The sequence below is a fragment of the Acomys minous genome (genome assembly GCF_964271855.1).
Source record: "Acomys minous genome assembly, chromosome: 3".
Taxonomy (NCBI): domain Eukaryota; kingdom Metazoa; phylum Chordata; class Mammalia; order Rodentia; family Muridae; genus Acomys; species Acomys minous.
This window is the reverse complement of record NC_140485.1, coordinates 38210358-38339387: the sequence shown is the minus strand read 5'-3', so window position 1 is coordinate 38339387 and position 129030 is coordinate 38210358. Positions and strand designations below refer to the sequence as shown.

The following is a 129030-nucleotide window of genomic DNA, read 5'->3' as shown; positions in this document are numbered from 1 at the left end:
ATTTTGCCTAATCATCAGACATCTTCACAGCACCTTCTTGACATGTGAAACTGAAAATAATGTTTTAAAAACCAATCATAGGTGGAGGGAATACAAGGAGAAACAGCTAAAATTAAAAGCCATTTGAGGAATAGTATGGAAACTGAATACAGTAGAAGCTTCTTAAAATACATAAATAAATTAAAGCAATCTAAATTAAATCACCAAATTAACAAGGGACTCAGAGACTCATCTGGATGCCTCCTGTCACCAATGAAGCTTCCAGTACCGGAATTGGGTACATTTAACTAAGTTGTTGGCCCAAGGGATCCCATGGGAACAACCAAACAACTCAAGCTGCTGCCAAGGATATAGGTGGCTCTCCACAAACTGAGAGCAAGGTCCTTTTGCTGAAGACAACATTCATGCAACTAACTGGTACTTACCTACACGCTTCACCACTAAGAGCTAGTGTTCTTGCTAACAGAGGAGAAACCTAAACACTAGCCCAGTGACAAACTCTTCTATTTACAAAGGTGCCCTGTCTGAAAGGTATGATAGTGCAATAGTAGCACAAATCTTCTGGAAATATCCAATCGATATATGCTTCGACTGAAGACCCACTCCACAAGATGACACCCATACCCAATACTTGGGTGACTAAAGAACTTGAGACTAGATAGCCCAGGGACCTAAGATAAAACCAAATACTACTTACTGTTCTACTAAAGGAACAGACCCCTGGGACATCCTGCCATACATCAATGTCTTGCTCAGCTATCATCAGCGACACTTCCTTCTGCAGCAGATGGGAACAAATACAGAGAGCCAAAGCCAGTTAATATGCACGGACTTGAGAGACCTTGAAACACTGAGCCTTAAACTCAAGCTCCCCTCTCGCAGATCAGGAAACTCTGTGGAGAAGGAGGTAGAAAGAGTGTAAGAGCCAGAGGGAATAAAAGGCACCAAGGAAATAAGCCCTTCCACACACAATAAGAACAACACACAGATAAAATCACAGAGACTGAGGCAGGATGCATGGGTCTTGTACAAGTCTGTACCAGATGGGGTTCAGAAACTGAAGAGAGATGTGAACACATGCCCCAACCCCAACCCAGGAGCTATCTCTAATTGATAAACTTGCAAATTAAAATTTAGTATTCTCTAATGGAGTCTCACTGGGGAAACAAACTACTCCAAGGGTAAGCTGCAGGAGACGGCCGACAGAAAACAAACTCAATAGTATCTTTGGAGGTTCCTTCCCTCATAATTTTGGCAGGGCTTTCTCTCGTTACTGTTCTTTCTTTTAATATACATATTAATAGATTTAATATGCATATGTATTAATATATATTTAAAAGAATTTAAATATTTTCTTTTACCTTGCAGGTCCTTTGTCTATATATTATGGTTTTTGGTTTTTGGTTTCTATGGGATTCCTGAGTGTGCAAACAAGTGGGTCTCTGCATTTATATCTGTTTCTTTGGCTTTTCTTGAACTCTTTTTTTTTTTTCTGTTTGTTTTGTCCTATTTCAGTGTGCTTATTTTTGTTTTATCTTATCTTATCTTATTATTATCTCTTAGAAGCCTGTTTGTTTTCTAATGAGAGACAGGAAGGGCGTGGATCCAGATGGGAGAGGAAAGGAAGCTGGGGAGAACTAGGAGTAGAGGGAAGAGAAAACTGTAATTGGAACGTAGTACATGAAAAAGAAAATCCATTTTCAACAAAAGAAAAAAACAAATTACAAACTTGGATTATATGGGCTAAGGATATAAAATCTTGTCCTCTGTTTGTTTTGTTGTTTGTTTATTTTAGAAATGCTATATCACTTTGAAATCCAGGGAGGCATGGGACTTTAGAGCAGGCTGGCCTCAAATTCAGAGACTCACCCGCCTTTGCCTCTGCTAGGATTAATGGTGTGTGCCACCAATCCTGGCAAAACTTTTAACTGACTGGAAAACCAAAAGATCTGTATGCCTCTCATCTAAAACTTAATTTGTCTTGCCAGCTAAAACCATAGCCAGTGATCTCAAAGGTCTAGAAACAGACCCTAGCACCATCACCACCACCAGTGGAGAAGATTTTATACATCCATTTGCGTGGAGTAAGAGAGTTTCTAGGTCACACTTCAGCATGCTCTAACATCCTCTGATTTCTTTCACTTGTTCCATCTTTCTCCTCATTTCACATTTTGAGAGGAGGGTTCATTATTCACATTCCTGCTACTACAATGAGATACCTGACACAGGATATTTATAAAGACCCAAGATATGTTTTTCAAATGCTTTCTAACATTTTAAGTTCAAGCTGGGTACCCCCATAGACTCTACTGAAAAATGACAGATACTAGTGGTTAGAATGAGTGAGCACATCTTGAATGATGAAGCAAAAGAACAAAACTAGAAATAGAGGTCTATAATCTCCTTTGATGGGTATCCTCAATAACCTAAGGACCTGTGGGGCCTCACTATCTAAAAGTTCCACCATCTAACAGTATAAATCCAGTCTATAAGTTATGGGTCTTTGGGTACACTCAACACTCACTCAAATTCTTTGTTTGTTTGCTTTTGTTTTTCCAGACAAAGGTTCTCTGTATTAGCCTTGGCTGTCCTGGACTTACTTTGTAGACCAGGCCAGCCTCAAACTCACAGCGATTCACCTACATCTGCCTCCCGAGTGCTGAGATTAAAAACTTGCACCACCACACCCAGCTCCACTCACTCAAATTCTAGCAAGGAAAAGGATCCTCTTCCTGTTTCCCACAAAAATGGATTGTTGAATAAATGAGCACCCTAACTTCTTCATGTTACAATGTGGGTTTTTTTAGGCATTAAATGCAGTATTAAGATTCCCTCAATTGACAGTGAGAAAAATTCAACTAAATATGACCTCTATGTGAATGTGTGTTTATATGTAAAGAATTTATTGGTTTGAATAATTCAGAGCATAACAAATATTTTGACTATGGAATCCCCTTCCATCCTGAAGAATGTATTGAGATTTCTTGATGTGTATTATCGTTATCACATTAGAAATTAATTCTAAGAATTACTTTAAAGTAATGAAAATTAACTATATACTTTAAGCGGAAAAAAAAATCAGAAGATAGCCACTGTTCCATATCATTATGTCTTCAATGTCTGTCTTATCAGGAAATAGTTGCATTCTCACATCTGCACCTAAATTCAGTTCACTGGACTGACACATAATTTATCTCTTCAAACTCCACTTCATCCTCTTAAGAAAAATGACACTAAAAGTAAGATCTAATTATTGTGAACGTTTTAACCTTAGTTGGGGTTACCTAGGAGGATACAAGGATCCCTGTGATTGCTTAGATCACATGTATAGTTTCACACAGATAAGAAAAGTTCAGGGGTAGATCTGGACTATCTATGTTGGGGCTCAGAGGGCTTAGCATGCAATTCTTCCCTTGCTTTGCTCTCAGGTGGGGTCTCCTTTGTTAGAGCAAGTATGACCACCAGCAGCTCCAGGTTTACAGCTGAATAAATCAATAGTCCTACAGCAAATAATCATGAGTTGTCCTTTTTTTTTTTTTTCCAGAGTGCTATCCAAAGCCCTGCATCTGACTGGTACTGATGGGACTTCGGTCATTGCCCATCTTGTTATCCCAGTGTCACAATGACTAAGGGAAAGGAAATATTGAGTGACCAGATATTGACAAACTTGCTCACCATGAAGCTGAGGGGACAAGATTAGTACCTTCACAAGGCCATGCACAGAGATGGCTGCCAGTAAGAGGACAGAATTGTCACCACAAAAAGGGACATGGAGACAGCAGGTGTTAATTGCACTGCTATATATCTCTATGGTATCCTGCAGCTGTAATGAGAAGAAATTTGTTCCTCCTTCTTTCCTTCCCTTGCTCATTTAGTCTGTATTGGGCTCCATCTCTGTGTAAATCCCGGTGCTGTGCATCAACAGTAATAATCAAAAGTGATGGCGCGGCTAGTGCTGGGGGAGTTCTTGTTGTGGGGCATGTGTTCTCTGGAAAGATCTGCAAGTACTAAGTCATTGCATCTTCACAGCAACCTGTGAAGCACCACTTTCATCTTTTGGTCACAGAAGGGACAGTGACAATTAGGTGGACACTTTCTATTGAAGAAAGGAAATAGTTCAGCACCAGGGCAAGTTAGTGACTCACAACAGAAGGGGAGACAGGTCATAGAATGACAAGACAAAGAGGCTGTGGGTAGCCAGAGGCAAAGCGTGGCTGAAGCCCCACAGTTGTATGCTACTGTGTGGAAAACATTCTGGAAATGGAGACATCTCATCTTTTTCATCTAGATCTATACCGGAAACCATGTTACATATTTTACAAATACCATCTCAGTTAATTTTTCTCTGTGGTATATTATTAGCCCTTGGAGGAGAAAATAATTGCTAAATAACAGAGCTAGGGAGGAAGTGCGCCAAGGTGAATTGGATGTTTCTAAGAAGTAGGGCATCTGAGGAGAGAGAAATGGTACCCAGGATGGGAGGAGAGATTGTAAAGAGGTAGAAAAACATTGCTCCCTTCATCAGCTGCTGGAGAAAGATGGAAGAACTATTAAAAAAAAAAAAAAAGCAGCAGTAGCTGCAGAAACAAAGGCTTTATGAAAGCTCATGAGCTTATGCTTTTAAAATCCTGAAAATAAATTCTCCTTCATGAAAATGTTTTTTAATGTCAATATGAACAATAAAATTACATTAAATATTAATTCCACTGAAAATCCCTGGATCTCTTTAGAGTGAACATACAGGTTCACAAACTTTCTCTCAATTACCTTGAGAAATGGCCTTAACAGAGATCTTACCCTTCCAAGGGAGGCCTGCCTCTCTCTCTCTCTCCCCACATTGTTCACCTTAATAAAGATGCTGGCGAGAACAGAACCCTGATTAACAATAAGTAATAACTCCCTAGAAATTAAACTCACAAGTAATGTTTAAAAGTAGCCCAACAATTTTAATTAAATTTACTTTTTAAATATCCCATCTTCCTATTGTCATCTATACCGATCAGTAAAACTCATGTTTAATTCTAATCACCTTATACATTTAAATGAAGGAAATGAAAGGCAGAGATATGTTTCTGCTGTGTGGGCTTGGCTAAGATGGTGTACATAACTAAGGGGGGAATAAAGTGGGTGAAATAAGTGACCACTGTGAAAGGAGTGGCCGGAGAGAAGCCTAACATGGCTGGCTGACTAAACACTGAGCAGCGATATTAGAGCTTTATCCTAAAAGCAACAACACACACAAAAAAAGCAGTTTTCAATTCAGGATGTGAGTTGTGATCACATGGATGGAGGTCCCTATAAAGGGTCATGGTGAACGGGACCCAGCGGGAAGAGCAGGGGGGTGGGGGTGGGGGTCACAGACAAAGTACAGAACAGGTTGGGATGAAAGGAGGAGCAGGAATTGACAAAGGAGAGGAGAGTGAGTGTCCTTCACACACAGGAAAAACGTGAGTGCCACACCTGAAGGGCTGGCACATGACTGTGGAGGAGACAGAGGAGGCCAAGACAGGAGAGTAAGACATGCATAGTTGGGTATCCTGCTACCTGGCAACAGTTTAGAGCTCACTGGGAGCAGGAAAGGGATTCTCAGAAAGGTGCTGACACCATCACATTTCTACTCGAAGGTCATTATAGGCTGCAATCAGGACAAACAGTTCATCCTCCCTTCTGGATTTGATCCACAGCTGTTAGTTTCCATGAAACATTCTATAGCTATAAAGTATATAGCTATATAAGATGTATATTAATATATACATTTATGCAGATAGAGATAAATCTTTTTGTCCAGTAATTTGTTTCCTTCTGTGAAAAAAAAAAAAAAACCAAATAGAATATAGGATTAAAAATAGCAGGAGCATCTCAATGTTTGCAAAGAAAGTAACAAGATTCTACATTAAGGAATGAGTGTGACCACTGCATGTTAAAACAAAGCACAGCTGAAGTAGTCTAAAGTTAAAAGCACCCTTCCCAAACAAGTTTTTGTCTAGATGCAAGTCAGTCTACAAAGAAAATCAAGCATCCTTGTATCCCCAGTAGACTCTGAGAAGAAAATGGCATTGTTATAAAATCCTTAATAAATAACAACAATATTTATACTAATTATCATTGCATTTATTGTTACTATAGCAGCAGCAGTAGTTGTCGTATTGTGTCTCATAGAGTTCTGGGGTCTGAATGTAGAGCCTTGTGCATTAGGCACATGCTGGACCATTAGATCATCAGGTCTATTTTTTAGTTTTTAATTTAAGACAGAGTTTTGCTAGATTGCATAGGCTGGCCTTGAACTTGGAGATTCTCCTACTTCAACCTCCTCAATCACTTAAAATAAACCCTGGGATACAAGACCTCGCTTTTCGCAAGCATCTGAAAATTTGCACGCCGTAATAGTCCTAGGGCCAGAACCTGGGTGGAGGAGAGCCACCTCTGTATCAGATAATATTAGCTGTATGCTGGAGTACAGGCGGCCTGCTTTGTGCAAAGTCCGTGACTTCCCTGCTCACTTCTGATTACAGTTCAGTTTCCCATGCAGACCTTCACACAGAGAAATCATGAGAACCCATGTGTAGGCTCTTGCCATTCACATATTCCATAGCAGAAAATAATTACATTTCTATTTGTGAATTGATAAGCTGACCTTGGCCATTTAGATAACAGTCTCAACTTACCTTCTTAGTATTAATCTGTCTTTGACAAAAACAAACAAACAAAAAACCTCTTCTTTCTTGGTTTTAGAGACTGTAAACCTAGCCAGGTCCTAGGTCATCTATCTGACTTCTTGTGGCACTGTTACCACTGAGGCTACAGCAGGTGTTCTTAATTTTGTTTTTAATTCATCTAACACAAGTGGTTTAAGTTTCCCCTAATCGCCTGAAATTAGTAAAGAACTGAATTCTAAATTCAGGCACACATAGCAATGGCTTAGAAGTGAACATGTTCTTGATGAGTCCCCTGCTTATTCTTAAATTGAAAGCCTCACTTACCTTACAAATACTGCTTTCATCATCAAGGGAAAGTGTTCCCTACAGTGTATTAAGCTGCTCTGGGGTGAGAGGGAAGATATTAGAATTGAAACCGTGGAAATTAATGTGAAAGATGCATCATAAACTTCACAGATACAGCATCAGGTACTAAAAGAAGTCTTTATTAAAATATTAAATGAGGATTCAATTGAATAAGTGGGACTGAACCTGAGCTTGGGCAGGTACTGTTCTGGCTTCCCCTACCCTTTTTCAAATGTAAATGTAGGGTATCTTTTGTCATCAACAAAAGTTGCAAGGAATAATGAACAGTGGAAGAAACGGCATAAAAGCAAATGGAAGAAAGCACAGAGGTGGATAATTTAGCTACAACATCCTTGAAGACGGGCCAAATATCTTTATCTACTAAAGGAGCTACAGAAGGGAATGTGAAATCTCTTATCACAGAAAGGAAGGCTTCTTGTTTTCCTGTGGCGATGGCATTGGGCCAGAGTAGCCATCCAGGGGAAGGTGAAGAATAGCATTTACTAGAAAGAGGCCCAGGTGAAAGCAGAGACAGTTATGAATGAAATGAAGGGAAACAATTGCTTGCTGTTCTGCACAAGCCTCCTAAGGCAGGACAGTGCTGGATACAGGCTGGGCGCCTGAAGGTCCCTGAGGATTCCACAGGAGACACCCCCAGTAAATAAAAGAAAGACTGACGCCTATGAGCTGACTCAGACAGCAAAACGAGCCCCAGCCTCTTACCATTCCAGTAATATGTGCACTGCTCACATACAGGCTAGGTCTAAACCAGAGGAAATGCTCACCTCACAATACAAGTTTGTGCACCCCCGTTCTTAACCTAGTGACAGAATCAGACAAAGGAAGTGAGAACTCAGCAGCATTTTCCCAAAATCTTTCTATGCTGGCAATAGTCGACTGCTGGTTAAGCAACCTGATTTAAAAGTTAGAAATCTTGGGATTTGAATGCCAATTCTCCTAAGTACTAGTGCTGTATGCATTTCTTAACTTTTGGGGACTTCCTTCGCTCATCTTCCAAATCATAAAACAGCACCTGTGTTGTGAGCAAATGACCAGCAGTAGGTTTGGTGTGGTGTAGGAAGTGTGGCAGTTTAGGGGGAGAGTTCATCTCCAATCCACAGTCTTCCTCGTTCCACTTCTATTGCATGCTCAGAAACTCAGGTGTTTAGCACTTACATTCCAAGAACTGTGATGTAAACTAAGTCAGAAAAGATTTATAAGACAAAAAAAAAAACAAAAAACAAAGAACAAAAAAACAAAAAACAAAAAACCCCTCAAGTTTTACTATTTTTTTTTCCATATCCCAAGTTAGGATTCCAAGACTGAAAAAGAAAATTTTGGTAGAGATGCTCTTAGATTTAAAACAGGGGGAAGTGGACAAGGCAGACGGCTAAGTGGTAAAGGTGATGGATTGCTAATCTGTTGTACTCTGCACCTGCACACCTTTAATCCTAGTATGAAGAAAGCAGAGGCAGACAGATCTTTGTGAGTTTCAAGCCAGCCTGGTCTACAAAGCAAATTCCAGAACAGCCTGGGCTGTTACACAGAGAAACCCTTCTCAGCAAAACAAAACAAGAGGGAAAAAAAGGGGAGATTGCTGGAGTTGACCAACATTATCAGCATCAGTTCAAAGCATCCACCAATAGAGAACTGTGCACGCCACTGTTCATTCCTTTGAGACCTGTATACCACCTGACCTCAGTGGCTGAATAAATTTTCATTTTTTATCACCTTGTAAGGATGATCCAATCACAAAAGCCATCAGGTTACCCAGCCATTACCCAATAGCCATCTTAAAGTGATCTCTATTGGTTTTCTAACACTTTGGCTAGATCCATTTGTGCAGTTCTCTTTTAGTGACCAGAAGACACCCATTGGCTCAGGCCACTTGGATAAGCCATGTTAGTTCAAACAAAACCTGTCCACCTTTATCAAGATTGTTCCTTGGTAAAAATCAGGTAGACACTACCAGTGAGCAACAAGAATTTGGCACACCTATAGCTTTTATGTTACACTGCCTATTGTTATTGTAACCTGTATCCATGAATGACACAGGCAAATTATAGCCATCCACTTTCACTGAGTTCATCCTAAGCAAAGCAAAGGCTGGGGTGATAGATCAATAAAGTGTTTGCCAAACAAGCATGAGGATCTGAGTTGGAATCCCTAATACTGATGCAAAAGCGTGAGTGTGGCAGAATCCCATTACTAGAGATTAAAAAACAGGTGAATCCTCTAGAAGTGGCTGGTAAACCAGCCTAGCCGAGTTGCTGAGGTCCAAGTTCACAAAGAGACCGTATCACAAAACTTAAAATGGAGCAAGTTGAAGAAAGACACTCAGTATCAATCCCTTTACCACACTTACCAATGCACATGCATCTGCTTATATGTTCACAGACTCACAGGAACATGTACATATGGATACACAAACACAAAGAAGTAAAATGTACATCTCATACTCTATTAATGCAGTGCACACACAGCAGCTTAAAAAGCATTGTTAGTCCTCCTGAATCCTGGAAGCACACAGCTGGAAATGAAAAATCTATGTCCAGAGCAGCAGGTAAGCAGTAATGGCCTTAGGCCAATCCTGAAATGTCAGCAAGCCTTCGAGGAATCCTAAAGGTTGCTGATGCTTCTCCACTTGGCAAGGCTCCTACCAATGGATCTTATAGCTCAAAGCAGTGGGAGAATTACCTGTAGAGTAAGAAAAAGAATCTATTATTCCTACATAAGGCAACTTTGATTCATTTTACTTGTTTTTGTTTTTCTGTTTTTTCTTTTATTGAAAATGGATTTTTATACAATATATTCTGGTTACAATTTCCCCTCCCACAACTAGTCTGAAATTCTCCCCACCTCCCCTCCCAATTAATTCCACATCCTTTCTGTCCCTCATCAGAAAAAGCACAAATATATAAAGAAGAATAACAAAATAAATAAAACAAAAACAAACAAACAACAAACATAAGACAAGTCAAAGAAAAAGCACAAGAAACACATATAGACATAGAGATTCACACATTTGTACACACTGGAATTCCCTAAAACATGAGCTGGAAGTCATAAAATATACACAGAGGACCTCTAGGGTGAAAAAAACTAGTCCCTGAGAAAACCATTTGTGTTGGCCATCTACTGCTGAATATGGAGCCTGCCTTTAAGAGTGGTTTGCATCCCCAGTGAGATGCCCCTGGACATAACTAACTTTTCATTTGTGAATGGTTATCAATTAGAGATAGCTTCTAAGTTGGGATGGGAGCTTGTGTCTACTTCTCCTGTCAGAACTAGATACTCATCTGCTTAGACCTGTACAGGCTCTGTGCATACTGTCACAGTCCCTGTGTCACTTCCTATGTATCAGTCGCCTGTGTTTAGGAAGCTTTGTTTCCTTGGTGTTCTCCATCCATCCCCACTGGCTCTTACACTCTTCCTACTTTTCTTTCCTGACTCAATTGACATTGACTAGAGAGTTGGTCAGTTTCCATGTGTGTAGGCTTTTGGTTATTTCTACTGTTGGTGAGGTCCAGCTTTAGTCCATGGTGAGCTGATAGGATACAAGGCACAGCATAGTGAAGTTCTGTGCTTGTGGATACTTATAAACCCACTACTAGAAACAGATTAAGATAGGAGCTGGGTGACTAATCAAGAGCCTGATAAAATAACACAGGTACAGCATGTCATGTGGATAGCCTGGATTAACAGAGTATGAGTGGCGGGAAGTTGTCTGGCTCATACTTAGTTCACAGAGAGCTAATGAGATCCGTGGATATATTTCTAAATGGATATAAGAGAAAGAGAGGCATCAAGGATAGGTGAAACATCATCTTGAAGGGAAAAGTAGAACTGCCATTTACTGATGTGGGTAGACTAGGGAAGAGGCAAGGTTTAGAACTAGGAATGAGAATCTCCACTTGTTTTGAGTCATGATAGATTTGAGTTGTTTTTGTACACGTCCGAATCTGTCAACTAGACAGTAAGATACATGTATCTAATATTGAGGAGAGAAGCCTGATACAGAAGTATATACTCTTGTCAGCATAAATTACATTGAAACTCATAGTAGTTGATGGAAAATGATTGTAAGTACAGAAAAACATGAAGGACTGAACCTGGGAGCTGAACATTATAATTTAGAATTCTACACTTAAAGAAACAATCAGCAAACTGAGGTTGAAAAAGAATAATTAGAAAGAAAAAAAGGAAAAAAGTAATTAGTCAGAAAAGAAAACTAAATACTATAATTTCATTGAATTATTTTACTTAATTGAATTAATCCATTAATTAATTTTTTTGGAAAACAAACAAGTAAATAATCAAATGAATGGTACTGTGGGTTCTAGTGAAAAAATCTTGGCCATCTTTGTGGTCTTACTAACATACAGTCTTAAATGTATACACTGAGAAATCTTTTCTCAAAAAACAACAGAAAAAAAGAGAAAGAGAGATAGAGAGAGAGAGAAGAGAGAGAGAGAAGAAAGAAAGAAAGAAAGAAAGAAAGAAAGAAAAAGAGAGAAAGAAAAAATAAAATGCCATGACACACGAACCACAAGATCACTGGACAGTTCCTGGCACTCAAGAAATAACCTAACAGCTACTGGTTTTTTATTATTATTTGGTACACAATGGACATCACCAATTTACCCCCAACATGTTTTAAGCCCAGGAGCCCCTAAGAAAAAAGAATGAGTTAGAAAACAAGGTTATTTGAAACCTTTCAATGGGGCTCAAAATTGTCTCAGTGGTATGCATGTTTATTTTACCCTTTAACAAATGTCATACATGAAGCCTCTTTGCAGCTGCAGTACTTCTCTTTGCATTGTGTGTGTAAATATACATCACCTTTTAAAATCTTCCATGGGTTCTAGGGAAAGCCCCTGTTAAATTGATATGCCCCACTTAAAAAAAATACTCTTCTATGCTTTGTTAACATATTAAGGATCAGATGTTCTTAAGAAAGCTAATTTAACAGGGATCAGATATCTGATTTCATTAGGGAAGGGAAGGGAAATGAAAAAAAAAGTTTCGTGTTCAATGAAGAGGAAAAAAGATTTGTACAGAATTGTGGTTTCGTACTCTTTTCTCAACCTTGGGGGTCTTTAACTTTGCTTTTCTACTGTGCATTGGTTTTCTTTTAAGAACTATTTCTTCTTACTTGTTCTCCTTCATCTCCTACCCCAAAGAAGCAATTAATATTGAGCCCCATCTTGTTTTTGAGGAGTGTGGTACACAAAATAAAATTCAATAAGCAGTAGATCTCCTCAAACAGATCAATCAGAGAATAGTGACTTGTTTTCAAAGTCACTTTGCTTCTGCTTTTCAAAAGGGGGACCCTAATAGGATCTCTTTAAGTCGTGTTTTTGTCTGCAATAATAATACATAGTGAGAAGTTTGTTTCACATATGACAAATATTGATTATTATGATCTTCATGATGCCAAAAATACACCTTTGCCTTCTAGCCTAAGGATAGTCATCAGTACAACTGATTAGGAAGAATTTTCCAGAGCATTGAGCATTAAAAGGGGTTGAGACTGAACACAAGTTTATATTGAGAGTGCATCACTGACAATGAGGAACATCTGATATAGGAGCAAGGCAGGGAAGCACCTACACATGTGCTTTGCTAATGCCCTAGGAGTAAATATATCCAGGGAAAGGGAGCGTGCATTGCTGGAAGAGAGCAGGGTTTATGGCAAGTATAAAGAGTATGTATTCCTTGAATCCAGTTAAAGAGAAATATGACAGATTTTAAGGATATTTGCTGGCTTCTTTGTACCAGTGTAGTAGTTTTCTTATTCAACTAACATAGTTAGAACCTGTGTTGCTCTAAACTCTGCCTAAATTCACAGTTATCATGGCTAATTATCTTGCTAAAGTTGCTTTACTAGGCTTGTCAGAGTAATACACAAAACGTTAATTAACAGAGTTAGCTTGAAGGTTGTATGAATACCATGTGATTAGCTCTGTCTTTAATCTCTTATTAAAGGGTATTGACAATTCTATAGAGCAGTTCAAAATGACTGAAAAGATATACAACCCAAAGATGGCCTAGCCATCAGCAAAACAAAGTGGCCACAAAACAAAATTCTGACTATGACAACAATGGCAAGCATAAGGTCAGATGGAAGCTCTGGCCATTTTAAAATAAGCTCCTATCCTGGGGACATGTTAAGGGATGTGTAAAGCCCTGAAACTAGGTCACTGATTCACGGGCAATCTCATCGGTAGCACATTGTATGCTTTGTGTAGCAACCTTAGTAGTATATCTGCCACATCTAAACATCCTGATGTGGTTCTAGGTGTCATGGAGGGCTCTAGGGAATCTAGGGAATCTAGGAATCCTCTACAATTAGAAAACTGAGTATAATTTTCAGAGAGAATATTTCAAATAGCATCAAAAATAATGTAGAGAGCTGGAGAGATGGCTCAGCCATTAAAGGCTAGGCTCACAACCAAAAGTATAAAAAATAAAAATAACGTAGAAAACCTGCTACAGACCTTTACTTTGTATTTCTTTAATCATTATTCTTTCTTCCATGTTCCATACTCATTCAACTTAACTTGAGATATGACTTATGAAATGGCTAGTTTGTCCTCAAGGTACTTATTGCTGAGGATTAAGGGGAAAAGGCCACATCCAACATAACAATCTCCTCATCCCCCATCCTTAATCAGAGCAAGTGCTCAGAAAACATTTGGTGGTGCAAGGAATGGGTGAACCAAGGATGTGTAACAGAAGAGACATTGTGCTGCTAATCAGGGTTATCTTAGGCTTCATGTTTGAATGTGATTTGTTGTCACTGTGTTCACAGCATCACTTTAGTAAGAGATGCCAAAGGAGCTCATTCCACATCCATAGTTAAGTACAACAGTAGAGAGCAATCAGCACAGATGACAAAGTGGAGAAAAAATTATCACTATGAGTCTAAGATGTTATAACCAAAGAAGAATGATTAGATGCAACCTTGTTATTGCACCTTCCGATAAAATATAACCTGATTAAACATGTTAATTTGCCGTCTTAATGTTAAACAAATGCTTGCACAAGATGAAGATGCCTTGCAAGAACTGAATATGAATGCCCAGTTACTGAACTCTGCAACAATGATAGAAAATAAGCAAATGTCCTCACAATTGTACCAAACTTCTGGAACCACCTTGTTTCATTCCTTTATTGGATTCCCAGGGTTATGATGTCAGGTTTGAGATGTCTGAGTCAACACCTAACCCACTGTAATCTGTATCTTATTTAATTGAGTAGACAACATGAGTGACCCCTGAAAATTTTTGGACCCAAAAATTACTCAAAGGGGAGTTAGAATTCTCATCTCATTTCACTCTCCTCCCAGGAACACAGGAATGGATGACTGTAATGAAATCTTCATGTTATTCAAAGTGACTGCTTTCAGCATTGAAGACCAAATACTGACCTAAAAGACTTCCACTAGAGCGTGTCGGACCAATCTTCCTTCTGTGGAAATTACCTAAAATCTAACAGCATCTTAACTGGTCAAAATTATTATCAAACCTCAGCAAACTTACAAAGCCCTACCAGACAAGGAACAAAATGGTTTACAAATGAGGTTACATGTCTGTTTAAGAGCCAAGGACAGTGTTTGAAAATAATTTGGGAGAGGGAGCAAAGCCTACCTTATCAAATTGACGAATACTGGGGAACCTGAGGCAGTTGAAATGCAATTATCCCTGCTGGAGTTTTGTCAATCCAGCTCCTGACACTTCTAAGCATTGCTGTGGGGCTTTTTAATGAACAGGGGACCTTGGGATTGGATTTCACCTCAGTTCAAGGTATAAAACCTGCACCCTGAGAATACAAAGTGCAAGATGTTGACTAGTTCACAGCTGTCGGGTTCAGAATCCTAGAAATCAATAGCTCTAGCTTCTGTTTCACAGAAGGAAACTGAGGTCTGGAAAATATCACACATTAAAAACAAACAAAAACAAAGAGAAAACAAATGAACAGTTGAATTAGAATTACGCTGTTTCCTGTTCTTTTTGTATTCCTAAATCCACACATTCTTGAATTTTTTATTCCTAAATCCACATATTCCTCAATTTTACTTAATTAGCTAACTATTGTTACTGCCCTTGCTATATTTAACCCTTTGCTCAAATTCTACAAATTTACAATGATGAATGATGCTTGACACACACTCTCTCTCTCTCTCTCTCTCTCTCTCTCTCTCTCTCTCTCTCTCTCTCTCTCTCTCTCTCAGGATCAAATACAAGGCCTCACACTTGCTAGGCAAACACTCTACCATTAAGCTAAATTCCAACCCGTAGTTTGTTTTTTTGTTTTGTTTTTTTTTTTTCTTTCTAAAAGCTGTAGCTCTGTATGGCGAAACTAATATGAGCCCAAGAGAATCTATCAGAAGGATAAATTTATTGGTCAGCTTTCCATTGGTATAGCAAAAAGCCAAGAGAATCATATTATAAAGAAAAGCCTTATTTTGGCTCTCAGTTTAAAGATCTCAACCTATAATTGGTTGACCTCATTCCTTTGGGCCTGTGGTTATATGCCATGCCAAGAATGTGGGACAAAGCAAAACCACTTCTTATGGGGGACTGAGAGAGGAAGAGGCAAAGATGGAGACCCACAGGATCTTCAATGATCTAGCTCCAGTGCTGTGATGACCTCCTACTGCATGTTTCCTTTTATGTTTCCACAGCACATAGTTCTAAGTTGAGGACCAAAACTTTACCACATGGGTCTTTGGGAGATGCCAGACCCAAACTACATTATGCATGATTTACTACAGTGAAAACTAGATTCAGGACGCATACAAAAAAAAAAATACATCATCAGGAATGAGATCCTGCCGGAAATCCCACGTGAATCCTGTCAATCCATTCTTTCCTTCCCCCCCCCCCTTCATCCCCATAATTTGCCCCCTTGGCAGTATAATTCCTAACACTTACCTTGGCACATGGCTGTGCTGCATCTCATCCATGTGTCTCAGCCAGTGTATTCTCTAGATTTGTTAATAAGAATGAGTATAAGCAAAAGCAGGGTGTTTAACTTCTAGATGCTTCCAAAGCCTTCCATATCTCTCTAGTGGGACCCTCCTGGTTGGGTCCTTGCTCTATTTGTTTTTGTTTTGTTAGACTTAAAAATAAATTCTCAAAATCTTCCAAATCCATCCTTTTGAGTCTGCCTAAATACTGGCTTGAAAACAGGAATGGATGCAAGTTTTGTGAGGTCTGAAGTATATATAATTTGGGAAGCACTCATTACAAAAGGAATAAAATGTTACAAATAAAACCTTAGATCTGACAGAAACATTTATTTAGAGGAAGAGATCTTCACAAACTGTTACGGTCCTAAAAGGAAGAGCCTTTTTTTTTTCCAGGCATGTGTCTATTTGCCAGAAATGTTTATCTGAGAATTCTTTCTGAATTGCAATTTGGTTTCATTTCACCCCTTCCCAACATTCTGCAGTGCCTGGAAACTCCTATCTATAAGGGCCTGTGCAAGGGACCATTCACTTCTCTCTACATCTGCCTTTACTTTGGGAGAAGCCTATTGGAAAGTCACACAGTACATAGACCACCCAAACTAGGGCTAGAACCAGGGGCATGCGGGCAGAGAGTGTGCCAGTGCTGAGCCTGGCACTAACTACGTGACTTTAGACAAATATCTTGTTTTCCTTTCCCATCCCTCTTAAATGAGGGTAATAATACTACACCCACAGGAATGTCAACTACCATAACTCCCAACACTATTTCTAACATGACAAAGTGCTCAAGAAAAGCAGATGACTTCTTTCCACCCATCCTCACTCAGGTTTTGTTTGATTAAGTGATGGCATTCAGAGCAAAGACTCATCATCCCTGCTCAGCCACAAAGCTACATCTTCAGTTCACACTGTTTGTTTGATTGTTTTTTTTGGGGGTGGGGGGTCTGGAGATATTAGCAGCCAGAATTAATTCTAAAATTCATAAAATCTTATGCTTTGCCACTTTGCTGTGTCGCTTCCCATTTCTAATGTTTTTGGATACAATAAGTTTGCCACGTGTAACTGTAAATTAAAAAGACATTGAATCCTTAAGTCAAAATGCCACAACTCAGAAGGACCCACTGGTGAAATCTTGACTCTTTGAAATCTAACAAGAGCTACTAGTTTGGTAGGGGCACCCTACCCAGCCTTGCTGCCAGCCACAGACAGCTTAACCCGATTTTGTCGCCACAATCAGTTGCAGTTACATTACAAGCACAGGAATAATGAATACCATTTATTGAATGCTCATTATCTGCCTTGTAAAATGGTATCTAATTAACACATTAAATCCTCACAAAACTCCACCTAACAGTTATGATTATTACTATTTTTCTGATGAAGAAATGGAGACTCAGAGATATCAAGTGACTTATCTTAAGCAAAATCAGCAGCCTGTCTATTGCTTACCAGAAGGCAGACTCGTGCCATGCCCAGTCCCTTAATATCAGCAGCATACTTGTCCCGCTAGGTACAAGATGAGGAAGTGAAAATGGTGAAAATGAACCTATATAGGACTGACAGAACTAGAAGCACCCAATAAATCAGTTTAAAAATATTTATTGTGTTGTTAAACAGATTCCAAAGGTTAATGGTTGACATCAAGAGCCATCTTATATCTGAAACATCCATTGGTTTAGAGTTCAAGCAAGTCTCTTAAGGCTGCATCAACAGGAATCACTTAGCTAACTGATGGTTGCTCTGGTCTGGAGGAATCAAGACAGCTTTACTCACAAGCATAGTACCCCAGGGCAAAGTGGAGATGCGACCTAGGTAGCCAGTCCTTCGGTGTTTGCATAAAGTCTTGTGGCTTCCCCATGTGGCACCTCCAAGGCACTAGTTGTAATCAACTTATTCATCCAAATACTAAGGTACAGAACGAACTTTTACAGGAAGAGGAAGGCAGATATTTTGGCCATTTGGAATCTGAAAAACTTTGCTCATTTACCAAAATAAAGACCATTCTCAGGGTAGTTTCAAAAGCAGGAAGTTTTTTCTATGAGAGGCAGCCATACTGGACTATGGCCTGACACAACATTCTCATCTTAGAAAGCCTTTTTACAACCCAGGTCCAAACATGGCTACATTCTGAGACACTACAGATTAGTACTTTGATATATGAAATTGGTGAGAAGAGGGAGAGGAACACTTTAGCCTACAATACATTTCAGATGTAGTGCTATTAGCTAAGTGGAAAACAGGCCCAAAGATTTCTTTTTAATGCTATTTTCCCAACGTTAGACAGCTGAACTTGTAGCAGTGAGAATAAGAACTCTTTCACATTCAGCCTACTAAAAAACACTGGACGATCTTCCTAAAATTTATATCTTGTCTTGTGGGAGCAAAAAACAGAGGCAGGCTCAGTGTAGGGTCTAGAGATTTCCTCCTTTTCTTTAGAAATATCAGACTTTTTGTAACCACCTTTATCTCAGGACACTGAGGTCATAGGCTTTTCAGCACACCCGGATCTCTGAGCTGTTCACTCTTCCCATTTCTTGGCTGACATTTCTCGAGGATGGGTCACTATTTAGATTCTGAATCACAGTAATATTGGAGAATATGATGTCCTTGTTTATGCTTTAACATAGATCTGTCAAGACTTTGGGAACATCTCCACAGTAATTTGCAAACCTAGACCCATTCTGGGAGTCTGAGTCACCGCATTAGTGCCCCCTAATTTGCAGTGTATACCCCAACTTTGATTTGCAGCTCTTAGACTTCAAGAATAACCTGCTAACACTATAAATGTAACATTAATATAACTCCTGATTCTTTTGTGGTTCTTTTGCTGTATGTAGTTTATTTTGTATGTGTGTAATAATATAAATGTATATGTAAAAAATTAAAAAAATATTTTTAAAAAACAGCAAAAGGTAAACAAAATATAATAATAATAATATCTTTTAAAATAAATAAACAAAAGTATTTTAAAATGAAGAATAACTTGCACCTTGGAAAGGAATTGACTTAGATTCAGTCTAGGCTTCTTCTATGATATATCTGCTACCTTCTAGAATGGAGAGAGGAGAAGAAGTTGTTTAAGCCTCAAGGAAAATGTAGGAAAATTAATGCTCAATGGTCTTTTTCCAGTCTCTCCTTGTATTCTACCCTATGTTTCGGTGAAATTAGAAGATATGTCTTCCCAGAGTTAAAAGGAGCAATGCAATTCTAAGCGCCTTATAAGATTATGTTACGCTTCTGTTATATATCACTCTGGTACTGGAGGGAAAGGAGGAGGCAGTATAGTTCAGTGAGTGGCTTGTTGAGACATAAAATGAATTTCAACCAAACAAACAACTATGTGTTAAGAGAAAGATGTGGCAGAGGAGATGTATGGAGCATGATGTTCAATATTATGAATTATAGAAGTTGAAAATCTGGAGTTTTAACTCTTACTCTATCAGTTGCAAGCCATGTGATTCATGGTTTGTTAGTAAGAGAAGAGAGTTAAGCAGAAGCACACAGACATGGTACTAAACAAAGCCTGGCACAAATCAATACCCAGTACATGGATGCTCCCGTTTTCATGCTTCCTGACAGTAAGAAGTAAGTGGCTGAGGCTTCTGATCTCTCCTACCCCTCACCGGCCTTACAAATATGGGTTTTCTCCAATCTTCTTCACGTTGTAAATGATTTCTTCAAAAATCTAGTTGTCCATGTCAGAAAATTCCTCTCCTCACCTGCCAGTCAGAAGAAGTGGAAGGCAAGATGTTGAAGTGGGGATTCATAGTCCTATGCTATCTGGTGAGAGAGAGGTAGTTTGTACAACAGAAGTCGAGTGCATGTCAGGTGTTTCTAAGGAGACACTGCAGGGAGAACTGTCTCTTTCTCCCATGCTTCTTTTGTGGGACTGTTATTTGGCTTATAATTCCATGTTACAGTCTATCATTGGGCTTGGGAATTCAAAACAGGGATTTCAAACAGCTAGTCACATTCACATCCAATGCTAAGAGTAGAAAAATATAAATGCTTGCTTTCTTACCTGTTTTTGTTTAATTCAGTTTTCCCAATCATACAGTTTTGCGGAATGGAGACACCCACTGTGAGCTTCACACATAAACTAACTTAAGGCAACACTGCACAGATATGCCCATCTGACTTACTGATGTAGACAATTCTCAATTGAGGTTCTCATAGGTGCTTTGCCTGCATGTATGGCTGTGCAATGTTACATCTTAGAGTCAGCAGAAGCCAGACGAAGGCATTGAATCTCTTGGAACTGAAGTTACAGATGGTTGTGAGCTATGGGCGCTGAAAATCAAACCCAGGTTCTTTGAAAAAACGGCAAGTGCTCTTCCAGGCTGAGCCATCTTTCCACACTCCAACCCCCTTCTGCCTCCCTTTGATTTACATTGAAGACATATTTCTTTGTCTCGATCTAAGTCTCTGTCATGATCCTCCTGGAAACTATAGGGGACTCCAAACTCCAACCCAGACTCCAAACCTACAATCCTCCAAGCCAGTGTTCTTAAGGTGGCTAGTCATATCTACATGTGATCGCAGCTTTGGCTAAACCTTGACTCCAGCATCTTCAGGCGCCACTGTCCTTCTCCTGAGATAATGCTGATTTAGAATCCATAGCTCATAAAAAAAAATCTAATTAACAAGTAGTGTTTTATTTAAGTTTCTAGTTTTGGATTAGTCAATTAACTTAGCACCCTGCGAGCTTCATGTTGACCTCCTATTTCTCCTGGGATATTCTGTTCCTCTTCCTTTGGTCAGGCTGATCCTAACTTAGGGAGCAGGGTGCATAAGAGTAAGTATGCATGGTCTTGGGTTGCCTGGGTCAGGGAGGCAGTTACGGACAATAGAATGTACAGGAGCATCAGTTATTTGATCCTGGGGAGACACTTGGGAATCTGCCTCTTTCTCCCACCGGCTTCCTGAATTACTGGTCATCTACAGCAACCTGTCGCCATCCAAAGCAGTGGTCTCATGGAAGCTCTTTCTGGGAGTTATCCTATTAAAATATATAAAGTTGAAATTAATTCTGAGAGAAGACTAGAGTCACTTGACAACTCCTGACTTGGCCCACATTTTCCAGAGAGCTCACTAGGAAATTTTCAATTTCTGTCTGCATGTATATCCAATACCACACAGAAAAGCACTGATGGGTGGTAAGTTAATAAACTCTGTATTTCCTGGATATAAAATGATGGGGTCAGCCAGAATTACCTTCAAGTCCTAACGTCTTTGAACTTAACAAATAGAATGGCAATGCTGGGATTGTATATGTAAAGTCACAAACAATACTTTTTTATCAAGTGAAAGAGAGACTATTTTCCAGGATTCATGAGGAAGAAAAGTCACTTAGAGGAAACACACTGTACACTGAAGCTATTCACATGTCTTTGCTGAACCAGAGAGAAATAAGCGTCATTCTGGGATGAGGAGGAAATGTGAAGTGTTACAGAAACAGAGCCTTGAGCCTGGGAACACTGATAACGGGCACCATATGCTCAAGTTAGGGATTCCATAGGGTTAACAAATAGCCATTTGAAAATGTCCTCAGCGAACAGGAGATACTTCCTCATTCTCTATCTTTCTCTTATTCCCTGATCTGTGCACAGTGGAGTCTTGCCAACAATAACACTACTTGCTGAGGCCATTTAGAAGGGCAATGGCCATTCCCTGGCCTTCATTCCTTGCCAGAATCCTTACACCCTTGTTTCCATAAGGCACTCTTTTTTTTTTTTAAAGTAGAACAAGCTTTATTATTTGAGTTGCATGAAATGTGTAAAATTGGCAAATCTATAAGCAGAGAAAGTAGACTGACCATTACCCAGGGCTAGAGTGGGTTGAAGAACTAGTGATTAGTAGAAAACTTCTACATATTTCTGGGGGGAAGGTAAGCAAAATGTTCTAAGTCAACAGAAGTGATGGGCATGTGCTTTCTTTCTTTTTTTTTTTTTGTAATTTTACTGATTTTTTTTTATTAATTTATTCTTGTTACATCTCAATGGTTATCCTCTCCCTTGTATCCTCCCGTTCTTCCCTCCCTCCCATTTTCCCCTTACTCCCCTCCCCTATGATTGTTCCTGAGGGGGATTACCTCCCCCTGTATATGTTCATAGTCTCACCCAATTTCTCCCATTGTTTTCAGGATGGTAGCACCTCAGTGCAGCACCATCTCTCTTCTCCTTTCAAAGGAAAACAGACCTAGTTTTTTTAACCTTTCAGCAGATTCCCCAAATCCCTCTGTCACTCTAGTTGCCTTCTGCTGTGCCTTCTCTAGTTCCAAAATATCCTATTTATAGAAAGAAACCCAGAATGAGCTCAGGACTCATCATATGACCCTAACCAATTCTCTTCCCATGACTAGAATAGTTTTCTCTGACTTCTCTTCCATTCTGCAGTTTATTCAGTGTGTCTCAAATGGAGCGTGTCATTCTTTTATTTCAGCCCAGGTTAAATCTCAAATATGCAAAGTCTAAGCTAGTGCTATTTATTATAAGACACTGATGTTCACTACAATCAGAAAAATACTAGAATTAATAAGTTCAGGAAATGGATAGAGCCTATGGTTTATATAGCATCAAGGTTTAAAAATCGTGGGGGTTTTTTCCACTTCCATTTAAAAAAAAACTGTATGACATTCTAGTTTCTCAAGAGATTTCATAGCTGTCAATCACACCACAATATGAGTGAAACCACTGCCTGGAAGAACATGCTGTAGCATTCAGCTCTGCAGAACAATGCACCCCTGTCACCTGGAAATTTGTAGAAAATGCCAAATCTTGGTTCCTATCCCAGACTCAGAATCTGCTTTCTAACAAGCCGCCAAGGAGATTCATGTGGATATTAAATTATGAGAAGCACAGTTCAGCAGCTGTGAAATATTCCCTCCAGATACTGCAGGCAGAGAGGAGCTCAAGTGTCTCTCTTGCTAGGCCCATCACATTACACTCACTCTATTTTCCTCACTGATTCTCATTTGCTTTTCCATGATCTTAACTCTAGTGATCCATCACTTTGTACTTCCTCTTCTTCATCTCTGCCTGTAGGATGGTTTAGAAGGAGCCACTCAGATCTAGCTCCGTATTCTATACAGTCTTGTTTCCGCTTCCCTGTGAGGCTTCTGGTTTTCTGAAACTCAGTTAAGTCCTACGCAAATCTTCCACCTCAGGCTTAGTTGTCACACTAAGGCGTGCGCCAAAGCTGTTGCAGACTAAACCATGAGTTTTCGAACGCTTTCTGTCCCTTCCTTCTTTGTGATGCTCTGATTGTTTTCTTTCCAGCTAAACTAGGCTTGGTAGATGGAAGATTTCGTGAGTTCTTTTTAAATATGATCTCAACACCAAGTTCTTGGCACTCATTACCCGTTCTTGTTTTCAGAAAGCTTTCCAAATTGTGCATCGTGATTCTCTGCCTCTCCTTCCATTGCCTGTGGAGAACCATTAGGGATCAGGAAATGACTAAGAGAGCCAATCTTTCTTCCTACCTGGACAGAATCACTTCTTAGGTCATAAACAGAAAATATTTGTTACCTGTTTTCTTAGGCTTCATGCCAGCAACTCTACTACTGTCTGAAGCCTCCCGGTGTCCACTGTCCTGCATTGATTATAACTAGCAATCTCACAGTGATGAGTAAGAAAAGAGAACACTGAGGGGAGGAAATGGACACTATTAACATCTTGCAGTAATTAACCAAGTGCTCAAAAATGAGATTCAAGGATGCTTTAAGAAGTTATTAATATATGGTTCATTACCCCTTTTCCCTCTGCCTGGCACAGAATAAGTACAAAAGGAAAGAATAAAGGTAGTAGTAAGAGAGGAAGAAGAAAATAAGACTTCAAACACAGGAGGAGATGAAGAACTCATCAATAACAACAACAGACTGATTTGGTGAAAACACTTAGGAGGATAGAACATGAGTGCTGTCTCATCCACCTCAACACGCTAGAGGAGGTCCTAGCTCATCACTCTGAATGTTATAGTGTAAGTCTCCACTTTAAAAAAAAAAAAAGAGTATGTCATTGCTAAGATATCCAAGCATCTCTTAATTTGGTAAGAAAAAACATATTTCTTTCTCATTCTGATTTCTGTTACCATTTCCCACTACTTTGATGACACTTCAAACATCTATTCAGTTGTGTTCTTGTACTGACTACTTTTGAGGGGCTCTTGTTCAGTTTTGTGCCTATCCTCATGACATGACAGACAGAAAACAAGTCTGTTTGCTTGTTTGTTTTTACTGCGACACTAATAGAAGACCATGTGAACATAAGCATAGCAAAAATCCTCCCTGCTACGTTATGTTTCTATATTTTGCTTGCATTTTTGGCTGCATTTTTGGATTACAATAGTTAAGGTGTGTTTGTTTAGCATTCACTCTGAAATGATCCTATCCTTGCTAAAAATGAGTGTGGTCAGATGAACTTGCAGCAGTGTGGGGGGAAAAAATGGCATGACCAAGAGAGCAAGTGCTCCCAACATTAAAACTGTAGCAGGTACACTGGCTGGCATCTATTTTAATAAATAAAATGACCATGATCATTGCTTGTGATTAGGCACTGGCTTTCTACAAATGAAAAATAAAAAAGGGAATTACATAATTGAGTTTGAGCAGATAAAAGCTGGAGAGCTGATAATGAACCAAGAGAGGGAATTCTCCTTTAGGTCAAGGAGAAATCAAGAAAGGAAACTACACATGTGAATCATTACACAAAAACCTACCCCAGATTTATGTGGGTCAAATACTATCTTTTCGTTCTTCTCCACAACTCACCACAGTAAATCTCATCATATAGCAATTCTCATCACTCATCTTGGCCCATAAGTTGTTTTGCTTTTTAATAAGAGCCCTCCCCCCGCCCCAAGCAAAGAGGGTAGAAAACAGTTCTTTGGAAATATTTTCAGTACAATCCTGTGATGTCTAAACAATTCGAATCTAATTGTTCATTCATATTTTGCATCTAGAAATACCTAAGCCATCAACTTAGTGTACCCCTACAACATAGCATTAATTTTTCAGAATAAATATCTGTTAGAGAAGGCTATTCCCTACAGAGGCCAGAAACAGTTGACCAAGTCAGACAGATGACAACAAGGAATAACTATGTTCACACACAGATCACCTTCCCATGTCATTTTCAGATTTCAGGCGAAGTCTGAATTCATCAACCGGCAAGAGAACCTGCTAACAGCCTTAGGAATTGCACTCTCAGTAACTGGCTTTGCTCACATAGCCTGTACCCCAAGACCTCTGAGGATAGTTTATGTCAGCTGTCCTAGTCTTAGGGCAGCATCTGCTGGCTAATTCATGGATGGACAAAAAAAAAAATGACAATTTGTGAATACTATGAACAGTTCTTTTAGTTGAAGGGAACTGTTGCCTTGGTGACTGTAATGGGAGAAAGGTATTCTCTTAATGATGATGCAGCCAAGTCTCCAGGAGCCTGGCAACTCTGTGAGGTCAAGAAAGCTTTTATATAGGTATATGTTGAATGGAACCTAGGATGAGCTGGGATGACTTCGGGAACATCTCTCTAGAGGGGCATATTATACACAACACTGGACTTACTGCTAGTACTAATAATAATCCAGTACCGATGGAGATTCCAAGAACAAAAACTCATAGAAGGAATTAGGAAGTAAAGCTTAGTTTCCTTAAAGGAAGCGTTCTTAGGATGGGAGGGGGAGGGGACATGAACCTTGAAGCAGCCACTGCATGCTAATATTCTTCGAACTCATCCTGTGTGTAACTCTGGTTTTATACACCAGGGAGTATGAATTCCCTTCGAACAAAGCACACCTGATTGGAATAAAGAAACTGGAAATTGAAATGGACTGTGTGGTCTAAAACTTGAGAGCTAATCACCATCTTCTGCAACATCTCTCTGCCTCATCCCTGCAGTCAATAGCGCCACAGCCAGGGCCTGTGGTGCCATTGGTGGGCTCCATTGGTGGGAACTCTGGAGGAAGAGTAAAATCATGGTGTCGGTGCCAAAACGGCAAAACCTGAAAAGCGTCTGGGGACTTCCCAGGGCACTCGGGCTGCTCAGAGCTGCGGGCATCTCCATAACAACTGGTTTACATTCATCCTCGGTTTCTCTGCTCCGCTGCGCAGGCTAAGTCAAGGGTAGCAAAGGAAGGCTCTGGTGAAGAGATACCCGGAGCTAGCGCCTCCCTACGTTGGGGGATGTGGTTAACTCTGGAGCCACAGCTAATTTCTAGAGATTTCCGGAGTTCTGCCTAGGACGTCAGCCTAGTGCCCTTCCCCCACTGCGCCCCTCCCCCCACTGCGTCCGCCTTTGACTTTATTTTATACGCACAAACACACACGCATACATACGGGGAAATTTTTTGTGTGTGTATGACTCCTTCTTGAAGTTCATCTCTTTCCTCCCAACTTACTTTCTGCCAACACGTGACCTCTCCACTTCCCAGCCTGCGCAGTCACTGGTGGGAAGTGTAGTGGCCAGCGCGAAGCTTCCTGGGAGAGCCCCCTTCCCGGCACTCGCGTCCAAAGCCCACCGTTTGGAGCGTGCGGCACTGGTTCCCATCCTCGGTTACTGGGAAGCAGCCGTGATAGGGCAGTGACTCCGGGTAGGAAGCACGGAGTCGACGCGGAGCCCGGAGACTGGCTCTGATCCTCCCCTCCTGGTCTACACCCCTCGGCTCGGAGCTCCAGGGCTCTCAGGGCCGACCTAGCTGCGCACAGAGACTGTTAACTCCTCGCCTTTGAGAAGCCATAAGCCATTAAAGCAGACGCTGTCATAACTTCATTCAACTCAAGCCGCTTGAGAGCTCGGCTTATACAGGTTCCTGTGGGCAACTAGTGGCTCGCCTGGGTGCCTCTCGCCTAGTCATCAGTCCCTAAGAGAAAAAGGGAAAGTTGCAGGGCTGATGCGCTCTTCGATTCACGCAGTTGTTCCCTACGACAAGTCACTCCTGCCCCATCACCCAGCCCCTCCTTCCCTCCATTTGATCATCACTCACGACCACGTCCGCTGGAGACCCTTAGTCATGGTTGGGGGAGGGGAAGGGGCACGAACTTTTCTAAGAAGTTTCCTTTTTACGAAGGGAGTCACAGTGAGTTGGTCACGTAACTGGCTCAGAGCGGCTGCCCTTGCCCCCTCCCGCCACCCCCTCCCCGCTGCGCTTTTCTGGTATTCTTATTAAAGCGGTAGCCGGCGGGTGCAGAAAAGCAACAAGTTCCCAGCGGTCTTCCCGCCCTAGCCTGACAAGGCGAAGGTTTTCTTACCTGGCGACAGGGAAATCTCCTGAGCCGAGCTCATCTTTGCCAGAGCCCCAGGTGTGACCTGAGCAGTGGGCAAAGGAGCGGTGTGCAAATTGGATTATTTTTACGGGGGTACTCTGAAACTCCCTCACTTTCTGTGGGAACTTTTTGTGCCAGGACGCAGTGACAGGCGTTGAGAAGGCTGCTTCAGGAAACACCCGCTATATAGCAGGGCAGTTGGACAGTCATTGGTAACCTCGCTCATTCATTAGAATCACGTAAGAAGAACTCAAAGGGAAACGTGTCTCTCTGAATGAGGGCGTTTGCGTAAATCTATAGGGTTTTCAACATCGATGCCAGTTGCTTTGTCTCCTGTAGTCGCCAAGGTGGATGAGAGTTGAAGCTTGCGGATATTGCAAAGGGTTATTAGATTCATAAGTCACACCAAGTGGTGGGCGATCCACTGAGCAAAGCCGAACTTCTCACATGATGACTTCAAACAAGACACATTACCTTCCAGCATCTGTTGGGGAGACGAGATTTTAAGACACTGAGTATCCAGGACAGCAAAGCCACAATGGTGAGTAGCAATAAACCCTGCATTATAATTGAAAAATTTTGACATGTTGCCTAACAACAGGCATATACCAGGGCTCTTGCTAGCACTTCACACGCCAAAGAACAGCAGCTATTCAGGCCAGGGGAATCGGGTTTACCCACTGCAACTTTAATTGGAATCATTTGAGATTTAACACAGCAGTGTGGAACTGCGTGGAACAAACTTGGAACTGGAGGGGGTTGTTATACTGGCTGTTCAAAGCTGATGCTTGTCTGCCAGCCGTCTTGTGTTCCATTCTGTGCTTTACTGTACGGTGTGTGAGCATATCGTATGATTTATATGTGGCCATATAATTGACATCCGCAAGGGGATTAATTTTCACCTAAAAACAATAATGTTGTTAAAGGTTAGGGCTGGGGAGCGGAGGGGGTAAGAGTGAGGCAGAGACTAAGAGTTTAGGTGAGGATAGGGGTGGAGTTGGGGAAAAAGAGGAATAAGTCGGGACTGCCTATCATCGATAATGAATTGGGTAATGCGCTCATACATGAAAAGGGTCTCATCAACATGTGACCAACTATTAACAGGATGGCTTTGGCAAAGCCATCCGCACGTGACAAAACGTAAGGAAGTGGAAGAAACCCTCTAGAGCAATATCAAGTACCACTTAATTAGAGATTTTTTTTTAGCCTTTTCCTCCTGCTGCGCCGGGTGTGTGATCCGGTCGAGCAGAGTCCATTCAGCACCTTGGACAGAGCCAGCGGATTTGTCCGAGGTGGTAGTACTTCATGCAGGTATTCTTCTCGCCGTCAAGCCAACCCCGTGTCGCCCTTAAAAGCGTCTTTTCTGAGGTTCGGCTCACACTGAGATCGGGGCTGGAGAGAGAGTCAGATTTTGGAGCGGAGCGTTTGGAGAGCGAGCCCCAGTTTGGTCCCCTCATTGAGCTCGCTGAAGTTGGCTTCCTAGCGGTGTAGGCTGGAATAGACTCTTGGCAAGCTCCGGGTTGGTATACTGGGTTAACTTTGGGAAATGCAAGTGTTTATCTCCAGGATCTAGCCACCGGGGTGGTGTAAGCCGCAAAGAAGGTAAGCACTGGGGCGGGGACCCTGCATCCCCAATTCTTGAGCTATTTTGATACTCGATCTTCCGGAAAGGACGCGTAGTGGAGAGGAGGAAGTGGAGGGAGAGCACGAGAAAGGGTTGTTTCTTGGTAATTGCCCAGTTTAAATTGCTCTAGGTGAGAACCTGGGGCAAATCGAGGTGGGGGAAGCTCAACCTTCCTGCGGATATAATGAGTTTAGTTAACTTGGGATTGCAAATACCTGATTCAAATGTAAGATTTCTCTCAATCCCCCCTTTCCCTCCCTCTTTTCCGTTCTTTTTGCTTGTGTGTGGTGTGTGTGCGTGTACAGTAGAGTCATTACTAATTATGAAGCTTTTACACAGCACTCGATTTCCTAAATTTTGACTTTATACCATTTAGAATCATACGATGGAGGGAGTGTGCAGTGGAGAAAGAGGAGGTGGAGGCTGGGAAGAGGGAAGGAGGTTAGCTAAATATCCACAAAAATGAATCAAGGTAATTTCAGCTCCTCTAGTGAGGAGGATTCATTCTCTCAGTATCCCTGCCTCCCTCTCTTTCCCCCTCCCTCCCTCCTTCCCGCCCCCCTTCTTCTACCCCGCCCCCTCCTCCTGCCTCCATCCCTCCCTCATTTTCTCTCTACCTCTCCTTCGCCCTCGCGATCCTCGCTGGATAGTTCTTTATGTTTTGGGTGATTTTTAAAAATTTTTACCCCTTTCTATCTTCCCTCCCCGAGAGTTTCGGGCGCTGGCTTAAGAGGGCTCCCGCTTTCTCAAGGGACGGGGAGCAGCTGAGACTGCGCTCCACTCCCTGCCGGGCCGGATGCCTTACTGAGCCCAGGTCCGAGTCAGTCGGGGTAACTCAGAGAAAAGGAGGGGGGGGGGGGCTCGGCTCAGGAATCGAAGGTCCTTTCTGGATCGAAGAGCCCGGGAGCGGCCCGGGAAGGGGCCTGGGTTGGTGGTGGAGGTGGAGAAGAACACTCGTAGCTCCGTGCGGTGGCTGGACAGAGCCACCAATCAGCGGGGAGCGCAGACCGCCCAGGCGGGCGAGGTTGTGTCCACTGGCGCGGGTGGAGGGCCTCGAGCTCCCCGCCGACCTGCCGCCACCACCTGGGTGGGCTGGTAGCTTAGCAGGGAGTGGAGATGGAGGGGTTGGGGGTAAACTAGACACCGGGAGCCGCCCAGTCTTCTCCTCCAACTCCCCAGCCCCCGCCTGAGCCCCCAGGGGACCCAGAGCGCCCGGAGCGTGCTGCTGCGCTGTCCTCCAGCTTCTCTTCCGGGAGTTCAGGGACTTGCGCTCCCATGGGCGGGCAGGGGGCGGGGGCTGGGAGGGGGGCACCTCTCCACTCTCCTACTACCCCCATTCCCACAGCTTCCACCGCCCTTTGTTCAGGCCAGGAGCTTTGGCCTGCTGCATCTTTCGGTGTAAGGCTTGGTGCCTCGGGACCCCTCCCCGATAGGGCTGGAGAGGCGGGTGAGGGGCGTGATGGGGGAATTTTTTTTTTCCTGAAACTCAAGACTCAGGATTATTTTGATGAACGAAAGAATCCCAACTCTGCGCAGGTGGAAATGATGGATTCATAGGCGATGCGAGGATATTGTGGAAATTGGGGGGTGGAGGGGGGGTAGAAAAACAGGCAGTTGGATCAGATGACTGCCCATAGGCTGTTCGCCACACAAAGGGAGCGTAGGGCAGGGTTTACGGATCAAGCCTGCAGCGAATGGGGCACAGACAGTTCCGGGATCCAGGCGTTTTCTCAGTCAGTTCTACGTGAAGGGAGCGGAGGGGAGGGGCCCAGAGGGAAGCGTGGCGGGAGGGGCCGGGCTTGGGGGCGGGGGGATTTCGGATCAGTCTGATGCAATTCCAAGCGTGCTGCAAAGGAACTCCAAGGCGCCCGCATCACCACCGCCACCCACCCTTCCCAGATGGTGCTGTTTTAAATACGGATCTGCAGGGCTGAACGCAGAACTGGGAGATTTATTGCAAAATCCCGAGAAGGGGGGCCAGGGCCAGGGAACCAAGGGACAGAATTTAAAGGTGCAACGCCTGCTTTTCCCCAACCCAGCGGCAACCGGTTGGAGGTTTTGGGGTTTTTGTTTTTTGTTGTTGGGGGTTTTTTTGTTTTGTTTTTTTGTTTTGGTTTGGTTTGGTTTGGTTTTTGGGTGTTGGAGGAATTTTTTTTTCCTTCTTCGTTCTTTCTGTCTGCCTGTCTTTGGATCTAATTCACCAAGGAAGAGGTGTAAATATTGTGACATTTTGAGAAGTCTTAATGGATAGGGGGGAAAATAATCATCTGTCATTCTAAATTGTAGTTTCCCTCCTGCACCATGCCTTGCTTGTGACTACTTGGGGCTGCCTAATACAGTTGCTAGGGCTTTAGACAAACCCTTCGTTAAGGGAATATTATATTTTTAGTCCACTTGCATATTTTTCTGAAGTTGAACGGAGGAAATTGTATGTATCATGTCGGTGGGCGACAAGGAGGGAAAATACTTACCAGTCTAATTATTTTAACCTCGATTTTTTTTTTTAACAACTTAAATAAGCCTCAAAAGTGTCACGTCATCCTCTTACACGCAAGCATCCTTGACTTGTAAGGGGGAAGTGGCTTCGACTGTCATTTTAAGAATGGTGCCCCTGGTATTTACTATTTTTATGTATTAATATAGATATCTTTAACATAAAAGCAAAGCAATTTTGATTGCCCCTTTTGAAGTTATAAGATTAAAGATGATAAGTGGAGAGGGAGGGAGAAGGAGAGAGGGAGAAAGAGATTTTAACCTTATAATTTTAATAGAAATCTAGCCTACTTTTGTAGCTCCTGGTCTTACATATTAATGTTTCTATAGGTGAGATTTTTACCTTGGTCGAGCTCCCTCAGTGGAATATATAAGTACTAAATCAGATAAAAATATATGCATCTTGCTAATATCTTTTCCAGTATCCTTGACATCAACAACACAGCAAATTTTGGAGGACAGAGAACAATGTCTGAAAAGGCTTTGCAAACTGCCACTCCAGAAATGGGTGATATCACTATAGTGTTCTCTTTTCATGCAGCATCTGCACTTGATTGAACCAAAGTCCTTGCTAATTAAAAAGACGGTCTCATCTATATGGCCAAAGCAGCAAACAAAGCTTTTTAAAAAGCAAGTGATTAACTGGCCTGCTAAATATCGTCAGTTATCTATCAGTGTAAATTGGAAACAAGCTTTGGAAAGACGTGGGGCCAACCTGTATAAGCTGCTGCTGCTTTCATTCCCACTTTTCCTTATGGTGTCTTTAAATTCTTAATCAGAAAAACTGGCAAATTTAGGTCTTTCCTTTTCCCGGCCTGTCCTCTAGGGGAAACTTTACTAAGAAACAATGTATCAACACCAGTAGTAGGAGAAAGAAGACAAGAGGCCAGGTGACTACAAAACAGATAAGCAGCCACAAAAGTCAGTAAGTTGAATTGAGGCAGTTCAAACTAAAACGGGTTTTGTTTTGTTTTGTTTTGTCAATTTCTGTAATCTTGTGGTCCATGTTCCAAATTGCTCATTCATTTGGTCATATTGCTTACAATCTATCAGTTAAAATGTCTTACTAAAGAGTTGGTTTTTCTTTCTAAATACATTCTTCTACGTCATTTTTGCTTTTAATTAGAGCACTCTAATCCAACCATGCAAGTGATTCCAACAAACATGAACTGATATAATCTGATATAAAAACTCTGCTGAAAACCATATTTGTTCTGAACAGCACTGACTTGCCAAAAAAATATCTATTTTTGTAGCTTTCTTTTCACTCTATGGATAATTTAATGAGTTGCCTATTTTAATTTTACAACTGCTACCTCAGAAGTGTCTCAAATTATCCTTCTTTTGCTGGTGTCTTCTCTGCTGATCTGTCAGTGTGGGGTGTGTGTGCGTGCACGTGTGTGTGTGTGTGTGTGTGTGTGTGTGTGTGTTGTTTCTAGTGGGAGTTTTAACAAGCAGCGAATCTCTTAAAATTACATTCCAAAATCCCATAAAGAACACTGTGTAGTAGTTAATAATAAAATAAACATTAGCATTGAGTGAATGCCTACCACCAAGCACGGTGGAAGAGGAGAGGTTGCCCTAAGTGGAGAAGATTAAAATTTTAAACAATAAAATGTTCTTTCCCCTTCTGACTTCAGAGTGAATATAATTTCAAGACTATAAAGTATTACCTCTTTTATTTGGGAATGTAAGCTGTCACAAGTGTCTCTTGAGGAAAAAAAACACAAGTTCTATAAACAGTAATGCCCCACCCCCCAACTCAACACAATGGACCAAAATATTGAATTATTATCTTACCTCCATTCCCACTTGGTAAGTTTTTTTGGGTTGTTTCTTGTTTTGCTATTTGCCAGATCTTGATTTCTTTTCCTCTCTCTCTTTTTCTCCCTCCCTTTTCTCTCTCAAACACTGTAAAAGAATCCTGTAAGGAGTTCCTTTTATTAAAGTGCAGTTTATTTGTATTTCCTAGTAAGAGCATTTCGTGGAGTATTTTGACAACTCATTACAGGTTTCTTCGTTTAATTTCTAAATGAGCTATGTTGAGTAGGAATCACCATGGCCTCTTAAGAAGAAATGTCAGTACCAAGCTGTGGAGACATTCCTCAGTAGACAGTCTGGTGACTCACAATTTGTTCCCTCAGATTTCATGGATTGTATTTGCTCAGTGTCCATCATGCCCCCCTTGGACCTAACTATGGCCTTTGAGGGAATTTTAGGTATCATTTCCTCCAATTTTGATTGATTTCATGTTTTCAAAAAGTCTTTACAAATATTCCCAAAATTTGGCCAAGCTAATGGAAAATTTTAACCAGCACATGACCTTGCCTTCCTAAATTCTTCTTTCCCTCTCTCAAAGTTGAAGGCTCAAAGGAAATCTTCCTGTAGCTGACACACTAGCTAAGTCACAGTCACTAATTCCCCTGAAAAACAAACACAGAAGATAGGCCAAAGCCAAGAAGTACATTACTTTTACTCATGAGTCATAGAATCTAACTGCCAGACTTTTGTCAGAGGTCACTTAGTCCAGCCCATATCTGATGCATGAGTTCATGCTGGCTTGCTCTCTTTCAGCCCTCTGGAATTTCATGCTGGTCTTGGATTCCTGGATACTTGTTTACCTTGGTAGATAATGTTTGTATATCCTAAGTGGGTCATGATGACATTTGCTCCCAAAGTATGCCTTCTGTAGAAAAATAAGTCATAATTTTAGTCCATATACATAAAATATAAACCAATTTTGAGTCCCAAACTATGTCAGAATTTGGAGATTCAGCCACAAGCAAGATTGAATGATTTCTATCTTGCTGAAAATTGTAGCCTGGTGACAAGGTCTGGTCTCTTAAAGTGTATAGACATCTGGATTTTTATTTTCTTCAAGAAAACACAGTGACTCAGATTCAAAGCCATAGTTCAAGCATTACCCTCAACTCATTATCAATAGCTAAAAGGTCAATCAACTTGGTTTCTGTTTCCATACACATAGAACAGAAGAGATGTTCACAGAATAAATTCTAAAGTACCTGTCAGTGTTATATTTGACTGGTGTAGAAGATACAACCTAGATTGGGTATATGGCCACTCAGGAGGATAAGGGAGAAGGATCACATGTTCAAGACCTGCCTAGCCTGCAGACTGAATTCAAAGTCAGTTCATGTAACCTAGTGAGACTGTCTCAAAACAGACAGTAAAAGAGAGCAGGGATAATTGAAAAGTAGAACATTTGTCTGGTATGCATAAGAGCCTGTGTCAATCCACAGTATTATAGGAGAATTATATGCACTGTAACTATTTCTCATTTCTTCACAAGAAGTAAAGTTTAACTTATATTAACCTTTGATGATTTTTAATTTCAGAGACTACTAATTTTTTTTTACTTTATAGATACATTTTTAAAAACTTAAATGCAACATATTTGAGACCAACATAGGGAGAAATCTGGATCTTGAATTTACCAGTTTTCTCAAAAATGACAATAATGGTATTTTAAATTGAACAGTGACCTTAAATTTCTTCAGATTTTTTTTTCTTTTCAGATTTATTTTTAAAGGAGTGATATGGTAGAATTCCCACTATCATATTCGATGACATTTTCTTTATGACATCAACGTTCTATTTTTTATGTCATCTCTTTTTAAAAGTAAAGATATTGCATGCCGAAAGTGTCTTGTTCTTATAAATAATGCATTATATGTACAAGACGATAGATAATTAGATGGACCAGCCAGGAGAAACATGAAAGAGAGCTGGTAACTCAAGGCCTACAGAAGGTGTGTGGGCATTTGGACATCCAGGAAATGCTATAGATCTGTCCTTAGCTAACTCAGCCTGGTGGAGATAATTAAGAAAAAATGTGGGTGTAGAGAGACTGCAAGCCATTCCCTGGGATTGGCTAGAGTGCTGCAGTAGTTCAAAAACAATTGGCACAGCCACCCACACTGGACATGATTGCCCTTTGATGAGACAGCTATTGACTTTTACAAAGATGCCATATTTAAAATAACTTCTGATGCAGTAGGGATGACAGACATCACTCTTGAATTCTATTTTAGACAAATGGCAAAATATATTTCAAAGTATTAACTTAAAAAAAAAAAGACCTTCAGGTAAGTTTCTACAAGCTAGCCATTTAGCGATTTTTAATCCCAAACTTAACCATTCAACTTGAAGATGGGAGAAAAATGTAGCTTATGAGATATTTTAAATAGATAGGGCCATTTCTCTGGATTACTATGATTATTATGGGAAATAGAAATGACTTCTCCAGTGATTTTAAGCTCTCAATGAATGCATACACTTTTCAAACAACAACATCACAAGAAATTGCTGGGATCTTAGTGCCAGAATCTGTGTTCAGTCTTGTGATACCTAGAAATACCATCCGAATCTGTATCAGTACCAGGGGAAATCCAAGCTGAGATCTCTTCAGGTTCATGGAAACACATGGGATATGTACAACCTTTAAGTATTAAGACCTCTGTAAGATGAAATATCCAAACGATGCGTCGCATGAGTGTTGGCTCAAACATGCAGCCAATAGAGTGGGGGCATTGTCTGCATAGATGACGGACAAGAGAGAGGAATGTGTAGCAAACTGAGGAGAGAAGTAATGAGGGAAGCCAAGAAGAACTGGGGTTGTGCAGGCGCTCTCCGTGGGTATTCCTCTAGGCCGTCTCTGCCGCGGGATTGGTCTCTACCTTCCACACTCATTATTATCCTAATCTTTAGTAGGCAACAATGATTTCCTTCATCCTTTCACCTTCATCCTCTTCTGAGAACTTCCTCTCCAACAACTTCCATAATCAATATTTGAGAATTAAGCTCTTATTCTTTATTAAGCTCTTTTTTTTTTTTATGACATATTGAACTAACATGGGATTTGTAGCCACTTTTGTGGCATTGACTCTTGGCAGTCTGATAATCCCTTTGTAGACTCATCTCAGAATACTACTACTAAATAAGTATAATAAAAAGTTTATGGTTACAAAGGAAACCAATAGCATTATATATACTTAGAATAATATAAAAAGGAATGTTGCATTGCTATAAGAACGTATGTACTTTTATACATTGAATAAGATCTAGCAGCAAAATGATTACTATAATTTTGATACTTGGGCCTTGTTGTATTTTGAAATAGCTAACAACTGGCATGCAATACAGAAATGCCTAACTTCTATGTGTAATAAAGTCTTCAGCTACTCCTGGATACCAGTCCCTACACAACTGACAACAGAACACGAGGGAGGCGCTTTTTAACATAGCAGTGATTCAGAAAGGTGGATTTAGCCAATGTCAAAATTAGCTGTTTGGGTTTCCTTTCTGGCAAAGGAAATTGGCATTGGAAGAAAATATTTAAGTTCACTTTTGCCATTAGACAAGCTCCACGCTGGATTAAAAAAAAAAAAAAAAACCCAAGTGATAAGATGGCCATGGTGTGGTAGGTGTGTGTCCACCTTATTGCACGATTTTAGTCATCAGCAGCATAGTATGCCTCAGTGGTAAAGTGCTTGCTAAGCATGAATGACATCGTGGGTTTGATCCCCAACATTACCACTCCTGAAAAACATATCTTGAAAGTTTAAGCTCTGGCTGTTAACTTAGGGAAATCCTGCTAGTGCCACCTCAACAAACTCAACAGTCTGAAAACTCTTCTATTCTCATTGCTACACCATAGGAACCTTTACACAGATTGTGAGGTGCAGGAACATCTGTTTTGCATTTACCCAGCACTAACATCTTTGCTTTGTATTTGACATATATTATTTAACCCTCAAAGGAACTCTTGGAGACAGATTATATTCCAGTTATATAAACAAGGAAACTAGAGCTCAGGGAGTTTAAGTAATTTGCCCAAACAAACACAGTAAATCTTAAGTGGAGAAGCTGAACTTCAAACCTAAAGTTTTCTGACTTACAAGTTCATTTTAAAACCCTACCGTCCAAGCCTGGCCAGTTAGTACAGGCCTGTAATCCCACTTTTTCTGGATGCTGAGGTGGGACAGACACAAGTTCAAAGCCAGCCTGGGTAACTTGGGAAGATTCAATCTTAAAATACTATACATACATACATACATACATACATACATACATACATACATACATACAATTGAGAACATGACTCAGTGCTGGAATACTTGCCTAGTGTATGTGAGACCCTAGGTTCAATTCCCAATACAAAGGAAGGAAGAAAGAAACAAAGGAGGGGAAGGAGAGGAGGTGGGTGGGAGGGAAACACTCCATTTCTGTGTAATTAGTGCCACACTAGCTTCCATTTCATGTACAGGTGTTTTGCACATGTATTTCCAAACACACCTCTTTACAATAAGTGATAGTGTCAAAATTAGTGGCCACGAACACTGCCTTGGTAGCGTTTACTATTTGCTGATCAATGGAAGACTTTCAAGTGACAGATTGCTACCTCTCACTTTAGAGCCTTGTTTTCACAGTCATAAAATGTAGCAGGACAATACTTAAGCAGCTTGTTAGAAACACATGAAAAGACAGTAAAAACCAGAATTTGTCTCATTTAGCACAGTGAACATTCCTTATTACCACACCTCACTGAATCCTTTTCACAACAGTTTTTCTCAGCAAGGGTATTCAATATTCATAGCTTATCAGGGTATTCAATATTCATAGCTTATAGTAAAGAAACTGCCTAAGCCTTTAGCCAGATAATTATGTAAATTGGCTCAGCCAATGTGTGGAAGCTGGGCTGGAACCTGTATCTTTCTAATGCTGAGGCTTTCTTTTCATTGTTAACCTATCCAACAAATATTTTTACAACTTTAGCTGTTAGATTTGTTGCCATGCCCCAAACACCATCAATACAGAATTTTCCAGAAATCAGTATCGAGCCACTGCTAGCAGTCTGAAGCTTTGTACCTGCACATTTTTGCACTCACTTTGGTTTATGACCCAATGCAGGATGTCTCACTCCTTTCTTAACTTGTTTAGAACAGTCCCAAATGAGTTGACTTCTAAGAGTTATTGAGTAAGAAACGTTATAAATTGTTTAGATTGGGATTTAGTGTGTTTAGAAGGCATTTCATAAGTTTGCCTTTTCTAACTGTTACTGGCTGTGGTACTGCAGATGCTCTGATGAGGAACACCCTCTCCAAAGACACACAGTCGATGACAAACCTCCAAAGCTAACATGTTGTTTACAGATATGGAGAAGAAGAAAATGGACAAGCACAGCCTGAAACGTAATTGCCGGCTTATAGTTCCTGCTGGAGACTAAGATGTTTATTGGCTCTCCTTGTGCAATTCAATGTTCTTCCTCTAAGGGCTCCACTCCAAACTTGAGACCTCTCTGGAAATACATCTTATTTGGGAGAATGCCAGGAATGATATCTGGGTCCTTTAGCACCACCTCAGATGTGAAAACACCAGCTCTAGAAGGGTAGCTGCATGGGAAGACAGCACAGGAAAGGGCGCCATACAACTAACTACATGGGCATCTTTTTGATAAATTTCATCCATCCTTCTCTCAGAAGGCAACTTATAGAGATGATGTGATTTCAAATGATTGCTCGAGGGCAGGTTGATAAATCTCAGCACGAGTCAGTGGTCTTCTCAGAGAAGCTAAAATCACATGAGGAAATAAAGCTGCTAAAGTCTATGAAAAGACTTTATTTCACTTTGGGCAAGGAAGGATGCTGAACTCATTATACATTTGAGATGGACTGTAAATTCATGATAGAAGTAGACTTGATGGATGAAACATCCAAGAGAGCTTGATTCTAGGCATCAGACTGTTTGGTGTGATTCTTATGTGATTGAACTTATTTTATTAACTTTTATTCTAATTAGGTTTTATGTGTTTAAAAAATGGAAAGAAAAAAAGCCAATGGCTTTCAGGAAGTAACGCTTCAAAAGTACTATAGTATTTCACAAATCTTATTATTTTAAGAGATTATACAAAAGTAGTAAGGCTTGAGAACTTGAAAGTAGTATTTCAACTTAATAGTTAAAACTTGAAATATTAAGTAGAATACTGAACAACATTTAGTCTTAGACAATATCGTTTGTGGCTGTATTGGGGATGAGGGACTGAATATCCTGCTCAGGATCTGTTTCTTTTGGAGAAAAAAAAAAAACGCAGCATGTTTATGCTAAGGATTAAGATTCAGTTTTGACACAAAGCCTTGTTCTTGTATAAAACAGCCATGCCTATCTCCAACTTGCAAAGAATGATTTGTCAATCTGATTGACTCTTATCCTTTAGTTTTTCCCAACAGCTGTGTTCAGATAACTCATGAGTCCCATGGTTCCTGCGTCCTGGATAATTTCACACACATGTTGAATTCAGGGCTCCACATTTTCCAAAGAATATGGAGTGCTTGGAGGGTATCCAAGGTAGAGCAAGGGAAGTGATGAACAGACTGGAATCTGGAGTTTACAAAGAAGGTTGTGAGACTGATAGGCTATGAGAACAGTCTAAGTGGTGATTTAGCGACACTAGAAAGTTAATAAGCAGCTGTTCTTCATCTTCAGTAAGGCTGGGTGGACTGAAATAAGATTCTCATTGTAACAACAAGGCTTCCAAACAAAAAGGGGCTTCCAAGAGCTAGCAATGCTGGATTCTATAAGTTCTGAGGAAGAGGCTTAATCTATTTCCTTCATCTACATGATGGGCCTGTAAAGAGGAAGACAATTTCACCCCATACCAGCCCTTCCAGGAGTTGAGAGATAGCTCAGTCTGTAATGTAACAAGGCCTGCCTTTACCTCTGTGCCTCACTTAAAATGCCAGCTGTAGTGGACTGTAGAGGTTCAGACAGGTGGATCCCTGGTCTTTCCTGGCCAGGCAACCTAGCCTACCTAGTGACCTCCAGGCCAATGAGAGATCCTTTCTCCAAAAATACCAAGGTGCATGGCACTTTAGGAAGGCAAGGTTCCTGAGGAACAACACCCACTGTTGACATCTGAGCTGCATATGCATATACATATATCTTTAAACCGACATGAACACACAGAAAAATGGTGTGCTCATACACCACACACACACACACACACACACACACCACCACCACCACCACCACTTCCAGGCCTAGGGGCTGGAGTGATGTTTCTGCGGTTAAGAGCACATACTTCTCTTGCAGAGGACCCAGGTTTGGTGCCTAGCCCCCACATGAAGTAGTTCTCAACTACCTAAAACTCCAGTTCCAAGCACCCGCACACATGGGTGCACATAAACTCACGAAGGTACACATACACACACATAAAAAAAAAAAAAGAAAATAGAATCTTTTTAGAGAAGAGTTTACCTAATCATATGTGGAAAAATTATTTACCTCAAATAAGTGTCACTTGTCCCGTTTCTTCTCCACCACTCTCCTCACTCTTATTTGATTGCCTTATGAAAACACAGCTAAGCATGAATAACAGTAATTGGGGCAGTAGTTAACTGTGGTGTGCCCTCCCTAACTCTTATGTACCCCTGAAGCCTCAGAGGGAAGTTTCTTCTCATCACTACTACATGGGGCATGCAGGTGCCCATCAGTGTATACAGTGTCACAAGCCTAAGGCAAGACAAAACAGCTTAAGTTCTCACCTTTGGCAAATAACAAATGGCCTTTGCCTACACTATAAATCATGGCCAAGACTGTAATCCCCTAAACCATGGAGACATGCTTTATTTATCTGTTTGTGTCATAAGACATAGAATAATGGCTTGCACTAAGTCAATTCCACTAAGTCATAAGCAATTGAATGGATTTAATTGTGAAGCGAAGGGAACCTCAAATTGATGCAGTGATGACTGTTGGTTGCTTCCAGATGCTGCTATATGCTAAACAGAGCCAAAATTTAACCCTGCTCCATGCATGTGCTGCAGAGGCCTCTGCCCTTCACCTGCGACATGTTCCTATGCAAGACCAGGTCAAGGGAGCTGTGCGACCTGCCCAGATCTTTCATCACAAAGTTCACTTAACACATATCAAATGCACAGGGGGAAAAAAAATAGTCCAGATTCTTGGTGCACGTTCTTAATATGACTTTGGGAAGCATCACAATTATTGTATTTTAAGAGTTTTCTTTCTTCACTTGTCCATGAAAAATCTGAAGTTTGATAGGAGAAAATCTCACTCCAATCATCACACATTAAAAAATATATTTAAATCTCAAAATTAAAGATAATCTGAGTCAATATCCTGAACCCCAGTAATTTAAGTTTATTCATGCTCTCCATGGCTCTGCTCCTAGCACAACCAACATGCACTATGGTCTGTAACTCCAGATCATATTTCCCAAATCCACAGTACCACATCCTTGGTGTCTACTCTCATAACCGTATTATAATGAGTAAACCAGTGTCTCGTCTATTGTTAATCTTTCCATGTCCTCAAGGAAGATCTGATGATGTAGAGGAGGGTTTAAAAGTAGACAGTTCTGGAATATGTGGAGGGTTAGCCTCAGCAATTTCATAATGTTTTTATGGTGTTTTCCTTGAACTAGGCAAGTATTTCCAGATGGAATCATCTTTTTTTTTTTATTACCCTTCCCCCCTTTCAACACTCAATACCTAGGCCTTTGTAATTTTTTCTGCTGTGTTCCCTTGCTTTTATCTGTCAATACTGGGCCTGCCTGTAGCAGGTGTTGGCTAATTTGGCCATGTCTAAGAATGCCATAGAATTATGTTTATGCTTTATAAGAATCTGAAAGAGAAGTGCTATTCAATGAATAAGGAAACTGTTTTTCCCTTAAGGTGTTTTTCTCAGAAGAGCCTTATTCAGTGATTTCAAAGACTGTGAATGACACAGTTCAAGGCCAAACTAGACCTTAGAAATCATGCTGCATGGATTTGAAAGCTTCTCTGTAACTCTGCTCATCAAGGAAGTTTTCTGTTTACTTACTATTTTCCCTATGTTAATTACTTTCTCTAATTTTCAGTAGTGTTTGGGGTCAATTCATTTGATACTAGACCTTTTTTTCTTTTTCCAAAGAAGAGTGAAGGCAGGAGTAACCAAGAAACTTCAATAAACACAATTAAACATAAAATGCTTAAAGAGATCGTAGAATTGACCTCATCCAATTAAAATTATTAATAGAAAAACATGTCAGTATCAAATCTGATCCTACAGCCTCTGTTCTCTCTTGAGTAATGAGGATTAGTTTGTACTTCCTGACAAGAATAGATGGGAAGTCACAATTCTGCCTCACTTTTGTCCTCTTGAAACGTTAAGTTAGGACAGTATTAGGCAATAAACCAAAGGAATTAGGACTTAGACTCACACAAAATTAACTTTTAAGCTCCACAGTAATGGCATATCTTTTCTTCATAGTTTTTTCCTCCTTTTAATGGTAAAGAAAAAATGGTGTCAAAAACTTAGAAGGAATGCTTGCTCCCAATAACCATCTTTTTTTTTTATGTCAGAAACCAATCTTTCTGTGCTTCATTTTATCAAGCATTGCCTTTGAGCATAATATGAAAATAATGTTAGTGCTTTAGCATGCACCTGTATCACAGGGTACTCAAGAATACAAAGTGAGCTTGAGCTAATAGTAAGACCTGTCCAAAAATAAAGAAAAGAAAGTCTTTCTGTAAGAAGCTTGATCTTAAGCCCTTAAAACTAGTTGAATATGTTACTAAAATATTTTTTTAAAGGTTGCATGACTTCCTGCAAAGTGCTAGCACTTTATTCATCTTAGTTTTGTTGTTCTTCTGTGTAAGGGGAAATTTCTATGGCAAATAGATAAGTGTCCTAAGTCTGGACTCTTAACTGTTCAGATGTTGCTATAATCACAAGTCAGAGAGTTGGAAAATACTCAAAAGTGAGAAGAAATCTACTTTCTCAGGGTTATCTGAATTGGCACCTTGATCTTCTATCCTCGAATGCTTCTGCCTTTCTGACTCCTTTGGCTTTTCCTCAGTAAAAATGCACCACCCACTGGAAAGGAAAGACACAAACATTTATTTCTATAATGTCAAAGGAGAGTAGGAATAACAAGATCAGCCATGTACTCAGAGCCTTAGGATGACAACATGGTTTTCTTCAGCAGAAATGCTAGCAGGGCAACGTGAGTGTGGTGGAAGAAAGATTTGACATAACATCTACCTGAACAGCAATGGCAATGCTAGCAAAGACATTTGCTTACAAGGCAGTTTTCAGGAAAGAAGTAAATTACAAGCAAGTTTGAAAACCTGGGCTCAGAATTCATTCCTAATAAATGTGAAGTTGGAAAGTAGGCATCAGCTTGAAGTTGATTTAAAGTTATTTTCTTTTTAAAATTGAGGGTAGGATTCCTCCAGTCCTTTTTTAATGATACACAGGTAGTTTTAAAGATTATAATATAGTGACCTAAGTTAGAACCGTAGAAGAAATCATAGTTGCATTCAGCCTATATTCCTAGGAAGAAGTAGAGGGTATTTTGGGTGGCCCAAGGCCAGCTTCGCATCCTCTATTGCTCTCTATTTCTCCTGCACGTTTCATATACATTAGGTATTTCGCAATAAGCAGCACCATCTGTGCAGCAGGATCCTTTGTATTGATCACATGTGCCATCAAATTGACAGAGGTGCAAAGCTAGTTGTGAGTGACACTCTAAAAATGTGCATATGTTTAAATAACTTGGCTATTCAGACAAACAGTTTGCAAACGGACTCTAAAGGATCTTGAGTTCTGATAACTTCCTTTTACTGAAGGACAGAGAGTAGAAGCAGGGGGCATTTCTAACTGGAGCTTTTGAGACCTTTGAAGGTGTATCTCTGGTATGCGCACTTGAGTAATCACTATGAAGTATTGAATCTCTGGTTTTTCCGCTTATAAAATAGAATCAATGATTTCTGTCTGCAGTTTTTGGAGACTTTCAAATACTGAATTTTAATAAGTTCACTTTGTTAACCATCAACCCTTAGGCAAATGAATCTCAGTATACAATACTATCATCTATTCTGCTCAGTAGCTCGCTCTTGATAACCACAAGACATCTGGGAAAGGGAACTGTTCAGATCGCTTTTCCTCTGGCAGATTTAATATTTAAACATTTAAAGACGTATTCGTACATCGATGCCTTAGCAATGATTAAGTCATTTGGACCCCACAAACATGCACAGTCACACACAAGGGCCCACAAAAGTTGGGGTGCCAGAGTCTGTGATACTGATTTTTGCCTCTTCTATGAGTCACAGATGACAGTCTTCCATGGTATGACATGAGACTGTCTGTAAAGGAATTGCTTATTAAAATGCTAATGCCTGGGCCCTGCCTCAGCCATACTGAAGGCCCAGCTCTGAAGAAGGAGCTTCCCTTTTGACTTTCAGCCAAGTGACATGTTCACAAGAAGTGGTGACTCCATGATCAGTACTGCCCTCTTGTTCTCCCCCCCCCCGGAAAATTAGGGTCTCCCCTAGCATTTACTTACTGGCTGGATTAAAGGGGGGCCCTTTAACAAAGCAGGAGTGCAGGTAGATGCTTGGCAGAGCTAAAAGAAAATAGTCCTCCAACCCCTAGCCGTGTAATTCTCTTAACTACAGGCAAAAACAGAAGCCCAAAGGGCACCAATCCAGAGAACAGGGGCTTGGTGAGCTACTCACCTCATCCCACCCACCCCTCGCCCTAAACTCTGGATAAAGATTTTTTTTTAATGTGTTGTTGCTGCCCAGATAATGAAAGGCTTGGCTTGTGTGTGCATGAATTCGCTGGGACTGGAAGTGAAAACATCTACAAAGCATGCAGTGCTCTGGAACGGAATTCTTCTAATAAAAGATGTATCATTTTAAATGCGCGGAATTCTGATTCTGGTAATTCGTGCACTAGAGTGTCTATTTCGAGGCAGAGGAGGTATCATATGACAACTCACGTCAAGGCAGCGTGGAGCCCTCTCGTGGACTCCCACCCACTTTCCCATTCACCAAGGAGAGGACTGCTCGCGCTACCGCTCCCCCCACCCACCCCCGGCGAGCTAGCATGAAATCTCCCAGCCTCTGCCTAGATCAAATGGAGCTTCTCGCTGAAGGCGTGCGAGTATTACCTCCGCCATGCAATCTCCACTATCAATAATTTAACTTCTTTGCTGCAGAACAGGAGTCCATACCGGCCACCAAAGACTCGTCCCCCTCCCCCTTTTAACCGAAGAGAAGGAGAAATATATAGTAAGAGTCTAGGACCTTGGGGACCGGTCTTCCCCAGAGCAGCTGCCTTGATGTTTACTTTGACAAGTAGTGACTGAAAAAGGTGGGTTTCTTTTCTTTCTCTTTCCTTTTTTATCTTTTTCTTTTCTTCTTTTTCCCCCTTATTCTTTTCTTTTCTTTCTTTCTTTCTTTCTTTCTCCCTTTTTTTTTTTTTTTCTGTATTTGGTCTGCTGGGAAGCATATGGCTTTAGTGAGGTCTGTTATTGCCTAGGCTTCCCGGGTAGAAACAGTAACTTGGTGTAATGCTATCCGGAGTTATTCATTAATAAAAAATACTGTTATTATCTTGATTGAATTCTATTAGGCAAACTCCGGAGAGGTCAGGGCGCGAACTCTGGTTAAGCCTGTGTGTTTAAGGAAGCTGAGTAAACCATAACCCCGCACACGCACACACTGTGCAGTTTCATTGTGTGCTCGCTTTTTCCTAGCTCTGTGGTGCGGGAAGGTGCGGGAAGGTGTGTCTGGGGCGCGCGGGGGGGGGGGGGGAATGCACGCCCTCTCTCACAGAACTTGGGTGTTGGGCTGGGAAAGATGGGGAGAGTTAAAAAGCAGGGGAGAAAGATCTGGGCGCGTGCGATTCACCCGCGCACCCTCCTGCTCTAGGGCACCCTGCCGGGATCAGGGTTCCTGGGAATTGGGATTCGACCACCCCTCCTAGTCCAGGGCACCCTGCGGAGGCCGCAGAGGGCAAGCGCAGGGCTTTGTGGGTTTAGTGGCGAGCACCCGGGAAACGGAAAGAAGGAGGTGGAGGATGATCAGGGGTTCCCCAAGGACTCCCAAGGGTTGAGCCCCCGCGTGGAAAAGGCGCGGCGTCCCCTTTAAGCAGCCGCCCCGAATGGGTATCGGTGGAGCGGCGGAGCAGGGAGGGGATAGGGGCGGCGCTGTTGGACCAATCGAAGCTCAACCGAAGAGCTAAATAATGTCTGACCCGGGCGCCTGGCGCTGGCTGAGCTCGGGGTGCCCGCCACTGCCGCTGCGCCCGGGCGCACCCGCTAACTGGCTGTCGCACAGTCCCCACCGAGCCCTGGACTTGCGGGCCTGGAGAAGGAGGCCGCCTGGGGCGACGCACCACCTCCGCCTAAGGAGGTTTTTGATGAGACCGGGTTCCTCTCGCTGCCACCGCTGCTGTGGGGTGGACTGGAAAGCTCACGGAGCCGGGGGCAGGGCGCAGGGGCCAAGAGCGTGACAACGATGTGACTCCGCCACAGGGGATCCGAGAGCTTTGTGTGGACCCCGAGGTAGGCGACTGCGGGGCGTGGGGCTAAGCGCGGGAACCAGCAGCGCGCGTGCACCCGGGAAAGTTGACTAGGGGACTGAGAAGTTGTGGGACCGTAGAACTCCGGCTTCACCTTGGTTCTGGGACAGCGGAGGGGCGGGGTTGCTCCTACGGAGCTCTCTCCCTGGAGCCCAGGTCGCGGAGGAACAGCGGGGACCCCAGGAATCCCTTCAGTGAGAGAGAAAAGGCCAAGGACCAGGACCGCTAGTGCCATGGGAGCTAAGCCTGCGTCCCGGGGATCGCTGAAGTCCTTCCGCAGACGAGGAAGGGTGGTGAGAGAGATGTAGGGCGACAGCTGTTGGGGGCTCAGACAGAAGGCACCGCGTTAAGGCTGGGATTGGATCCCTTACCGCTGTCCACACGGATTTGGACCTGGGGTGGGTTGTGGTAGGGGGAGTGGGTCTTTGCGCCCTCTGCCCTCATCTCCTCTCTTGGGTATCACAACAGTCTGTACACTGTCACCTGCTCTCTCGAAAGTAATAGCAAAGCTTACTTAAAGCTCTAAGATAACTGGGAAAACTTGGGACCATTCTTGCCTCTGGAGCCTTAAAGGGTTAGCAGAACTCCCGGACAGTCTGCACCCAACCCTCTGCCCATCCTGCACACCTCCCTTTGGGCATCCTCACGCGGAAGTGAAAGTTTTGACTTTCATCCCGGAGTAGGTTGGGTGTCTATGGAGGGTAAAAAGACTGTTTGGGGTTTTTGGGGATGCTGGAACAGGCAGAAGAATGGATGAGAGCTCTACGTCTGGAAAGAAGTAGCTGAGGATGGGATTTTGTGTGTGTGCTTGATGACAAGGGAGAAGGGGGAATTTCTGCCCGGGAGGTGAGCCACAGGCTGCGGGGTGAACTAGTGTTTTAGTGAAAAGGGTTCGTGAGTTGGGGGTGGAGCCCGGACTAGGAAATCGATTGTGGGGAATGCCGGAGGGGGGTTGCGGTGGGGGGGGGGGCCGGTTAAGCAGGAGGTAGAGAGGGAGGATCCAGAGGAGGGAGAGGAAGGCCAGGAGAGATGAGCTAGGAAGGTAGAGGGTGCCCTCTGCCGGCCACACTGCCAAGAGCAGCTCCTGGGGGAGGTCGGATGGGGGTGGGGAAGAGCTTAGGGGCAGCTGTGTGGATCCTTAGAGATGTGAGGTAAAACTTATTGAATGGTGTTTCTGAACAGCTTCCTGAGATGTGCTGCTCAGGTTGGGAATTTTGACTTCTTGCCCTTTTTTCCTCGAGTTGCCAGGGTGCTTTGGTGAGCCACCTTTGACGATGTGCTGGGATGGATCTTACTTCAGAGTCCTTAGGGTATCTTGCAGTGTCAGTCTCCTCAGCCTCAACAACAAGCAGTGAACATTTCTCTCTCACACACAAGAATGGTTCTCAGCTAGAACCGTATTTCTGCCTGTTTATTTCGTCTTCTAAAAGTTATCTTTCAAAAGAAAGTGGTGTACAATTAAGAATGATGATTGTTATCTAATTCTTTATGGAAGGATCAACTTACTGAAAATGTATCTCTTTTAATTCTTCTCCAAAATTGATTTTTTAAAAATACAATAGTTATAAGGTCAAAAGCCATTTTGATTATATGAGTGATTTGTCTGTTTGTTTGTTTTGCATTATTATTTGTTTATTTACGGATTTGCTTCCACTAAGTGTTAGGGCAGGCCACTCTAAAGTTTGCGACAGGCGACCCTGTTTCTAGGTCGGAGGTATCTGAGGTTAGAACAAGAGCGCTTCAAACTGTCACACATAACAGACTTAAGCTGGTGCAGGGGCGGGGAGGGGGGGTAGGGTGGGGGGCTGGAATAACACCACAGAATTTTAAAAGTAATTGCTGCAGATCCCTGATTTTGCATAATGTTTGGAGTTTTGTTTTGTGTTTTTCAAGTATACCTTTGAAGGTAAGAGAGAGAGAGAGAGAGAGGGAGAGAGGGGGGGGGGAGAGAGAGAGAGACTTGTTGAAATGTAATCTTTACTGGAATTTGAAATATGGTAGTTACCATTATTGGAATTCCAGAATCATAAAGTTGTTTTCTGTTTTCTTCTATACTATTTTGTAAAATGGGATACATATTGGTAAATACTCACAGTAAATACTATGAAACGGAATGCATGTTGTATAGAGAACTATTTAAGTCATTAAAATTTTCCTGCTCATGAATGATTTAGGAAGAAAAGAAATAGTTTCCAGATAAACAAGACTGTTGTCCATGACGTACATGTCTTGAAGCATGAGACCACTGCAGACACACTTAGACATAACATTTTTAAAAACAGAGTAACAGTAATTTTTCACATACTTTCAGAGTCTCTCACAGCCCATTCAGAGCTAAGTTGGTAATTAGAAATCATATTTATTTTTAGGGTGCTACTTAAGGTCATTCATGAGAACGGTAAACCTTTATGTATCCAGAAATTAGAGCATTTAAGAAATCTGTTTTAGGATGTCCTGGAAATGTGTAACTTTTAATTGCAAACAAGAGGAACCTAGAAAGTGATCCTTTGCCTAGAGTGCCACCATCCTTGCCTCAGAATACTTTTATGCTATGTAAATTGGTTGCTTAAATTTCCTGAAGGTCCCAAGAGAGAAAAGGAGCTGGGTTATTTCTAGTTCATTTTGACTTGCTGGGAAGGAGAAATCATGTTAAATGGAAATGTATATTTCTAAATTCTTAGCACAAAGCATTAGATTTTCTTTGAAAGGGGGCACCATCAAAATGTAAGCTGTTCCTTGCTTCCTGTAATGTCTTAAGAGTCCAATATTTTAGTAGTCAAAATGTAAGTGATTGGTAATCTTATTTCTTCCAAATATAAATAGCTCTGGGTTGTAGCTTGGCACACCAAGCAGGCTGAGCACGCCCACCTGATAGTATAGCAACCAGCTTGCTTTTATTCTTTTTTACATTCATCTTTGAAGCCTTCAGTAAAGTCCCTCCCCCACACAACTCTACATCCCTATATGTTGTAAAATGTAGGACAGTTGGCGGATTTGAGTTCCATAGACACTACCTTCTAATCATCAAGAGAACCTAAGATGTATTCCGTGGAAGGAGAGTTCACACACAAGTAGTTCATTAAAGATGTAAGATGTAGGAATTTAGTCCCAGAGTAGAGCAAAGAGGTTGTGGATTTCCTGAATGAAAGCAGAACCCAGAGAAGGGACTGCAGCTGACCCTCTGACTGCCTTGCATGAAAGGCGCTCTGGTTGCAGCCGTTATATTCTACTGATTTCATTCTAATGGTTAAAACATAATTTTCAGCCTGTGTTTGTCTCATTGTGGGGACGGTTTCATTTTGTTTGAGGGGGCTCTTTTAGTCTCGTGAAAGTGAATATATCTCTTTAATAGGGTAATTGCTCACTTGTCTCAACTTGTTTTCAAACAATTGTTATGGAGCACTCCGTTTCCACTAATTGCAAAATTGCTGCTTAATTGAAGGACTCTCAGCCGCCTAGTGCAGCCATTCAGCCACTGGCAGGCTCTGCGATCTCAAGCTGTGAATTGCATTTTAAAGAGGAATCAGGAGAGAATTTTGCAGAATTCCAAGTTGAAAATGCTGGCTGTTGTTCAGTGGAGGCAGAAGCCATTTGAAGGCTAATCACTTTTAAGTTGCATTATGATAAATTTTCGTTATTAGGATGGATAGCATGCACAGATGGGCGTTAGAAGTGAATGAACAGACATACTGGTTACATTCTGCCTCCATTTATTCTGTCTAGTATGGAGCAATGCTAAGCAATAAATGATGTTGACAAATGAAATCCGTCTGTCACTAGCATGGGGGAATTAACCCTTGAAAATATTAGTAAAGCTTTACTGCTTTTATACTTAGGGATGTGCTTCCTTAAAGTTCCTCCAACTTACATGAGACAGACAGACAGAGAGAGAGAGAGAGAGAGAGAGAGAGAGAGAGAGAATTACAAGTAGTATGGCAAATTTCATTTATGTAAGTCCTCAAGTGCAAATAAAAGCTGTGAGGCACACTCTTGCTGAGGCAAGTCTGACCAAATACAGTGGGTGGCTATGAAGTTGCTCACTGCCCTGAGGTTTCATTTTTTAGAAGGTCAAGGATGGTTGCACTGGGTGAGTGAGGGGGCAGGGTGTAGACTAGGAGAGTGACTGAAGCGGGCGATATAAATTCACAGGCTTCAGTGGCAGGCAAAATAAAGTAAAAGTTCATCCCCAAAGTTCCTAGAGAGGAACAAATGTTATGTACTTTTCCCCAAAGCTTCACTTGAAAGAACTTTTCATTGGTTGTCAGGATGGTAACATCCTGAGTTTGAGAGCTTACAGGACCTTGGAGCTTTTAAATGTGCTTTCATCTTGGGTGCTTTGGTCTCACTGGGGTTTTATGACGACCTTCTGTGTTTTTTGAGATTCCTCTGCATTTTCGAAGGAAGGAAAGCAGGCAGAGGAGGATATATTAATTTCAATATAACCAGAAAAAATTTTAAATTTTCATGATTTAAAAAAAAAAATTAGCTGTACTTCAGATTGTTTTTTTTAAAACCTAAAACAGCAGTCTGTGGTTTGTTTGTTTGTTTTTAATTTCAGCTAGTCTATATGAAATTTCATAAATATGTAATAGAAAATCAGAAAAAAAGTTTTCAAATTAATTTACGGAATTCGTCAAACACTGAAATCACAGTGGCTACTAAAGACTTACCCCAGCCTTACCAGTAAGTCAGCTTATTATCACACAAACCACTTTCCAGGCCACTTTCCCCTTCTGCAGCTTGGGGAGCATGTGTGCGAGGAAGGCCAAGGAGAAGGGAGGGAAGGGCAACACTTATCACTGCAGGTGGATTTTAAGGTAAGCAACTCCACAAGTCAACTTATACACTAAGTCTTTTAAGACTCTTAAAATTGGGTGCCAAGGATCAAGGCCCTCCCTCTCTCTGTCATTTATTGTTTTCAAGGGGTTTGCGCTGTAGCTTTAAATCCAAAGGTTTTGATTTTACACTGCTGCCACAGGCAGTTCACTCTACTTTCTGAGGTATAATAACACCAAATAAATGAAGTAGAAAGATCTCAAGGAATGTCTTTTTGTCTCTGATCTAACTTTAACCCTAATGATTTGCGAAGATTTAAGAATAAAATAGGGGATACTGGGTGGGGCGGGAGTTTTAGACAGCACTCTGCCCACTGCACACCACTCCCCTCAAAAGAGGAAAATACAAGAAGTAGAAAGAGATGATAAAGATAATCGTAACCTAGGAATAAATAGCACCAAAAAGTGATGAAAATAGGAACCAGTAATTGTAAGCCTACTTAAACTTCTCTCCAGTGATAAAACTTGGTTTAGTTGGTGTACCTCTGCATGATCCCGCATCAGCATCCAGGTCAGTGTTAACTAGTTAGTCCTGATTAGAGGCACATTGGAGAGAACTGTTAAAGGAACAGACAGATTCATTGGTGGTTGTCTGAGTTTCTGCATTGTTAAATGTAGTTGGTGAAAGGACTTAGTGGTTTTAGGTGGAAATGTTTATTTATGTTGCTGGCAAGGAGGCAGAAACTGGAGGAAATGTTTAATACTCATTTTTCCCCAGTACCTATTGTAAAAGTCATTTAGTCAACTTAGTTCTAAAACTTCTCGTGCATACTTTCCTTTACTCATGAAATTATGTTTAGAAACTTTGACACCTTAAAGCTGATCGGAGTGGAAACTTTTACTGGTGGCATTATTTTTTTTAATGTCTTCCAGTGTTAGGGTGTGAGCAGAGCAGAGAAGCTGGTTCCTGTTTATTTCAGGTACTGAACATCGTATGTGTTAAGTGTGTGCAAGTGTCTGGGAAGAAAGAACGAATGGCATTGCAACCCAAAAAAGTAATTGTCCTCTACATGCTTTGTGTCATCTGTAGGAGAATCAGAAAAACATTCTTATTCAGGAAAAAGAAGAAAGAAAGACAGGCAGAATAAGAGAGGAGCAAGCAAGCAAGCAAGCAAGCGCATGTACATACCTCAGGTCCCAGCCCCCACCCCCCAGGAGAGAGAGGAGGACACATGAACGTAGCAGGGAAGCGCCTTCAGTAGGTCTTGCCACCTGGCATTGAGTCTAATCAGTCTTGGATTTAGAGTTTCTGCCTCAGCGATTACATTTTCTGTGGACTCCTTTGCCTTTGAAACCTGAAACTAGGCCCAAATTGAAACAAGTTTGTCTATGTTTTCACATGTGCACTTGTTTCTTGGATGTGTCTTTTTTTAAAACACAGACTACTTTCTCTTACGTTACATGGAAATCTAAAGGTCGAGAAATCTACAGTCACGATGCTGGCGGGAGATGCTTGGCAGAGTCCCAGGCCACATTCCTAGACCAAAGACTCCAAGGTGTTCTCTCTTATGCAACATTGGGAAAGTACACCCAGCGCGAAATGTTGGCTGATAACGTGTCTGAAGGCACAGACGATATGCTTATCACATCAAAACATAAAGCCAACAGGCACCGTAGACATTCTGCTGCAAGATAAAAGTTGGATCATATATATTTATTTAATGTAAAATACTGTAACTAATGCGTGTGCGTTGTGTGCATGTAAAATATGTTTATGTGTGTGTGTGTGTGCCTGTGTGGATGCATCTGCACATGTTTGCCTATAGAGACCAGAGGAAAACTTTAGTGTCATTCCTTAGGGATGTCATCTGCCTTGCTATCAGAGACAGGGTGTCTCCTTGACCTGGAGGACATCAAGCACACTACAATTGCTGGCCAATGAACTCCAGTTGTCCCATGTGTCCACTACCCTAGTGCTGGGATTACAAGTAGATGCCAATGCACTTCTTGTGTGGGGTCTGAGGACAGAACTTTGACCCCTTGTGATTTTGAGGCAAGTGCTTTATGACTGAGCTATCCATTCAACCTCAACTGCACCACTCCTGGAGATTCCCTGATTACTTTGCTCCAGAAACCTCCCCTAGGAAAGTGAATTGCTTTCAATCTGCAGCCAGTAGGTAGAGAGTTCCATATCAGGGTCATCCTGGAATCTTGTCTCTTGTCTATGTTGTATCATTCTCTCAAAATGTTTCTGTGCCAATTTCTTGTGCAGACAATTGCATCTGCCTCGTGGTTAGAGTATGCAGAAAACTGTAGCCTCAAAAGTAGATTTTGTTTAAAACATGCAAAGCTTCCCACTGTAGAACTTTAGAAATCACTGTTTTTAATGGAAGAAAAGCAATAATTAAATATTTATTCATCATTAAAATGCACCATAATTAGCATTACTATTTATTTCAAAATGTTCTCCCTGCATTTACTGAATATTTTATTTTATTTTATTTTTGTCCTTCCTATTTTCCACTAAAGATTAAACTCAAATTCCTGTGCATGCTAAGTAAATGTTCCCTCTAGGTCACACATCCAACCTATGATTTCCTTATAGTGTGATAATATTGATTACTTAAGACTCTCTGGTTGTTCTTTACATTGAATATCTTATAAAGCATAGGAGCAGATCCTCCTTGTCTCTGGCCAAGCAGTATGAAGAATTGCCTTGGTTCAGTGCCCTGGGCAGGTGCTGGCATCAGGACAGAAGTTCATCTGCTCCTGACTGGTTTGTTGTTGTCACTACAATTCTAACATGGTTCCACCGGTTGTAGTTCAATGTAGGGAGGACTGCGTGCATCGATAACAGTCGTGTCCTAATTTGTAGTTACGTATACAACGAAAAGAATCAGTTTTTTGTCGTTCCATTTTATCTTACAATTAACCTTCCAAAAAGATAGGACAGACATGCATTCCTATATAACAGAAGAAGAAACTGAATCCCAGAGAAGCTAAGTAATATTATTATGCAGCACGCAAGTGTACAGAACCAGAGCATTGGCCATGATGCAATGATTTCTCCAAACTCTGGTTCATGATATTCAAGTGAGACGCCATACAATGCATTATAATAGGCTGCTACTCATTATCACCCTAGCCTAGGACCTACCATGCTCCCTATTCAGAGAAGCACCCTTACCATTCAGGGAAGAAAGTGGTGCAGGGGGGGAGTTATTCATTATACGGAGATTTTAATTCTATTGATTAACTTTGTCATGTGACAATCTGTTTATGATGTGTTTTGATTAGTTTCTTCCCTACATGCTTTCTTATGTCCTTCCCATCCCTATCACAGCCCCCACCTCCTCACTGTAACGCCAGTGGGCACACAGGTGACCCTGGTTAAATTCAGTGGGTCACAAAAGCAAACCACAATTCATGAATCTAGGAAGAAGCATGTACTCTAAGGGATATTTCAGTGCATTTTATCTTAGTTTTTGGTAGACAAGAGAAAAAAAAACAGGAAAATAGATATAGGATTCAGAGCACATATTTCATAAAGCTGTAGGTGAGGGTAAGCGAACTATTGAACGTAGAAGTGAAATGGAACGTAAGGGACGCTGATTCCCAAACCAGGTGACCATCATAAATGCCTTCCCAATTTTTAAAAATATATATGCAAGATCTTAGCATCTGAGACCAACCCTGGGAATGTGCTATGCTTGGTAATTTGCAGTTGTCTCAAGCGTAGAAAAACATTTGAGAGCTAGAAGTCACATACATGGAATAGCCTGTGATTTACAGGGACTTATCATTCACTTCACTGCCCAAACACAGATTAGAACATGGCTACAAGAGATTGGCAACTCTCCAAATAATCAGATATTTAGAGTCTCTGAACGGGTGGCCGAGTAAATATTGTTCTGACTTGGAAGGACTTTTCTATCAGAGACTTCCAAAGAAGAGCGTAAGACCAAAGTCTATATTCCCGAATTCAAGGGTGGAGTCGATCTACCATCTACTAAGCCTGTGATCCCAGGCAGTCACTTACTCTGTGCCTCAACCTCTTGACATGGTAGTGGGGTATTAAATGTGTTAATACATGTAAAGTCTAGACCAGCACTTGCTGTTATTACTGTGCTATATTTTTATCACTTCCCAATTACCAAAAGAAGACATTTTAGTACCTTATCATCACAACAGTAAAATGCTTCACTGGCACACTTCACATCTAAATGTGCTTTACTTTATGGCAAAAGCAACAAGATCAGAAATATATTCTGCTACAATTCTGAGACTAATTTATTTATTACTTTCTTGACATACAATTATACCAGTTCTTCAAAGACACATCAGGAGTTCTGTTTCCACTAAAAATATTCCTGCCCATGATAAACCTCCCCTGTCTGACTTGTTTTCTGCATCTCAGAGCACAATGATTAATTGTATAACCATTAAATCATTGTGTATCATGTCTGTGTCAGATTAGATGTTAGGAGCTTTGGAGGTGATGCCTAGTCTGAAAACATGATTTAGAACATTTTAGGGCAGTCCATTCTCTTCATATCACAGAAATATTTCTGAAATAGAACTCGCATGAGGTAGCCCAATACTAGTAACTTTCCTGGATCTAATGATTAAACTTCATTCCACCCTCATTCTTGCTTGTTGATCTTGAGAAAGTTGTGTAAGTTCTGAGGTCTACAAATATGTTTAGGAAATCATTTGCCCATCCTATGTTGCTCAAGAGGGCGAGCTTCAAGCAAGCACTGTCTGAGGAAGAATATCCCTGCCATACCATCATCCGTATCACTTTAATATTACTGACAGGCCCCACTAAAGTCCATCTTCTAAGTTGTGTTGCGTGTGCAGGTCCCTTGTCTCATTAATGGGAGGTCCACAAGTACGTTGTGTGAGTGAGTCAGCTTAGACACAGCTGGAAGCAAGAACCAGGAACTTCACAAAGGGTCCCTCCCTAATCAAAATAGAATGGAAGGCTCTATTTGCTTTTACTGGGTTCCAAGTAGCTGGTTTCCTGCCCCAGCATCTGGATGTTGGTATGAAGTTAGAGCACTGCCAGTGAACCCCAGGTTACAGCACCAACATGTGGTTATTTCCAGCCTTTTGGAATGTTTCGCTCTAGGAAGGTGAGGAAAACAATGCTTAGATTTCTGTGATTAGCTGAACATTATGGGACAGCTTTGACCATCCGTTTAATGGTAAATCTGCTTTCCAGATGACTGTACATATGGAGAGGAGAAGTGGTTTTTGGAAAAGAGGTGCTTTTTTTTTTTTTAAGAAATGGTTTTTCATTCGGTCTCTAATATGGGGTAAACGGTTCTCTGGGGAACATTTTCAGAAATGTTTGAAGTTTCCATCTGATTTTGGAAGTAAGTTGGAAGCCACCTGTGTGAAGTGGGCACTTGCTCCAACAACTCTGCTGTTCACAGAGTAAGGGCCATCCTACCGAGTCCTTCATTCAGCATAGATCTCGTGTTTATATTCAAGTTTGTGTCCTTAGAGCTTCTTCTACAGCTGCCTTCCCAGTCCCCCTGCTAGACTTTACAGAATTCAAAATACTAAGGGTAACCACATATGGAGTCCTTTAGCCACACATCTTCCTCTTAAAGTCTCTCTGTGTCAGCTTGTTCTTGTTTTCTGTTTGTGTTCCGGAAGCTTACTTACTTAGTCACTGTTTCAGTGTCTTAGATAGTTTGGAAGACAGGTTGTACTCCCCTCCTCTATTTGCCCTGTGGTGACCTCTCAGTTTTCTTCTGTGTGTTGTAACTGTTGCTTTAGAGTTGCCCTTGAAGTTTACAAGTCCCCAGCCCATATACCAGTTCTTTTTTTTTTTTAAATGGTGCACAGAATCCAGAAGAGTTAGTACTCTCAGTATAAAGCAGAGTTATGGTACAGCCTCTTAAATTAACCTACCTATGAGTTTGTTCAGTTTGCTGGTTAAAAAAGAAAGTCAAATGGCTATTTAATGGAGTTAACTTTCTATGAAATGCAAGAAGAAAGACCAGACTTCATGTCTCCACTTCCCAGGTTCCATCCCTGACCTTGAATTAATTTCTTCAGGGAAATGTACCAAAAGATGGAAAAGAAAACTCAGACCACAGCAGTTGAAGATATTGATCTTAACAAATAAAACCCCTAGGCTAAATGTTTTTGTTTTTAACTTTCTGCTTGGTGAGTTAATTAGTTACTTAGTTAATGTTTTGAGGCAGAGCTCTGTGGAGTATAGGCTGAACTTGAACTCACTTTGTACTCAGGTTGGCCTTGAATTTTTATTCTTCCTGCCTCTGCCTTCCAAGCACAGAGCTTACCAGCATGTACCATCCTGGCCTGGAGTTAATTTAAAAATTTGTAGTTAATTTATTTACATAATGTAAATATCAAACTAGTATTAAAAAGCAGTTCATACAGAGAAGTCTGCCTCCACTTGCACCTCCTACCCTACACACACCACCTGTATTTGTTTTAAAACCATTATTGTCTGCTCTCTAGAAATATAAGTACACGTGACTGTGCTTGTCCAACCACTCACTTCTAAAGGAAAGATGGCACACTGTTCTGCACTGTGATTTCAGTCAGTTAGCAAAGTATCTCAGAGACCTTTCCATGGCAGCTTACAGGGGAAAGAGCGTGTTCTTCATGGCTCCCTGAATTTGACTTTAAGGCGTATGGGCTTGTTCTAATATGCCACTTATTATAAGTAATGACCCTATATGTAGAATATATGGGCTACCATGCATGTGTGTATATGCATATATGCACTTGTCTGTACATTTGTCTCAGCAGTGGAATTGCTGTACTGTAGGAAAGCTCACTTACGATTTGGATAGTTATTCCCTAACCCAGGCCGCAACAGTCTGTACTCCCACCAACTGGATGAGAATACCCTATCTCTCCACGGAGTTACCTAAAATGTGCCATGGTGAGATGAGAAATGGAGAGAAACTTCTAAGTGAATACTCAGCCTTTTATTTTGTCCCTGACTTTCAGTGGGACTATGACACAGTGGAGATAATGTCTCACTGTGGGCATGGGCTTATGCCAACTCCAGTGACACACATAGAATAGGCCCATGTTGCCACTTGTAGAACTCCCTGTAATGGAAATGTAGGCATACTGTCACTATTTACCTAACTAGCAAGGTTGGTTCTGAAGAGCTCTAGTGTTTACTGGAACAGAAAAGAAAAATTTTCCACCATGATGCTCTGTGTGCCAGGCTTTCAGTGCTCTCTTTTCCTTACACCAACCTCGTTTCCAGGACAGAATTCAAAATATACACTTCAGGGCACAGAGAAGTCTTGCTTAGAGCATTCACACTCAAGGGATGCTCTTTTGAAGAATAATTCTGTGCTTCCTCCAAGGCTTATAATTAAATAATTAGTATCTTATACAAGAAATTAAAATTCCAGAGCAGTCTAAAAACTGAACTGTGGTTCATTGTCAGTACACTTCGTCCTTGGTGTTGCCAGGCAGCCTCCTGCATTATGCAAATAGGGAATCATATGAAAGCAGCATAACCTATGACTAGGTAACATCTACACATTGTGAATGGCCTGTATTGCAGGGCATCCTCCCGTAACTCTTTCAGTTCTCATTAGATTGACTCTTGGTCTCATTTTTTCTCTAAGGATAGTGTGCCTTATTTAGAGAAACACTATTCCATCAGTTCCACTGCCTAGGAGAATGTGGCAAATGGAGCATGGCAGAGTGGCTATTCAATTCAACTAGGCATTTGTGTATTTATGTGCTTACTCATTTGTGTGCATGTGAAAGAGGTTTTGCTCTAGCTCTGGCTGGCCTGGAACTCAGTAGGCAGTCCAAATTGACTTTGAACTTGTGGCAATTCTTCTGCCTCTGCCTGCTCACTGCTTGGATTCCAGGTGAGCCACCATGCCTGGCCAAACAAGATTTGCTAAAATAGAATTTTGACAGGGCTATGTTAAAGGGGTAAATTCACTTTCTTACCCTCCATGGAGCGGTTGACTTTGGGTAGTTGCAATGATAAGTGTGTCTGGTCTACATAAGAGACCATCCCTGGGTCTATAAGTGGACTTCCAAATGCTAGCTGATGCACAGGGACGGAGACCCACTTGGTTTTGTTAATGACTGCAAAGGCTTTCACAACAGGCATTTCCAGTTTCCTTCTCAGGCTCCTTGAAGCTGCTTCTCCCAAAGTCTCCTCTCTCCCAAGGGCTGATGATAGCCAGGAGCAAGATGTTCTATTTGTGATCTAACTCAACACACACATTTAGGGTACCAACCACCCCACCCCTCACCCCCAGCCCAGCTCCAGAGTGCTGCTTTTCCAGGCTGGACTTTGTGGTTTTTACTACTTCTTGAGAATACATTTGAGATTGTCTTAGCCCTATCTTAGCCACCCCCCAAGCTACAATCTTAAAAAGTCAGACAAAGGTCACAAATAAGGTGGCGTATAGTATTAGACATCCAGACACAGGTTTTACAAAGATGTTATGTTACGGATATATTTTTTAAAGGCACTTAATACTTGGGTCTTTATTGAAATAATATTACTCCCGCAATTAACAGAGAAGCATGTGGTTGGGGTGTTCACTGTCTATAAAGTACATGGTTCTGTTCCAAAGTCCCAGAGTTCCCAGGGAAAAATGTCTCATACATCCAATGAAATACCTTCATGCATAAATTTGACCCTTAGGCCTGTTAAATATGTATGTATGATTGATAAGTTAAGGGAATAAGCCATGTTAGGGACAGGGTAGTGGCAAAGAAACTTTCGTGTTATATTCAAACTCCATGGAATTAGACTTTAAACACACCATGTATCAGAAACTCTCATGTAGGATGTTGCTGAAGTAAAGTACAATATGGAATACAGAGACTACAGAATGTTTTCACTATGCAGACTTTCAAAGACACCATATTCACATCTGAATCTACACAGAAGAGATAAATTCTATCTCCATCATGTTGGGCATAGGCAAATTTGATGGATCTTTCTGTATCTCAGATACCATAGTAGCAAACTGTGGTTCATTTGATTATATGGCTCATAGTTAATGAGAGTTAACCATCCAGTAGTTATTTTTAATTCCAAAATCCTATTAGTAATCCTTAGTACTTATACAGCTGCCCAGAGCATCTTCTCATGTCCATCCTCCATCCATATGACTGCTACCAATGATGCTTTTTCATTTACAGATAATAGGTAGAAAGGTAGTTTCAATCCCACTACTTGGGTAAAATATATTGATGTGATTGTCATGTCACTGACTCAAACTTACATTGATGAAAAGATGGAAAGATGAAGCTCTCACTGCCCTGCTATTCATGTCACTACAGGTCTTACTACTTCCATACCAATGTGTAAGTGGTGTTGGCATTTTCTAACCAGCCATATAGATCATTTGTTTTCTGATACGTTACTATTTTCCTTATGTTCTTTAGTGGTTCAAAGCACAGTATTTTGAATGTGGTTCACATGGATCATTATGCACAGTGCCCAGAAATTTCCTTACAGTAACACTTAGAAGAGTTGAGAGCTGGAGTAAGGCAGTGGGCAGGGAAACATATTTTATTTTTCCTCCCACATTAAGCTGCAAATAATGAGCACTTTCCTGTGCGTTGCAGTAAGCAATTAAAAGAAATTATAGAGTTGGATGCAAGCATAACCCGAAGGACAACTGGATGTGTGGAACCACCAGTTTTCTCCATGTGTGCAGGCTAATCCTTGTTAATACTCAGAACGTTGAGTTTCTACAGAATGGGTTGCATGTCCGTACATGCTTTGGCATCTACCCATACACTTTTGCGTGGTATGACTGTGCATCCCTGGAGGAAGGCTGTGGTGTGTGCTTCTGTGCCTCAGTGGAGTAGAACAAACTAGATGCTGAAAATGGTGTCATAAAGGTGAGCAACAAAGAACTAGTAACCTTCTCTTTCTAATGTAATCTTTCCTCCAGTATACTGTGATGGTAATTTGAAAAGGAAGGTTGTTCTTCTGTTGCCAGGAGCAACTTATCTTCTCAGTATCTTCCTCCACATATATTTTTTAACCTCATTTTTTAAAGTTTGGCATTCTATGTCTTCAGAAGATAGGGTCTAACCCAGAATGGTCCCTTGTTAGGAGAAAACATAGCCATCTTTCTGAAGGGATGATGTTCAAGCCTACACGTTTGGTGCTAAAATGGGTTTAAATGTATACAAATATTCTTTCCACATTGGAAATTGTGCTAATAGCCACAGGAATATATTGGCTATGGACGATTTCTGTAGCATCGTCTCTCAAAAAGCCGACAAGGGCATGTTTTTAATCACAGCTCTGGGCTCCATTAGGTGTGTGGCTGTGTGGCAGTGGTTTCTGGTAAGGTGTTGGCTTTCAGCAGTAAGAATTCTGATAACACATAATGGCAGGAAGATAGGGATATCCAACAGTACTCTATAAACAGAATTTGATTAAAGTAGCTAATTGTTAAAAAAAAAAAAAAAAGAATTTGAAGTAAGACAGACTGCTTTCACTTCCTTTTTTTGTCTCTCTTGTTTTGAATTTCGATGGTTCTGGAATGTTTCCAATTGACATATAACAGCAAACAACACTGCTTAAAAGGGGATTCCCTTCATCCTCTGATCTAAGAGTTATCACACATCCTCCCTTTAGGGACAAAGAATGCAAGTGCATCCATCTTGCATTCTGCTTTTGGTGCACAGCACACTTATTGGAGGGAAGAAGACAGTGCTTGGCTTTCACACTGTCCTCTGCCTGTGTGCTTGCACATAATATGGAAAAGGCAGTCTTTTAGTGTGCTGCTATCTGTGCCTTTCAACCTGTGGTTCAAGGTAGAACTCCATAGTATCTGAGATGCCAGCTGAGAATGTGAGACAGTGCATGTCAGCCCCATAAATCTGCACACAGTTTGCTTCACTGGCAGGGTTCCCAGTGCAGGGCATCTTCATGTGGACTGATGAACCTGGTGAGTTCTTGGTGTTTGGAATCTAGCAATCCTCACAATCTTTTGTCAGGAGTTCAACAGTCGACCGGTCTCCAGTCTGCTCACAAAATTGTTTCGACAACTCCCTCATATTTTTGGTCAATTCCAAAAATTGTAAGCATTTCTTTCATTTTTAACTTTAAAGAAAACATTTAAGGTACTTGTCTTGAAGCAACTGATTTCAAATATAAATTGTGCTACCTACTGGACATTTGTTGTAGTGTCCAGCCTAAGTTGGAGGAAGGACTCTGATCCTTGATACACACACACACACACACACACACACACACACACACACACTCACTTTATATATAAATATATATACTATATATATATACTATTTATAATATGGTTTTGTTGCCAGCACTGTGTTAGTGAGGCCTTAATCATATTTTGAATTTTGTGGTGCATGAAATGTACACATGGTAGGAAAGAGTAGGAGAACTGTTGGCTTCTGGACCAACTCTAAAATAAGAAATCTGCCTGAGTGGGTAAGTTCTCTCCACTTCTGACTCTTCCTTTACCACTTCAGAACACAAAGGACCAGAGACATCTGGCTGAAAGCAATTTGACATCTGGCTGAGTGCTTGGAAATCTACTCTCAGATCTAGTTAGCCGTGTCATCTCCAGTATGATTCTCGTTGAGTGGGTGGTATCAGCCTGTGTGAACTGATTAGGAGAGCTAAATGTGTTTGCATTTGCCTCATACCACTGGGGGGAAATTAGTAATTGAACAGCAGTCCAGATTTATATCAGTGGTACCCTATGAATGCTCATTTAACGATTCACATTTATTAGGTATTCTATAGTCTATGGTATGGACAGAGTAGAAAATCCAGCTGGCAAAAAGAGAGCCAAGGTTTTCCTTCAGGAGGAGAAAGGGAAAGCTTCCATGTTGCATTTCTTATGAGCTTCTTGGTGATGCCTATGCAGCTTGGTCATTGAGCACACTTTGAGAAAACAGGCTCATTTAGTTGGAGTAGATACCTCCATATCTTAAAACTCTAATTTAAGATGCCACAAATTTCTTATTTTGTTGGAACATTTTTCTTAACAAGTTTTTATTATTACTATATTATTGTTCCAATGTGCAATGTGTGTGTGCTTAACTTCCAATTTACAAATGTGAATGTGGGTACATGGGCATCACAGTGTCACAGAACAGCCCTGAGTGATGGGCCTTACCTTCTACCTTGTTTTGAGATGAGATCTCATCACTATTGTATATACCAGGCTAGCTGGCTCAGAAACTTACGGCTGGTGGGAGTGGGTGGTGGGTAGGGGTGATTCTTGTTTCTGCCTGTCATCTCCCTGTAGGAGATGCTAAAATTACCAATGCTCATATAGTGCACATGTCTTTTACATGGGTTTTGAAGAGTCAGACTCAGAGCCTCCTGTTTGTGCAACAATTGTTTTATTAACTCGGTCATTTCCTCAGCCCCTTACTGACATTTTGAATTGCATTAATAAGCAATTAAAAATGTTCATTGAAAATGTTACCTGATGTTTGAGACTTTAGGCTGCATAAAATTAATTTCAACCTTAAATTTTTTCTGTACATTCAAAAGTATATATTTAAGTGCAGTTTAGTTGTAAGTTTAGTTTAGAAGTGTTCATCACTTCCAAAGCTATCATTTTCTTCCATAAAAATCCCACCTATAGGGTTATAGAGATGGCTCAGCCATTGAGAGCACTATATGCTTTTCCAGAGAACCAGGGTTCAATTTCCAGCACCCCAGTGGCTCACAACCTTGGAACTTCCCAGTTCTAAGAGAATTGGATGCCCTGTTTTGACCTCTGTGGGTACCAGACATGCACTGGTTGACAGGCATACATGCAAAACAAACACATATAGATAAAATAAAATGAGGTAATTTTAAAAATTCCACCCATGTAATTGATGACCATCTGTCACTACACATGATGTTTATATGATAAGGTAATAGGTTGTGTAATACAGAGTGAGTTGATAAAACTTAATCATATTAATTGAAATGAATAATGTTTGTCTACCACATATGAGATTCTGGCAAATAATGCATTGTTAAATCTAACTTTGGTGAATGGGAACAAATCTTTTATGGACTTCTGAAGAAACTAAAATCCTACTTTGAAAAGATTTTACTTCTTGATTGTCAGCTGCCAGTTGGGTCTTATCATTAAAAATAGCTGCTCTGCAGGATACTTAGAAATGCATGTTTGATATGTAAGCATGTTAGGAGTGCCTGGTGCTGAGGCTTGTTAGCTAGAGTTATGTGCTGTTTAGGTAAAGGAGAAGGGCAGGGATGAACAGGTCTTTCTAGGGGACTATAGCATCCAGGGACCTCCACTGGTCAAGAGGAACAAGAGGTTGCCTGAGACACTGTTAGTGGCAGCCCTTGGGACCTCTGGAAAGGTGGCCACTGTGCCTCAGGTCAGGATGTCAAGGTAGAGAGTTCTCTACCCAGATCTTTGTATAAGATTATTTTTTATTCCTTTTTCCCAAATCCAACAGATCATTTCAGTTGATACTAAGACTTATGGTTCATACTTTAACCAAACCTTCCCCCAAATAATGTGGTAATGGCGCCAACATAAAAACTACTGACTCGTTCAGTAGCTAGAGAATCTGGTTGACATAATGTACTCTACAACTCACTCTGGGTAAGGAATCCTGGGGGAAGGGTCAGTCTCTGTCCTATGGAACAGATGGTCTCATTTTGCATCAAAAGAAAGGTAAGTCTCCTACTAATAGAAAAAAATCATTGTTTATATTTTGTTTATGTCAGGGGAAGGGAGTAAAATAAAATAACAGAAGACTGGTATTCTATCAAAGATATGTGTAAATTTGTCTGTCAAATTCATGATTCAGAAAAAAATACACATTTTTCTTATGGTACTAACCTATACTTATTGCTACAGACTCATCAAATTTTTCAGTTATTTTAGTATCATTAAATAAGGTGTCACTTATTGCCATGCAAAAACCAGGGGTTAGTATACTCTGATATCAAAGACTATATTTTATAGAAAATTATATTAGGGCTTTCAGAGAGACAGAACCAATGTAGATATAGGTGTTTGAACACAGACATATTACAGAAGTTAGCATTTATGTTTCTGAAGGGAAAGAGGCACCATAAGTGGTTTTCCGCAAGCTGTAGTCCCTGTTGCGCTGTAGCATGGCTTGGTCCATGTCTGAAGGCCCGAGAGCCTGAGGATACACTCATACAAGTCCAAAGAGCTGGTAGGTCTGATGTCTAGCATCAGAATTTGTATTTATATGACCATGAATCTTGGAAATGAAGAGTATAAAACAGTTGTCAGGAGGAAAGTGATTCAATTGCCCTTCCTCTCTTGTTGTTCTATCTGAGCACCAACCAATGATATGGATCATGTCCACCCACAACTGAGGACAGGCTTTCCCACTACATCCACCAATATTCTGACAGTTTCTTCTGGAAACACAATCACACCCCCAAGCAACATTATTCAATCAAATTAATACCTAAATTTAACTCTTACTCAAGTGTATTTGAACATCTTGAGCCCAAATAGTTTAAACATTACATTTTGAAGGTATTTCTAAAAGTTTTGAAACACTTGCATTATTTGATAGTGTTTTCAAAAATCACTTATTAGCTTCAGTAAAGTGGACATACAGCTAAGGAGGTGAATATCTGTAATGAACACTATATTTTCCATTTTAATTATGAATCTCAACTTTAATTATTTTCTTTGAGGAATGTGTGAGTGTCTTCAATGTTGTCTTATTTTTTATTTGGTTATTCTTGATTTGGCAATACATGAGAAAATAACATGGAAATGATGTAGATATGGATGAAACAAACTAGTACCTTTATTGTAAGGCTAAACTTCTTCTGGAATCTAGGTTCTGAATCTAGGTTCTGACCTTGTTCTATCAAGGGAACCACACTGAGTGGATGAGTTGATTAAAAACTCTGGTCCTCTTTCCTTCAGCACAAAATGGGGATAATTATAGTTACCTGCACCTCTTGGGTCCTATGAGTCTTAATTACTTAATATTTGCAAAGCACTTGGAGATCTTTGAATTAAAAGTGCTGAGCCATAGAACCAAAGTTTAGCACAATTATAATTGGAATGAAAGTTTGTAGTTTCTCCCCATCTCCATCTCTCTGTGTCCCTTTCTCTTGCCAATGGGGACATTCCTGATGGTTGCTTCTTAATGCTGCCTACCTCTGTAACCACTTTCCGTTTGGAAACATATTTCAATAAACAGATTGATGCAGATGCATAATTCTACATGTGCAACTATGTAGTATTTATTTTCAGAGCTCACCATTCAGTAGGAGTACAATTATTGAATTCATTTATTTCTTCTAGTCTGACACTCTTTGAAGTCTTCCGGGTACAGCGTTAAACAGCCCTCTTTGCTCAGAAACTCATTCTGGCTCTTCAGTCATCACCCTTAGAACCTTGTGGAGTTGGGTGATTGGTTTTGTTTGTTACCACCTCCAGTCCACAGCTCTTCTCTTCATATGCGGACGCCAATCCTTCTGTCACCTCTAACCCATTCAACATCCAATCATCATCCAATGCTGTCTTAGTCAGAGAGCTCTGACTTCCATGAAATCTTGACAAAGCATTTCTTTTTTTTTTAATTTGGAAATAGAATCTTTCTTCTTGTAAAAATTTTATTTACTCATTCCCTGGATCATCATGATCATTCTCTCTCCCTCCTTCCCTCCCTCCGTCTCTCTCTCTCTCTCTCTCTCTCTCTCTCTCTCTCTCTCTCTCTCTCTCTCTCTCTCATTACACATTGGTCATACTTCCTTCTTAGACCATGTAAATAGAAAATAGATTCTTCTTCTAACTGAACAAAGAGAAGTAAGGTTGATATATGGATGTGGTAAAAATCAGACGCAAGTTAAATATTTTAATGTTATTTTACAGATTTTCATTGATATGGTTTTAATAGGTTTGTGCCCTGTATCATAGAATTAAACATTGATTGATCTTCCATTAACATTGTTGTTATCCTTGCTAGTTATAGAACTGTCTAAAGTGAGCTACCCTGTCATTAAGCTGTGTTTTCTTTAGTTACATGCTTATATAGAAAAGCCAAAGGGATTAGGAGTAGACAGAGCTCTCACCGCCATTTTCCAGATTTGCCTGTATGGTTATTTGATTCTTCTCAATTTTGACCATGAAAATTTAGTTCTAACATGGCTAACTTAAAAGAAGAAGAAATATTTTGGCTTACACGTAAAATGTTTCACTTCATGCTCAGCTGGCCCACTGCTTCTAGGCCTCTACAAGACAGAAAATCACATAGTCCTTACGTCCTACCTCTCCCCATTGACAATTTAATTAATTAATCCATCAGTGGATATACCATTAATGAGATCAGAGGCCTCATGATCTATTCACTAAAAGCTTCACCTCTACACATAGCTGTGTGAGGACCAAGTCTTCAACTCACGAGAGGAAGATCTGAATCATGACAAAGATTTAAAACAGTTCTACTGGTATCTTTATGGTACTAGCTTTAGAAAGTTGGCCTCTGTGGTATGTATGGCTGGAGAAAATGATGCCCAAGTTTTATAAGCTCCATCTTTGTCATTCCCTTTCTTTTCCCTGTGATTAACAGTCTAAAATTGGCATTATGTTCTGGTAGCAAAGGCTTGTGTGAGAAGACAATGATATATTAGTTTTGTGACATTTGACAGAGTACTTCTAAGAAGTGTAACTGTGTTGTGGGATCATATTAACTGTCTGCCCTTTGTGACAATGCAATTTGAGGAAGATCATGAGCGTTCTGTAATCTTTCACACAACACAGGTTACTGTGGTACTGCAGTAAAGGAGCAAGCTGTCACGCACATTCTTCTGGTCGGATGTTTTAGGTCTTCTGAGTCATGATTCTAACTAACCTTTCTTTTCACCCTGTTGTTGTTGACGATGATAATATAGCACACAATATATTGACTTCACTGAGATGGGGCTAAGAAAGTCTTCCTAGAACTCTATAGGTATGGTGGAATTGATTGTTGTTAAGCCTTGGGGGGAAAAACTAGTATCAATAAAGTAAATCTAAGCAGAGATAGACTAATCGGCTATTTAGCAGCACCAAGTGACCCCTTTTATCTTTGGATGATGAGACTTATCTTGAGCTGTATAGGCTTTTGGTGACATCAGAGGTATCTAAGAGTAAATGTTGGGAGGAATAAAGATTTACTAAAGGTTTCAACCAATGGCTGGCATGGGCATAGTGGAGAGAAGCTTCTCATCTATGGCATCCAGAGAGCAAATAGAAAGGGACCAACGACAGAATACCCTTCTCAGGTGTCTCCCATTGACTGCCTTCTGTAACAAGACTATACTTCTTAAAGTCCCCACAACTTCCCAAAATAGCAATACCAGCCAAGCACTGAGCCTTAAACACAGAAATCTGTAGGGAACACTTCATATTCAAAGCACAGCAGGAACCCTCACTAGTTTTTATGATTTCCTCACACAGTGTATTAAATCACGCACTGAAGAATTTAGAAGAATACAAAAAGGCTACTAGGTGGCAGAGATGCCAAATTCTGCTCTCATTACTATTACTTTCAGCACTGACAACTACCCATTCACTGGTCCACAGGAAACAGCTATATGTAGCACAGTCTGTTTTAGTGTTGTTTGCTTTTTAATCACTCAAAGTTTCATTAAAACACAAGAAGTTTTTGGTGGGTGATAAACATCAACCTCAGAGTTTAAAATTTGTGATTATAATTTGCCTAATATATATATTATAGTAAAAGTTACCGATACTTTACATAGAAATTTTAGTGTATTCAAATGATGTCTTCTTATGAAAAATGACATTAGAACCCTTCTTTCTCTTAGCTTGGCTTCATAAATGGGCATTTACAGATTCTTACTTTTAATTTTTCTTTGTGAGCATTATGAGGAAATAAGACATGATCCCTCTCCTTAGAGAACTTTTTTCTTACAGAAGAATGGCCATAACTAGTAAATACTTTTAAATGGCAGATGGGGAGGGCATGAAGTATCAAATACAATACTAGTGTAGAATCAAAAAGAATAAAGAAAACACTATGTGCTGGAGTAATTAGAGTAGGTGGTAGGTATAGCAAATTTTAGTGCTTAAAGAGGGTCATGAAAAAGATGACCAAGACTCAGTTTCCTAGAGATAGAGAGGAGAGAATGCTATTTGCACAGCAAATCAAATAATTTCTAGTGATGACAAAGGACCCCAGAGACCCTGGCCTGATCACATAGAAAAGTTTTGTGTAAGAGAATAATATAGGTGTGCTTTGTCGGGAGTTTGATTGGGAAGAATGGGTGTCCCACGCAACAAGGAGACATTATAGTCAAAAAATGATATAATAAAGACTGAGTAAGTTTGGTGGCAGTGTAGTGGAGAAAGAAGTGTTGGGAGCATAGGTTTGAATGGAGACATTGGCAAAAATGCCTTTATCGACTAGAGTTGGAGTCTAAACGGGAAACATGTCATCAAACTTTACACCAAACTGTATTCTGAATATTTTAGTCAACTCCGGGATCACCCAAAGTATCAGGAATCCACGGTTTAAAAAAAAAAATAAAGTACAGCTTGGCATGGTGATACCTGTCGATATTCCCAACACTTTAGAAGCTGGGGCAGGAGAATTGAGACTGGAGCCAGGTCCATCCTGGGGTACATAGCAGGAAACATGCAATAGACAGGCAAAGTAGGTCATGCCATCATGCTCACCGAAAGGATTGAGTTACTTTTCAAGGCATTTTCTAAAGCCTTGTCAGCAAATAGGTCAAAAGGACTGCTGAAGCACCACTCAGAAGGTGTGAGAGGAGTGGGGCTGGGTGTATTACCACCTAGCTAATTACTGAATCTATTTAGATGCTCAGCACGGAGTAGTATCTATGTGTAGACTCAGAGTGAAAGCCAACTCATATTTACTCAGGAGCCAATTGTTAGCTTGGAATTTGTGTATGGAATTGATGAGATGATGATACACAAAGCATTAATTACTTTTCTTATCAGCACATTCAGAATAAAATCAATAAATGGGACACACGAAAGGCTGAGGAGACTTTTTTAAATATAAAAAAAGGTATCACTAGAAGGCTAATTAGTATAATAGCAATAAAACAAATTTCTAATTCTGTCACTAAGATGCCTCAGTAATTCGAGCCATTTAGTAAATGCTTACTAAATATGCATCTCATTACTTCTAAAATTCACCGTGTGTGTGTGTGTGTGTGTGTGTGTGTGTGTGTGTGTGTGTGTGTGTATTTCAACATTTCAGATTGAATTGTATTCTCCTGTAGATGTCATCTTTCTGTTCTTGGCTAGCCAGTCACAACTACCACTGCCATCACCCATTTCCTTTGTTTGTCTATTTTGTGTATGCACCAAAGTTATATAAGATAAATTATGTCCAAATAAGTCTAAAAGAACTCTGTTAGTAAAAAAAAAAAAATCAGTGTCAGAAAAATTGAAAAAGCAAAGTTTGAAAGCATAGTTTCATTCTCAGTGGAACATAAATTGGTGGGTTTTTAAACATATATGGATGTTTTGTCTGTGTGTGTGTGTGTGTGTGTGTGTGTGTGTGTGTGTGCCATATGTGTACAGTGCCCATAGAGGCCAGAAGAGGGCATTGGGTCTCCTGGAACTGGAGTTACTGTTATGAGCTTCTATGTGGTTTCTAGGAACTGAACGGGGTCCTCTGCAAGAGTACTTTTAATGGCTATCTCTCCTACCTCAAACTTGTGTACTTTTAAGTGAAAGTGTCTTAGATTTGGTGAAATGTGGTATAACAATAGCTGGTAATGGAAAATCTTCACCAATGTGCTATAGATAACTGAAATATATATTTATTTATTTATGAGATAGGGCCTCACTGTACATCCCTGGTTGGCATGAAACCCACTACGTAGAATAGGCTGGCCTCAAACTCACAAAGATCTACTTGTCCCTGTCTCCTTAGTTCTGAGATGAAAAGCATACTCCAATATAAAATAGTTTAAATATGTATTATTCCATTGGCCTAAGTCTGAAGAGCCCCTCAAGCTCTTTAAACGTGGACTTTGTGTATTGGAAGGGAAGATGCCCTCAGTAGTATAAGTACCACATGCCCAGATCAGAAACCTCCATGCATGATCCATTCCTGTAATGGTGCTGGATACAAAATACTCCTAAAACTTTAAATAGTAGCAGGATTAACAGGTGCTGGTTTTTTTTTCAAACCAGTTTGTTTTTCTAACTTAAAATCACTATGTGGTCCAAGTAGTCAGTATCTCTCCCTCTTCTCTCTCTCTCTCTCTCTCTCTCTCTCTCTCTCTCTCTCTCTCTCTCTCTCTCTCTGCAAATTTATAGCTCTCTTATTAGCAATAACAACCTTATTATTCATATTACACTTCTGCTAGTCAGTAGCACAAAACATACAGGCAAGCAAACATAAATAGTTGTTACTCTCCTCTGAGTAATTTAAAAACTGCTACTGACTCATCGTCACCAGGCTAAAGGCTGCAAAGAGAGGCTGTAGAACACAGCGACAACAACTCCTAGGACACAGAGAGGCAAGTGGCTCAAGACCTTTTGGCTGAGGGTGAGGTGCTTACCAAGTGGTGGAGTCCTGCATAGAACAGGACAACCGTCTTTGGGCAGGGGACCTAACCTCCTCAGGGAGGGGTTGTGAGCCTCCTTCAGAGGAATGCTGCACTAGTCTCAAGCCATCCTCTGCACTGTGACTGTGAAATGCTGTCTCTCTCACTTTCATTCCTGTCTGACTGCTTGGGGGAGCTGGCTCTTTGGGCAACATCCTCTTGGTGTGGCTGTTGTGTGGAGGCTGTGCAACGTATATGAAGTCTGCAACTGTTGTGTGCCTTTCTCTCCTGAGGAAAAGAACCTCAAGATAATGTTCATGTCAGTGTAGATTTGGGGAGACCTTGAATGTCCCGCTTTGGTGACAACTCCCATGGCGGGTGCTGCTTACTGCTCTCTCTGCTCCCTATTTGGGGTAACACACAGGATTGCTGCCCTCTTCCCCTTGCTAGGCTGTCTTCCCAAGCTGTTCTGAATGTGTTTGCCATTATGCAAACTGAAGGTGAATATATTTGGAAATTTGCATTGGGGGTGATATAAAGCCTCTTGGTAGTAGAATATGCTATCTCTTTCAAAAGTGGGCAAATAGAAACTTTGATTTTTCGTACTAGGGTCTTGGGCCATTGCTCCATTGTGCCTTTGTGGCTGGAGGTAGGTTGTTCCTGTGTTCAGCAACACATCATGGGCAGAAGCACATTTCCTTTCCTGTGGATTTACCCAGCATAATGAGTAGTGTGTGTGTATGTCTTTACAAGTCCATGTTCTTGAGCTGAAAAGTACAAGTGAAGTTAGCGTGTTAGTGAGCAGGGTGCTACTCATTTCTGCTAAGGGGCACAGTGCTTCCGGTAAGTAATTCTGAAGTCTTCCACCACGTGATGTAACCTTGGTTTGGTCCGTAGGTATGTTTTAACTTTGCTTGTTATTCCATTTTAATTGGTGTTGTAGAGCATGCTTATAGATGCAAAGCTAAATTCTGGCAAACAGGAAGTGCCTTAACTATGTGGTGTTCAGTTAAGAGACTTCATAGGAAACTCTAAATGCACAGAAAGGACTAGCTGCCAGTTCCAAAGTGTGTGAAATACTACTCAGCTTTGTAAAGGCACGGCAAATCAACATTTTACACACACACACACACACACACACACACACACACACACACACCACCACACATACACACACACCACAATACACACACACATACACACATACCACACACACACACCACACATACACACCACACACACACACACCATACACACACCACACATACATACACACCACACACCACACACACATACACACCACACATACACACACACCACACATACACACACACATACATACCACACACACATACCACACACACATACCACACACACATACATACCACACACACACACCACACACACATATACACACACACCACACATACACACACCACACACACCACATACACACACCACACATACACACACACCACACACACACACCACATACACACACACAAAGAGAAAGGGGTGGAATTCTTTCTTTGGTTAGCCAAAGCAAGCCATCAGAGTAAATGCCTTCAGACAGTTGGGAGTCATGACTGCCGTCTATATGTACAAAGCACTGGTGCTGGCTTGAATGCTTTCAGTGCTGACTATTCCCGCTGTTCCTTAAGAGATACATTGTTTTCATATCAGCCTCCCGCACATCATTAAAACAAATTTATGGAAAATGATCCCAGCACTCGGGAGGCAGTAGCAGGTAGATCACAGTAAATTCGAGGCCAGCCTGAACCACAAAGCGAGCCCAGGACAGCTAAGGCTAACACAGAGAGACTCTGTCTCAAAACAACAACAACAACAACAATAAACAAACAAAAAACAACAACAACAAAAAAAGAAAGATAAGAAAACAAATTGTTTGGAAATAAGAAAAATCTTTTCAGACATAGTAGAACCATATAGATGGAATCTCTAGTTCCAAATCTGAAGTTTCTTCATGACACCAATCAAGTCCTGTGTGGCCTCTAGGTTCTTTATCTGCAAAACACAGTGGTCCAGTGTACCATAACGTTGCCTATGGAGGGAAAAGGGCCCCTCCCTGCTCGCTGACTGCTGTTTCATTGTACCGTTCCTGCTTAGATTCCTCAGGGCTATGGAGACCCATCCCACCTTCAAGCCACTACTGTTTCCGTCACACACTCCTCCCAAGGACTGTGTTGCTGACTTGAAAGGAAGATTACTATTCCACTTGCAGTTGTTGCTTAGTAACATTTGTGATTGTGTTTCTGGTGACAGCATGAGCAGAGATCATTAAAAATTAAACTCCCAAAGCTGCTAAAACAGGAAGAAGTGGGAGCCGTGAAACCACCATTGTGTTCACTTGCTTAGAAACCATTTACTCTCAGACTTACGTGTAAATCTTGGGGAAAACATTGCATATCTCTGGTTTATATTAAGCCACATAAAGCACACTGACTGACAGTGATGTGTGTCCCTTGCAGCTGGAGTGGATCACTAAGGAAAACAAAAGCAAAAACAAAGAACCTTGACCCTGCAGAGTGGTCTGGTGTTACAATCAGCGTGGTGTCCCCGAAAAAGCAAGCTCTAACCTGTTCTGTGTCTGTGTCTGCTTCCTTCCCACAGTTCCACCAGGTGAGAAGAGTGATGACCATCCTTTTCCTTACTATGGTTATTTCATACTTCGGTTGCATGAAGGCTGCGCCCATGAAAGAAGCAAACGTCCACGGACAAGGCAACTTGGCCTATCCAGGTGTGCGGACCCATGGGACTCTGGAGAGCGTGAATGGGCCCAGAGCAGGTTCGAGAGGTATGACGACATCGCTAGCTGACACTTTTGAACACGTGATCGAAGAGCTGCTGGATGAGGACCAAAAGGTTCCACCCAACGAAGAAAACCATAAGGATGCGGACTTGTACACTTCCCGGGTGATGCTCAGCAGTCAAGTGCCTTTGGAGCCTCCTCTGCTCTTTCTGCTGGAGGAATACAAAAATTACCTGGATGCCGCAAACATGTCTATGAGGGTTCGGCGCCACTCCGACCCTGCCCGCCGTGGGGAGCTGAGCGTGTGTGACAGTATTAGCGAGTGGGTCACAGCAGCAGATAAAAAGACTGCAGTGGACATGTCGGGTGGGACGGTCACAGTCCTGGAGAAAGTCCCGGTATCAAAAGGCCAACTGAAGCAATATTTCTACGAGACCAAGTGTAACCCCATGGGTTACACAAAGGAAGGCTGCAGGGGCATAGACAAAAGGCACTGGAACTCGCAATGCCGAACTACCCAGTCGTATGTTCGGGCGCTTACTATGGATAGCAAAAAGAGAATTGGCTGGCGGTTCATAAGGATAGACACTTCCTGTGTATGTACACTGACCATTAAAAGGGGAAGATAGTGGATTTATGTTGTATAGATTATATTGAGACAAAATTATCTATTTGTATATATACATAACAGGGTAAATTATTCAGTTAAGAAAAAAATAATTTTATGAACTGCATGTATAAATGAAGTTTATACAGTACAGTGGTTCTACAATCTATTTATTGGACATATCCATGACCAGAAAGGAAACAGTCATTTGCGCACAACTTTAAAAATCTGCATTACATTCCTCGATAATGTTGTGGTTTGTTGCCGTTGCCAAGAATTGAAAACAAAAAGTAAAAAAAAAAAAAATTAATAAATTGCATGCTGCTTTAATTGTGAATTGATAATAAACTGTCCCTCTTTCAGAAAACAGACAAAAACAAAAACAAAAAACAAAAAACAAAAACACAAAACAAAAACAAAAATCTGAACCAAAACATTCCGTTTACATTTTAGATACTAAGTATATTCGTTCTTGTTAGTACTCTGTTTTACTGCTTTCGACTTCTGATAGCGTTGGAATTAGAACAATGTTAAGGTGCTGTCGTCATTGCTTTACTGGCTTAGGGAACGGGGGACGGGAGGGGGATATTTCCGTTTGTTTTGTGTTTTATTTCGTTTGTTTGTTTGTTTTGTTTTTTAGTTCCACCAGGAGTAGGGATGGAGAAAATTTCTTCAATATCCATTCCGGTCGATAAAACGTTATATTTGTATGTTGTAAAGATGTTTGCAAAATCCAAGCAGATGACTGGAAAATGAATAAAAATTAAGGCAACTGAACAAAGTGCTCACACTCCACTGCCCATGATGTCTCCCTCTGATCCCCCAGCTCACCCTTCTGGCAGGGGTCAGGGAAAGCTGCGTTTATTGGAAAGACCCACATTTGTTCGAAGCACACTCTTCCCTTCCCTCCTCCCCCTTGGGTCCCTTCTTTTTGTTTTATCTTAAGAAAGAAAATTAAGCTCCGCGCTTTGAAATATTTTATCACTGCTATGAACAGATGAACAGAGTGTCATTTCATGGCACTCATGGAAAACAGTGATTTTATTTTGTTTTTGGTTTGGGTTTTTGCCCTAAAGAGAAAAAAGAATAAGAAGAAATAACCCAAACTATCCTCTTTTAAAATAAGGCGTAAATATTGGGTAAATTGTAATAGGCCTAACAATGTTTTGCAGATAAGAGTTACTGTATACAGCCAGACACTTAGATTAGAGCAGGAATCCACACTGCCACTGAAATGTGACTAGCCCTGCAGAGGATAAGCAGAGCTGACATACCATTTCCTGGCAGTGCGGGAAGAATTTCTGAGTGGCCATCCTGAGGTCTAGGTGGAGGTCGGGAATGGTACTTGAGACATTCCTAAAGGAAAGCTCAAAAGCACCCTTCAGAGAAGGCTCTGCAATGCTGCGTCGAGTTGCTTAGACCTCCTGCTTTAAGTGCCTACATTACCTAACAATGCTCAAGAGGTTCTCAATTGGAGAATCACACTCAAACTCTCTTATGACCTCCATCCCATTCCTAAATGGCCGTGTATAAAGTTGGATTAACCTGGAGCGGGTTTGGATCCAAACATGGCATCCGTGATGATGAGATTAATGCAATGTGATTTAAAAAAAAAATGTTTGCTATAAAGATACTTAATTTGCTTTGAGCCTAGACTTGGAGAAGCCTAGATTTTATTTTTTGAGATTTTTTTGGTAGAAGGAAAAAAAGAAAAAAAAAAAAAAACAGGAAAAGGCACCAAAACTCAGGCTGAATGATCAGCATCTGTAAAGGCTAGAAGTCCTGTGCAGAGATCCCACTTGTGAAGCTGCTTTTACTATGGAAGTGGTAAGAGCACAGGAGGACGTTTTGCTTCAGGGAAGAGCACAGAAACCTCCTCACCAGGGTCCCTTCTGTACTTTGTCTTTGGAGTTAGGAGAAGTCAAGGTGGCAGAATGAACAAATGGACCCAATGAGGATTAGCGTTCAGCCCATTTCCCTCTTCAGGCTTTTTTCCAAGCGTGAATGTGTTAGTGGTTACTTACCTGGATTCCTGAGCAACCGGAAAAAGAGGCAAACAGTTGCTTCATCTTAGGAGGGGAAAGGATGGACAAACGTGGATGTCCACTGTGACTCAGGGAGTGAAGACACCATCAGCAAACAGTTTCTTTTTGTCCAGTCTTTCCTTTAGTTATAGCCCGTCTTTTGGAGTACCACTGAATACCCTGTCTTTGAAGAAAGGCTTTATATAGTATGGATTGTTTTGTGCCGTTTGACAACATTAATCTTTGTCATTGTTTTTTAACCTATTAAGGAATGCTCGGGATATCTGCTATATGTTAACTTTTTGCAGCTGCATTCTGAGAGACATTAGTCAAACAAACAAAAGGATCCCCATCACAATCTCACAGTATTGCAAGGGCCAGGCCTGTTAAGTGGCTTCACGGAGACACTCAGCAATTGTGTGGTCAGTGGCTCGCTCTCTTACCCACTAAGATACATCATAGTTTCATGTTGGTGGTTTATGTTGACCTGAGATTTATTTGTTAAAAATCTCCCTTTTCATTTCTGTTCGTTCTGGTTCTGGTTCTGTTCTGTTCTGTTTTGTTTTTTAAAGTCTTGCTGTGGTCTCTTTTTGGCAGAAATGTTTCATGCATGGCAGCAGGCCTGTTGCTTTTTTATAGTGATTCCCATTGAAACTGTAAGTAAATGTCTGTGGCCTTGTTCTCTCTATGGTAAAGATATTATTCACCATGTAAAAGAAGAAAAAATATTTATTGTATTTTAGTATATTTATATAATTATGTTATTGAAAAAAATTGGCATTAAAACTTAACCACATCAGAAGCCTATTGTAAAATACAGGTTCTATTTAAGTGTACTAATTAACATATAATATATGTTTTAAATATAGAATTTTTAATGTTTTTAAATATATTTTCAAAGTACATAAAATCTGGGGGTTCTGGGTTTTTTCTCTTCACTGTAAAATATGAAAATGTGTTTTATTATAAATACATGTGTTCCTCGCTTTAAGACCAACTTGACTAGTGGTAGCAAATGAACAGTCCTCCACACAAGAAGCAGATTTCAAAGCTTGGGGAGGCCAATCCTACAGTCTGTAAGCTTCGGAGAAGCTCCAGGATTGGGCCTGTCTTCTGTGGTAGAAGACAGGAGTGTTCTAGGACACTTGAAACTTTTCCCCCTTTGAAATGATATACTTTCATCAAATATGAAATCATGCATCCTAGCAACACCAGGATCCATGAATCAGGACTGGCAGGCTCTATTTGATTATAAAATAACTTTTTTTAAAAAAATCAAAGTAAGTTTGCTTAGGGCTAATGAGAATAAATTGGCTCAAATTTAGAAAGTCAATGACTGAAAACTCAGCCGAAATTCAATATTTGGAGACAGGTCATGTCCCCTCGGTTTGGAAGTGATGCCATTTGCAGCATGTGCTTGTATCCACTGCACTGATTTAATTTTTGCATGTGGAGCATGCAGATTTTATATCATAGTACCCATGATCTAACAGATTGCTACAATCTCTAAAAAGATTTGCCTCCATGACGGCTGCCAAGCCGCTGGGTAATTTAGTTAAAGTGTTTAAAGTTATCACTAAATCTTAGGGAAATAAATGGAAGGATTTTAAATTATAGAAAGGGCCATTAAGGAAGAAAGCATCTGTTCTGACTCCTAAGGCTCCCTATTCAAGCACTGACAGCCCATTCCAGAGAGTGGTGAACTATGTCCGTACAATGTATCATTTCTATTTCGAACATACACACATGGTTTCCTCATGTACTGTCTTATAAATAAGGATCGGAAAGTCATAACAAACACTGACTTGTGTGGTGTGTATGCAAGAGAAAATCAAATGAGATGAACGACTCTAATCTGCCCAGTGCATTTGCAGAACTCTCTAACCTCTGAGAACACTCTTCCCCCTGTCCCCACCCCCGACAGCCAGCCATGACAACCCAGTCATAAAATCACAACTTTGCAAGACTTAAAGGCTTACCCAATTTTCATAGTTGACAAAGACCAAAAAAAATTTTTTTAAAGGATTGAGTAACAAAAGGCAGAAGTTAAATAGGACATCCATATTTGTGACATTAAATGGGTTTGGCAAATAGGATGAAGTTTCCATCAGTGCCAAAGGTCAGATTAAATGCATAGTTTACTTAGCCAACATCCAAGTCCACCTATATCCAGACTGTTGCTATGACCGAAAAAATGAGAGAAAACGTGAGGTGAGAGGAACAACAACAAAATGGAAGCATTGCTAAATTACTCAAGTCGGAGTTTAACAGGAGTAACCAGTTTGCACTGGACTAAACTTGTTTAATCATTAAGAGGCTTGAAAATTAGTTGCATAATGCGATCTGTTGCTTTCATCACATTAGTGAGCCTTTGTGGCCATTCTCTCTGTCTATGAAGTTCTTTTATCATCTGTACCGATTTTTAATAATAACATCACAACTCTTGGTGAAAAATCTAAAATAGGTCTTGTAGTGAACAAGTGAAATTGTCCCCTGCTCACTGAAGTGTTTAGCAGGCTCTAGGAAACAAGTCAGAACACCTCTGAACGGCAACAATAGGCATCGGGCCTTGCCTCGGTTCAGCCAGCTAGCAGCATTTATTTGTTTCTCCTGTTCCAGTATCAAGAATGCTCCATAAGCCAGTCTCAATGAAACGTCGATATTTTAGTAAGCTACTTTTAACATAGCTAACTAAGGTTTAAAAGAAAACCACACACATGCATGCATGCATACATACATACATACATACATACACACATAGGTAGGTAGATGGAGTATTTAGTTTGGAAATAACAAACATGGATCTGGTTAACTTTAACACGCTGACCAGAAAGATTAATACCTGATGGGACCTGGGCCATTCTTTGAGCTGTGTGTTAACCTGTTGCCTTAAAGGTCTGTCATTTGGTTTGGGAGGTTCAAGGGGAGTTGTTGTGCCTCTGGCTCCTTTTAGCTACTTTGAACTTTCTATAGCTGATGAACCAAGGATAGAGATTTGAATGGGTCACAGTCAGTGTAAAGTACCCAGCATGCCTAGACAGTCCAGCTAGTGAACACCCCAGTTGCAGCTCTATCACCAGTCTTTTGAACATCATCTACTTCCTTTTTATTATTATTAAATTTTTTGGCAAGTATTCTTTCTAGGAGAAAAAGTGCAAGTGCCTTACTCTTTAACATATAATTAAATACAGTATATTATTTGAAGAATATGTTTATACATCAAAGAAGACAATACTGTGGCCTTTTACGCATTCTGTCATTCACCAACAAAAATCTATTTATGTGGCATGACATAGAATTTCCATAAGCCTTTACCGCTGTTTCTTTTATAACTTGGTAAGCCACCATGTCAAAAGCTACTAATCTGACATTTGCATTTGGAAAACAACAGTTCTGCATGCTTGGGGTGGCAGTAGCAACAAACTACTAAAAGCTACTAAAAAACTGTAAAAGCTAGTCTTATAATTCATAAATCAAACTGCACACATGCACACACACACTAAAATCAGCCTTTGCATTTTTTCTATATTTAAGTGTGAGATGCTATTTGCTTTTAATCCTGAAATATGAAGAGAGTAGTTTCCTTCAGAAAAAAAAGTGTTTCCTTTTCCTAAAAAGAGTCTCACAGCAACTGCTGCAGTTAACGGCAGGATGTGTCTGAAGCATGTAAATAACCAGAGTGAGTTGAAACAGCTTGAAGTGTCCACATTTCAAAAAGACATAGGGGCACTGCTGCAGCCCTGCACTTTGCTGCTGTGTGTTTTTTTTCAAATCACTCCTTAGCAACAAGGAGCCGCTCTGTATATAATGTACGAGCTAAGGGGAGATAGTTTTGTTTAGCTTACATGCTCACAATTTATATACATAAAAAAAAAACTTTATCAAGTACCATAGTAAACATTCAATCTATTTAGTAGAGATGTATCTATTCAACCAAGGCCCAATATTTAAGAAACGGTTGCTGAATTGGAAGTCAGTGCAGATCAGAAGGGGGAAAGTGGCAACAACATAAAAATAGACACGCTTAAACAACAGAGTCCTTCTCTAAAACCTATTAAACAGTGCTCACCTGGTGGACATATTATTCTCCTACTGCAATAGTACAGTGAGTCCCAGACTCATCTCCAACCACCAGCAACAGGAGCATCTCTAGAGGCTCTTTAGGAATGTACACTCTTGGGCCCTATTTTAGAATCTCAGACTGGGGAGGCTTTGGGGCTACCCGCAAGCCTAGTTAATGAGCACTCCAAGTGAGCCCTGAGTATCACAAGAAAGGGATTCCAGCACCTAGTCTACTATGTGTTTACTGGGTAACAGGGTGTTAGCATAGCCCAAGGGTTTGGAACTGTGGCCTCTGAGCCTGCCAGGACACTATCTTTCTCCAAGACTCCAGGCTCTCCCATCTTCAAATCATCTAGATTTCCATGTCTTGGAGTTCAAGAGCAGTGGATGCTTAAAAGTGGGACCAATCTCAGGGCTGCACTGATGGTTTAAAAGCCAGCATGGAAACGCATGCCAGAAAAGCTCACTCCAGTTTATAGTCAACATTTTGTTTTCTTTCTTTTCAAAGTCACAGGAGTAGTGGGGTCAGAACCCAGAGCACACAATCATTTATAACACATTTGCAATGGCCTGAAGTAAGAGACAACACATAGCAAAACCTTAAGGGAAAGCTTAGTCTGTCTGAGGATTGAGCTATGCACATGCCAACAGGCCTGACTCTCTGAAATACTGTTCATAAGCTAAATATCACCCTGGCTTAATTATCCATCCACAGGATGAGGAGTCCTAGTTTGACACTTCAGAACGACCAAGTGACTTCCCCCATCTTTGTAGCTTCCTTTTTCCTTGTAGGAATTGGCTTTTGGAAATTCGGGCCTATCCCTTTGCCCATGCCATCACTATGTGTGCATATATGTCTCTCTGTGTGTGCATATTCTCGCATGTTCTAGATTGCAAGCTGCATTTGAAGATTTTTCTGTTCATTAGATGGAGGGGAGGCCGTCAAAAATTATTTCCAACTGGGAATATGGAAGACTGAATTATGGCAGACTTGGCTTCAAAGCCAAGGAGTCTGGTTAATTCAGCCATAACTAGGTTGGCCAGGCCATTTTTGGGTCTCTGAGCCTTTGTTGAGCCTTTGCCACTCACAGGAGAAGGCCAAGCTGGACCGTATTAGAGTAAGATTTTAGTTCAAAGGCATTCTATCTACTCTATTACTTGCAGTAACGAGACTACAAAAGGGATTTCTGAGACATAAGATGGAGATCATCTTGAGATGTCCTACCTCCCACCTCCCTACATTCCTGGTGTCCTTATTACTTGGCAGATGCCACAAGACTGTGGCACCTTGTGGCAGAACAAGGGTTGTGGTTGGTAAGGCCCTGGAGAGTTTTCACTTTAAATGCAGCTTATAAAGTTGTTGGGTTTTTTTTTTTTCTTAACCAAATATGTAACAAGGTAAAAAAAAAAAATCTTCGGCAAAGCTGACCAACCACAAGGTGTGAACTTTTTTGTCTGATTTTAAACTTAGTTTCGAAGCCAGGCAATGCTGCTCACCTGTGTTTTATTTCTTTCCTCCCTGCATGCCCTATTACTTGGTGCCTGGCAAAGAGAGGTCCAGCGTGTGACTAAATTAAGGTGAGGAGACACCAAGTTGAGCTGCTGGATCTGCATGCCCTTGTCACTGTGTCTGGAAGTCTTTCTAACCAAATGGGCTTCGATGTTGTTTCTACTGGGCATTACATGGATGTGCATGCCTCAGCTTGCCTTGCTGCTACCTCTGAACACTAAGTTGATTCTCTACTAGCTTGAAAGTGTTTCATAATTAGTTGTGGGCATGCCATTTTTATGGTCAGTATAGGGAACCCGCTGATGGGCTTGCCACAGCCTAGAAGCCTCATCCTAGCCTCCAAGCTTTGGATTCTTCCTGGCCCAGAGTCCTTCAGGCCTGCATATGTCAGAAATCTGTTTCCTTTATAGCTCTACCTTTTCCAATTTTTATTTCATACCTGGCTTTTCCTCTCGGTCCCATCTACTCACTTGTCAGAAGGCACATGCTATGGCTGTTAAGGTTACAGATTTTTGGAGCCTGGTCCATGTGTCTGAATTCCAGCACTGCTACTACAACTCTGTGACTGAGGGAGAGTCATTCACCTTCTCTGTGTCTGTTTCCTCGCCTATAAATAAAACAGGTAAAAACAAAATTACATATCGTAGGATTTTGTGCAAATCAAATGAGGCAATACACAACATTTTGAAAAAGTGAGGGTTCACAGAATATACCCAGAAAATGTTCCACCACACAACAAGGACATATGCTCAACCGTGTTGATAGAAGCCTTATTCATAATAGCCAGAACCTGGAAACAGCCTGAATGTCCCTCAGTCAAAGAATGGATAAAGAAAACTGTGGTACATTTACTCTATGGAATATTATTCAGCTATTAAAAACAAGGAAATCCCATAATTTGTGGACAAATGGATGGGACTAGAAATGATCATACTGAGTGAGCTAACCCAGAAACAGAAAGACTCACATGGTATAGACTCACTTATAATTGGACACTACCCCAAAAGGCACATCCCACGAAAGTCTTCACTTACCAGGAGATTGGGATAGATGTGAGGACATCCTACTGAGACTCTAGGTAAGAGAAATATAGGAGATGGGGAAATAGAAGGACCCAGAGGGTCCTAGAAACCTACAAGAAGAACATCGTGATGGGTGGATCAGGCCCCAGGGGGTCTGCTCAAACTATTGCACTAACCAAGGACAATACAAATAGTAAGCACCGAACCCCTACTCTGATCTACTGAATGGACAGGACATTCTCCACAGTTATGTAGAGAGTGGGGATTGACTCTGACATGAACTCTGGTGTTCCATATTTGACCACCTCCCTTTGGTGGGGAGGCCTGATGGCACTCAAAGAAAGAATAAGCAGGCTACCAAGATGAGACTTGATAGCCTATGACCATATAGTGAGGGAAGAGGTCCCCCTCGGTCTTAGACCCAGGGGAAGGGAATAGGGTGAAAGTGGGAGGGAGGGAGGGAGGGAGGGAGGGAGGAATGGGAGGATACAAGTGATGGGATAACAATTGAGTTGTAATCTTAATAAATTAAAAATTAAAATTAAAAAAAAAGTAATGGTTCACAGAAAACTTCAAAAAGCACCACAGACTCTTAGGGGACATTCTGGAAAGTGTGTCTTGTCCAGCATAGACCTCAGGGATCTTTCTCTGGTGTTCTCTGGCTCCTCAGAAGATTCCAATTGTGCCTATGCAGAGTTTAAGGCTGCTTGGTCTTTTCTAGAAAATAAACCCTTGTTTATTCAATACTTCTTGTCAGTTAAGCAGTGGCCACTGAACATACATAGACAAATGGAACAGAAAACTACAAATTTTATTTGGGATTCGTATTTCAAATGGTAGACATTGTCCCTATAGGTCTGTACCACAGGGGGAAAAAACTGAGGCTATAGTAAATGGATGAATTCATGACATCTGAAAGAAAAACAAAATCACAGTCATATCCCTGAAAGTGGCATTAGGACATAAGAAGAGCCTGCCTCAGTCTCCTGCCTCATCTTAAGCATCCATCCCACGCCTTGATGGCAGAAAACTGAATACCATGAGTGGGCAGAATCCATGGCACCTGTGAAGAGTAACTCACTTTACCAAAATCCATGAAGAGTTGGTGGTCCCAGTACTGTTGCTCCATGAACCAAGAAACTAAGACACAAGGGTACTTTCTGCCAGAATTCTCAGTGCTTGTGAGTAGTAGAGCAGGACTTGGACTTCATGTGGCCTGCCTGCAGTCACTTTCCTACCCACTGTCAAAATTAGAATAACATGAAGAAAACTGGGAAAATAGAAGGGAGAGGGGGAGGGGAGAAGGAGTGAAAGAGGGAAGAAAAGGGAGAAGGGGAGGAAAGAAAGAGAGGGTAAGAGAGAGGGACAAAAGTAGAGAGCAAGGGAGAGAAGGAGAGAAGGGGGAGGGAGGGATTTGAGCTTCCATTAGAAAGGAAAAACAGTGGTGATGCTTATGCTTTTTAACTTTCAAGAGAGCACTGACTGGCTCCTTTAAGGGTTAGCATTCAAATAGGCTCTTGTTAAATGAAGGTCCCTCCCGATGTGCATGCAATTCAGCTGGGTCTTTGCTGAGCAACCCTAGGGCAGGGATGCATGTACTTTGCACCAGCTGTTTTCAATACCTAGAAATGGAACAGTTGTCATCCCTTCAGCTTTGTAACAGATCTGAAACCTTCCTGTGAGTTTCTAGGGTTGGATGGATGAGTGTTTTAGAACTGCTTGCTAAACTCGGGAATGCTCAGTCCTCCCTAGGTCAGTGTTCTTTGAGTGGTACTAAGGATTAGCATCATGTATGGTAGGCAAGTACTCTACCTCCAGCTCTCCCAAATCAATATGTCCAATGGTATTTTATATTTACGGTTGGTGGAGAAGAAAAAGGAGACAACGGTGCAAACCCTGATAGTCTGCAACAGTGGACATCCTCACCTACCATCTCTTGACTCACTCTTCTATATACATTATACATCACTGGAAAGTTCTAGCTGAGCTCAGATTTACCCCCAGGATGTTTCACATGGTGTGTTCTGTGTGATCACTGCCAATGGACTAGAACTGATCCAAAAGATGAACTTGGTTTGCTGTTCTAGTGTCCCCCACCCCAATTTTTTTTTTTTTAGAACAAGTCTTCCAGGTGGTGGAGTAGTTCTGACACCAAAGTCAAGGTGCTGAGGACTACAGCACCCAGGGGTTAAGCAGATGTCAAGCATAAAAGGGTGGTACATGTTCTATAGGCACTTACCTGGGAGTGACATCCATGCACTTCAGACAGATAATCCAGTGAGAAGCCAATAAAGAATGGCTGTTCTAAGGGTTATTTGAACAGCTCCAAGGAGCAGAGTTTGACAAGAGACTCTAATTGTATATCCCTAATTTGTACAAGATACCATGCTAACAGCTGCCCATGCTATGTAAAATACTTATCAAGCACATGACACTGTAATTTTGTAGACATGACAACATGGAAACGGACAAAACAGGAACCTATATAAGTTGTCTGCGGTATCACAGTTAATAAAAAATATAGTCAGGGTTGAGCTTGCATCATTACTGTCCCAAGGCTTCTATCTTAAGTAGACCTATGGCTCTTGATTTTGACTGTACACATGAATCACACAGAGAAACTTTAAACGTTCTAATGCCAACCTCAAACACATGCTGGTTAAATTAGAATCCTGACAGTGGAGCCCAGGCAACTGTATTTTCCAAAGGTCTTTCCTGTGGTTGGCCAGGCAGGATAGAAGAGTTGACCCAGAGTTCCTTTTCTTCGGGGTCAGCTAATGGGATTCTAATGACTGAGAATTAGCCAAGCATGACCTTAGTCCTAGAGTTAACCAAATGCAAATAGGTGCATCATCATGGCAACAAGAAACAGCCACTCCAGAAGCTAAAAATCAACATTTGGAGTCATAATTCAGTCTAACATTGTACTGTTGGGCCAAGGTCTATCAACTCCTACAAGTGCCCTGAACAAAACTAATACAGGAACAAAAGCTTTAGGAAGCCCAAGTTCACAGATGAGGGTCTCTGGCCTAGGGGTTTAGAGAATGGAGATACATGGGTTTCTCACAGGCAGGTCCTCAACTTCTCTCAGCCAATAACACACCCCAGTGTCATTTCACTAAAGCCTTGCTTACTCTGTTGGACTCTGAAACGCTCTAAAAAGTTCAACTCTAAGGACAAAAATAATCTATCATGACTATTTTGAGAATTTTCCCTGTTTTCAAACGTGACTATTAAAAATATTATTTGTCCTTGTCTTCTGCTCCTTCGGATATTTTTGTCTGCTCCCACCCCTAGCATAAACTTCCACAGGCAGTAGTGATTGACACTTAGAAGAAGAAGAAAAAAAGCTATGAATCCTATAACCCCTTCCTGAAGGGCTTCTTTTAGAAGCAATGCAGGACATGCCTGGCTTAGCCAGGCCACGGGACTAATCGAATTTGGCAGATGCACTGCATCAGCAGGCACCAGGGTGCTAATGCCCCAGGTCAGCTGCTTGAGAGGGTAAGTGGGCAAGTGCCTGGCTTCTTCCCCATGTTTTCAGAATAGGAATCTGTGTCTCAGTAATCACCCGACTGTGGGACCAGAGGCTATTTTGGGCCATCTCTTATCCAATGGAAACTTAGGGGCAGTGTCATTTGAAACTGCGAGGTAGCATCTGATTTCACCCTTATCCAGGACATGTCCCCAGAGTCAATGGGAGCAATGTCAAGGAGATCAAAATGCAGGTGTCAGAATTTCCCTTTGTTTGTATTTCTGGGTTTCTTTTTCGTCTCATCCTTCCATTTTCAGCTTTCCTTTCCATTACTTCAGCTAAGGTGCTCCTCACACCTCACCTGGAGCAGAGCAGCCTTCCAGTGCTTGGTCTCCTTATTCCCCACCTGTTGTCTATCATTTCTCTCTTGCCTTTTGTGGTCTGATCTCTCTGTAGGTTCAATGGAAATGGGTGTAAAAATGTTTTTTTTTTTTTTATCAATCACATCATTCAAGGCACAACACCTACTTACACACAAATGTACTCGTTTGGAAAAAGCCACAGGGATGCCATTCTTTCTTAAAGATGCCTTCACAGGAGCAAAGTCAAGTGATATTTTAAGGGTGTGTGTGTGTGTGTGTGTGTGTGTGTGTGTGTGTGTGTGTGTGTGTGTAGCTTCAAATGAGTACCCCGAAAGTATTCATGGTACCCTTGTCTGCTTGGTGATTGTATGTCAGAAAGAAATGCAGAATGGATCTCTAATTATGATCATTTATCATGGAGCTAAGGCTGAGCAAGGCTCTGAGTTGGAGGTAATTACTGGTATAACCAGGAGATAAATTCAGAGGACATATGCTCACTAATATATCTTACTGATGGATGGATGGATTGCATAATCTTTCTCCATATAACATGTGGAATGGCTTATAATTACCGACAGCGTACACACCAGTCATAGTGGCATTCAAGAGTTTAAAAAAAATTTTTTTCAAGACTCTAAAAAAATTTTTTTCAAGACTTTTATAACTTGGCTTGAGGTTACTCTCACTACTGTGTACTCAGAAACTCATAACACCCTTTACATGGCCCTCCGTCTCCACATCTTCTTTTTCCCTATGTAGAATCTTAATTTAATCTATGCCTTTAATTTTTTGCCTTTATTATTTTCTTTTTCGCTTTCTTCCTTCATCATAAAATTTCTAGCCAGCCACAACCCACAGCAGGAATGCCAGGTAAAATGCAGAAAACTCAATAAATTTGGAGGTCCAGGCAAATAATTTTTTTTTAAATAAGGAGATCCAAACATTGACCATCAAATGCTGTAAATAAGCTTTTATACAAAGGTTGATGTGTTGGGAGCTGCAGTCCTTGGGATGATAGAATTGGGAGGTTAGGAAATGGAAGTGAGTCCAAGGTCCCAAACAAAACTAAGGCCACATCCTTGAAAAAGATTACTTTTCAGGAGATTTTCATGAATTGTTACAAAACCCTGAGTCTGGCACTACCCAGATGTCATTGCTCCTTCCTTGCCTTAAGATTTTGCTTCTGCCTTACCATGTGAGGTATTTGACAGCAGCGCTGAGAAGAGTAGCCAATATAGCAGGTATATCTACTAGTGATGAGACACTAAGACAGAACATTTGTTATTTGTGTTCATTTAAATTCAAATTCCAGTAGATGTCCTGAATTTCTTGAGCACCTTCACAAAGTAAAGCTTGGTGCTTGTTTATTTTTCACTCTCGCCATATCATTCATAAGCAATGCATAGCATTTCTTAGTTAAGCTAAGTAATGGGATTACTTTTCAGAATGCCCAGCATTTCACTTTCAGAAGGTTTAGCATAGCCTGATAAACCATTTCTCTTAATCAGAAAAAAAAAAGTCACTAAGTATTCCTTTGACTCTTTTATGCCATAGAACTCAGCTTTCTGCCTCCATTTTACAATAGAAAGTGCTTCCGCTTTCCAAATCCAGATATAGCCCAAGGCATATTATGCACCTTTGTGAACTTATCAAAGCATCTTTTCAATTAATTATCTCTCTTGACAAAGGAATTCCCCCCTCCCTGTCATTTTTTTAAATGTTGCTAAAAAGCTACAGAATCCTCGAAGACTTCCATGAGGCCTTTAGGATTTCTCCTCTCAAACAGTAACTTACTAGGCAGTAATTGTTTCTACTGCTGGTCAATTTCCCTGTTTTACCATATGCTCTTCTTTGGTACTAGACATTTCCACTCATCGGTTTGCCTACCACAACCCATCTATCGCCTGTCAGAAAGCTCTCAACATGTGCATTTTAAATTGAATGGACAACACATTTCTTTTTTTTTAAAATTTATTCTTGTTACATCTCAATGGTTATCCCATCCCTTGTATCCTCCCATTCTTCCCTCCCTCCCAATTTCCCCCTATTCCCCTCCCCTATGACTGTTCCTGAGGGGGATTACCTCCCCCTGTATATGTTCATAGGGTATCAAGTCTCTTCTTGGTAGCCTGCTGTCCTTCCTCTGATTGCCACCAGGTCTCCCTCTCCAGGGGACATTGTCAAAGGTGAGGCACCAGAGTACGTGTGAAAGTCATACCCCACTCTCCACTCAACTGTGGAGAATTGAATGGACAACACATTTCAAGAATACCTAGCCCTAAATGGCTATAACACAGCAGTGGATCTCAGAAATAAGGAAAACCTACTTAGAAGTCTAAGTGGGTAGTTCTGTACTCTTGTTGTATGCTGGGCACCTGAGTGTTTAAAAGAAGACAAAAACATGGTGTCTGGACCCAAACCAAACGAAACAGAGTCCCCTTGGAGTGATGCTGAAACATCAGAATTACTTTTGAAAGCTCACATGTGATTTTACCAGACGACCAAGATTGAAAAATATACAAATTTTCTAACTATTTGGATTAATATTATTCTGCGAGTCTATTCCACGGCAGAAAAGAAAGAGTGGGGTTAGAAGGAGAAAGCCTTGTGGATGTCTTTTGGTATTTTTTCATAACTTGTATCAAGCTCTCACACAAACGTATACACTTACCATACACAACCTTCGCACAATCTGGCCCTTGAGGTCTCAGATGTATTTCTTCTTTACAACTGGGGAGAACAAGATAGTTCCAAAGTGCTTTGTGAATAAGTGGCCTGGGATTTAGCGGGACTGGGTTTGCTTTAACCAGGACTCCAACTCTACATTCACTCTTTGGGGCTCAGGTTTCACCAGAGTAATGATGATACTTTGTGGGAGCAAAACAATTAAGAACTTGCTATCGCTGAATTGCTCCATCTTGCACATCCACACTCCAACTACACAGCAACGTGAACAGAAGAAAACTAAGCCGTTGGTTTCTTCCTGGTTTGGATACGTTCCACTTGACCATCTTCCAGGCATTGTGAAGTAGAATTCCTTTCGGTGTATGTGACTGTAAAGAGATGGATTCTTGAAATGGAGACTTTAGGAAATAAGGATAAACATGTGTGAGGAGAAAGCATGGTTCTGGCAGTCGGGCAACTGGAATCCTTGACCTTGCTCTGACCCTCTCCAATCATATAAACTGGGCAAGTCCTTCCATTTCTTTCAGTCTGGGTCTCTGCACAAGGAATATTGTAGTACATTGTACTGCCATTTTAAAAAAAAGGCCCAAGACAAAAATTTATAAACTCTATAAATATATTTCAAATAGGTCTGGAGATAGAGAGATATAAAAGAAGGCACCAGTAGATTCCATTCTCTGGTGAAGGCTGTTTAGCAGATCGAAGACAGTGAGCTGATGCTGTATCTCCCAGAAGGAAGGAGCACTGTATCTTCACATGACAAAGAGACAGAAAGTAAAAAAAGGACCAATCTTCCCCCGTCAAACCCTTTCTGAGAACATTAATGCATTCATTAATTCAGAGCCCCCATGACCCAAAGACTCCCAAAAGTCCCGCCATGTAAGACTGTTGTATTCAAGCTTAAAATTTTAACACACTGATTTTGGTGAGACACATTCATGCCACAGCAAGAACGTTGCTAGATGGGACATCTCAAGGTTCTCTTTGGCCTCTAAATACCTCATGGATCTGAGGTCTTGAAATAGTACAAGAGAGTTATGTTGGAGATCTATGAGTCGTTTCTTAGAGGCTAAGCTTTTCTCCAAAGCATGGGTTATTTATGCATTCAGACAATGCCTTAAAAATCCAATCACGCTTCCTTTCCTCTGGCGGCGGCCATCAGGTGAGTCAAGATGGGTGCCTACAAATACATCCAGGAGCTCTGGAGGAAGAAGCAGTCCGACGTGATGCGCTTCCTTCTGAGGGTCCGCTGCTGGCAGTACCGACAGCTCCCCGCGCTGCACAGGGCTCCCCGCCCCACTCGCCCGATAAGGCGCGAAGGCTGGGATACAAGGCCAAGCAAGGTTATGTCATTTACAGGATTCGTGTCCGCCGTGGTGGCCGCAAACGCCCAGTTCCTAAGGGTGCAACTTACGGCAAGCCTGTCCACCATGGTGTTAACCAGCTAAAATTTGCCCGAAGCCTTCAGTCTGTCGCTGAGGAGAGAGCTGGGCGCCACTGTGGGGCTCTGAGAGTCCTGAATTCATACTGGGTTGGTGAAGATTCCACATATAAATTTTTTGAGGTTATCCTCATTGATCCATTTCATAAAGCTATCAGAAGAAACCCTGACACCCAGTGGATCACCAAACCAGTCCACAAACACAGAGAGATGCGTAGGCTGACATCTGCTGGCCGCAAGAGCAGAGGCCTTGGAAAGGGCCACAAGTTCCACCACACCATTGGTGGCTCTCGCCGTGCAGCCTGAAGAAGACGCAATACTCTCCAGCTCCACCGTTACCGCTAATACACGTAATGTTTGTAAACTCCACGCCCAATAAACAATTTAGGACAGTCAAAAAAAAAAAAAATCCAATCACATGTTCTTCCGTTAACTACATCCTTGAAAGCAGTCATGCTACTTCGGAGTGTCAATATTCTCAACCTCGAGGTGAATGTTGCGCTAAGTCATCTCTACCACCTCTTCTAACCACATCAAATGGAGTTTGAATGGCTGAATATGAACTTTAAACATAAACCAAATTTTAAAATATGAAGAAGTCAAAATTAAAGAACAAACATCAGTTGTCTAGTAAAGATGAATGATCCAATGAAGGAGAGGAGGAAGAGCCAGAGAAAGAATTCATAGGTAAAGGTCAAATTCTGAACTTTTTAGTCGATCAAAAAAAAATGTCTACAATTAGATCTTAGTTCAAATATGTAAGGTGTATCACATTTCATAAAGAATGCTTGAATTCTTCAAATAAGCACACTCTTTGCAAAATCAAGCCCCATGTTAAATTTAAACAAAAAGATCCCTTTTTTTTCTTTCTGTATATCAATGTGACTTTTGTTGAAAGAAAAGCAAGCAGGTAAATTAAATTATTATTTTACTAATTTTTACTGAAAAAATAATCACTATACCTCAGCCTTCTATCTTAATTTTTACTCTTTTTATTTTGCCATTTGATCATTTTATGACCCATTCTGGGGACGTGATCATTGATGTGCAAATCCTGTCTTATACTTATGACCAATCTGATGTGTTCCCCTAGGTAGGGCTCAGTAGCCAATGCACTCCTGCCCATGCCCCAGGGACCAGAGTTACTGAACCAACCCTTGCCTGCTTCTCCACATGTGGCCTTCCTCACTCCTACATAAATAAACCAGTCAAGACTCAGACCCATTGCCATCTCCTCCCTGGGGCCTTTGATGTCTTCACCTAGGACCAATCTTCCATTTCTGACCTTCAGTTGACAATGGTACCTATGTCACAGGAGCACAGTCTGGCCGGCCCTGTAAAACTGCATGTGAAATAGCAGTCAGCATAGTCTTGACTGCAGGTCAGACACTATCAGAACCTGATATTTATTAACCTCCTGCTTCACAACAAGTACTAGTAAGTACCCACTTGATCCATAAGAAAACTAAACCATAAAGAACTTTGCTACTTCTGACTTTCACACCAACTCTGGTGCCCCATATTTGACCATGTCCACTTGATGGGGAGGGCCAGTGGCACTCAGAGGAAGGATAGCAGACTACCAAGAAGAGACTTGATATCCTAGGATCATATTCAGGGGAGGAGGTCCCCCTCAGTCACAGTCATAGGGGAGGGGAATGGGGTGAAAGCGGGAAGGCAGGAGGGATGGGAGGATATATGGGATGGGATAACAATTGAGATGCAATATGGATGAATTAATTAAAAAATTATAATGAAAAGAAAAAAGAAAAAGAAAAAAAAACTTTACTTGGCCTGTTCAGGAGCCTGGAGAAGAAGCTCAACAGTAAAAAGCACTCACATTGGGCAGCTCACAATCATCTGTGACTCTCATTGTAGGGAATTTGATGATCTCTTTTGGCCTCTGCAGGCAACTGTATACACAAGGTGCACATGCATGCTCTCAAGCCTACACACAGACACATAAAATATACAAATACTTTCTTTTTAAAAAGACACTTGCTCGAAACCTTAGAGACAGAGACCTATGCTGACCCCCCCAGCCATGGTTCTTGAGCACTGTGTTATATAAGTGTTAATTACTTTTATCTGTAAATTAATTCCTCACAGAACTAGACAAACTGTTGTCATGAAGTAGAGCCTCAAGAAATAGTTATTGAATACAATGACCCGATACCTTCATTTGAAGGGATTCGCCTGCCTCATTGTATCTTTGCTGCTTACCAGCGGGTGCATTTGTGCTGAACTATCAAGCCACCGTTGGGTAGGAAGGCTTTGTTCTAGGGCACTCTTACTGGTTTATTTCTGAAAGCCCTATCCGTTCTCAAGTCTAAGATCCACTGCATGGGTTCTCGGAAGAAAATATTTCATTTCAAAAATTGTTCTCTTTCCAAGGAAATGTCAACAACACTGAAGACATCAAAATATTTCAGAGGGAAAGTTCTCATTAGGAAAAGATTACTGTTTTGCTGTTTGACCTTAGGCAAGCCACCTCATGTCCCTTAGACATCTCCTCATCCGTAACATGACTGGGCTGAACATAATGATCTTTAAGCTCTAACAGTTCGTGATTCCATCTTGTTATGTTTTTCTTCTTCTTCTTTGATATCTCAGGACATGCCTTGAGGCTCCCACAGGTTACAGAACTGTAGTAATATGATCTATAGAGGATGTCATTGCCAAACGTTAAGAACAAAACAGAAATAGAAGGGTATTTGCTTAAACCATTTTTATTTGCATTAGTGCTTGTGAATTTGCATGGCGTTAGTAGTAGGGGGAACCTACAGAAGGGGTTTTCACGATTCTTCAAAGGCTTTACCACCGCTGTTAGGAAATCTCTAGAATACTGAAATAAAAGCTGCAACAAAAGCACTGAAAGACAGATACGTAGACAAGCTAACTTTATCTGTATAGCTAGCATGTAGTCGCATCCATCACCTCTTAGCCCCGTAAAGACGCTTAAAATCACACCCTAAGCTCAGAACCCCTGCCACCTGAAAAGGAAAAAAGGGCAGAGTAACACACTAAGAGGATGAAAATACTGAGCAAACAAACAACTTTCTAAAACAACCTGATAGGTAAACACAGGTCAAGGCTCATCCTGGGACTTTCTGCCGCCGTATTGTTCTCTCCCAAGTGTGTGGTGCCTTGGAGTTTCTAGAACATTTACCGTGCATTCATCTTAATCTTCTGAACACATGTGCATTGTCACCAGCACAGATGGGGAAACTGATTCAGAACTATAATAGCAATGAGTTTTATTTCAAGGAATTAGCTTAGTACAAATGCAGTGTTATTCAAATCCAGGTCTGCTGACTTCAAACCCTGATTCACTTTTTCAAAATTATTGATGTGAGCTCAATGGAAATCAGGAGAGATATGTAAGTTTTTCTTAAAGTTGGGAGGAGGAAAAAAGAGCAAAAGTCCTTGGGAAGCCCAGATACATTTTCTAAGCTTAAACATTTTCAGTAGGATAGGTATTTTCACTTCCAGTTGGGGCTAAGGAACTCGAGATTCAGCATGATTAGTTTAAAAGCACAAAGCAAGTGGAAAGCTCAAGTCTAAAACCAGGTGTGCCAGGCTCTAGTGATTGCAAGTATTCATTTTGATTAAAACCCTCAGCTCTATATAAATTTTGGTCCAGCCAGCAGCTCAAGGGTGATAGGAGTCTTCCCTGTGATATGATTCTAGTAATAACAGTACACACTGGCATGATCTTGCTGTGTGTAAGAGGGGAAGTCATTCTCTGATGTTTAATCCAGTATTTGGTATAAATATCATGCACAGTAAAGGATCAAATACTCTCTGCTACACTTCAGTGCCTATCCTGAGTTTTGTTCCTTTGCTCCTCAAAATTACATGGGACTGTGAATTGAAGAGAGCCTATGATGTGGCAGAATATAGTAAAGCTGTCCAGAACACATTGGCCTTCTCTGTAGACTGTTTCTAATCCATCAGTTGAGATTTGGTGGATGGGCAGAGCAGACTAGATGCAAGGTGAACTCCGGCACACCTAAACACAAGCAATAACAATGAGGTTCTCCCTACTGGGAACTCAACTCAAATATGACAAGTCTTGTATATTTCTGAAACTATTGCACTGGAAAAGAAGAACAGTGCAAGAGGAGAATGTATGACGCTTTAAATAAGGTGGTGAAGACAGGCAGTCTTCAAGCAGAAAGAATGAAGGCAGTCTGCAGAAGAAAGAAGAAGGAAGCCAGAGTTTACAATCTTGGTCTGTTCTGAAGATATGTCCTTGAATTCTACTTCTACTTCCTCCTGGTTGCTGAGGCTGGACCACGAACTTACTGTAGCTGCGCCTATGGGATCGTGTACCTGTGTCACTCTGCCCATATTCCTCTACAGTTCACATCTGGAGGTGTAAGGCTTGCTTCTTTAATGAAGACAACACAAGTTGAATAGCAAGCACCCAGAGGAACACTTAAGCCATCCTGTATCTGGGGTGCGCCTGTGTGGTCAACCTATTTCAGATGATCTGGGCTTTAAGGACACACAAAGTGCTGCATCCTAAGATTCCAGGGGTTCTCACTTAACTCTGAACAGCATTCATCCCTGAGATCCCGTCACATTCAGTGCAGACATGCTAGGAAAGGATTTGAAGAGAGGAGTGAAGAGCCATTTGAGAGAAAGCTTTATATAGGAGAGGGCAACTGTCATTAGTCTGTATGTGGCAACAAATCCTTCATCATCAAATGAATGAAACAACCTTTAATTCAGTATTGCATTTCTCAGCCGTGTTCCCCTTGGCATTGCCTTTGCATCCTGCAGGGCAAGAGAAGATACACAGGGGAAAAGGGGTGCTAAGCACCTCTGCTATGTGGAACCCATATGATCTTAATACCTCTTGGCAGTGGTTTCATGTAGAACACTGCCATTCTAGTAAAAGTTGCCAAGGAGTCTTGGCAGAATGAGGCGGGTGCCATATAGAAACCCAGAGGGCAAAAGACCTGGGATCCATGGAGCAACCTCTGTGGGCCCCCAGAAATAATTGGGAGAGGGAAAACTTTTAAAATAATAACAGAAGCACTGCAAGAGCAATTAAAGGTGAGAAGGAAGTGGAAGCAGTAAAGCACAGGTTAGAAATGGCAGTAACTCATGGGACATAAATATGCACTCGGGCAACCACGAAGATTGGGACCAGATGACCTGAAAGAATTTAATGAAGCTGAAAATTCAGGCCAGTGATGTGAGGTGCAGATGGCTGCTGAAATGCTGGGCTGAGAGTCACCCAACATCTCTTCATGCAAATGGTAACCTTGGTGATATACAAAGAAGTCCTCCTATCCTATTTGAATATCACTGCCTACATTCTGATTAGGGATTCAAAGATCAGAGAGGATGCCAACAAATAGGGCAGAGGAATAATGCTCCCCGCTTGGATTTTCCTGGTGTCACAAATGGTGACTGATACAATATTAAGTATGAGATAGCTGACAGGTTATCAAAAGCCCTAAGGATACAGAAATATGTGGGTGTCAGTCACTTGCATATGGAGGTGCCAAGTGAGTCCAGCATAAAAAAAAAAAAACAGAATTGGGCTTTATGGAAGTTGGAACAGAAAGGCCCAACTTCAAATTATGGTGCCCTACTAGCCACGTGTTTATTATAAATTAACCTCTCTAACTTCCAGCTTTTCTTTCTGTAAAATTGGAATAATAATGTGAAAACAAAATGGCTTTTTTTTTAGGTGTCATTTACTTTCCCATTATAAACTAGGCTAGCTTGTAAGCCTTTGGCCTATTGTGCTTTCCCCAGGGGACTGGACAGTAGCTTAAGTGAGCTTGATATCACATGGCAGACCTTGGCACACAGGATACCACCTGTCCCATCAGAAGATGAGCTTTAAATTCAGTCCTGTGAAAATACTGTCCCAGGCTTATCAAATATTAATTTCAAGAGGAGCCAGAAATCTGGAATCTCTAGGAAGTCTCATCTAAAATGTTACAAATAATTCAAAAGATTTTTAAAAAACAAATAATATGATAGTTATGTTCTGTGACTCTGATAAAATACTATGATCAAAGGCAGCTTTAAAAAGAAAGGGTTTATTTGGGTTTGGAGCTGCAGACAGAGAGTCCATACTGGAGAGGGAAGCATGACTGCAGGTGGCCAGAACAGAAATCTGGAAAATCACATCTCAGTTGTGTCTAGGAGGCCAAGAGAGTGAACTGGGACCAGGCAAGATTACCAACTTTTTTTTAATTTTAGAAGATGAAAAGATCTCCCATGTTCATTGATAGGGAGCATCCACATAGCAAAAATGGCTATCTTACCAAAAACAATCTACAGATTCAAATTGCAAACTTTTAAGGCCTGGCCCTTAGCAATGTGCTTTCTCCCCAGTGGTGCCCTACCTCATGGTTCAGTAACCTTTCTAAACAGCAACACCAACAGGGGACAGGAAACCAAGTGCTCACACATGTGCACCTGCGCAGGGTATTTCTCATTCAAAGCACTACATACACTTACAAGGCAAATATCAAACAAGCTGCACCCAAGCCACAGATGCTGGCTGTATTTTTAGGGAGAAGGAGATCACAAGATTCCAGCCTTAACCTCTCCTAGCTTAAACCCTCTAAGCCTCAAAGGATCTCAAAGGTCCTTTGAGGGTCAAAGGACCCTTTCACTGGGGCCACAAATCAGAAACCCTGTAAATCAGATATTCACATTACAATTTATAACAGCAGCAACATTACAGTTATGAAGTAGCAACGAAAATAATCTTTATGGTTGGTGCCTACCGCATGAGGAACTGTAATAAAGAGTCACAGCATTAGGAAAATTGAGAACCGCTGTAAGGCATCATTGACTCAGAAAGCTGTAATGAGGGAGGGGATGGTTTCTGCTGTTGCTCTCTAAAGGGATTTCAATGTACACTGGGTCAAAGGTTTCCGTGTCCCAGCTGGAGTTCCTGGTGGTCCCATGGGATGACAATCTCTACTTGAAGCTCCTCCCACCCACCTATGCACAAGATCTTATACACCAGCAGGTGCTCACTCTTAACCTTCTGGGTCTTTTCAGGGCCCCTCTACTTCAGTGACAACTGGATAATAGAAATATCTCTCATGCAAAGCCGGTGGCGGGGGGGGGGGGGGGCGCGGTGGGGACGCGGGGATGTTATTTGCAATGCTTGTCAAGGGATGGATTCATTTTTGACATTGTCTCTCGGGCTGTTCAAGTTCAAAAGCGAAACAAATTATCATGGGAATCAGGTAAAGGGGAAATGTCACCAGAAACAGCTACAAACAAATGCAGATTGGAGGTCCCTGGGGAAACACTGGTGGCAGAGGAAGTCAACACATTACACTAAGGTGATAGCCTCGATGGAGTAAGAGGCTGTCAGATTCACCAAGATTGTGATGAGAGTTAAATGAATCCCAGCTTAGTGAAGAGGAGTCCCTCTTCGAAGAATTTTATCATCAATAATCAGACAGCTGCAAAAACAAACAAACAAACAAAAATCTGTGGTCAGCTTTGCATGTAAAGAAGGGCAAAGCCTGTACACGTTAAGCACTCACTGTAGCCCATGGTGACTCCTTATATATTTTCTTGAACTGAGGGGCGTGGATAAGTCATTCACTGCATCTCTGTAAAATGAGAACCATACTTCCTATGTACAGTGACTATACAAAGACCAAGTATATGAAAGTACCTAGTAATATGTTTTATACCTTATCAATGTAACAATTCTCACAATAGCTGTGGGATGTTATTTATATGGCAGGATGAAAACTTCCATGGAGAAAAGTTGTACTGAGTGACTTTTCCTGGAGAGCCCTGAACAAATGTCTATTTACTCCCCAGTAAAGGACCAATGACAGATCAAAAGGCAACTATTTCACCCAAGTCTAGTTTGCTGAAACAATTAGTTTAATTGGGGGTTACATACATGAGCATAGGCAATTTACAGGCAGCTATGCCACCAAACAGAAGTCTCCCCTCACTCCAGTAATGGTTCATCACGTACATGAGCTCAGGGAGGGATGCGTCCTGCTGTGCCTCCTAAATTCTCCAAGCCTCCACAAAAGAATGCTGCTCAGTCCAATCTTGTGAGGGTCTCATACGGGTGATAACAGGTGCCCTGATCTCAAGGAGGCAACTGTCATCTTCCACAACAGATTGTGTAAATCGCCCAAAGGCTTCCAGTTTGTAATGTCAAGGAACTTAAAATTCAAATCTGTTTTTTTAATGATTTTTAAAAAACAATCTGTAATTTTTTTGGGGGGAGGTAATGATATTAACAAATTACGGTATAAAAAAATGGCCACTATCTTTAATTTAAATTGAAACAGGCAGTGCTTATACATGGCTAAACCTTGCTTCAGACCCTGATTTGTGGTCAATGCCTTTGTCTCTACCACTGCAACAACTTAATGTGACATCCAGGGCTGGACTTGCTTCTCTCGGTGTCCCCTTGTCCTGTATGTTGATTTTGAGATGCCCATCCCTGACCAAGTCACACCACACAGGTGTCATCTAGGAAAAGATAAGAGTGCTAGACATGATCACATCTCTGCCCTAGATTCTTACACCCACTTCCTTCTTAACTCCATTCCTGAACTTCGCTGACTGTTGTCCTTTTGGTGTTTGGCCAGTTGTCTTTTAACATCTGATTTGGCTTCTTTGCCTTGGCCCCTATGGATGCTGTTCAACTTGTTCAACAGGATTCCTTTTTGCCCCTTATATTTGGGACTCCAAAAGTCTGTCTGCATTTGTTTGATATTACTCCAATGATATTAGTCTCAGTGAGACTGAGCAGAATCTGTCCCTGGCACTATTGCAGATGGGTGGGGCAGCACCTCTTTAGAGTGAGTCAAGCTGATCCTGGGGCTATGTCAGGAGGAAGGGAAATGGTATCCAAAGCTTGGAGCATAGGCACGGCATCTCAAGAGTGCTTTCTCCTTGAAGAGAGACGGAGAACTATTTCCAAGTTCCCCTATACTCCCAGATCTAAACCACACATTGTCAATTTTAATAGCAGAGCTCAGTACTTATTAGTAGCTTCTTTTAAAGAATACAAGTACACAAGATGAAACGTAAACTGTGTTATGACAGCTTCAACTTGATTTAAAAAACATCACAGAGTGGTATGTCAAAAAAATCTTCAAAACAGACAGAGTGATTATCCAATAAAGTATACTTAGGGACTAAGAAAGTGGCTCGGTTGCCATGAGGATGTGAGTTTGATCCCAAGATACCTTGGACAAAGAAACGAGCACTTAACAGTGCTGGAGAGGTAAAGGCAATTGGATCCCTGGGTGCTGTGGTATTGTGATGACCCAGGATTACAGAGGAAGCGTCGAGGAGAGCTTCAACCCGGGTTACCTCAGGTGAAGTTAGCAAGAGTTGCTCTCTCTCCCCTCTCATCCTGGTGCCACAATTCACCCTACTAAGAATTTATTAACCTCACACTTAACAGACTCTTTGTTTGACCTTTAAGGTTCCCAAACACACAACCCCACCACCTATGATACAGATAAAGTATCTTCCAACACCTCTGTCCTAGCCAATTATACACTGCCACACAAAGCTTGGCCCAGAGACCCTAGTTACTTCCCAAGGGGCAGAAATACCCCCCTTTCTCCCAATAACAAGCCAGTTCTCAGAAGCTGTCCCCAGGCATGTGTTCTTTGCACTCAGTGCACTGACCATGATCCTGTTTGCACCTACTTGCCCTGGCCGAGCTTCACTCCCTCCCAGTCCAGCCTGGTGTACAACAGGCCTGACTATCCTCAGGGGGAGAGGTGCACATGGAGTGGCAGGATTTCACTGGCCAGTCATGCTAGCCACTTGATGAGTTAAAGGCCAATGAGACACACTATCTAAAAAGCCTTGCAGTGGTGGTGCATGCCTTTATTCCCAGCACTGGGGAAGCAGAGGCAGGTAGATCCCTGTGAGTTCAAGGCCAGTCAGGTCTACCGAGTTCCAGGACAGCCACAGTTCCACAGAGAGACCCTGTCTCAAAAACAAAATAGAGCAAACCCAAAGCCTCAAGACCCAGCTATTACCATACCTGGGCATATACTCAAAAAATGTTCCACCATACCACAAGGACACTTGTTCAACCATTCATAGCAGCTTTATATTTTTTAAATTTTTTATTAATTTATTCTTGTTACATCTCAATGGTTATCCCATCCCTTGCATCCTCCCATTCTTCCCTCCCTCCCATTTTCCCCTTATTCCCCTCCCCTATGACTGTTCCTGAGGGGGATTTCCTCCCCCTGTATATGCTCATAGGGTATCAAGTCTCTTCTTGGTAACCTGCATAGCAGTTTTATTAGTAATAGCCAGAAACTAGAAACAACTTAAATGTCCCTCAACCCAAGACTGGATAAAAAAAAACAAAACAAAAACAGTGGTACATTTACACCATAGAATACTATTCAGCCATGAAAAACAAGGGCATCTTGAAATTTGCAGACAAATGGATGGAACTAGAAAATATCATCCTGAGTGAGGTGTCCTAAACCCCAAAAGACATGCATCATATTTACTCACCTATAAGTGAATATTAACCATAAAGTATAGGATAGCCATGCTACAATTCATAGACCCAAAGAAGCCAAGAAGCACCCAAGGAAGGATGCTTGAACCTTAGTCAGAAGGGGAAATAAAATAGACATCTGAAGTAGATGGAGGAAGAGAACTCTGTGGTGGGGAGGAGGTGAATGGGGGTGGAGATCAGGTATGGGAGAGAGAATGGAAATCAGTGTTGGGGGCATCAGTGGGATGGCGGGATCTATGGTGGTGACTCTCGCTGAGACTCTTAGCAGCAGGGAATGTGAAGCCTGAAGTAGCCACATCCTGCAGCCAGGAGGGACTTCCAGCACAGGAAGTGGGACACCAAACCACACACAAAACCTTCAACCTAGTCAATCCATGGCTGACCCAACTTGAGTGGCATGCCATGAGAGAGAGCCCACCACTGACACTATTACTACAGATACTCTTGCCAACAGGAACCTAGTGTAACAGTCATCTGAGAGGCTTCACACAGCATCTGATCAAAACAGATGCGGAGATTCACAGCCGAACATGAAGAGGAACTTGAGGAATCTTATGGAAGAGAGAGAAGAAGGACTGAAAGAACAAGAGCGGTCAAGGACACCACAAGAAAACCTATACCATCAACTAACCTGGACACATAGGGGCTTTTACAGACTGACCTACCAACCAGAGAGCATCCATGGGACAGTTATATGCCCCCCATATATGTAACAGATGTGCAGCTTGGTCCTCATGTGGGACCTCTAACAGGAAGAGAAGTTGCCTGCCTTTGGAATCCTTTCCCCTAACTGGCCAGCCTTGTCTAGCCTCAGTAGAAGATGTTCCCAGTCCTATTTGATATGCCAAGGTGGGTTGATACCCATGGGAGGTCTCTTCTCTGAGAAGAAAGACGAGGTGTAGGAGGAAGAGAGGTGAGGTGAGAGGAAGGGCCTGGGAGGAAAAGAGGGAGAGCAACTTCCTAGCTGGATATAAAGTAAATTAATTAATTAATGAAACAAAACAAAAACAAAAACCAGAACGATACCTTAGGAACACTTGAAGCTGTCCTCTGTCCTCTGCAGGTATGCACAGCCCACACAAATGAACAGCTGCATACACACATGCACATACACATCATATGACCAAAAAAAAAAAAAAAGGTGTTTATATTTTAGTTGGTAAAATTTGCATCTTACTCAGGATACATTTTAAAACAAAACAAAACAAAAATTCATCTGAGAATGAGTGAAATCAGGGTGGTGGTTTGTTAACTGACCACAAAATGGCAGGCCAAGCCCCGAATTAACCTCAGGGACTCTAGGCCTGAATGAGCCACAGTGACACCTGGAGATCTCTCCCTTTGTGAAAGACAAAGCTGCGTATGAAAACTTACCATAAAATATTTCTTTAAAGGCCCGTGCCCTTTACCAAACCCTGAAGTCTTGAGGAAGGACTCATCAAATCATTGTCACTCAGTGGCAACCGAGAGGTAGTAATATAATAGCTATTGTAAAAGTTACTGAAGTCTTATTAAGTGTTGGGCACTGCTATAAACCTAACTATTTTGTGAGACAAAAATCATTATGTGTGATGGTTTAAATGACAGTTGTCCCCATAAGCTCTTTTGTTGTTGTTGTTGTTGTTTTGGTTTTGTTTGGTTTTGTATTTTTGTTTCTGGTTTTTGTTTTTGTTTTTGTTTCAGTTTTTCCTCCCAGCTGGGAGAACTGTTTGGAAAGGATTAGGAAGTGTGGCTTTGTTGGAGGAAGTGTGTCACACTGGCCACAGGTTCTTTGTTTTGTTTTCTTTTTTTTAATTAATTATATTTTATTCAGATTACATCCTGCTTCTTATCCCCTCACTTGTGTCTTCCTGATCCCACCCTCCCTCCCTCTTCTGCTCTTTTACCCTCCCCTTGACCTCTGACAGAAGGGGACCTCCTCTTCCACCATATGACCACAGCCTATCAGGTCTCATTCAGATAGCCTGTTTAATCTTTCTCTGTGTGCCCACTGGTTAAGGGAAAGTGATCAAATTAGTGGCATCAGAGTTCATGTCAGAGGCACCCTCTGCTGCTCTCCCCACAACTGTGGAGAATGAGGTATCCATTGGCTAGATTCGAATAGGAGGTCTATGTTACAACAAAGACATTTGCTCAATGATGTTCATAGCAGCCTTATTTGTAATAGGCAGAATCTGGAAATGACCTAGATATCCATCAACTAAAGAATGGATAAATAAACTGTGGTACATTTATACGATGGAATACTATTCAGCTATTAAAAAAAAAAAAACAAGGAAATCTTGAAATTTGCAGGAAAATGGATGGAACTAGATATGATCATCCTGAGTGAGATAACCCAGACCAAGAAAGACACACATGGTATATACTCACTTATAATTGAATATTAGCCTAACATAGATGTCCTCTGAGGACTCCACTCAGTGACAGATCAGGACAGATGCTAGGATTCACTGCTGGATTCCAGGTGAGAGTAGTATAGAAGAATGGGGGGGAACAAAAGGACCCAGAGGGTTTCAGGAGCCACCACAAAGAGACCATCAAGGCTGACAGATCTAGACCCAGGGTGCCTGAATGGACTGTTGTACCAACCAAGGACAGCACATGAAGTAAACCTGGCCCCAAGTTTTAAGGTTTCAAAGGACTTCTGTTACGCTCTCTACCTCCTTTGAAACATGAGCTCCTGCTATCTCTGCTACATCTGTGCTGTGACAGATTCAAGACTCACCAGCCCAAGGAGGCAATATCTTTTATAAGTCTCCAGGGTCGTGGTATTGAAGACTCCTATAGAAGCCTTAGTAAGTGGCTGCTATAATCCTGCCAACTGTTTTGTGAGGCAATAGTCATCATGTGTGATGGTTTGGGTGAGAATGGCAATAGAGAAGCAACTGCTATGCCATTATGTCTCTTTTAAAATGAGGAAATTGGGGCAAAGAAAGCTTACGTAATGTGCCAAAAGTCAGTTAACTATCAAGTAGTAGAGGTAGGACACATATCTCAGAAGCCTTGACTTATAAATTAATCAGAAAACCAAAGGAGAATGGACAAGGTATGTGAAGGTACAGAAGAGTAAACCGAGACAGATGTGAAGGTTACACAACAGCCCTTATTGGTGCTGTGTCATGTCTGGAGAGCTCTACTCAAGCAGTTGACCTGCAGTTTCTAAGCCAGGAGAGATAGCTTTGCCTTTGCGTGGCAGCCTAGATATGCTAGCAATTAGCACATTAAAGCACTTGGGTGTGTTGATGGGAGTTGGAGCATAAACACCTCATCTCCCATGCTCTTCAGGTTGGGGCATGTATTTCCTAGCTTCGCCCTTGGGGATTAAGCTCTCTGACAGCTGCCTTGGTAATACGTCTTATATAGGCCACCACCTTGCACAGTATCACTTCCTTGTTCCATACTGACCTTGCACTTTCTATATTGAAACCTCTTACATTTGAATGCTTGTCCCAGGGATTGGTCCTAGTAAAATTAAAAGTGGAAGGCTAAAAATACATAACAGGGTCAGTGTATCCCTAAGTTTGTCATGTGCCCACAGACAGATGCTATTTGCCAGGCTGACACAGGGCCCATTTTTAGACTCTGAGGATGTATATAACTTTAAGTGTGGTTATGTAAAAACCATCAAATTGGAGGCATTAGACATAACCCTCAGTGAAATTTCCCCTTCCTTGTTTGTTTCTCAATGTAATTAATTGTAAGTCCTAGTTGTTTAACTAAAAAAAAATGCAAAGTATTATTTTTTCCAAGATATGGTCCTGGATCTTCAAATTTCTGTCAGATTCTAAAACTCCTAAACATGTTTAGTCCTTCAAACCTTTTCCCATGTGACCTTCTACTGATGGTGCTTGAGCAGCAGGGACATTTTAAAAGAAATGTTATTCTACTGAGCATGACCACTGACTTCAACTACCAGCTGTGTATGATTTTGTCTGACCCGGACTTGATGCACTCTCAAGAGCTAATTTCTATCAAAATAATAGGTAACCAAATTGGTCCAACTGAGAAGCACTCCTCGGCTAGTGAGTCTTCACTACAAAACCCCACTCAAACCTCCTCCAACAGGGTCCTCACTGCTCAGTTGAGGTGGAAGTCAAGGTCTTTGCTTTCCCAACAAAAGCTATTTGTTTATTAGGCTGCTCTAGCTCTATCTGTCTAGGAATCTAAGAAGCTTGGCCAACATCCCTTTTATTACTGTAGGAAGTTCCTAGGAGAGCATCTGTCCTTCCCATCTCCATTGTGTAATGATCCATTTGAGATCTAACATGGAAAATGACTACAGTCCCTTAGGTGATGGTTGGATAGCTCAGGCTCTTGATGTCTCAATACTGACAGCCCTGTTTGCTCACTGAGGAATCCTGTAGGGAGAGCTGGGACTACCTGTGCATTGGCCTCATGACCTTTATTAAATGTGTAAAAATTAGGACCTTGAGAAACTCATCTTTGGAATGCATCTTTCCTGAAAACCAGCATGCGTTAACCAACCCAAGGGAACCAAGGTTAAGAAACAGGGACCTCTTTTTGCAGTTTAATATTAAGAATTCTTTTGAATGTTTAAAGTTTTGTCGTTTAAAGTTTACTCTCAGAGTGGAGGGTGAAGAGAGTCAGAAAGCTCAGGATAGGTAAGAAGTGCTTTAGAAGTACAGTCTGTCACCTATATTCCAATACAAACCCTACTCTCAGCCAGGCACTGGGTAAGAGAAGGACCTCAGTCTCTGGGATTTCATATTTTATGGTTCCATATCACCCCAGACCCAGCTGTTACACTAAACACTTTAGACTTATCAACTTGACTCCTATTCTCAAAACCTTATCAAAACATTTCTTTTTATAATAGCCAATTCCGTGAAGTTATCCTTTTTATCCCTTTGGCTATTTCTTTTATTCTCCCATGTGTGAAGCATTAAAAACATTGTCTTTATTGGCTGCTCTAATTACATTTTCTTCTAGTCAACTATTGTTATAGTATAGATTTTACTTCCTAAAAAAAACGTTTTCTTCTTTGCTCAGCGACTAGTACTGAATGTTTGCAATTCATCATCTGCTGGTGCCAGGTATCATGGCACATGCTTGTAATCATCTCTCTCTGGAGGCAGAGAAAAAGGATCAGGAGTTTGAGTCCAGGCTGAGCTACAAAAGGAGGCTCTGTCTCAAACAAACAAGTAAAAACAGCAAACAAATAGACAAAATCCCTGTGGCCTGAGGATGCAGCTTAATAGTAGAGCACTTCTTTTGCATGCACAAGACCCTGTGTTTGAGCCCCAACAGTATAATAAATACATAAATACTAACCATATTATCAACCTATTTCACTTCTAGGAAGGAATAATAGAAAACCCACAAAGACATGCATATGCATATGTGCACAATATGGCATTTTTTTGTGAGGGCAAAACAACAGAAACAAACCAAATATTCATCAAGGTAGCAATAGCCAAGGTCACTGAAAAAAAAAAATAAAAATAATCAAGAGATATAGCTATGCTAAACTAAGTGGAAGAAAAAACAAATTGCAAATGTATTTGCACAGTATGATTCTCTTTTGCTTAAAAAAATTAGCTTATGTATAGTTAGATATTTTGCATTGCGGATACAAGAAAATTCTAGAAAGGTACTTGTGAACCTGTCAACAGTATATGGGGCTATAATTTTTAGATATTAACTTGCATTTATACTCTGTGGTTTTTCTTCCTTTCTTTCTTTTTTATATTTATAAGTCTCTTTATTAAGATTTACATTGAAAGTAGAGACCTAAAAATACTACAAAGTAACCAGTGCAACCTCAGCTATAAGTGTTACCACCAGATTAAGAATCCTAGAAATTTCATTCAAATGATCATATTAGTGTGATACTTCACTTTTCACTCTAGTGAGAATATAACAGGAAAAAATATTTATCCTCACTTAAGTCGAACAAGACAAATAGTCAAGTGAAAGTCCTGTGTGATGTGAATATGAACTTTAGGCATTGTTTCTCTTGTTACAGTGTTGGAAAGTGATGATGGCTTGAAGAAGCCTTGATACTTTTTCTCTTGAGGCTGTATCAGTTCTTGGAAGATGAATCACTTACTCTGAGCTTGATCTTAGGTGCTTAGAGTAAAGGGCTAGGAAACCGTATTCCAAGCAAATGACCTTTCTTTCTGTTGTGGGCAGATGATCAGGCTTTTGCATGACCACTCATCACAGTGCAAATACTTGCCATGGTCCAGAAGCCAAAGTTGTCTACAAAATGTTACTGACTACAGCCTTGAATTCCATAAAACCTAACCCCATTGAGGGCGTGGTACTCAGCATCCTGGAGATGCTGGCAAGAAAAGGCAGGGTGTGAAATGGAGCTAGAGTTCTGAAGTACTCTTCACGAAGGGAGGACTTCTGATAGACTGACCTCAGGAGCTTGCCAGTGACTTTCCTGACAGGGAGTCAGAAATGGAAGAAGCTGTGACATATTATCTGAGGACATGGAAATCTCAGCAGTAAATACTATAGACAAGTTCAATGGCTAAGGAAATGTAACTTGAGCAACATACTAACAATAGCCTCAGGCTCTTTCCTATCCCTGAGGATGATAATGTGATTGGCGCCCAATTCCTAATCACCTGGCAGGATGAAGAGGGTAGCCATAGGATCACAGTTGAACTTAATTTTGTGAGAATTCTCTCGTGCATCTGAGGTTTTTTTTTGGAATTTTAAGATGTATGCTAAGTCAGAGCATTGGCTGGTGCAACACATTGCCAGGTGTCATTGTTACTTTTCTGTTCTGCAGTAAAAACATAATAACCAAGACAACTTATAAAAGAAAAGGTTTATTTAGGCTTATGGTCCCAATGGGATGAGGTCATCATTTGGGGGAGGCATGGCTGACAGTTATGACAACCAGAGCAGGAAGCTGAGAGTTCACATCCCCTGCCAAAAGAACAAGCTAAAAGTAGTTCAAAGTTATACCTAAAGCCCACCAGTGACATACTACCTCTGGTAAAGCTATGTCACCTAGACCTTCCCAAACAGCACCCCAAACTGGGGACCAAGGGTTGAAATACAAGAGCCTATCGAGGGCATTTATCATTCAAACTCAACACCAAGCCAGCCATTCCTCTGAACCTCCATCTCTACATTGCTTTCCATGGACCAGGACCTACAAACTCTTCTTCACCAGCAACCTGGGCAGCAGCCCTGTATTCACTATAGAGACCCAGACTTCAGCATGCAGGCCTCACAGGGCCTGTCTACAAAGGAGTCTATAAATGCCACTCTTTCATTTCCCTATGTGACTGCACCCTCCTGGAAATCATCACTGCATAATGGAATTGTGCCCCTGTGGAAGGCAATGAGGCCACGTGTCCATTAAACACAAGGAAAAGCTACAATGCTGAGAAGATTTTACAGGGAGAAAGAGACAGAACCACACTGGAGGAGGCACATGGCCTCATAAGATAGCATCTCAAGGGCGGGGGCATAGTACATTAGAAGTAAGTCTCAAAGAAAGGGAAGGGTCAAATGTGCAGTGCTCTTGGCCTCCAACATGGCACGAGGCAGCCATTGCAGCAGCTCTCACCATCATACACACATTAAAAGCATTTGCGAAGGAAAACCAGGCATTCAGGTTTGCTTCAAGTGATGAGATTGGAGGTTCAGAGAAGGAAATACAATTCTTTACATGCTGTAGTTTTTAAGAGGTAAAACGATGCACGGCTTTGGGGTGGTGATTTTGCTTTGCTGAATTTTGCTTCCTCTGCTAGCATCTATCAGATTGCACCAGTTTTAGGATCCATTTATTTATCCCACCCTCTCAGCTTAATGGTGACCTCTCCTGAAGGACAGGATCTTCTATAAACAAACACGCCATTTCTTACCTTGAAACATGGATTTGGCTTGTTCTTTTAAGCATTCCTAGAAAGAGCCAAGTGATTAGTGGCTTGGTTGATAGGAATGGTCACTCATATGTACTTTCAGAAAAGAACCATTCTCACTCCCTCAATTATGTTACTTTATTTTCACATTCACTCATTCTTCAAGGTCTCTTTGATAAGACTTTTTTTTTAAGGCATAGTTTCTATGTGTAGCCTTGACTGTCCTGAACTGGCTTTGTAGACCAGGCAGGCCTCGAACTCACAGAGATCTGCCCATGTCTGCCTCCCTGAGTTTTGAGATTAGAGGCATATGCTACCACACTCAGCAATGAGATTTTTATAATGATTTATTTCATTGTTTTAATTTATGTTTATGTGTATGCCTGCATTAGTTTATGCACACCACATGCATGCATGTGCCTGCAGAGGCCAAAGGGCAAAAGAAACATTGAAAGTGGAACTGCAGGTGGCTGTGCTCCTCCTGGTGTGGGTCCTGGGAATCGAACTCAGGTCCTCTGAAAGAGCAGTATGTGCTCTGAAAACTGAGCTATTCCTCCAGACCTTTATGAAATTCTTATTAGATTTCTCTAGCAGAAATTTAACTTAGCAAGAAAAAATATGTTCCTAGAGAGTAGAAGGCATATCTGATGATATTGTCATGCCCAGAGACAGCTACAGATAATCTGAAGTGTTTTGTTTTCAGAGTGATACCGAAAAGATGTCTCCATTGTGTAAAAAAAAAAAATACATCCCCCACAGAAAGGAGAAAAGGATGAACTTCTATACATTGTTTCTGGTATCCCATCAATCCACCCAATCTTGTATCTCCTACTCTCCATCACAGATATTAGCATAGGACCAATATTCCATTCCATAATGCAAGCACAGTTTTGTGGTCCTTGGACAAGCTGCTGCTCCTTCTTCATGGACCACACAATTGTCCTTTTCCAAGTCTTACCCTTGCTTGTCTCCCTACGATGTATACTCTACCATCATCTAGCCAGTCACCTGCTCTGAATACAGATGTTACATACAATATTATATATATATATATATATATATATATATATATATATATATATTTCTGTGTGAATGTGTATATGGAATGGAAAGAAAGAAAGGGAGAAACGGAAGAGGGGTGTTAATGAATTAGCCCATGTATTTATAGGAGATAGCAAGTTTAAATCTGTAGGGCAAACTGATGTGCTGAAAATTTGCACAGTAGATGCTGCAGTTATTGTTGAGTCTAAAATCTATAGGATATGCAGGCCAGCAGGGATAGATTCTTACAAGCCTGGTGGTTCTGAATGTGTTTTTTTTTCCAACTGACACAGCTAGGGTCATCTGGAATAAAAGAATCTCAATTTCAAAAATACCTCCCTTCAAACTGGCCTGTAAGCAAGACTGGGGTGTGGTTTCTTGATTAATAATGAATGTGGGAGGGCCCAGCCTGCTGCGAGTGACAAGGTGGTCCTGAGTTGAATAGGAAAGCAAGCCAGTAAGAAGTGTTTCCTTGTGGCCTCTCTTTCAGTTCCTGTCTCCAGATTCATGCCTTAAGTTCCTTCCGTGACTTCCTTCAATGATGTACTGTGACTATAAATCAAATAAACCCTCAGCAGTAGAACCTTAACTAAGACATATGGTAGAGATGGGAAGAAAATAGGAGATGGCAATGGTGTGTAGGGGGTGACCAGAGCACATAATGAACATGTAAGAAACTGTGAAAAAGGAAAATTTACTTTTACTACTTCTAACAAATAAATAAATAAGAGTTCTGACTAGGAAAGCAATTTTCGAATGATTCTTTGCTAATTAATCATCATATAAACTAACTTATAGTATCAGTGTGGATAAATTGTTTAGCATTCTGATGGAAGTCAGTTTTTGCTGCTCTAGATTTAAGTCATTCGAGCCATGAGAAATAATCAAGCATTCATTAGACCACCATCTTCACTTTCTGATCACTGCCTCATAAACAGGCAGGCTGGTGTGGACACATATGTGCACCCCCAACACACACACATACACACACACACACACACACACACACACAGAGAGAGAGAGAGAGAGAGAGAGAGAGAGAGAGAGAGAGAGAGAGAGAGAGAGAGAGAGAGAGAGAGAGAGAAGTTGATCTTTGCCTGAATTAACACAAGTCTATTATCAATTATTTTGAAGTCAGATTACTTTATTCATATTTTAAAAATCTCCCTTCATCCAAGTTCAGGGGATCTGAGTGAAAGAAAGGATATGAGATGGAGAAACTAAATCAGCAATGTATTTCCTCACAGTTTCACTTCTGCTAGCCTCTGTGGTTAGCCACAGCTGATAGCAACACTTCAAAACTGGTCCCTTCTGCACTTCATTGTAATTGTACACTGTCCCACTTGTGGACTCTAGTGGTGGGGTGATTTAAATGTCCCTTGGCTGTTCTTGTTCTTTTCCTAAAACTTGTCATCTCAAAGAAGGACACTATATATAAGACTTGACTATTTAATATAAAACACATACAAGTAGTAATTCATCTGCCTGTATCATGTTCCTAGAAGTATATTTATAATTTTAAGCTGTTTCAACATTCACACATTTTGCCAAATTCTAGTCATTGCGAGAGTTGTTTAAACATCTGTTGACTACAGATGTTAAACAGTGTGAGATATTCTTTTTGGGATGCCAAAATGCAATTAAAATCATAATATTTTTCCTAGTAACACATCATGCTACATCAGTTGAAAATTCAGAAAGATAAAGCTCAATGAACAATGGATAATAGTGGCTCTCTAAATTAATTAGCTGTGCCTCACGGTAGTTAACATTTAACAAAACAATGTCAATTCATCGGTGTCAATTTTTCCCAACCCTCAAGAGAGACTTTTTTTTTCTTTCATAAGTTGGGCCATGGTCAAATTAATTAAGATGCAAAAGAATTATGTGTTTGCTTTGTTTTGTTCTTAGATGAGGATAATCAAATGGTTACCTTAATGTGACTGGGCTATCAAAGAACAGTATGCCAAAGTTTAAAATACTAAATTGTCAGATCTCTTGGATGCCAACATGGAGATGTCTGGCTTTATACTTGGGCTCAGGATTGTAGGAAAGGTGTGTGGGACATAGCTTTGACATGCCTCAACATGGCCTTGATGAGAACCACTCCAACTAATGCAAGAAGCAAACGTCTGCAACACAAGCACAGAGCACTTCTGCCCTGTGCTCCTCATGTTTGAAGTTGCCTTGTTTTGATTGCTGGGCGGGGAAGTAGAAGTAATAGTTTAATTTCCAGAAGAGAGAAAGAGCTGCCTCCTGGCCTTAAAATAGCTCTCTTCAAAAATAGAGTGGATGAAACTCTATTTGAAGGATTTTTCTTTACAACTTAGAAATCACTGTATCATTTCTACATAGAAGAGTAAGATCTTCTGTAGTCAATGATTTTTTTTTTTTTACTCTCTTCTTTTCTACTTCCTCAGAATATGTTTCATGAAAGATTGGTCCTGCATAGGCAAATAGTTTAATCATATCAATTTGCTGACTAAGGCAGTCCAAAATGTTAATAAAAAAAATTTAAAAGATTCCTTCATTCTATTTCATGTGTATGTGTCCATACACATGTATATGTGCATGTGTGCAAGTGTCCATAGAGGCTAGAAATGGACATTGGATCCCCTGGAACGAGAGTTACAGGGAGTTGTGAAACATCTGATGTGCCTACTGTCAAGTGCTATTAACAGCTGAACTATATCTCCTGCTCCTTAATATAAAAAAAATTTAATCAAATTTATCTATTTTTTTTTAGCATGGATCATTGATTGGGCATTGGGTATGTGCCCAAATCTACACTAGCTGACAGATATAAAAGAGTCCATCAAAAAAGTCCACCATTCTCTCAGTTTAATGGCGATATAGGCATCTTCCCAGATAATCACAGTACAGGCTGGCAGGCAGTCACTGTATGCAAAACCAAAGCAATCTTTCATGGCAGTGTGTTAAAGCACATGGTCTTCTAATGTGTAATAAAGGAACCTTAGATTACAGTTTCTAATACTGGCTAATTTCTGTGCCAAGTGTTTGAGTTGGGGAGGGTGACTGTAGAGAGAGAGAGAGAGAGAGAGAGAGAGGACTAGAAATAGCACAACAAAAAAACACATCCCACTCATCAAAGAATTTACAGGTTAACTGGAAAAATAGATGAAAGTGTCAGAGATCAAGACAACCTACAAAATTTTAAGGTATAAGCATTGAATTGTGTGGGTTATGCTGAGATCAGTGTTGAGAAGAGCAAAAGATTGATGTATAGTGAAACGTTCTGAAAAGTCTTCCCTTAGGAGACAGGAAGATAAAACACCTGGAAGGTCTGGTCTGACTTTATTGGTAAAAGCAAAGGGCATAAGTCCCAGAAACAGTGGAGATTACATGGATGTCTAAAGATGGTAGTAGAAGCTTGCTATATGGGAGCACGAGGCTATGCAGTAGTAGAGCAGCCAGTTTAAAGCTGTGTTTTGTGCAAAGTCTTCTATTCACCTGTCGTTAAGAGCCTTGCATTGATCTACATACCATGGCCATAGGAATTAATAAAGTCCTGCTATCCTGGCTAGATTCTGTCCATTTGGCATAAGCTGTTATCACTGGAAGAGGAAACATCAGTTGAGAAAGTGCTTCTATCACATTGGCCTGTAGACAAGTCTGTGGAAGAATTTTCTTGATTAATGATTGATGAGGAGGGGCCCAGCCCACTGTGAGTCATGCCATGTTTGGGCAGTTGGTGTTAGGGTATATAAGAAAGTAAACTGAGCAAGCCAGGGTGAATAGCCTAGTAAGCAGCATTCCTCCACAGCATCTGCTACAGTTCCTGTCTTTGGGTTCCTACCTTGACTACCTCCCTTGACTTCCTTTGATGATGGACTATTAACTGTGAGCTGAAATATCCCTCCCTCATCCAAGCTGATTTTGGTCATGGTGAAATATCTAGGACACCCACCTATTTTGAAGCTTATCATTTATTCCAGAGTTGAAACTTATCACACAGAATTTTCATAGTATCCATGTGTCAAGGTGTCAACCTCCTTTGTATTCATCCTTCCATACTGCCTACCATTGACATGTACATGATTTAATCAGCCAAAATAACAAATAAAGATATCAATAGTAGTTAATATGAATGCTTTACATCTGTAGACTATACTAAGTACTTTGAAAGCCTTACTCATAATCATAATTAACATTTAGTGTTTGAATATACCAGGTACCATTTGTGTTATTTACAAAGATTATACAATATAGTATTTACAGAAGGCATTTGAAGCATGTGTTACTATCTTTTCCAACATCTCTATGTGAAAACAAGGCTCTTCAGGATTAAGTATGCTTCCTAAGCTCTCCCTTAAAACTCTGCAAAGAGGTTTGGAGGATGGTATAACCAGCATTATGTGTAGCACAAAGGACCATTTATGGAATATGCTTAGTGAAAAGAAAGCAGTAGTCCTTGGAGCCTAGTATGACCATAACAAACTTATGCTGTTCCCCCTCATTATGGACAAGTTTTATGATGAAAAAAATAAAGGAATAAAACATAATCAAAGTTTTGTTCCTTGTAGAAACAAATAATACAAACAAACAAATAGTACAAAAATCTAGTCAAATTTTTAGCTCCACCTTCATGAAAAGAACAGAATGAAAGCCCAAAAATAAGTGATTCTACAAAGAAGTAAATAAAAAAATTTAGAATTTGGGGTAAGCCTCCTTTTTTTTTTTTATCATGCCAAATGTGACTATGTGTAAATACAATAGAAAGTAAGTTTGAGTTGTTATTTCAATGTTTAAGCTTTGCTTGATTACTAATTTAAACAATTTTAATTAATAGAGAAATTTGGGAAGTATGATAAATTACTTTTATTGATATATGTTAATTGTATAAACTAATCGGTTATGAAATGTTTATATATGTGTATAATATGCTTTGATTCTATCCACACCACCAATGACAGCAACCTCTCTTATCCTGTCTGCCATCTCCTATTCCTAAGTAGTAAGAGTGTTTTACTTCTCTTAGTTGTTAGGGGATTCCCAGGAAATTTTCTTGGGTATGATTATGTCATGATGGTTGCTGATATTTTCAAAATATTAATATATTTAAAGCTAAGCATTAACATGTTGTATAACAACCAACTGTAGCATTTACTTAAAGACATTTTGCACCAATAACCACAATACTAAATGATAAAGGATGGCAAGTGCTGGCTAAGTTTTAAATCTGTCTGGTGGATATATAGAAGTTTGCTATCTTAACATTAATGGGAAAATTTTCCTGTGTTTCTGAATTTTTTATAATTTATTCAGATTACATCCCTATTGTTATTCTTTCATTCTTATCTTCCCAACCCCTTATTCACCCTACTCCCCTCCCCTAGACCTCTGACAGAAGGCTACTTCCCCCACCATATGACCACAGCCTATCAGGCCTCCTCCTGACAGTCTGCCACTCCTTCCTCTGAGTGCCTCCAGACCTCCCCACCAAGGGGAAATGATCAAGTTGGGGACATCAGAGTTCATATCAGAGTCCTTTCTCACTTTACCCACAACTGTGGAGAATGAGCTGTTCATTGTCAAGATATGAACAGGGGATCTAGGTTTACTGCGTACATTGTCCTTGGTTGGTACATCAGTTTGTACATCCCCTGGGTCCAGATCTGCCAGCCTTGCTGGTCTACTTGTGGGGCTCCTGGACCCTCTGCATCCTTCTATCCCCCATTCTCCATTTTTCCATACCACTCTCACCTGGAATCCAGGAGCAAGCAAGTCTCAGCATCTATCCTGATCCCCCACGGAACGGAGACTCTCAGAGAACATCTGTGTTGGGCTAATATCTACTTATAAGTGAGTATATACCATGGGTATCTTTTTGGGTCTGGGCCACCTCACTTTGAATGATTGTTTCTAATTCCATCCATTTGCCTGCAAATTTCAATATTTCCTTGTTTTAAAAAGCCGAGTAGTATTTCATTGTGCAAATGTACAACAGTTTCTTTATCCATTCTTCAATTGAGGGACATCTAGGTTGTTTCCAGATTTTGTCTATTATGAGTAAGGCTGCTATGAACACAGTTGAGCAAATGTCCTTGTGTGGTGGAGCATCTTTCAGGTATATGGCTGGGAGCTGGATAGCTGGGTCTTCCCAATTTTCTGAGAAAGCGTCAGATTGATAACCAAATTTGCACTCCCACCAGCAATGGAGGAGTGTTCCCCTTTATTTTTTAATGAAAGGACCCTGAGGGGGAAGGAGCTCCACAGGAAGATCAACAATAACGTCAACAAACGTGGCCCAGGGCGACTTCCAACCAAGGACCATGCGTGGACTGGACTGGGCCCTCTACACATACATAGGCCACGGGGAGCTTGGTCTTCATGTAGCTCTCCTAGGAAGGGGAGAGGGGCTGTCTCTGACATTGACTCTGTTGCCTGCTTTTCGATCACGTCCCCCTGGAGGGGCTGCCGTGCCAGGCCACGGGATATAAAGTAAATAAATATATAAATCTTTAACATAAATAAATAAAAGAAAATAAGTCTTTAGCCATCATGTATATCTTCAGTCAAAACCATGATGATTCTACCTAGACTGAAAAAAAAAATATTGTGCTCATATTATTAAATACGAAAGAAGGTTTTTGTAATTGGGAAAACTTTGAACTCTTCCGCAGAAGGAAAGCAAAAGAAACAGTGATGACCAGAGCAGAGACCAAACCTCTTCTTGCAGAGACACCACCCCAGCGCCGTATGAGGACCCCCACTGGGGTCTTGCTCGGTTCTAGATAGAAGTTGAAGGGTTTTTGCTGTGCACCATGCCCGGGCTATGACTTTTTTCTTTTCAGGTCTCTTTCCTGATGTGAGTTTTAATTTTTCTGCCACCTATGCTGGCCTAGGGATCCCCTGGTTACGTGTACGTCCACCTCTGCGGGTGCTACCATCTCCTGAGTAGCTTAGGGCCATTCTGTCGAGCCGGTGCTGTGGCAGCGCTGGCTGCTTTCCATTGTGACGGTTGATGTGACCTCTTTAAGGTTTCTGCCATTGGCAACACGTGCCATTTTTATCCTTTCTCTTGCATCTCAGCCTCTAATGTGGCTGTCTCCACATAAGCCCCATGTGGCAGTTCCGTTGTACTGAAGTCGATGTCTCCACAGCACTCAGAACAATGGCAGGGGTGGTGACTCGGTGCCCTAAGATTATCTAGAACTCAGGCCCAAAGCTGCTCTGGTTTTAGGCCTGGTGGTGTCCTGAGGCAGAGATAAGCCTTCCAGTGAGCTTTGCTGTTTGATGGACCAAATAGCACGGATTTAAGTGCCCATCTAGGCCGAGCTATGTAACTGGCCTCAGAAAGTCGGTGAATGAGCAAAGTATTTTTCAAAAGAGCTTTGTTTAAAAGTGCGCTAAATAAATGCGTGATGCTGAAAATAGGTCTTCCCAAACCCCGAGCCCAGGTATTTGCGCATAGTAAGCGTGTGCTAGGTTCCAAAGCTGGAGAGCGGAAAATGGCTAGAGCCTGAGCGGAGAATGCATTTGTGCTCCTAAGCACACAGTTAGTATGGGCTGCAGACAGAAAGCTTTTCTTTCTCAAGAGTCTAAGCCACATGTTTTCCTTCTCTATTGGCCCTGAAGATATCTTTCACATCAGTTGTGATTAAAACTCACCTCCACAAAAGTTTAAATGTGAGAGAGAAGGATCAGTGCAGTGGGGCTCAGTTTGTTCTTGATTTTATGAGTAATTTATAAATCTGACTTTCTTGGTTATGGAGAGCTTTGGATGGGTCTGAGTATTGGCCTTGAGTGGCCACAGCTTAGCATGGACATGGTAAAATACAGGCTTTTCAGAAGAGCCCTGTCTAGCTCCTTAGCTGACCTTACCTCCCAAACCTGCCCTGCACTGGGGCATTTCTATTAGGCTAGGGGAGAAACTGTAGAGTCAGGAGGGCAGGCAAAGAGACACTGCCAATGCTAATAATGTCTTTGAACACGATCCCACCATACCTTCATATCAAATGTGTAGAGAATCTAAAAACAGAATCAATAAATATTGCTTAAGGAATTTATTAGTCCAAATACAAAATTACTGATACTTTTCAGCAGAGAAACAAGATTGAAAGTTTCTGCACAAAATATTTGCCTCTCAGTTCCAGAAGCTGGTGGTTGAACTCCCAGAAATGAACTGGGGCCAACTTCCATGAATGAAATGACTATGAATCACTTCATTCTTGAAAATTAAACAAAGCTGTAATTTAACAGGTGATGAGTTAGATGGATATGCAGTATTTCCATAAACACGCAGCTATGATACACTCTCATATTATCCGTATGATTCAGAGCCCTTTAAACATCCCTGCATCTTAGGAGAGAGAAGGAACCTGGCATCTCTGTTTAAACATGCTTAATGAATTGTTTTCATGGCAGTCTGTCGTTCAGTATTGTAGACAAAGCTTCTAGGATGTGGAATGTCCTGTGTAGTTAGGATATCGCATTTGAAACAGTGTCTACCAAAGTGTTGTGACATGGCACAGCTGCGTGTGTTTGTTGTACTGATTAGAAAGGCCCAAGGACGATGAAGGCGGGGTTACACAACGTTATTTTCTGTCTCACTGCGTCCCTGCGGAAAACAAGACAAGAGTTTTACACATCACAATATAGACACACTTCCTTGTCAGTAAGCTAGAGTTTCCAGGAATCTCATATTAGAGGTTTAGTGGGTTTTGTTGGTTTGCTTTTGGTTTATGAATATCCATAAGTGCTGAAGGGTTTAAAAGCCAAAAGGCATGCTTGCATTTCGGTTCTGATATTTACCACTCAAATAAATTGTTTTCTTCTCTCTGTTTTGCCATTTGTTTGTTTTTAAGGATTTACCTATTTTTATTATATGTGAACAAATGTTTGCCTGCAGATGTATATGTGCACCACAGTTATTCAGGGCTCAAAAAGGACAGAGAATATCCGATTCTCGTATCTCCTGGAAGTGGAGTTACAGGCGGCTGTGAACCACCATGTGGGTGCTGAGAACTGAACACAGGGCCTCTTTAAAAGCAGCAAGTTCTCTTAACTGCTGTCCATGTCTTCGGTTGCCATTTCACACTTCAAATATTGCATGTTAACATAACAAAAGCAATGACTGACTATCATAGTATTTCCTCCTATTATTAATATATTGTATGATCAGGAGGCCACAATGAAGAGATATGAAAAATACTTATTAGTATTGGATCTAGAATATAATATCACTTTCTGTACGCAAAGAAAAATATCAATAAAAAAATCTTCATAAATTATCATATTCCTTCATGGAAAAATTATAATATTAATCTGAGGGTGTGATCAATTCTGCAGCATAATTAATACAAAATCAGAGTGATCAGATTGCTAAGTAGCTGAAATTTTGAGCTTATTTTGTTTCTCCTTATCTTCCAAAGATTAAGATGAACAGAAGCAGCAGAGTGGAGTTTGTGTGTTTATAAAGAAGAGATTTTTCTCTGCGTCCTTAGGCAAAATGCCTTCAATTGACAAAGGCTCCATCTGTATTCCAAGCAAAGATGCACATCCTCTTTTAAAATATGTGTTTTTAAAATATCACTTGGCACCTACTCTACAAAGCTTAAAAATTAGCTTTTGGGGAAAAAAAAAATCACCCAAAATGTTGCTTCTTGTGTAGAGGCAAGAAAACTGAATTCATGTAAACGATCCTTAAGAAATATCTTCATGTCTGTATGCCAACAATGCATTTATAAAAATACACATTGATTCGCTTTTAAGATTCTAGTCTTGTTATATTTTTATCCACTATTGGAATAGAATGTGAATGGTGCAAGTACTTCCTGCACCATGATGCCTAGTAACTGAGAGCTTCTGTATGCATGAAGGGATGACTGGAGAATCATTATTAGTTGTTTCCATTTATGTTTCATTTCCAAAGACATCTTTGTATATATGTGTTTTCCTCCTTTGGTTATCTTCTTTCTAAGTTGGTTAGTGTTACAAGAAATAGGATTTGATGTAACATTTTCAGCCACATGAATCAGCACACTTTGTTCTTCATAGTGCTCACCGCCCCCCTCCATGCATATAATGCTCTCTTCATCATCTGTCCTTCTTGCCTTCCTGCTGGTTACCTTCCTCCCTCAAACACATCTTCATTCTGCTTTTATGACGTATATTCTATTACCCTCTCTTGCTCCTCACCTCCTCTCTCTTTAAGCTTCTTTTTCCTTTCTCATAGTGCCCTTTCTATTTATATACCTCCACATCATACAACACACACACACACATACACACACAAATCTGCATTTGACATATGCAAAAGCACAACTGCCGTGTCAGCTGGTTTCAAGGTTCCTTTCAATTCATAGTTTGACTTTATCCTTTGACTCTCAACCTTTGCATACCTTTACCAGTGAGGTATATTTCTGTTTCTAAGCCTAGTTTATTGTAGCTAGCATAATGAGTTTCAATTCCATACATTTTCCCATAAATATCTAACTTCCTTGTTCTTTAGAGCTGCATAAAATTCCATTGTATATAGGGACCACTTTTATCGACTGATTTGTTGATGGACATTTTTAGCTAGTTCAGTATCTTGGGTATTGTAAATAGTGCAGCAATAAACACAGATATGCAAGGATCCATGATAGGCTGACCGAATCTTTTAGTTGTACTCTCATGATTAGGATAGTCATAAAGTAATTACATTTTCATATTGTTGAAGACTCTCTATACTATCTCTATAGAAGGTGGACCAGTTTACATTCCCACATGAAAACATAAAGATTCCTCTTCCTTCACATCTTCACCAGATTTGGTTTTTTGTTTGTTTGCTTGGTTGGATATTTTTGTTTGTTTGTTTGATTTGGTTTGGTTTGCTGGTTGGGAAGGGGGGGTTGTTTTTTTGTTTTGTTTTGTTTTGTCTTTCCATTGTGGCTGATTTTTGATCTATGCATTGACTGGATGAATTGGTTTTCTTGTGCTTTTCTTTTTGAAGATCTTTATAGGTTCTATATATTAATCCAGATATATAGCTGGCAAAGACTTTTTCCTATTCTACATGCTGTCTCTATTTTGCTGATTATATCATTTCTTATGAAGAAGGCATGTATTTTCATGTAATCCCTTTTTTCAATCTTGGAGTAATATATAATATGCTAGTAGAGTCTTTGTCAGGATGTTCTTGCCTATGCCTATATCTTAAAAAAATATTCTGTCTATAGCTTAATCTAGTAGTTTCAGTGTTTTAGGCCTTTGATGCCATTAGAATTGATTTTCATGCAGAGTGAGAGACATGGATATACTTCATTATATGATGATAATCAGTTCTTTCAACACAATTTGTTATGTGAGATGCTCTTTTTGCAATGTGTGTTTTTCACACTGGAATGCTTAATCTTGATTGCCAACTTGATGAAAGTTAGAATCACCATGGAAACAAAGTTTTGGACATGTATGTGAAAGAGTTCTAGAAAAACTGAGGTAGGAATACCCACCCTAAATGTGGGAAGCACCATTCTGTGGGCTGGAGGAAAGTGAGCTAAGCACAAGAGTGGATGCAATAGGACCAGTTGCCATGACATCCTAGCAGTGATGGGTAAAACCTAGAGCTGAGCCAAAATAAACCTGCCATTCTTGAAGTTGTTATTGTCAGGGATGTTGTCACAGCAACAGGACAAATGACTAATACAGAAGATCAGATACCTGAGAGGTTTGTTACTGCCACTTTAATCTTGCTGCTTGTTATGCTTCTGTTTAAACTGTGTGTATCTTCTTGGTTTTATTTCGGTAGATCATATATGTCTAGGAATTTGTTCATTTATTTTATATTTTTTCAAGTTTTATTGGAATGTAAGTTTTCAAAGTATTCCTTAATCTCTTTCTCTTCTCTAATTTTATTAATTTGGGTCCTCTCTCTTCTCTCTCTCTCTCTCTCTCTCTCTCTCTCTCTCTCTCTCTCTCTCTCTCTTTCTCTCTCTCTCTCATGATCTAGGTGTTTCTTAATCTGGTTTATCTTTTCATAGAACGCACTTTTATTTGTTTGGTTTACATACTGCTCCTTTAGTTTTCATCTCATTAGTTTCTATCCTGTTCTACGTTCTTGTTGCCTGCAGCTTTTGGGTTTGGCTGTTTCTTTAGACCTTGAGGTAACTGATTAGGTCATTTATTTGAAGTCTACTTGTTTTTTCTTTAATAACTCTTTTATTCTTAGCCTCATATCTCTAAGCTTTCCCCTTAGATATGTCTCAAGCTGTACCTTGGAAATTCTCATAAGTTGCATTCTCATTTTTATTTCATTGCCGAAACTTTTACTTCCTTTTCTATTTCCTTAAAATGTCGTTCAAGAAGTATTTATATAGTTTCTTTGATGTATCTTGTCATTGAATTTTTAAACATTATTCACACATGCTTGTACAATAAATTGTCTTGCTCCTTTATATCTGTCAAGACTGTCTTTACACACAGGTCGTATTCTATTTTAGAAGAGTTTCTGTGGGAGGCTGAGAAGAATTCTTACTACAACTACTGGATATAGTCATCATCTTTATATCATTCTTTAGTTATCCATTAAGTTCATTTAATCTGTGCTGTAGTTTACCTCTACATTTTATTCATATGTTTTTAGTTTGAATGTCCTCTCAGGAGTCAAAAGTGGAGTACTGTAGTCACCACGATTCCTGTATCAAGGCCTATCAGACTCTATATTATCAACGTTTGTTTTATGCAGCTGGAAGAACAGCCATTCAGCACAGAAATATTTACTTTTTTGTTTGAATACTATTTTATCAAATGTTAGAATTGCTGTGTCAGCTGGTTTCAAGGTTCCTTTCAATTCATAGTTTGACTTTTATCCTTTGATTCTCAACCTTTGCTTACCTTTACCAATGAAGTATATTTCTTGGAGAAAATCTTGTTCTTTATTCCAAATTAATCTGCATCTTTCACTGGTTAGTTGATGCCATTTACACTTGTCATTTTTGAAAGAGGTTAGATAACTCCACAGGTTTGGGCATTTTATTATGGTGGGGTGGATTCTTCTAATTCTTTTAGGGTATGTGTGTTTGCTGCTGTTTTGTTTTGCTTACTGTTGTCTTTAGTGTATTTCCTCTGCTGTGATAAAATACTCTGACATAAGCAACTTAAGGGGAAAGTGGGTTATTTTGTTTCACAGTTACAGTTGATCACAGTGAAGACTCAAGGTGACCATGGACCACATTAAACCAGCTGTGAGGAAGAAGAGTATGATGAATGCTTGCTCTCAGCTCAGTTTTTTCTCTTATTTTCAGTTGGGATCACAGCACAGGGAAAGGTATAGGCCACAGTTAAGGTGTGTCTCCCCACTTCAATTAACTTAACCGAGATAACCACTCACAAACTTGCTGGGAGGCTTGTCTCCCAAATTGTTCTAAGTTCTTCCAAGTTGTTAAAACTAGTCATCATAACTGTGTTGGACATGATGGGTTCTTTTCTTGTTGTCTTTTCTTAATCTGTTCCTCTCATTATATTTATTTTTCCTGTGCTGTCTTGATGAGACTTTCTTCCCCCTCTGTGTATGGTATTCTTTTAAGATCTTTTGCACTGTTGGTTTGGTGTTTATGTGTTTATAAACTGTCTTAATTAGTGACTGTCTTGAAATGTGTTTTTTCCAACAATTTTAACGATATTTTTGCTGAATTTATCAACCTGGGATTTTTGTTTGCTGTTGGTTTTTGGGTTTGGGGTTTTTTTTTCCTCCTTTATTAATTTATTCTTGTTACATCTCAATGGTTATCCCATCCCTTGTATCCTCCCATTCTTCCCTCCCTCCCAATTTCCCCTTATTCCCCTCCCCTATGACTGTTCCTGAGGGGGATTACCTCCCCCTCTATATGATCATAGGGTATCAAGTCTCTTCTTTGTAACTTGCTGTCCTTCCTCTGAGTGCCACCAGGTCTCCCCCTCCAGGGGACATGGTCAAAGGTGAGGCACCAGAGTATGTGAGAAAGTCATATCCCACTCTCCACTCTACTGTGGGAAGTGTGGGTTTGGGGTTTTTTGTTTTGTTTTGTTTTGTTTTGTTTTTTGAAAAAGAGAAAGAGGGAGAGGGGGAGGAGAAAGAGAGAGGGGGAGGAACATGTTTTTAGAAGTCAGGACAAAAACAAAAAAAAAGAAGTCAGGACAATGGAAGTCATTTCTCAACTTTTACAATATATTCTGGTAGCAAGCACTTTTACCTGTTAAACCATGTTACCAACCCTAAAGTATTTAAATATATTTTAATTCACAGAGGAACTACCATGAATTTCAAACTTCAATTCCACTAGCAGAGAGAATTTCCAAGTTCTTGAGGTCAAAATCACTAATAAAGATAGATAATGGTGCCAAATGTCTATTCTTGGTGACTTGGTCTAGATGAAGCTAGTAATGAAAAATAAAAGAAAGGAAAATGATAGACCTAATAAAAAGGGTACCCCAAAATTTGGTATCCCCATTAAGCAATACATTTACAATCAAAAGAAAAACCTAACCTGTTTCATTTTTGCTGTAGATGAGTCTAGGGAAAGGGAAAGTAGAGAAAGCATGTTTCCCTCTAAAATATCTAACCTTCAGATGCTGGTTACATTAGAAAAGGATGACATTACCTTGGCAAGTGCACTCCCATCCCAAATAACCCTGATGAAAAATTTGGTCAAAGCAAGTAACATGTAGGTATGGGGCACTTGACACAAGTTATCTTTCATGATTAGTTGTAATGAGAAAAATAAAATTGCATTTTTATATCATACCAGGCACAACATAATTATTGACGCAAATATTTAAAATGTTGAAACATAAAGGATACCTTTTTAACCCTGACCTAGAGAAATACTTCTCAGGCAATATACAAAATATGTAAAAGCAAAAGGAAGATCATTGAAATTAAAAACCACAAATAAATAAATAGGTAAATAGGTAAAAAAAATGTATCATAATAACAGGAAATTATAGTCCTAAATGATGACTGACTGGGACATGCTCGGAAGTGATCATCCCAAGCACCTTTACTCTTCAGATCATATGGAATCTCTTCCCTCTTTTCTTTATGTAAGAACATTTCTTTTGTTGCAATGATGCTGTCACACTCTGACCATCTTGTGTACAACTTTGCCATGCAATTGCTATAAATAAACACATTGGATCTCCATGAAAAACTTCTAATCTGGTTTGGCAACATATTTCAGAGCCTTGCATTTATTTATCTAGCCATGCATTCATTCGTTCATGGGTTCCAGTGAGCTAGGACTTTTTCATACTTACAGAATTGGTTTACCTTATTGTGATTACTTGATTTGGCCCAATAGTTGTTTGCACTGAAAAGTAGCACCTGAAGAAAAGACTTTATTTAAGTGGAAAGCTACAGCACTGTGTAACTACTTTTTTTTTAGCATCTTTTTTTCCTTTATTAATTTATTCTTTTACATCTCAATAGTTATCCCATCCCTTGTATCCTCCCATTCTTCCCTCCCTCCCATTTTCCCCTTATTCCCCTCCCCTATGACTGTTCCTGAGGGGGATTACCTCCCCCTCTATATGCTCAAAGGGTATCAAGTCTCTTCTTGGTAACTTGCTGTCCTTCCTCTGAGTGCCACCAGGTCTCCCCCTCCAGGGGACATGGTCAAAGGTGAGGCACCAGAGTATATGAGAAAGTAATATCCCACTCTCCACTCTACTGTGGAGAATGTTCTGTCCATTGGCTAGATCTGGGTAGGGGTTTAAGGTTTACCGCCTGTATTGTCCTTGGCTGGTGCCTTAGTTTGAGCAGGACCTGCGTAACTATTAAACATTAAAACCTACATATAAAACCTAATATAACTACAAAACAAACCAAAACTTAAAAATCCTTTGAGGAGCTAATATTTGTGAATAAGCAAATATACTAGATTAATTTGCCACAGACCAGCATTACTACCCTAGTTTAAAAGAAAAAAAGCTAGGGGCTAAGGAGATAGCTGAGTGAGTAAAAGTTCAGCAAGTATAAGTATCTGGGTTTGAATCCCCAATCTCCATGGGAAAAAAAGCTGTTGTGGCTGACTATGTCTGTAACCTCAGCACTGAGATTATTGGACAAAATGGTAAGCATCTGGTTCAGTGGAGGACCCTGCCTCACAGGAACAAACGAGAGAATGGTAGAGCAGACACTTGACATCTTCCTCTAGCCCTGGTTTGTATGGCTAGACATAGTTGCGTTCACAACACACACCACCCACACGTATATACAACATGTAAAAACACACACACACACACACACACACACACGCGCGCGCGCGCGCGCGTGGAAACAAAGAAATGCTACCCTATTTCAGAAAGTTATCAAATTTAGAAAGTGAAGGAACTGAAATTTGAAAGGTAGTTCTACTTAACTTCTCAACTTCATTCCAAATCCTTAATATTATGTCACTATTGCTGACCATACAGGTATCCTTGGTCCTCAGTCTCAACATGAGTTACAAGCAAGCTTGCAGCGTTGTTCACCGTTCAAAACAGAATTCACTTAGTTAAACAACCTTCCCACTCACATTGCTACACCTATGAGCATGCTTCTACAACAAATCTGGGGTTCATAGGAAGCTCTGAGCAGCAGAAATCTTGACCACTTTAGCTGTGTTTGCCTCAGGAAATAAGATGAGGCTCCTTGAAGTCCCAGTACTTGCTGATGATGCTTCTCTCCAAAGGATTCTGAATGAAATCCTGCAGAGAGAAAATTATAGGAAGGGGCCAAATTGCTAATCTGATTAAAAGAGCTCAATTGCTTGAACTTGGATGTTTGACAGCGTGTAAAGGTGCTCAGTTTACAGTATGCAGCCATGGAATCTAATCGAGATAATGTTCTGTCTAAAAAGGCAGCAGCCCAGGCTGAGAGCTTTCCGGTTAGGGCAGCCAAATGTCCACACCATTGTGAGCTTGCTTCATTGCTGCTGAGATGACAGGCTTTGCTAACATTTTCATTTTCAGTGTCTTGTTAAGAGCATTCAGAGTGACATTGTCCTTCCTTAATTCCAACACTGAACAGTGGCATAAGGCTCACTTGTAGGCCTTGATCTTTTGCTGTTGCCTGTACAAATGGCCTGAAGCTCCTTGAATACTGACTTTTGCCCTATAATAGGACATTTGTACATTCCTAATGTCATAATATGTTGGTACACTGTGCTAGTGTAACAAATGTTATAAATTATATAGGTAAAAAAAAAATAAAGGTTTATTTCTTGAAAGAAAATCCAGGCTGAAGGCCAATTTGGTGTCTGGTGGAAGGTTGGTTTCTGCCTCACAGGTAGTAATGTCTTGCTGACTCTTCACACGGTGGAAGAGGAGGCCAGATAACTAAGTCACTAATCTGACTTTTCACAATCTTTGCAAGGCTCCTACCTCTAAACACCGTCACCATTCAAGAAGAGAATTTCAACATAAAAATTTGAGGGGACATAACATTCATCCATATCTAACAGTGAAAGAATTAGTTCTAGGTGCATTTTATACATCAGGTACTGAAGTACGTCTGTGTTTTATATTGATTACGCTAGAAAAGCTCACAGCAGCCCTGTTACTGGGGGGTCACTGCTATTGTTCTCATCTTACAAATGAAAAACCGAAACCCAGAAATTAACCAG

The 129030-nt window shown here is 40.8% G+C and overlaps 1 protein-coding gene and 1 pseudogene across 8 annotated transcripts; both read left to right on the top strand.

Moving 5' to 3' along the window:
• Window positions 1-27171: 27171 nt before the first annotated feature.
• On the top strand, window positions 27172-77178 carry BDNF (brain derived neurotrophic factor). Of its 7 annotated transcripts, none has more exons than XM_084777642.1 (2): window positions 27172-27779; window positions 74700-77178. In XM_084777642.1, exons 1-2 carry the CDS (start codon window positions 27777-27779, stop codon window positions 75465-75467), a joined length of 771 nt encoding a protein of 256 aa, XP_084633768.1. In that variant the 5' UTR covers window positions 27172-27776; the 3' UTR covers window positions 75468-77178. The 7 variants fall into 7 exon arrangements, with proteins under 7 accessions (XP_084633768.1, XP_084633767.1, XP_084633771.1 ...); XM_084777641.1 differs by lacking the exon at window positions 27172-27779 and adding an exon at window positions 28356-28549; XM_084777645.1 differs by lacking the exon at window positions 27172-27779 and adding an exon at window positions 28575-28757.
• A 14545-nt stretch (window positions 77179-91723) lies between these two features.
• Window positions 91724-92435, top strand: LOC311594286 (large ribosomal subunit protein eL15-like; annotated as a pseudogene). Its single transcript has one exon. The product of its transcript is annotated as a large ribosomal subunit protein eL15-like (transcript).
• Window positions 92436-129030: the final 36595 nt, after the last annotated feature.